The 125,000-nt window shown below is 48.6% G+C and overlaps 3 protein-coding genes across 5 annotated transcripts in view; 2 read left to right on the top strand and 1 right to left on the bottom strand.

Moving 5' to 3' along the window:
• Positions 1 to 26,589, top strand: part of LOC140719351 (SH3 and multiple ankyrin repeat domains protein 1-like) — a 512,322-nt gene extending 485,733 nt beyond the window's left edge. For 2 of the 3 annotated variants that reach the window (XM_073033929.1, XM_073033928.1), the window contains exons 19-23: positions 4,090 to 4,113; positions 7,136 to 7,189; positions 11,017 to 11,132; positions 17,145 to 17,247; positions 24,996 to 26,589. In XM_073033929.1, coding sequence (XP_072890030.1) covers positions 4,090 to 4,113; positions 7,136 to 7,189; positions 11,017 to 11,132; positions 17,145 to 17,247; positions 24,996 to 26,473 — 1,775 coding nt within the window. In that variant the 3' untranslated portion in view covers positions 26,474 to 26,589. The remainder of the gene's footprint in view (positions 1 to 4,089; positions 4,114 to 7,135; positions 7,190 to 11,016; positions 11,133 to 17,144; positions 17,248 to 24,995) is intronic. The other variant, XM_073033930.1, reaches the window with a different exon arrangement.
• On the top strand, positions 26,547 to 32,380 carry LOC140719191 (SH3 and multiple ankyrin repeat domains protein 1-like). Its single transcript, XM_073033630.1, has 2 exons — positions 26,547 to 27,265; positions 29,500 to 32,380. Exons 1-2 carry the CDS (start codon positions 26,547 to 26,549, stop codon positions 30,095 to 30,097), a joined length of 1,317 nt encoding a protein of 438 aa, XP_072889731.1. The 3' UTR covers positions 30,098 to 32,380.
• Positions 32,381 to 42,702: 10,322 nt separating this feature from the next.
• LOC140719006 (putative uncharacterized protein C19orf81) lies at positions 42,703 to 108,941 on the bottom strand. Its single transcript, XM_073033315.1, has 6 exons — positions 108,848 to 108,941; positions 108,537 to 108,584; positions 58,057 to 58,162; positions 54,603 to 54,723; positions 47,927 to 48,066; positions 42,703 to 42,908 (listed from the first exon to the last, which is right to left on the bottom strand). Exons 1-6 carry the CDS (start codon positions 108,939 to 108,941, stop codon positions 42,704 to 42,706), a joined length of 714 nt encoding a protein of 237 aa, XP_072889416.1. The 3' UTR covers position 42,703.
• Between the last annotated feature and the right edge of the window lie 16,059 nt (positions 108,942 to 125,000).

Genomic DNA, 125,000 nt, shown 5'->3' with positions numbered 1-125,000 from the left:
TTGAAAGGCAGGGACAGAGTGGGTGTGGCAAAGTTGTTTCCCATGATGGGGGAGTCTAGTACGAGAGGACATGACTTGAGGATTCAGAACTTTCAGAACAGAGATGCAAAAAATTTTTTTTAGCCAGAGAGTGGTGAATCTATGGAATTAGTTGCCACGGGCGGCAGTGGAGGCCAAGTCATTGGGTGTATTTAAGGCAGAGATTGATAGGTATCTGAGTAGTCAGGGCATCAAAGGTGATTGGTGAGAAGGCGAGGGAATGGGACTAAAGGGGAGATTGGATCAGCTCATGATGAAATGGCAGAGCAGACTCGATGGGCCAAATGGCTGACTTCTGTTCCTTTGTCTTAAGGTCTTATGGCTAACATACGAAAGGGGTTTGATAGCTTTTAGAACAAGGTGGGGAGAAGAGAGTATCTCCTGGTGGGTAGGGTCTTTGATTATGTTGGCAGCGAAAAGTGTAAAGGGTCCATGGATAGGAGGCTGGTTTCTGTGATGGACTGAGCTGTGTCCACAACTCTCTGCAGTTCCCTGTGGCCACGGGCAGTGCAGTTGCCATTTCAAGCCCTGATGCGTCCTTGAAACACCCAGCAGGTCAGGCAGCATCAGTGGAGATGGGAGGTGTAAATATTTCTGGAAAAATTGTTCTCAACGGGTCCAACGCATCTGGTGGTCTTGGATGGACTGTGAGAGAAAATGTTGCAAAGGAAGGTTGGAGATTAATGAGTTACTTTTTTCCCCCTCCCTCTCGTTGAACCATTTTAGTGGCCACTGCAATTTATAGCTTTCTTTTGTGGTGGGACTAAATTCCAAAATGGCCAGTGCAGTTTGCTTGTGTGCACTCTTACTCTGGAGTTGGATGGCTCTGGGCTCAAATCTCCTGAGGACACTCGAGCGTCATCCATGTTCCAGTGATGGACTGTGTTGATGCATTGTCTGAGGTGACGTCTTTTGAAAGGGAGATTAAATCGAGGTCTGTCTTCTTCTCTCCACCCTCACCCTCACGTTTCCCCTCCCCCACCTCACCTCGCCTTTGCCCCCGCCCCCACTCTCACCCCCCTTCCCTATTGTCTGCCCCTCTCCCTCTCAATACACATTTTTTCTCCCTCACTCCTTCCCAGCTCCTCTCTCCTGCCATCTTTGTACTCTCTCCTCTCTCTATCTCTTTGTGTGCATTTCTATACTTATCCCTCTGATTTTCTCTCCTTGTCTCTCCAGCCCTATTTACCCTCTCGCTATCCCCTCCTCCCTCTCTCTCTCTCCCTCTCTCTCTCTCTCTCTCCCTCTCTCTCTCCCCCCCCTCTCTCTCTCTCTCTCTCTCTCTCTCCCTCTCTCTCCCTCTCTCCTCTCTATATCTCTTTGTGTGCATTTCTATACTTATCCCTCTGATTTTCTCTCCCTGTCTCTCCAGCCCTATTTACCCTCTCCCTATCCCCTCCTTCCTCTCTCTCTCTCCCTCTATCTCTCTCTATCTTCCTATCTATCTATTTATCAAGATAAGGTTACCAGAAAACAAAGTAGTAACTGTAGGTGATTTTAACTTTCCACATATTGACTGGGGCTCCCTACTCTAAAAGGACTAAATGGGATGGAGTTGTCAAATCCATTCAGGAAAGTTCCTATTCAACATATAGAGATTCTGACTAGAGGGAGTGGGATTCTGGATCTCCTGTTAGTTGAATGAGACAGGGGAGGTGACAGAAGTGTGTGAAAGGGAACACTTTGGATCATAATTCCATTAGTGTCAAGATAATTTTGGAGAAAACTAAGACAGGTTCACGGGCTGAGAATCTGCAGGACAATTCTGATAGCATCAGAAACAATCTGGCAAGGGTCGATTGGGATGGGTTGCTTTCTGGCTTGGTAAGTGGGATGTCTTCAACAGTTGAATATTGAGAGTGCGGAGTTTGTATGTTCCTGTCAGAATGAAAAGCAAAGACTAACAGGTTTAAGGAACCTTGGTTTTGGGGGATGTTGAGGCCCTGGAGGAAGAAGAAGAAGGCAGACATTACGTATAGGCAACAAGGAACAATTGAGGTACTTGAGGAGTATAAGAAATGCAAGAGGACACTTAAAAGGTAAATCAGGAGGGTTAAAGGAAGGCATGAGGTTGTTCTGGCAGGCAAGGTTAAAGAGGAATCTCAAGGGCTTCTACCAATACAGTCGGCCCTCCGTATCCGCGGATTCCGCAATTTGCGGATTCAACCAACCACAGATCGAAAATATTCGGAAAAAAAATTACAGCAGGTTCCCAAAAGCAAAACTTGAATTTGCCGTGCGCCGAGCACTAGCTGAGTCCACGTGAATGAAGCGATGTGTAGGCATACCCTGCTGTAGCCTCCCGCCATTTCACAGATCCTCAGTCTCTCTCCAGCACTCGTCATTCGAGTGTCTCGTTCGTTCGCTACTTGTGTTGTGAGCGAGAGGAAGGAGCTTAAGGCTAGTAAGGGACGGCTGGCTAGCTATGTAAAGCGCTACAGCCTCAAGAACCTAAAGATCACGGGAGAATCGGCATTGGCTGATGCCGAGGCAGCATCAGTGTTTCCAGAAGAGCTACGTTGGCTGCGTCTGTACAAAACATGTACAGACTTAATTTTCTTGTCATTATTCCCTAAACAATACAGTGTAACAGCTATTTACATAGCATTTACATTGTATTAGGTATTATAAATAATCTAGAGATGATTTAAAATATACGGGAGGATGTGCGTAGGTAAAATGCAAATACTACGCCATTTTATATAAGGGGCTTGCGTACCCGCGGATTTTGGTGTCCATGGGGGGATCCCGGAACCAATCCCCCGCGGATACCGAGGGACGACTGTATATTAAGAATAGAAAGATAGCAATAGACAAAATTGGTCCACCTCATCACCGTGGTCATCTACACATGAAGCCGAAAGAGATGGGGAGATTTTAAAAGGAACTTCTGCATCTGTTTACTCAGGGGATGGGCACAGAGTCCATAGAACTGAGGCACAGCAGCAGCAAGGTCACGGACAGTATACGGATTACAGAAGAGGAGGTGCTTGCTGTCTTCAGGCAAATTAGATCCCGGCAAGGTGTCCCCTCAGCAGGCTAGGGCAGAAATTGCAGGGATCCTGGTAGAGGTTTTTAAAACATCCTGAAACATGGGTAAGGTACCAGAGGAGGATGGCAAATCTTGTTCTGCTGTTCAAGAAAGGTTCTAAGAGTAAGCTGGAAAATTATAGGCCAGTGAGCCTAACGTCAGTAGTGGGTAAATTTTTAAAATATATTCTAAGGGACAGGATATATATGGCTTTGTGCGTGGTAGGTCATGTCTAACCAATCTTATGGAGTTTTTTGAGGATGTTACCAGGAAAGCTGATGAAGGCAGGTCAGTGGATGTTGTCTACGTGGGCCTTAGCAAGGCCTCTGACAAGGTCCCGCATGGGAGACTGGTCAAGAAGGTTCAGTCGCTTGACATTCAAGATGAGGTAGTAATTAGGATTCAACAACAGTTTCATGGGAGAAGCCAGAGAGAGGTAGTAGATGGTTGCCTCTCTAACTGGAAGCCTGTGACTAGTGGTGTGCTGCAGGGACTGGTGCTGTATCCATTCTTGTTTGTCGTACCTGGATGATAATGTGGACTCAATGGCCTGATTCTGCTCCTATGTTTTGTAGTTTTGCACTCAATGGCTCTGTAAAAGTGGAAGAACTTAATCTTAGAGATGAAATTTTCAGCCAAAACTTGCCCGAGTGCTGTGATTATTCACACTTGAATTGGTAAGTTGTCTTTGCGTAACGAGAGAGAGTGAAAATCTTGTGTTGCATTCCATCCATGCAGATCAATTCATTACAACAGTGTATGAGGTAGTAGAAGGCAAAACAATAACAGAGTACAAGATAAAGTGTTACAGCCACAGGGGAAGAGCAGTGCAGGCAGACACGAAGGTGCAAGATCATGAGTTAAATTGTGAGGTTAGAAGTTCATATTATTGCACTAAGGACCTGTTTAGTAATCTTTTAGTAATCTCCGATGGGAGGGGGAGAAAAGGGAATGTCCGGGATGGATGGGGTCACTTATCTTCTAAACGGACTGAAATGGCTTTTTCTTTCCTCACATAGCATCTCCGTGGAACAGGAAGAGTGGTGAGTGACAGATAGGTCACATGGGCATCATTTTTCTTTTTAGCAAACCCTCAGTCCAGAGCATCTCCAGTCTCCATTAACTCATTGTCCCTGATTCCTCCCTCATTAACATCAGGAAACGTCTCCGAGCTGACAAGTGAAAAGGGGGCGGCTCAAACTGGAGGTGATCCAAGATCCCGATTCTCCCCTTCCCTCTCTCCATGCCCTGCAACGAGGCCAGCCATATTCCGGGAGTCTCGGAGCTGCTGATTGGGTGTGGAATTGGGAAGGGATTGTAAGGGGAAGAGTGAGAGGTGTGGGCGTGAGGAAGTCAGCCAGTGGCTCTTTTTGTTGTTCGAAACTTCCTGATGTTAATGGAGCCCCTTAGAATCATAGAGAGAAACAGGCCCTTTGGCCCATTGAGTCCGTGCTGTCCATCAACCACACATTTACACTGATCCCATTTTATACACTCCATAATTCTCATTTACCCTCTCCCTCCCCCCCAGATTATACCCCTCACCCACACACTGGGGGACAATTTGCAGTGGCCAGTTAACCCACTGATCTGCACGTTCTTGGGATATAGGAGGAAACCTGAGCACCTGGAGGAAATCTACAGGCAGAAACCTGCAAACGCCACACAGAAAGCTCGGGAGGTCGGGATCAATCCCAATCTCTGGCACCGTGAGACAGCGGTTCAGCTAGCTGTGCTACTCTTATTAAACCGCACAGAAATCCATATCAGCACTACCCTGGAAACAGCTCCCCCATCTTCTATGCCCACAGAGAGTTCTGGGGTGAGGTATTAGGTGCTCAGGACCCGTCTACTCTGGACTGAGAACAGATGGACTGAATCCTGGGGCGGAGAATGAACCCAGCTTTCTGCTCCCTACACTCGCAGATTCCCGGGAAGATTCCCCTCGTATCCTGCAATTGTAAAGGGAGACGGTGGGATTGAGCCCTTGTGGTGTCTGTCTAGGGAACAGTTGTCCATCGCTGGGGAGGCCGTAGGGTCCAGTATCAGTAGGGTGATGGTTAGCTTCTCAACTCCCCCATTCTCCCCTCATCCCTGCTGAGGAACTCCGGCATGCCTTCCAAAGATGACGTTTCCTGCCTCCAAATCCAGGTGGTCGGTGTTTGGAAATCACAAGATTAATCAAAGTTAAAGTGGAGTTTATTGACATCTGCACAAGTCCATGTGTGCACAGATGCAAGGAAAAGCTGACTTGCAGTGGAATCACAGACACAGAGCGTCAGATACACAAAAAACATAATTTATATCAAATTATACATTTTTTTGTATAGTGTTTGTAAAATTTGGTATAAATTATATAAGAGAGAACATAATTGGAACAAAATAAGTTCATTGTAGTGCAAAGTGTTCTCACAGCCTGAGGTCGTGATTAGAGTTGTATGTTCAAATAGTTGAAGAGAAAGAGCTGTTCTTGAACATGGTGATGTGAAACTTCAGGCTTTTGTACCCAGAAAATACTCTGCAGATGCTGGGGTCAAAGCAACACGCACAGCACGCTGGAGGAACTCAGCAGGTCGGGCAGCATCCATGGAAACGGAACAGTCAACGTCTCGGGCCGAGACCCTTTGTCAGGACTGAAGAGGGAGGGGGCAGGGGCCCTATGAAGAAGGTGGGGGAGGGTGGGAAGGAGAAGGCTGGTAGGTGCCAGGTGAAAAACCAATCAGAGGAAAGATCAAGGGGTGGGAGAGGGGAAGCAGGGAGGGGATAGGCAGGAGAGGTGAAGAAGGAATCTAAGGGGAAAGCACTATGGGTAGTAGAAGAAGGCAGAGTCATGAGAGGTGATAGGCAGCTAGAAGAGGAGACAGAGTGAAAGTGGGATGGGGGAAGGGAGAGGGAGTGAATTACCAGAAGTTGGAGAATTCGATGTTCATGCCAAGGGGCTGGAGACTACCCAGACGGTATATGAGGTGTTGCTCCTCCAACCTGAGTTTGGCCTCATCATGGCAGTAGAGGAGGCCATGTATGGACATACCCGAATGGGAATGTGAAGCAGATTTGAAGTGGGTGGCAGCCGGGAGATCCTGTCTGTTGTGGCGGACGGAGCGGAGGTGCTCGACGAAGCGGTCCCCCAGTCTGCATCGGGTCTCGCCGGAGTAGAGGAGGCCGAACCGGGAGCACCGGATGCAATAGATTACCCCAACAGACTCACAAGTGAAGTGTAGCCTCACCTGGAAGGACTGTTTGGGGCCCTGAAGAGAGGAGGGGTAGGGACAGGTAGTCGCAGAGGGAACGATCCCTGTGAAAAGCTGAGAGGGGTAGAGAGAGAAAGATGTGCTTAGTGGTGGGGTCCTGTTGAAGGTGGCGGAAGTTGCAGAGGATAATGTGCTGGATCCGGAGGCTGGCGGGGTGGTAGGTGAGGACAAGGGGAACACGGTCCCTGTTGCGGTGACGGGAGGATGGGGTGAGGCTTTTGTACATCCTGCCCGATCCATACCGCCCTCGGAGAGCTGGGAAGAGGCGCTGGAGCATCCTCAAGGTCGTCATGTTCAAGGTGGCCCTCACTGGCCTGCTGAAGGAGTGCAGGTTGGCGAGGGACTCCTTCCCTCCCTGAAAACACCAGAGACAGCATCATCTGGAGCATCACCCAATCTGCTGGAACTCGGCAGGTCGAGCAGCATCTGTGGGGGTGGTGTGGTGGGGAGGAACGGAAGTTACTGACATCTCAGTAGCTTCTCCGGCATATGGTCTGTCAGCAATATGTGTTCGACAGACACATATTGGTGATTGATAATAAAGGGCAGAAATGGGTTAATTAGGGGGAAAGTTACAATGGATTAGTTCCCTCACTCCCGTTTTACCTCTTGCTCTTTTCCCCCTTCCCCTCTCCCTCCATCTTTCCCTAACACTCTCCCTCCCCTCCCACTCTCTAGCTCTCCCTTCTTCCAATCTACTTCTCCCTCCACTTCACCTCTACGGTCTCCAACCCCCTCTCGGGGGGGTGGGGGAGACACTGCCCGGGTCAATCACATGTGACCTCTAACCTGTTAACCCCTTTGTGTCTTTCAGATTACGAACCTTCACAGGCGACAGAGAAGAGGAAGGTTTACCAGATGGCACTAAGTAAATAGATCAACTCCCCCACCCCGCCATCTAGCTCCCCACCCGCTGCCCAACTCCCCCACCCCATCCTCCCAACTTCCCCAACCTGACCCCACTAACTCCCCCACCCCTGTCCAACTCCCCTGCCCCATCCAATTCCCACACCCTCCAGACCAACTACCCCCACCCTCCTGTCCAAATCCTACACCCCTGCAAACTCCCCACCCTACTGTCCAACTCTCCCAGTTCAACCTCCAACTTCCTCACAACCCCCTGTCTGACCACCCCCCTCCTCCGTGCCCCCACCCCCCGGTACAACTTCCCCTCGCCCTGTCCAGTTTCCAAACACACCAGATCAAACGAGTTCACTTGGCATTACTGGGCTGGGCCCATTGCTCACTATATTTCACCTGTTGTGCATTTGAAGACCTGGGGCAGCTCCCAAAACCAGCCACCGGGAGAGATGATTGGAAGCGAAGCAGCGAGTGACCAGATGGGGGAGGGGGGAGCAGACAGAGGAATGGGAAGTGGATGGTGGGGAAGGTTAGAGGGAATATTTGAGGAGGGTTGAGAGGGATAAAGAAAAGTTTGGAAGAGGGTGGAGGAGGAACGGACTGAAGGTTGAGGAGGGATGAAAAGGAAGGTGCAGAGGGAAAGGAGTGTAGGGGGAATAGAGTGAAGGTTAGTGGGGAGGGGTGCAGTGATAGGAGGGAGGGTATATAATGGTAGGTGAGTGGAGGGTAAAGAGAGAGTTCAGGGACGATGATGGGTCATCTCCCCACCACCTGGATGAACTTCACACTTTACAATGATCACGTTTGTTTGGATTAATCACCATGGGGAGCCTTAACTCCCATCATTTCTCCTGGGGCTGTGGTTGGAGAGTAAGGGGGGGATGAGGGTGGGTGGGACCATAAGACATAGGAACTGAATTAGGTCACCTGGCCCTCTGGGTCAGCTCCGCCATTCCATCATGGCTAACGTATTATCCCACTCAACCCCATTCTCCTGCCTTTTCTATAACCTCTGATGCCCTTACTAATCAAGAACTTACCCAACCTCCACTTCCAATGACTTGGCCTCTGTAGCCGTCTGTGGCAAGGAATTCCACAGAGTACCACCCTCTGGCTAAAGAAATTCAACTTCCTCTCTGTTCTCAATGGATGTACATATATTCCGAGGCCGTGTCCTCTGATTTTAAGATTGCCCCACTACAGGAAATGCCCTTTACACCCATTCTTTCTAGGCCTTTCTGTCCTCCCTCATTCTTCCGAGCTCCAGTGAATTCAGCCCCCTTAGCTGTCATCGCTCCTCATTTAACCCTTTCATTCCTGGAATCATTCTTGTGAACCTCTTCTGAACCCTCTCCAATGCCAGCGCACCTTTTACTAGATAAGGGGCCCAAAACTGCTCTCAGTACTCCCAAGTGCTGTCTGACCAATGCTTTATAAAGCATCATGTCCTTGCTCTTAAATTCTAATCTCTGAAAATGAATGCTAACATTGCATTTATCTTCCTTACCACTGACGCAATTGCAAGTTAACCTTTAGGGAATCTTGTCCAAAGACTCCCAAATCCCTTTGCACCTCTGACTTTTGAATTTTCTCACCGTTTAGAAAATAGTCTACACCTTTATTTCTTCGACTGAAGTACTTGAGCGAACACTTCCCTACCCTATATTCCATGTGCCATTTCTTTGCCACTCTCCCAATCTGTCCAAGTGCTTCTGCAGACTCCCTGCCCGTCCGCCTATCGTCTGCAAACTCAGCCATAAAGCCGTCAATTCTGTCATCCAAATCGTTAACATAAAACGTGAAAAGAAGGGGTTCCAACACCGACCCCCCGCGAACACCAGTAAACACTGGCTTCCGACCAAAACAGGCCCCTTTTATTCGGGATCTTTGCCTCCGACCAGTGAGCCAATCTTGTACCCGTGCAAGTGTCTTTCCTGTAACATAATGAGCTCTTTTCAAGCAGCCTCATGTGTGGCACTTCATTAAATATCTTCTGAAAATCTAGGCAAACAAAGGACTCACTCTTCTTTATCTATCCTGCCTGTTATTTCCTTAAATAATTCCAACAGATTTGTCAGACTAGATTTCCCATTAAAGAAACCATGCTGACTTTGGCCTATTTTATCATGCACCAAGTACCCCGTAACCTCATCCTGGATCTTCCCAACCACTGAGGCCTGTAATTTCCTTTCTTATGTCTCACTCCTTTCTTAAAGAGTAGACTGACATTTACAATTTTCTAGTAATTTTTGAAAGATCATTACTAATGCCTCTACAATTGCTTTAGCTAACACTTTCAGAACCCTGGGGTGTAGTCCATCTGGTCCGGGTGACTTACCGACTTTCAGACCTTTCAGCCTCCCAAGCACCTTCTCTGTAGTAATAGCAATTACACTCACTTCTGCCCCTGACACTCTCGAATTTCTGGCATACTGCTAGTCTCTTTCATAGCGAAGACCGATGCAAAATGCTTAAGTTCATCCACCGTTTCTGTCCCCCATTACAACCTCTCTAGCGTTATTTTCCAGCAGTCCAATATGCATGTTAGCTTCTCTTTTACACTTTATGTATCTGAAAAGTCTTTTGGTATCCTCATCTATATTATTGCTAGCTCATCTTCATATTTCTTCTTTTAGCCTCCTATTGTTAGTCAGTTTTTAAAAGCTTAACAATCCTCTAACTTCCCGCTAATATCTGCTCTAATATATGACCTTCCTTCCCCTTGTCAGTCATGGTTGCTCATCCTCACTTTAGAATACTCTTAATCTTTGGGATATATCTAACCTTTGCCTTCTGAGTTGCCCCCATAATCTACAGAAATTACTATTCTCCCATCATCTCTGTTAGTGTCCCCTTCCAATCAACTTTGTCCAGCTCGTCTCTCATGCCTCTGTAATTCCCGTTACTGCATTGTAATACTGATACATCTGTCTTTACCTACTCCCTCTCAAACTGCAGAGTGAATTCTATCATATTATGATCACTACTTCCTTAAGGGTTCCTTTATCTTAAGCTCCCTAATCAAATCTGGGTCATTGTACAATACGCAATCCGGATTGCCTTTAAACTAGTGGTCTCTCATGTCTGATGTATGTCTGTCTGTCTCAACCACAAGCTGCTCTAAGAAGCCATCTCGTGGGTATTGTATATATTTCCTCTTTTTGGGATCCAACACCAACCTGATTTTCATAACCTACCTGTGTATTGAAATCTTCCATTTGCATCATAACATTGCCCTGTCTACATGCTTTTTCTGTCTCCTGTTGTAATTTACATCGCACATCCTGGCTATGCTTCGGATGGTTGCGTATAACTCCAGGATGTTTTTACCCTTGCTTAACTCTAACTCCACCCACAAGCATTCTGCATCTTCCTATCCTATCATCTCTTTTTAAGGAATTGATTTCATTTTTTTTTACCAACAGAGCCAAACCACCCCCTCTGCTTACCTGCCTTCCGAGGCACTGTGTATCCTTCAACGTTAAGCTCCCAACTATAATCTTTTTTCAGCCACGATTCAGTGATGCCCATTACCTGCCAACCTTTAACTGTGCTACAAGATAATCTATCTTACTCCGCATACTGCAGGCATTCAGTCACCTTCAGTCCTGTATTCATCACCCTTATTAATTTTGCCCCCGTCACACTTCAACTCATCCCACAGACTGCAATTTTGCCCCGTCATCTGCCTGTTGTTCCTCACAGTCCCACTGCATTGGGAATGGTCTATCCCATTGTGAGGGTCTGAAGGATCAGTGTCACCCCATTCCCCGACTCTCAACCCACCATCATTGCACCCTCCATCACCTCACCAAGCCTCTCCTTTGCCCACAGACCGACTGGACGAGATCCTGGCTGCTGCCCAGCAGTCCATCGCCAACGAGACGGCTGGAGGTCAGGCTGGCATTCCCAAACCCCGTCCTGTCCCCAGAACCTACTACAGTCCTGAGGTGGGTGCAGCTGTGTGGGAGGAGGGGGTGTTCAGTCTCGGGGTGGGGAGGGTGGCTCAGGAGATGAGAGTGGCTTGGTCTCTGGAGCGGAGATCTTCCTTTTCTTTTTCTTCTCTTTCTCACTCTCTCTCGCAGCACTCTATCTATCTCCTCCCCTCCCGCTCCTTACGCTCTTAACACTTTCTCCTATAAACTCCCCCTCTCTCTTTCCTCCCTCCCTTCACCACACTGGCCATTCTGTTTGTTCTTTCTCTCACTCACCCTGTGACTTTACCAAACACCCTCCACAACCATCTCTACAGATCTCTCCTCTGCCCACTCAACCATCCCCTTCAACTGCTCCCCATTCCCTCTCTGCCCCACTTCCCCATTCCCTCTCTGCCCCACTTCCCCATTCCCTCTCTGCCCCACCTCCCCATTCCCTCTCTGCTCCACCTCCCCATTCCCTCTCTGCCCCACTTGCCCCACTTCACCATTCCCTCTCTGCCCCACTTCCCCATTCCCTCTCTGCCCCACTTCCCCATTCCCTCTCTGCCCCACTTCCCCATTCTCTCTCTGCCCCACTTCCCCATTCCCTCTCTGCCCCACTTCCCCCCATTCCCTCTGCCCCACTTCCCCCATTCCCTCTCTGCCCCACTTCCCCATTCCCTCTCTGTCCCACTTCCCCCATTTCCTCTCTGCCCCACTTCCCCATTCCCTCTCTGCCCCACTTCCCCATTCCATCTCTGCCCCACTTCCCCCATTCCCTCTCTGCCCCACTTCCCCCATTCCCTCTCTGCCCCACTTCCCCCATTCCTTCTCTGCCCCACTTCCCCATTCCCTCTGCCCCACTTCCCCATTCCCTCTCTGCCCCACTTCCCCCATTCCCTCTCTGCCCCACTTCCCCCATTCCCTCTCTGCCCCACTTCCCCCATTCCCTCTGCCCCACTTCCCCATTCCCTCTCTGCCCCACTTCCCCATTCCCTCTCTGCCCCACTTCCCCATTCCCTCTCTGCCCCACTTCCCCATTCCCTCTCTGCCCCACTTCCCCCATTCCCTCTCTGCCCCACTTCCCCCATTTCCTCTCTGCCCCACTTGCCCCCATTCCCTCTCTGCCCCACTTGCCCCCATTTCCTCTCTGCCCCACTTCCCCATTCCCTCTCTGCCCCACTTCCCCCACTTCCCCCATTCTCTCTCTGCCCCACTTCCCCCATTCCCTCACTGTCCACTTCTCCCTTCCGTTGTGTCTCCCCATTCCTTCTTTATCCCTCTCCCCCTCCTATTCCCCCACCATCCCTCTCCCCCTCACTGTCTCTCTCCCTCTCCCATTGCTGCTCCCCATTCCCTCAATGTCCCTCTCACCTCTCATTCCCTTACCGTCCCTTTGCCCCCATTCCCTCTCCATCCCACACCCCTCCCATTCCATCACTGTCCCTCACCCCCACCCAGTCCATCATTGTCCCTCTCCTCAGCTCTATCCTCATCCCTTCCCTCTTCACTGTCCTCCTTCACTCCTCTTTCCACTCTTTGACTCCCGCCCTCCCCCTTCCGCCACTCTTAAATTTCTCCTACCTCTCCCCCCATCTGTTCCCCTGCTGCTGCCCCACCTTTTATCTGTTCTCCTTCTCCCTACCTCCATTCCCTCCAGCAGGGGGAGGGACACTGATGGTTAACTGGGTTGTTCAATGGATAAGGGACAGCGTGCAAATATGTGTGTGCGTGTTTGAGTGGGCGCGAGTGAAAAGATTATGTGAATGGGTGTATGAGTGAGTGTGTAATTGTGGTGAGTGTATGTGTGGATTGTGGTGTGTGAGTGTGTATGGATTGTGTTTGTGGGTGTGTGTGGATTGTGGTGTGTCAGTGTGTGAATATGTGTGTGGATTGTGGTGTGTGAGTGTGTATGGATTGTGTTTGTGGGTGTGTGTGGATTGTGGTGTGTCAGTGTGTGAATATGTGTGTGGATTGTGGTGTGTGAGTGTGTATGGATTGTGTTTGTGGGTGTGTGTGGATTGTGGTGTGTCAGTGTGTGAATATGTGTGTGGATTGTGGTGTGTGAGTGTGTATGGATTGTGTTTGTGGATTGTAGTGTGTGAATACGTGTGGATTGTGGTGCCTGAGTGTGTGTGTGGACCGTGGTGTTGCTGTGTGAACGTGTCCGGACTGTGTGTGTGTGTGTGTGTATGGATTGTGTGTGTGAATGTGTGCATGTGGATTGTGGTGTATGAGTGTGGATTGTGTGTGTGAGTGTGTGCATGTGGATTGTGGTGTATGAGTGTGGATTGTGTGTGTGAGTGTATCATGGTGTATGCATGTGGATTGTGTGTGTGTGTGTGAGTGTGTCAGCTCATTATTAAACAGATCTGCCTCTCACATTCGCAGGAACTTGTGCATTCCCGCATTGACTGGCTTTACATGGTCATTGTTTAAACAGATGGGAAATGTACAAATCCCTCTCTCAATCCACAGTACATTAATGTGTAATTAGCATTAATTAGTAACTGAACAGAAAACTTTGTACAGAATTTGTTTAAATATAGAATTACAAATCACCAGAAGTTTAACGTTCAAGAGAACAAGGTTGGGCTGCTGTACTTCGATTATCCTCATGAGGGCAATAGAGAGCAGTGTTTGAAAGTGGCTCTTTGTCGCCATCTGTTGGCTGGTACTCCCGCAGCCACGGTCACAGTTTCCAATACTGACTTAATCTACAGTATTGTACTAATTCAGAATCTGAATCAGGTTTAATATCACCGGCATATATTGTGAAATTTGTTGTCTTTGCAGCAGCAGTAGTCCATTGCAATGCATAAAAATGTGAATTACTGTAATTAATATACATGTATTAAATATATATATAAAATATATTATTAATATATATTATATATATATATATATATATATATATACACACACACGTGTATATACATATAAAATAGTTCAATTAAGTAAGTCATGAAAAAATAAAAATAAAAATAGTCAGATAATGTTCATGGGTTCAATGCCCTTTCAGAAATCAGATGGCAGAGGGGAAGAAGCTGTTCCTGAATGGCTGAGTGTGTGCCTTCAGGCTGCTGTACCTCTTCCCTGATGGTAGCAATGAGAACAAGGCGTGACCTGGGTGGTGGGGGTCCTTTTTGAGGCGCTGCTCCTTGAAGATGTCCTGGATACTAGTACCCATGATGGAGCTGATTGGGTTTACAACACTCTGTAGCTTATTTCGATTCTGTACAGTAGCCCCTCCCCCCCCCAGCACCGATACCAGACGGTGATGCAGCCGGTTTGAATGCTCTCTATAGTACATCCATATTGATTTGTGAGTGCCTTTGGTGACAAATGAAACGTAGCTGCTGTCATGCCTTCTTTATAGCTGCATGTGTTGGGCCCAGGATAAATCCTCAGAGATATTGATAGCTAGGAACTTGCTCGTTCTTTCCACTGGTGGTTCCTCGATGAGGCCTGGTGTGTGTTCCCTCGACTTCCCCTTCCTGAAGCCCACAGTCATTTCCTTGGTCTTACTGGCGTTGAGTGCCAGGTTGTTTTATTTCTTTATTAAATGCTTGTAATTTACAGAAGCGAAAAACAAAGACATCTCGCATGGTAGTCTAGTAGACTGCCTGGGATCCAAGGACTTAAACTGGTTAAATACTAACTGGGTTTACAGTCAGCTCATAACCACAAGAGATTCTGCAGATGCTGGAAATCTTGAGCAACACAGAAGAAGTGCCGGAGGAACTTAGCACGTCAGGCAGCTTCTACGGAGGGAAATAAACAGTAGGCGTTTCAGACAACTGTCCATCACCACCCCCAGGTGCTCTTCCTCCTTCTCTTTCTTCCATATTCCACCATCCTCTTCTATCAAAATCCTTTCTCAGCCCTTTACCTCTTCTGCCTATCTCCTCCCAGTTTCATACTTCACCCCCACTCCCCCACCTACCGATCTTCCCCCCCTCACCTATCACCTCCCAGCTTCGTACTTCATCCCCACTCATCTTCCCCCACACCCGGTCTCACCTATCACCTGCCAGCTTGTACTCCTTCCCCTCCTCCCACTTTCTGATAAAGGCATCTTCTCTTGCCCTTTCCAGTCCTGATGAAGGATCTCAGCCCAAAATGTCGACAGAGAGTAGGGTGGAAGGTTCTTATTCTGGCTGGAGATCCGTGATCCGAGTTCCACAAGGATCAGAACTGGTACCTCGGTTTGGGATATAAATGTGGATGGGTGGGTAAGCGATTTTGCAGATGACACCAAGATTGGTGGAGTTGCCGAGAGTGTAAAGGACAAAGAAAGAAAACAATTTCAGACCTGGACTGAGAAGTGGCAGATAGAATTTAATGAAGGCAAGTATACAGTCAATATGTATTGTTGCCTGTTTTGCCAGTGGCATTTAGGGCAGCAATGAAGATCCTCCATCTCTGGTGGTGTTCAGGGCTTCCTTCATCATGTCAGTAGCTTCTTCTCGGTTTTCACTACTGTCCGTCATGCAAGTCCCAGGTGGAGACTCAAGAATACCGTCGCACTCAGATGTAGAAGGATTCTTCATTGCTGTTTCTGTAACAATTTTGTTTTACCGGTCAGGGTTGTTTGCCCTGAGCTGAACCCCCGAACCTGGAGGACCGGTGGACCACTCTTAGTCTGGCCTCTGCCCTTTGACCTGTTTGGCGTGGGTGACCCTACCAAGAGCCACAGCATGATACCTCAACTCCAGCCAATGTCACTCTCCAGGTCGCTGAGGCACTCAAGCCTCCAAACCCTACCACAAGGTTCTGGTCCTCTTGGAGGATACAGTCAATGCCAGGACCATAAGTAACAGTGAAGTGCAGGGAGATCCTGGTTCCAAGTCCATAGTTTGCTGAAAGAGGCTTCTCGAGTGGATAAGGTGATAAAGAAGACATGTGGCATACTTGTCTTCATTGGTAGAGCCGTTGAGCGTAAGAGTAAGCAAGTCTTGCTGCAGAACGAGGAGAATAGAGAGGATGCAGATGAGATTTACCAGGATGCTGCCTAGAGGGTATTACTTACAAGGGTCGGTTGCACAAACTTGTGTTGTTCTCCCACGAGCGTCAGAAGCCAAGGGGAGAACTGTAAGAGTTTTTTTTTAAATTATGCAAGGCATAGGTAGGTTAGACAATCAGGATCTTTCCCCAAGGGTAGATATGTCAAGCACCAGATGAAATGCATTGAAGGTTTGATGGGGGAAGTTTAAAGGCTAGGTGAGGGGCAAGTTGTTTGGACACAGGTATGGAAGGTGCCTGGAGTGTTTCACTGGGGATGGAGTCAGGCAGTTTGGTGGAGTTTAAGAAGCGTTGAGACAGAAGCGTGAATCTGAAGGGAATGGAGGGATAGGGATGATACACAGTAGGAAGGCGTGGTATAAATTGGTACCAAGGACACCAAGAGCAAGTACATTGGGTCAAATGGCCCGCCAGTTCTGTTCTGTTCTATGAACAGGCCCTTCAGCCCATCATATCTGTGCTGATTATTGTACCAATGTAAATTCATTGTGTCTGCCTGCACATGCTCCATATCCCTCCATTCCCTGCCTGTCCATCTGTCAGTCTAAATGCTTCTTAAACGACACTACTGTCCCTGCTTCCACTACTACCCCTAACCAAGACCCCAAGCACCCACCCACCCTTGTGTATAAACATCTCGGCTGATAAAATCTCCTTCAAACTTTCTCCCTCTCACCTTATTTACACTATTTGATATTTCAACCCTCGGAAAGATATTCTGACTCTACCCTATCTGAGGCCCTCATAATGTCATAAACTGCTATCAGCTCTTCCCTCAGCCTCGAGTTTCTCCGACGGCTGTTTATGAGTTCATGCCCTCTAATCGGGTCTGCATCCTGGTGAATCCCTCCAAAGCCTCCATGTCCTTCCTGTAATGCAGCGATACAGCCCTGCACTAGTTGTTAGTAACTGGAGGTCGGAGACAGTCGTTTTGGCTATGGGTGTCCTCAACATTTAAAGTGAGTAAACCCAGTGTACAGGGCAGTGGAGGTAACTAACCATTCCCGTCGCTTTCTACAGCCACTATACGGGCAGACGGGAATGTCGATAATGGGGCCTCCAATCAGCTTCGACCGTCCATACCTAGCGGCACAACAAGGAATGATGCGGCAGAAGTCAATGGGTAAGTGTGGGACAGGAGGGATGGATGGGCCGAGTGTGGTGGGGAATGTACCAGGTTATTGGAAAAACAAGACCTTACTCTAATTTTGTGTTATGCAGGAGAAGAACCTTCCCCACCGATACTAGACTTAAATGATATACAGTGACAGGCCTTTCCTCATGAGCACTATACCCCAGTGTCACACAGTGACAGACCCGTCCCCACCGGTACCATACCCCGGTGTTATACAGTGACAGACCCGTCCCCACCGGTACTGGACCCCAATGTCATACAGTGACAGACCCGTCCCCACCAGTACTGGACCCCAGTGTTATACAGTGACAGACCCGTCCCCACCGGTACCGGACCCCGGTGTTATACTGTGACAGACCCATCCCCACCGGTACCAGACCCCAGTGTTATACAGTGACAGACCCGTCCCCACCGGTACCGGACCCCAGTGTTATACAGTGACAGACCCGTCCCACCAGTACTGGACCCCGGTGTTATACAGTGACAGACCCGTCCCCACTGGTACCGGACCCCAGTGTTATACAGTGACAGACCCGTCCCCACCGGTACCGTACCCCAGTGTTATACAGTGACAGACCCGTCCCCACCAGTACCAGACCCCGGTGTTATACTGTGACAGACCCGTCCCCACTGGTACCGTACCCCGGTGTCACACAGTGACAGACCCGTCCCCACCAGTACCGGACCCCGGTGTTATACAGTGACAGACCCGTCCCCACCAGTACCGTACCCCGGTGTGACACAGTGACAGACCCGTCCCCACCAGTACCGGACCCCAGTGTTATACAGTGACAGACCAATCCCCACCGGTACCGGACCCCAGTGTTATACAGTGACAGACCCGTCCCCACTGGTACCGTACCCCGGTGTTACACAGTGACAGACCCGTCCCCACTGGTACCGTACCCCGGTGTGACACAGTGACAGACCCGTCCCCACCAGTACCGTACCCCGGTGTCACACAGTGACAGACCCGTCCCCACCAGTACCGGACCCCGGTGTTATACAGTGACAGACCCGTCCCCACTGGTACTGGACCCCGGTGTTATACAGTGACAGACCCGTCCCCACTGGTACCGTACCCCGGTGTTATACAGTGACAGACCCGTCCCCACCGGTACTGGACCCCAGTGTTATACAGTGACAGACCCGTCCCCACCGGTACCGTACCCCGGTGTCACACAGTGACAGACCCGTCCCCACCAGTACCGGACCCCAGTGTTATACAGTGACAGACCCGTCCCCACCGGTACTGGACCCCAGTGTCACACAGTGACAGACCCGTCCCCACCGGTACCGTACCCCGGTGTGACACAGTGACAGACCCGTCCCCACCAGTACCGTACCCCGGTGTCACACAGTGACAGACCCGTCCCCACCAGTACCGGACCCCAGTGTTATACAGTGACAGACCCGTCCCCACCGGTACTGGACCCCAGTGTCACACAGTGACAGACCCGTCCCCACCGGTACCGTACCCCGGTGTTATACAGTGACAGACCCAACCCCACCAGTACTGTACCCCGGTGTTATACAGTGACAGACCAGTCCCCACCAGTACCGTACCCCGGTGTCACACAGTGACAGACCCGTCCCCACCAGTACCGGACCCCAGTGTTATACAGTGACAGACCCGTCCCCACCAGTACCGGACCCCGGTGTCACACAGTGACAGACCCGTCCCCACCAGTACTGGACCCCGGTGTTATACAGTGACAGACCCGTCCCCACCAGTACCGGACCCCAGTGTTATACAGTGACAGACCCGTCCCCACCAGTACCGGACCCCAGTGTTATACAGTGACAGACCCGTCCCCACCGGTACTGGACCCCAATGTCACATAGTGACAGACCCGTCCCCACCGGTACCGTACCCCGGTGTCACACAGTGACAGACCCGTCCCCACCGGTACCGTACCCCAGTGTTATACAGTGACAGACCCGTCCCCACCGGTACCGTACCCCGGTGTTATACAGTGACAGACCCGTCCCCACCGGTACCGGACCCCGGTGTCACACAGTGACAGACCCGTCCCCACCGGTACCGGACCCCAGTGTTATACAGTGACAGACCCGTACCCACCAGTACTGGACCCCCGGTGTTATACAGTGACAGACCCGTCCCCACTGGTACCGGACCCCAGTGTTATACAGTGACAGACCCGTCCCCACCGGTACCGTACCCCAGTGTTATACAGTGACAGACCCGTCCCCACCAGTACCAGACCCCGGTGTTATACTGTGACAGACCCGTCCCCACTGGTACCGTACCCCGGTGTCACACAGTGACAGACCCGTCCCCACCAGTACCGGACCCCGGTGTTATACAGTGACAGACCCGTCCCCACCAGTACCGTACCCCGGTGTGACACAGTGACAGACCCGTCCCCACCGGTACCGGACCCCAGTGTTATACAGTGACAGACCAATCCCCACCGGTACCGGACCCCAGTGTTATACAGTGACAGACCCGTCCCCACTGGTACCGTACCCCGGTGTTACACAGTGACAGACCCGTCCCCACTGGTACCGTACCCCGGTGTGACACAGTGACAGACCCGTCCCCACCAGTACCGTACCCCGGTGTCACACAGTGACAGACCCATCCCCACCAGTACCGGACCCCGGTGTTATACAGTGACAGACCCGTCCCCACTGGTACTGGACCCCGGTGTTATACAGTGACAGACCCGTCCCCACTGGTACCGTACCCCGGTGTTATACAGTGACAGACCCGTCCCCACCGGTACTGGACCCCAGTGTTATACAGTGACAGACCCGTCCCCACCGGTACCGTACCCCGGTGTCACACAGTGACAGACCCGTCCCCACCAGTACCGGACCCCAGTGTTATACAGTGACAGACCCGTCCCCACCGGTACTGGACCCCAGTGTCACACAGTGACAGACCCGTCCCCACCGGTACCGTACCCCGGTGTGACACAGTGACAGACCCGTCCCCACCAGTACCGTACCCCGGTGTCACACAGTGACAGACCCGTCCCCACCAGTACCGGACCCCAGTGTTATACAGTGACAGACCCGTCCCCACCGGTACTGGACCCCAGTGTCACACAGTGACAGACCCGTCCCCACCGGTACCGTACCCCGGTGTTATACAGTGACAGACCCAACCCCACCAGTACTGTACCCCGGTGTTATACAGTGACAGACCAGTCCCCACCAGTACCGTACCCCGGTGTCACACAGTGACAGACCCGTCCCCACCAGTACCGGACCCCAGTGTTATACAGTGACAGACCCGTCCCCACCAGTACCGGACCCCAGTGTTATACAGTGACAGACCCGTCCCCACCAGTACCGGACCCCAGTGTTATACAGTGACAGACCCGTCCCCACCGGTACTGGACCCCAGTGTCACATAGTGACAGACCCGTCCCCACCGGTACCGTACCCCGGTGTCACACAGTGACAGACCCGTCCCCACCGGTACCGTACCCCAGTGTTATACAGTGACAGACCCGTCCCCACCGGTACCGTACCCCGGTGTTATACAGTGACAGACCCGTCCCCACCGGTACCGGACCCCGGTGTCACACAGTGACAGACCCGTCCCCACCGGTACCGGACCCCAGTGTTATACAGTGACAGACCCGTACCCACCAGTACTGGACCCCGGTGTCATACAGTGACAGACCCGTACCCACCAGTACTGGACCCCGGTGTTATACAGTGTCAGACCCGTCCCCACCAGTACCGTACCCCGGTGTTATACAGTGACAGACCCGTCCCCACCAGTACTGGACCCCGGTGTTATACAGAGACAGACCCGTCCCCACCGGCACTGGACCCCGGTGTTATACAGTGACAGACCCGTCCCCACCAGTACTGGACCCCGGTGTTACACAGTGACAGACCCGTCCCCACCGGTACCGTACCCCAGTGTTATACAGTGACAGACCCGTCCCCACCGGTACCGTACCCCGGTGTTATACAGTGACAGACCCGTCCCCACCGGTACCGGACCCCAGTGTCACACAGTGACAGACCCGTCCCCACTGGTACCATACCCCGGTGTCACACAGTGACAGACCCGTCCCCACCGGTACCGGACCCCAGTGTCACACAGTGACAGACCCGTCCCCACCGGTACCGGACCCCAGTGTCACACAGTGACAGACCCGTCCCCACCGGTACCGGACCCCAGTGTTATACAGTGACAGACCCGTCCCCACCGGTACCGGACCCCAGTGTTATACAGTGACAGACCCGTCCCCACCAGTACTGGACCCCAGTGTTATACAGTGACAGACCCAACCCCACCAGTACCGTACCCCGGTGTTATACAGTGACAGACCCGTCCCCACCGGTACCGTACCCCGGTGTCACACAGTGACAGACCCGTCCCCACCAGTACTGGACCCCGGTATAACACAGTGACAGACCCGTCCCCACCAGTACCGTACCCCGGTGTCACACAGTGACAGACCCGTCCCCACCAGTACCGGACCCCGGTGTCACACAGTGACAGACCCGTCCCCACCGGTACCGTACCCCGGTGTTATACAGTGACAGACCCGTCCCCACTGGTACTGGACCCCGGTGTTATACAGTGACAGACCCGTCCCCACTGGTACCGTACCCCGGTGTTATACAGTGACAGACCCGTCCCCACCGGTACTGGACCCCAGTGTTATACAGTGACAGACTCGTCCCCACCGGTACCGTACCCCGGTGTCACACAGTGACAGACCCGTCCCCACCAGTACCGGACCCCAGTGTTATACAGTGACAGACCCGTCCCCACCGGTACTGGACCCCAGTGTCACACAGTGACAGACCCGTCCCCACCGGTACCGTACCCCGGTGTGACACAGTGACAGACCCGTCCCCACCAGTACCGTACCCCGGTGTCACACAGTGACAGACCCGTCCCCACCAGTACCGGACCCCAGTGTTATACAGTGACAGACCCGTCCCCACCGGTACTGGACCCCAGTGTCACACAGTGACAGACCCGTCCCCACCGGTACCGTACCCCGGTGTTATACAGTGACAGACCCAACCCCACCAGTACTGTACCCCGGTGTTATACAGTGACAGACCCGTCCCCACCAGTACCGTACCCCGGTGTCACACAGTGACAGACCCGTCCCCACCAGTACCGGACCCCAGTGTTATACAGTGACAGACCCGTCCCCACCAGTACCGGACCCCGGTGTCACACAGTGACAGACCCGTCCCCACCAGTACTGGACCCCGGTGTTATACAGTGACAGACCCGTCCCCACCAGTACCGGACCCCAGTGTTATACAGTGACAGACCCGTCCCCACCAGTACCGGACCCCAGTGTTATACAGTGATAGACCCGTCCCCACCGGTACCGGACCCCGGTGTCACACAGTGACAGACCCGTCCCCACCAGTACCGTACCCCGGCGTGACACAGTGACAGACCCGTCCCCACCGGTACCGTACCCCGGTGTTATACAGTGACAGACCCATCCCCACTGGTACCGTACCCTGGTGTTATACAGTGACAGACCCGTCCCCACCGGTACTGGACCCCAGTGTCACATAGTGACAGACCCGTCCCCACCGGTACCGTACCCCGGTGTCACACAGTGACAGACCCGTCCCCACCGGTACCGTACCCCAGTGTTATACAGTGACAGACCCGTCCCCACCAGTACCGGACCCCGGTGTTATACAGTGACAGACCCGTCCCCACCGGTACCGGACCCCGGTGTCACACAGTGACAGACCCGTCCCCACCGGTACCGGACCCCAGTGTTATACAGTGACAGACCCGTACCCACCAGTACTGGACCCCGGTGTCATACAGTGACAGACCCGTACCCACCAGTACCGTACCCCGGTGTTATACAGTGACAGACCCGTCCCCACCAGTACTGGACCCCGGTGTTATACAGAGACAGACCCGTCCCCACCGGCACTGGACCCCGGTGTTATACAGTGACAGACCCGTCCCCACCAGTACTGGACCCCGGTGTTACACAGTGACAGACCCGTCCCCACCGGTACCGTACCCCAGTGTTATACAGTGACAGACCCGTCCCCACCGGTACCGTACCCCGGTGTTATACAGTGACAGACCCGTCCCCACCGGTACCGGACCCCAGTGTCACACAGTGACAGACCCGTCCCCACTGGTACCATACCCCGGTGTCAAACAGTGACAGACCCGTATCCCAGTGTTGTACAGTGACAGACCCGTCCCCACCGGTACCGGACCCCAGTGTCACACAGTGACAGACCCGTCCCCACCGGTACCGGACCCCAGTGTTATACAGTGACAGACCCGTCCCCACCAGTACTGGACCCCAGTGTTATACAGTGACAGACCCAACCCCACCAGTACCGTACCCCGGTGTTATACAGTGACAGACCCGTCCCCACCGGTACCGTACCCCGGTGTCACACAGTGACAGACCCGTCCCCACCAGTACTGGACCCCGGTATCACACAGTGACAGACCTGTCCCCACCAGTACCGGACCCCGGTATCACACAGTGACTGACCCGTCCCCACCAGTACTGGACCCCGGTGTTATACAGTGACAGACCCGTCCCCACCAGTACTGGACCCCGGTATCACACTGTGACAGACCCGTCCCCACCAGTACCGTACCCCGGTGTTATACAGTGTCAGACCCGTCCCCACCGGTACCGGACCCCAGTGTTATACAGTGACAGACCCGTCCCCACCAGTACTGGACCCCGGTGTTATACAGTGACAGACCCGTCCCCACCAGTACCGTACCCCGGTGTTATACAGTGACAGACCCGTCCCCACCGGTACCGGACCCCGGTGTTATACAGTGACAGACCCGTCCCCACCGGTACCAGACCCCGGTGTCACACAGTGACAGACCCGTCCCCACCGGTACCGTACCCCGGTGTTATACAGTGTCAGACCCGTCCCCACCGGTACCGTACCCCGGTGTTATACAGTGACAGACCCGTCCCCACCGGTACCGTACCCCGGTGTTATACAGTGACAGACCCGTCCCCACCGGTACCGGACCCCGGTGTTATACAGTGACAGACCCGTCCCCACCGGTACCAGACCCCGGTGTCACACAGTGACAGACCCGTCCCCACCGGTACCGGACCCCGGTGTTATACAGTGACAGACCCGTCCCCACCGGTACCAGACCCAAGGGTAGTACAGTAACTGACCTTTCTTGCTCCTGAAGTATTATTGATGTGTTGTCTGTGTTATGGGAGCAAAACAACAACATGGTTTCCCCCTGTTAGTTTCCCAGCATTCTCTGTTCGTTCTTAGGTGGGAGATGGGATGAACTGTTTTGGCGATATCTGGAATGTCTTTGCAAGTTGTATGTGTTGGGGTGGTCATTCACTGCTGGTACTCAATGTCTCTCTCATCACTCTCCCCACTCCACCAACCTGCCCTCCCCTCTACCTATCCTTCCCTTTCCCCTCCTGCCCCTGCCCAATTCTCCCGTCTCCCCACTGCCCCTGTCCCATCCTCCCCTCTCCCCACTGCCCCTCTCCCCTTCCCTGCCTCTCCTCCATTCTTCTCTCTACCCCCACCCTCTCCTATCCCTACTATCCCTCAATCCTGCACCCCTCGAATTTCCTCACCAATCGTGTCTTCCCCCCTCCCCACCCTACGTTCAACCATTCCACCCCCTCTCCGCCCTTTCCCACACCCTCCCTCTCTCCCCACCCTCCTTGACACTCCATCCTCTCCCCCTCCACCTCCTTTTCCGCCCTCCCCTCCCCTCGCAGGAGCCTCTGAGGAGGAAAAGCAATTCCTGGTGCCTCCAGCCTTCAAATTTGCCCGCAGCCTCTCAGTGCCCAGCGCAGATGATATCCCGCCCCCACCCACCACCGCTCCTCCGGACCCACCCTTCAACCTGGTGCAGCCCCGCGCCGGACCTCCGCCGCCCCCTCCCACCCTGGCCCAGGCCCCATCCCAGTCCTCGGCTTCCTCCCGCGCCGTCTTCAACGCAGCTGATGCGGGCAGCCTGTACGCCGGCCTGCGGCAGGAGCTGGCGGAGGCCAAAGATCGGCACCGGCGGGAGAAGGCAGCAGCTGCCCTGCGGCAGGCGGGCGAACAGCTCTCCGAGGACAGGCCGGCCCACCACCCGGGGGCCGGGGTCCCCCTCGGGCCCTCCGCCGCCAGGAGCCGCCGGGGCCAGGCCACGGAGGCCCGCTACTCCAACCCGGCGGGCCGCGCGGCCAATGCCGCCATGTACGTGCCGGCCAAGCCGCTGCGGCGCAAGGGGCCGCTGGTGAAGCAGTCCAAGGTGGAGGACGAGCAGCCGCAGACACAGGCGCCCCCACCGCCGCCAGCGGAGAAGACCTGCTCCATCCCCATCCCCACCATCATCGTCAAGGCGCCGTCCACCAGCAGCAGCGGCCGCAGTAGCCAGGGCAGCAGCGTGGAGGCGGAGGCGGGGCCCGAGGCGCCACAGGCCCGCCACGGCTTGGAGCTGAGTGCGGGGCCCGGGCCCGGGCCTGCGGTCGTACCGGGGACCTCTCGGCGAGACCGTGACCACCGCGAGCGCTACGCCGAGGCCCGCCACAACTCAGCCACCTTCCTATCGACGGACGAGGCGGGGACCCGCGGGCACCCGCCGGCCCGGCGGCTCGCTCACTCCAAATCCATCGACGAAGGCATGTTCAACCATGCTGACGCCTTCCTGAACCTGGTGGCATCGGCTGGCCGGTCCTACCCCGTGCAGACCAAGCCGGCGCAGGGGGCGGGCAGCGCCTTCAGCTCACCAGCCCCCTCAGCTCTGGGGCAGCGGGGATCGGTGGTGGCCGGTACCTTCATCCATCCCCTGACCGGCAAGGTGCTGGATCCCGAGTCTCCTCTAGGCCTGGCTCTGGCCGCCCGCGAGCGCTCACTCAAGGAGCAGGCCAGACCGGAGCCTGAGGAGCGCAAGGCGCTGGTCTCGGCCCGTTACTCTGAGCCCAGCCAGGGTGACGGAGCCAAGCCCCCGGTTTTGGCTGGAGGGGGGCCAGCAAGCGCTCGAGGGCCAGAGGAGGAGGCGACGGTAGCAGCCCCCTCCGAAGCCCCGGCCCGGGTCCGAGCCCACCCGGCACCTCCGCCCGAGCCCCCGGCCAGGGTTCGGGCCCACCCAGAGGCCCCCCCTGAGAGCTCGTCCAGGGCCCGAGCATACCCGGCGGCTCCCCCTGAAGCCCCAGCTCTGCCGCTGACTGCTCTCCCCGCCGCCTGCCCCCTCACTCGACGTCGATGAGGAGTTTGTCTTCAGCGACCCACTGCCGCCGCCCCTCGAGTTCTCCAACAGCTTCGAGGGGCCCGAGGTGGTTATGCCTCCGCCACCGCCCCCCAGCTCACCGCCCCCTCCCCCTCCTCCTCCCCCTCCTCCTCCCCCTCCCCCTCCGCCGCCTCCCCCAGCTCCGCCTGGCCCCGAAGCTCAGAGCCTGCCCACCGTTGACTCCACCGGCTCCAGCCTCACCTCCTACGACAGCGAGGTAGCCACCCTGACCCAGGCGCCCAAGGAGGGGCAGGGCGGCTGCCTGGAGGGGGCAGGGGCCAGAGCCCAGGGGGCAGCAGGCCGGGGCGGGTGCCAGGCCTCGGTCCAGACCCCGCCCGAGGCGGTGGGCGACTCGGGCATCGAGGAGGCGGACAGCCGGAGCGGCAGCGACCATCACCCCGAGGCGGTGGGCGGTGCCTCGGCCCTGTCGCCCGAGGGCGACGGCCTGCTCGACACCTACATGGCCGCCTACCTGGACGGCCACGTGCTGGGCCCCGAGCAGCAGCCGGCGGTCGCCTTCCCCTGCCGGCCGCGCACCCGGCCCGGCCCGCCGCCCCGGGGCCTCCCCTACCCGCCCCAGCCCCCGGCCCCCGCCCCCCCGCTGTGGGAGGAGCCCCTGCACAGCCAGGTGCCCAGCATGGCCTCGATGAAGGCCAGCATCATCAGCGAACTCAGTTCCAAGCTCCAGCAGATGAGCGGGGGCCCTTGGGTCCGGCACGGAGAGAGCGTGGGGCCACCGATTGCTGCCAAGCCTCCACCGCCCCGCCACAGGTAACCACCAACACCGTTAGCTGCTCCTCCAGTTGTTACTGTCTGTTGTTTCCCCGAGCCTGGAGGGACTCCCTTTCAAACTTTTCTGTGGAGAAGGGAGGACAGCAAATGGCCAGGGTGGGTAGGATCTTTGATTATGTAAGAATTCCCAATTTGACTTAGTGCACCGAGAGACAGTGTCTTGTCTTGCGTCCCATTCATTCAGATCAGGTCATTACATAATTAGAGCAATTGGCTATATTTAAGGTTGATAGGTTCTTGATCAGTAAGGTTGACAAAGGTTACAGGGTGAAGACAGGAGAATGGGGTTGAGAGGGATAATAAATCAGCCATGATGGAACGGCGGAGTAGCCTCGATTTTGCCAAACGGCCCCATGTGTCTTATGGTCTTATCTGTACATTGAGGCACGACAAAGAGAAACAACAGCAGGATGCAGAATAAAGTGCTACACGTACAGAAAGGGTGCAGTGCAGGTCGAACATAAGGTGCAAGGCCATAATGAGATAGACCATTAGGGCAAGAGTCTGTTAACAGTGGGCGAGAGACGAGAGGTTTCATCCTGTCAGGCATTTGTAACTTGTGCCTGGTGGGATAGGGAAGAAGGGAGAATGGGTGGGCTAGAAATGATAGAATTGGATTATCATTGTCACAGTACCAAGATACAGTGAAAAGTTTGTCTTACATACTCTTCACATAAATTAATTCATTACACAGTTCACTGAGGTAGAACAAAGTAAAAGAACAACAGAAAGCAGATTGTAGCCTTCTATTGTCAATTCAGGTGCTTGGGGAACACATTCTTCCAGCACTCTTCTTCCAACTCTCTTGGAAAGGATTTACAGCGTTTTCCTCAAGGGTGGAGTGAAGAGGTCAGTTTCCCAGCATCGGCCTTAAAAGAACAGGCTTGGTGAATCTCTGGCTGCCCGTTGATGCAGATTTGAGTGGTGGGAGAGAGGTTGCAGGGAAGTGAGGGCATCGGCTAGGGAAGTGGACTGTGAGCAATGGGTATAGGGCATTGTTTGGGGTTAGGTGCTGTGCCGGCAGGAGGACAGTGGTGGTTGGGCGTTAGGCATTGGGTGGATTTGGGTGAAGAAAGGGGAGGAAGGAGTTGAGCTTTTGGGAAGAGGACAGTGGACGTTGGAATTGGGTGTCAGGGTGGAAGGTGTAGGATTAGGTCATTGGAGGGGGGGACATGGGGTCGAGCAGTGGAAGAAGGTAAGGAGGTTGAGTGTTGGGCTGGAGGAAGGAAGTTTGGGGTTGGGCAGTGGGCTACAGGAATCAGAATTATCACTGATATATGTCATGAAATTTATTATTTTGCAGCAGCTGTACATAAAAATGTACTCTGTTACGAAAGAAAAAATCATTAAAAAATAAATAAATAGTGCAGTACAAGAGAGCAAAATTGTGAGTTAGTGTTCATGGACCATTTAGAAATCTGACAGCAAAGGAGAATCAGTGTTCTTATACTCCTGTCCCTCCTCCCCGATGGTAGCAAAGAGAAGAAGGCATGCCCTCAGTGTGAGGATCCTTTGTGGTGGATGCCAACTTCTTGGGTATGTGGAGTTGGGTGATGGGAGGGTGGAAGGAGGTTAGTTGCTGGTCAGTGAGGAGGACAGTCAGCATTGGGTTTTGAAAAGAGGACGCAGGGTTGGACATTGGAAGGGGATAAGGGCGTTAGGTTAGGGCATTGAGGAGGGAGGAGGACTGGGGATGTTAAGAAGAAAGGCAGTGGGCATTGGGGAGGATACCGCAGGTTTGAGTGATGGGAGGGAGGAAGGTGCCTGTTGGTTGGCCATGGATTTGGATATTAGGCATTGGGTGGTGTTGGACGTTGGAGGGAAGGACAGAGGGTATTGACTGTTGGGTGAGTTTGAAGGGAGTTGGTTTTCGGTTGGCCAGGGAATAGGACAGTGAGTGTTGTAGAGGATGACAGAGTGGACATTGGTTGAAGTTAGATGTTGGGCTGGAAGGAGGACGTTGAGAATTGGAGAGGAGAATGTGTGGTTAGCATTAGAAGGCATAAAGCAGTTGGGTTTTGGGCACTGGGCTTTGAGGTGAGAGGAGGACGGTGGGCATTCAGTATTGGGGAGGGTGTGCAGGCTTGGGTGATGGAAGCAAGGAAGGAGGTTAAGTGTTGGGCATTGGCTATAGTTGGGTGTAGGAGAGAGGGATACTGGGCATTAGGAAGAGAGCACAGCTCACTCATGGACTTTTCCCCTCCCTCTGCCAGGTTCTCGGATGACCCCACCCTGGGCGCAGCTGCACAGAAGCCTCCGGTGAGCAGCACCTTCCAGAACTGGCCCCAGAATCCCCTCTCCGGGCCCAGGCCCCCCAAGACGGTGGAGTTTGACATCAAGCCGGTGCTACGCAGGGCCCCCAGCCCCTCCATGTCGCCAGCCGAGCCGCGGACCGGCCCTGCCACCCCTCGCCCCTCCTCCCTGCCCATCCTGCCCTCGGCTGTGGGGGCACCCCCGCCACCGGTAGCCTATGATGCCCACAGCGCCCCCGCCTCGGGGGGCAACAGCTACGCCAGTTTCCCACCGAGCAGCCGAGCCCACTCGCCGGCCGCAGGGTTCCAGTCGCCCCCTCCCGTACCCCCGGACAAGCCCTTCGCTGCCAAGCCTTTGGCCTTCTGGAGCAAGTTCGATGTGGCCGATTGGCTGGAGTACCTACACCTCGGCGAACACAAAGAGCATTTCCTGGACAATGAGATTGACGGCAGCCACCTGCCCTCGCTACAGAAGGAGGACTACGTGGACCTGGGAGTCACCCGTGTCGGGCACCGCATGAACATTGAACGGGCCTTGAAGCAGCTCCTCGAGAGGTGATCCCTGGGTGTGGGGCTGCTACACGTGGGCTCCCCTCCCTACCCCTCAATTCTCCCTCCCAACCCCAGCAGTATTTTCTCCTCCCATCACCAAATCCAACCCAAATCCTGCTTTAATCCCTTGCCCCGCTCTCACCGTCTCCCAGCCCAACATAAACCAAATTTCAGTTCCTCCCCATTCTCACATCACAAACAAAACCCACGCCCAGTTTCCCACATCCTCCAAATCCAAACCCACCCCTACCCAGCCCAAATCCTTACCCCACTCAAGCCAACACAAACCGACCTTCAGTCCCTCCCCATTCTCCCAACAAAATCTAAATCTATCTTCAGTCCCCACACCTGCCCAATCCAAACCCAACCCTCCCACCCAAATGTTTGTCCCACTTTCTCTACCCCAACCCAAACGAAACCATTCCCCAAACTCTCGCCCCACTTTCCCAAGACCACCAACCCAACTGAAACCCATTACCAGACCCCATTCTCCCACCCCCAATTCTCTCTTCCTACTCTGAAACTCATCCCAAGCCCCTTTCTCCGCTCTTCAAATCATCAAAACCAACCCTCAATCCCACCCCAACTCTCCCAACCCAAGCCAAATCTAGATCCCACAATCCCTCCCCCATTCTCCCAACTCCGCTCAAATCCATCCTCAGTCCCCACACTCTCCTAGTCTCTCCTCCTACTCTGTAACCCAACCCAAACCCAGCCCGATCCAATCTCCGAACCTAACCCTCAAGCCCTCCCCATTCTGGCAACTCAACCCTTGCCCCACTCCCAATACCTCCAATCACACCCCATTCTTCAACCCCTCCCTAACTCTCCCAAATCAAACCCATCCCCACCCCCCAACTCCCTTCCCAATCCAACCCCAATACTATCCCAATACCTCCCCACACACTCCCAACTTCACCACTACCCCCCGCCATCCTAACCCACCCATCCCACACTTCCTGTACACTCCCTACCCTTCCACCACCCCAACAGCCTTCCCAACACCCCAACAACATCTCTATCCAAACTAACCACCCCACCAACAGCACTCCCCCAACCCTCTGCCCAGTATTCCCTTAAGTACATCCCACCTCTACACTTTCCTTTCCTGAACCAACTGCTACCCTTCCCAACCTCAACCCCATCCAACCCCTTTGGAAACCAGTTCCACTGGAAGGATGGTGAATGTACGAAGTCAACTCTTGCATACAGTAGTTGCTGCAAAGACTCCCAACACCAGCGCCCCCCTCTGATCAGCAGCAGGGATTTCAACGTTATGCGCTGAAGGGCGTGTCAGACGCTTACCGCCGTACAGACCAATCATCGCACCGTAATGGTGAGGAGCCGAGGATTCTCCTCCATCTCCTTTATAACTGCAAGGAAGTGCAGGTTTCCTTTATCCGCCAGTTCTCAGTGCCTGGGCAATCTCATCTCTCCTCCTGCCAGTTTCCAGGGCTCATTTTGCCTCACTTTCCTCCCACCCACCCAGTCCATCGCCTGCTCCCTGTTCAGCCACCCACAAAAGGATCAAAAACTCATCAGCCCCAGCCTTCCTCACTGGAAAATTGCAACAACCTGTATATGTATGCACACAGGATTACCTCTTGCACACTTATGCACTTATTTACACATACTTGTATATATACACAGACACACACTCACATATATACAGGCACATAAACATGCATTCTGAAGTTCACACACACACACGCGCGTGCATGCACGCAAACATGGATGTGTACATATCAACACATTTGGGTAAGGTATTGTGCGTATAGGGGAACTGGTCAAGTTACTGGAGTTATGTAATCAGGAGGTGTTTGGTACAGGGCCACCTCAAAGGTCATTGTGGGAAATGAGAACTAATGTGGGAGGAATGTTACAGACTGATGGAGGCAGACAGGAAACAGAGCTGGTATGAATACTTTTAATGCCCAGGTGAGACAAGTATTTTGCCACTGGGCCCGGTCCTGAGACCCCAGTTTCACACAGCTTATATCAGAAACCTGATTACATTTGCTAATAACGCAGTGATAGATCTGAGGGTCAGGAGCTTTCCAGGGCCTCGAGCGAGTGAAGTGGCAAAGTTCTGATAAGTGGGGAAAATGTGAAATTATTCATTTTGGCGGGAATGAAGAAGGGGAAAAAAAGCAGATAATGTAAAGAGTGAGACGGTGCAGGGGAATCAAAATGAACCAGTGCGACAATGTAGGAAGAACCTGCCCAGATGGGTAGCACCTGTGGAAAGAAAGCAGTTAATGTTTCATGTTGAGGCAGGGAAAGGGGAAAAGGCTAGTCTGCAGGTACAGCTAGCTAGTAATTCAGAAAACATACAGAGCATTTATTTGTGACTTGTGAGGGAAATGCATAACAAAAGGGGAGGTTATACTTCAGCTATGTGGAGTTTTGGTGAGAGCACGTTTGGAGGAAGCTGTGTCTTTATTTGAGGGAGGAGATGAATTCGTCAGAAGCAGTTCAGAAGGTTCATTGGACTGATGGTGGGAATGAGCAGTTATATTACAAGGAAAGCTTAGACAGGCTGGGCTTGTATTTAAGGGACTGAGAAGGGAGAAGTTTTCCAGCGTAGGTTCACAAGAATGATCCCGGGAATGAAAGGGTTAATAGGTGTGGAGCGTTTGATGGCTCTTGGTCTGTTCTCACTGGAGTTTAGAAGAAAGATGGGGGATCTTATTGAAACTTGTAATATAACTGAAAGGCCTAGATAAAGTGGACATAGAGAGAATGTTTCTTTCAGTGGGGGAGTCTAGGACCAGAAGGTACAGCCTCAGAATACCAGAGAATACCATCCCTTGAGAACAGAGATGAGGAGGAATTTCAGTCAGAGGATGGTGAATCTATGGAATTCATTACCACAGACAGCTGTAAAGGCCAAGTCATTGGGTATATTTAAAGCGGAGGTTGATAGGTTCTTGATTAGTAAGGGTGTCAAAGGTTATGGGAGAGAAAGCAGGAGAATTGGGATGTTGAAATATCTGAGCTGATTCGATGGGCTGAATGCCCTAATTCTGCCCCCTAAGTCTTAAGGACTGCTGCCAGGAACGGGCAGTTGTGTTGCAAGGACCGTTTAGACAGGCTGGGCTTATAGCACAAGAACCTAACTGATCCCAACAGGGTCGGTGTGGAGACGGTGCTTCCTCGTGGCAGAATCGAGAACGGGGGGGTGGGGGGGGGGGGGGGACGGGTGGAGCCACTGTTTAAAAATAAGCGACTGGAAATGAGGTGAAATGATGAGAAAAGGGTAAACATTGACACTAATGGTGTTCGTCATGACTCTTTAAAACACCGCTGTGCCCAGTGGCTTGTGGGAAGCGAAGGGGAGAGGTGTCGGGTGCCCTGCTCAGGGGCCACTGGTATACACGCAACTGTACATTGGTGTTGGTTTTCGCTGAGATACAGCGAGAAGCTTGTCTTGCATGCTGTTCATACAGATCAGATCTTTACATAGTGCATTGAATTAGAACAAGGTGAGACAATAATGATGTAGAATAAAGTGCAAAAGCCTCCGGAAAAAAGTGGAGCGCAGGTAAATGATGAGGTGCAAGATCACAGTGAGGTCAGGACTCTATCTTCTCATACAAGATGTCCACTCAGGAGTCTGATAACAGTGGGATAGAAGCTGCTCTTGAGCCGAAATGTACGGGCTTTCAGGTCTCTGTATCTTCTGCCTGATGGGAGAGAGAGAAGCGAGAATGTTTGGGCTGGGTTGGATCTTTTATGATGCTGCCTGGTTTACTAAGGAAGCGAGGAGCGTAGGCAGAGGGAAGGCTGTTTTCTCATCATGTGCTGAGGTATGTCCGCAACTCTGCAGTTTCCTGCGGTCGTTTGCAGAACCGTAACGAGCCATGATGCATCCAGACGGAATGCTTACACTGGCACTGACACGCTCACGCGCATTGTTCACACACGCACACACTCTGCCATTCACTGTGTCACACTTGCATCAGTGCTCAGGTACACGCGCACACACACACACACACACACACGCACGCATAGTGCACACAAACACTTTAGAGTACATTCCCAGAAACTGAGGGAGTCAGAGACCCTCGAGGCATCGATCCCAGATCGTCGGAAGTTAGGGAATGTCTTGCGGTCTGTTCAAAGATGAGTTCCCCGAGTCCTGCTGTGCTGTGCTAGGGGGTAGCCCACTCAGGTTCAGCGTATGGTTGAGAGCAGGGCACCCCGGGGTGCAGTGAGAATGTTTCTGTAAGCAGTTCACATCCCATCACCAACCACTCTGAACTCCCAACTCACTAACCGACCCCCCACCCCCAATTCCAGCAAGCAGGGTACGCGATGCTACCTGTAGTCCAGGTGTGCCTCACCTGCTACTCTCCAGATGGGCAGCAATGCAAGGGATGAGTGGTGAGTAGGAGTTAATCCATCTCCAGTCAGGTAGATGGTATTGAGGCAATAGGACTCACGGGCCAATGGCCACGCCATCTAAAGGAGCCCTGGTGAACTCTCACCCATGGAACCGGGAGGAAAGAGCACTTTGGCCAAAGGCAAGACATGAGCATCTCCCAGTGTTCAAGGAACATTTGGTGTGACGTGCCTACTGAAAGGACTGGGGAGGAGTACCCTAGCCTCCTACCCCTGATCACAGTCCCATGACCCCACCACTACTGAAGAGAGGGTGAGGACAGTGATTTCAGGAGAAGCCCAATGCAATGCTAGGAGATCAGCCCCAGCATGGCAAGAATCAATGTGTTTCTCCTGCTGAATGGGAGCGTGGGTTAGGGTTGAAGCTCCTTCCCACCCGCAGCCCTGGGACTGGAGGTATTAGGCAGGTGATGTTGAGAATGATGCAGTCACCAATGTCTGGACACTGAACTCGAGGAGTGAGGTGATGACTGATGCCTCTGTGAAGAGTTGAAACTTAGACTTTCAGGTAAACCGTAAACACAAGTGATTCTGCAGATGCTGGAAATCCAGAGCAACGCATTCAAAATGCAGGAGGAATGCAGCAGGTCGGGCAGCAACTGTGGAGGGGATTAAACAGTCAACGTTTCAGGCCAAGACCCTTCCCAAAACATCCACTGTTTATTCCCCTCCACAGATGCTGCCTGACCTGTGAAATTGCTCCAGCACTGTGTGTGTTCTTCTGGTAAACCAACTAATGGGTATCAGTATTTCTGTGGGAGCTAGGGAAACACTGCAGGGCATTTCCCATTTACTGAAAGCAAAGTTACTGTCCTAAATTGGCTCCTTTCTAATTGACTGCACAAGTATTTCTGAGAATACACCATGTGACTTTTGAACCAGATTGCTGCCACCACCCCCAGTCTCCGCTTCTGGAGTTCACAGAGAGATGTAACACAGAGACCAAGTCCACACTCACATCAGACACCCATTGACATCAATCCCACTGAACTCCACCAACCACTCCCTCCACTTTCCAACACGCACCTAGGAGGGGAACGCACAGCACCCAATCAGCCCCCCAGCACATATTCTGGGTGTAGTAGGAAACCGGAACACCCGGGGGAAAGCCAGGCAGTCACGGGAAGAAGGTGCAAGCACTACACACTCAGCCGCCATGGTCGGGGATTAAAACCGCGTTACTAAACATAGGAGGCGGCCGTTCTACTGACTGTGCTGCCCCTAACTTATTCAGTGTTGTCCTGCCTCTTGTCAAATGCCTTCATAATTTTAAAGACTTCTTGGTCAAAAACCACTTCGGTGAACCTTCCTACCTGTTGTTCAGCTCCTCCGTTGCCCAAATGCTGAACAGGAACGAGGAACCAGTCAAGTTGAGCAGGGAGGTGGTAGTCAATTTGGCTTCCCTCTCTGTATTGGGGAGTTGCCCTCTAACACGGGGTTTGTCCACGCTGAAGGCAAGGTGGGCCCTGGGGATATGACGTACCATGACAGCAGGGATAACGGGTTAGCAAGGTGAAATGTGGTCTTACTGTGTGATCCTGCCATAGTAGGCAGAACAATTCCCATTGACGTTCCCTCTCCCGCCAATTCTCACCCCGTCCAGGAATGAAGGGCAAAAGTCCTGGCATGTACCAACTGCAACCTGTCCACAAGGGGGTGCCCATTGCACTGTAGGTGATATTAAATTGTCTTCCATTTGATAGAAGTGTGACCCTCCCCGCCCCACCCGCCCAATCTTGACATCTGCGTCCTGACATTATACCCGTTCTCAGATTCACATTGATTTATCACGTGTCCATCGAAACGTTTGCATTAACAACCAACGCAACCCGAGGATGTGCTGGGGGCGGCCCGCAAGGGTGGCCATCCCAGTGCCAACGTAGCGTGCCCACAATGCTCAGCAGAACAACTCGGAACGCAACGAAACAGAACACAACAAGCGCAAACCAAGCCCCGTTATTTTCCCCCTGCCCATCCACCCACGTACTCCTCTAACCCCAGGTCTTCTTTACCCCCCCAGCCTCCAGTGTGAGCATCTTCACCTGTTATACAACCCAATCATTAATCAAGGCACAGGGTTGAGTGTGTGAGAAGGTGTGGGAGGACCACGTTTTGCCCATTCTGGGGGTGAGGTGGGGGAGCGCACTTGGGGTAACAGAAGATGGGCGATGATTGTACGTTGAGCATTGACGGGGAAGGTTTATCGGAATGAGTACAAACAAAGGCTCCCATCTCCCTCACAAGGACAGTGACGCTAACAGTGCACTGATAGAATTCCTGTGTGCTCCCTCTCACAGGCCAACGCCAATTTGATTTTACATTTAAATCCTTAAAGGAGCATTTAAAACGATTGAAAGCTGTACGCTGATTACGGAGACCAGAACCGCAGGGTGTGCGGCGGTGGTGCGTTCTGATGAGCCGTCTCCGGCGGTCATCGCTTCGATTTCATTTGCCATGTTGTGTTTAACCCTGCAAAGGTGCAAGTTTGGTCTTTCGTGGGTGCGAATTGCGCTCTCCCTCATTCGCACTGAGGGTTAATTGAAATAACGTAAATTGTTTTTTTTTACTGAAGGTACTTCAGTAAATCTTCTGGTGATGGGCACATCCCGTGACCTGTCGCGCCAGGGCTGGAGGAGTGGAAGGTGTGTGATTTGGAGAGAGTCCCACTAAAAAAAAAGCAGAAATGCAAGGCGTTCTAACACAAATTTTTGAAGGTTTCCATGTGGGAGGCCAGATTTGCCTGGCAATGCCAGATGCATATTGGCACCCTGTAGTTCTCAATTGGATCGTCACTAATCCCGTTACTCCCAGTTGCCGGACACAGAGATGGTGTGTGTGTGTGTGTGTGTGTGTGTGTGTGTGTGTGTGTGTGTGTGTGTGTGTGTGTGTGTGTGTGTGTGTGTGTGTGTGTGTGTGTGTGTGTGTGTGTGTGTGAGTGAGAGAGAGAGAGAGAGAGAGGGAGTCCCATCCCAATGCCAGATGCATATTGGCACCCTGTAGTTCTCAATTGCATCGTCACTAATCCCGTTACTCCCAGTTGCCGGACACAGAGATGGTGTGTGTGTGTGTGTGTGTGTGTGTGTGTGTGTGTGTGTGAGAGAGAGAGAGAGAGAGAGAGAGAGAGAGAGAGAGGGAGTCCCATCCCAATGCCAGATGCATATTGGCACCCTGTAGTTCTCAATTGCATCGTCACTAATCCCGTTACTCCCAGTTGCCGGACACAGAGATGGTGTGTGTGTGTGTGTGTGTGTGTGTGTGTGTGTGTGTGTGTGTGTGTGTGTGTGTGTGTGTGTGTGTGTGTGTGTGTGTGTGTGTGTGTGTGTGTGTGTGTGTGTGAGAGAGAGAGAGAGAGAGAGAGAGAGAGAGAGAGAGAGAGTCCCATCCCAATGCCAGCACCGGATATTCACTTTAGGAAGACTGCCCCTTCAACCCAGTCACAGGTTCACAAAGTCACTCGGTAATAATTTCGTCTTGAATTCAAACCTTCGACATGCCTCGCATTTCTGCATTCGCTCTCCCCAGTTACACGGCTCCCTTCCACTCGCCGTCAGCAATACCTAGCTATCTATTTATTTATTTATTAACTGAAAGAATTATTTATTTTCTTGGGAAAGGGTTGCATTGCTCCGACCTCAACCCATTCCCACGGGCATCCGCCTCAGGCGCGCTCCCGCAGCGTCGCTGTAAGGCGCAAGGCTCAATGAGCGACTGCCGCGTACAGGGCCAGGTCTTCAGGAAAGTTCCGTGCGCAACTACGCGGCCGAGCTCCTGTGTTTTATGGGGCCGCTTCACAAGTGAGGCCGGAATCCCTTTGAAAATACCGCCCGGACAGGGCACAACCCGAGGCCCCTGTGCACATGGCTGCAGCTGTTTGAAGTGCCAAAAAATAACCCGAGTTCTACCGTGCCAAGGTCCCCGTTTCCACCAGCCCGATCGCGCGTGGCTAACGGCAACGTTGCCCCGTGTCAGATTTATCCAGAAATAATGTCTGTGCCAAAGTCAGCCGAGTGATGGCTGCGCTCCTTGTCTCAATGGCGAGATTTGTTTCTCCGCCTAGACAGTTTGCCCCTTAGTCTCTGCTGACCTGTGCCCGCTTGGCAGAGCCCTCTGTCCCAGGGCTGCGGGTTCGTGTCCCCACCCGCACGACAGAGAACCCCCCACCACCACCACCAGACCCTCGCACCGTGACAAGTCCGAGGCTAGCCCTTACCTCTCGTGGTTTGCTCTCCCCAAGTGAAAGACTGGCCATTTATTCTGAAAGCGGAGGGGGGGAGGGAGCGTTCACCCAAGGACGTGATTGACCCTAAATCTCAGAGAGCTTTCGCTTGTGACCTGACTGACTCCCACACCCCAGTACATGTGACATAGGAGCAGAGTTCGGCCCGTCGAGTCAGCTCCCGCCCCCCCACCCTCCCACAGTGACGAAGCTCCACAAAGAAAATGCGTTCAATGCCTCAAGTTGCCTTCTCATTCCCACCGTGTCACCTGCGGTCAGCAGGCGGGTCCGCCCCCGAGCACTGTGACCTGCTGGGGAGGAAACTCGGCGGTTCAAAGAGGAAGACCACCTTTCATCCCCCGCATTCCACGCCAACTTGCCTGCCTTGGGGTTTTTCGTTCATTCGGGGGCGCAGGAAGAGGGGGTTAGGGGGCATTAGCGAATCATCGGATCAGTGCCAACATTTTTTTTGTAAAAAAAAAGGAAAAGAAATATTTATTAACGGGGAGGGCTGTGGGGCAAAGGTAGATCAAAACTCAAACAAAAATACAGCCAGCAGTTCCAAGAAGTGCTCGGACTGACTGGGAGGTGGATGTGTGGGCCGGAACTTAGAACAAGTTGTTCGCTGGCCTTACCCACCAGCGTGCCGGCACACCTGCCTTGGTGTGCCTCACAAAAAGGGCTCAGAGTGTGAATGTATCTAAATGCACGAATGTTGAAACTGTCAACAATAAAAAAAATCAGATATTATCTGTTTGATAAAGAATATTAATAACCACTGTCACCATTTCTCATGTATCGAGCTATTAACGGTGTAAAAGGGGATGCGTTTCTTTGCTTATTCCGTCCACAGCTGATGAACTATTTTATCGCATATCTTGTAAAGTGTACATATAACGGGAGAACATTCCACGAATGATTTGTGTACAGCCAATAAATAATGAAGAAGAATTGCCCTGGAAGTTTTATTTCAATGCCCCGGAGGCAAAAGGCAGTGTGAGGGAGTGAGCCGCCAAGTGCAAACGGAGCTTTAAGGTGAGGGGAAAGAAAGTTTTCATTAAAAAAAAACTTTTGTGAAGTTTTGGGAGTGACTTTAATTTAACTCACAGTATCGCTTTCAGTTACTTAGGGTCTATAGGGCTTTGGGGGGTAATTTAGCTTTCACTTGAAAAGGTTCTTCCCCCTCCCCCGCCCCCCAAATTCTCTACACCACGCTGGTGGCGGTGACGCACCTTCAAGTTGGTCTCCCAACTGCCATTAAAAGTCAAAAGGGGAAGAAGAAAAGGGAATCCGAGGGGCAGCCCCCCCCCCACACACACACACACACATGGTGGTGGGTGTGTGTAACGATCTGTCAGAGGCAGTAGTAGAGGTGGGTGCAGTTTCAATTCTTGGCCCAGTATATGGGTGTAGAACGTTACAGGTTAGGTTCAAAGGCATGCGGGCAAATAGGAATATTGGTCAGCAGGGACTACTGTATAAGACATGGAGCAGTTTGAGGCCATTCATCCCATCGAGTCTGCTCTGCCATTGAATCATGGCTGATTTATTCTCATAACCTTTGATGCCCTTACTAATCTAGAACCTATCAACCTCTGCTTTAAATATACACAACGACTTGGCCTCCACAGCCATTTGTGACAATTCGAGTCCCTCTATTCTGAGGCTGGTTCCTTTGGTCCTAGACTCCCCCAGTATAGGAAACATCCTCTCCACGTCCACTCTTTAAGCCTTTCAATATGCAATAGGTTTCAGTGAGATTCACCCTCATTCTTTTAAACTCCAGCGAGTATATGTTGAAATTATAAGGCCTCAGTTAGACCCCACTTGGAGTACTGTGTTCAGTTCTGGTCACCTCGGTACAGGAGGGATGTGGATGCTATAGAGAGTGCAGAGAAGATTTGCAAGGATGCCTTTTGAGAATAGGTTGAATGAACTTGGCCTTTTCTCCTTAGAGGAGAGGTGAGAGGTGTATAAGATGATGAGAGGTATTGATCGTGTGGGTAACCAGAGGCTTTTTTCCAGGGCTGAAATGGCTTAACGGGGGGGGGGGGGCATAATTTTAAGGTGCTTAGAAGTAGGTACAAGGGGATGTTAAAGGTAAGTTTTTCCACACAGAGAGTGGGGTGTGCGTGGAATGCATTGCCAGTGATGGTGGCGGAAGCAGATACAATAAAGATGGAGCTTAGAAAAATAGAGGGCTATGGGGTAAGGAAATTCTAGACAGTTTTTAAAGTAAGTTATGTAGTCAGCACAACATTGTGGGCTGAAGGGCCTGGAGTGTGCTTTAAATTTCTGTGTCCTAGAAAAATTAAACTCCTCTCGTACATTGACCCTATCATCCTCGCTCTCCAAAACCAACACGTCCTTTCTTAAATTACTCACAACACTACAAGGTAGAGGGATGCGGGCAAATCGGACAAGGTGGTCAGCATGGACCAGTTGGGCCAAAGGGCCTGATTCCACGCTCTATGACTATGAACTTAAGCACACATCAGCATCTCCAAACTTCAACCCTTTGTCACAAAAGTTCAAAGCAAATTCGTTAATGAGGTGCCTATAAGAAACTATGTACTGCCTTGAGATTAATTTTCTTCTAGGAATCTGCAAGACAATGGAGAAATACAATAGAATTTATGAAAAGCTATATATAACCAGACTGATAAACAATGTGCAAAAGAAGACAAATTACCAGAAGTTAGGGAAATCAATGGTCACAACTTCAGGTTGGAGGCCTCACTTATGGTGTTGCTCCTCCAATCTAAGACTGGCCTCATCATGACAGTGGAGGAAGTCATGGACCAACATGTTGGAATGGAATGGGGATTGGCATTAAAATGGCCAGCCATCAGGAAATCCTGCATTTTTCTTGTGGATGGAGCAAAGATGCTCGACAAAGTGGTCCCCCAATCTATGTTGGGCCACACCAGTGTAGAGAAGGCCACTTGGGGAGTACTAGACGCCATAGGTGTCCCCCAGAAGATCTGCAGGTGAAGTGGTGCTTCACCTGGAAGGACGGTTTGGGGCCTTGAATAGAGGGGCAAGGTGAATGGGCAGGCATAGCACTTTGTTTGCAGGCAGGGTTGAGTGCTGGGGGGGGGAGATTAGTGGGGAGGGATGGACAAGCGATCGCTGCAGAGGGCAGCGGGGAGGGAGGGGTTCTGTAGACAGTGATGGAAGTTGCAGAAAGTGATGTGCTGGGGTGGTAAGTAAGGACAAGAGAAACTCTATCCATGTTAAGGCTGCGGGAAGATAGGGTTCCTTTCTACAGACTCAATCTACAAGCGAACCTCACACTAGGACTCCCAAATCCCTTTGTACCTCCAATCCTTAAACATTGCCATCTGAGGCGGGGGTGGGGGCAGTTGATGGGAGTGTGAGGAGAATAAAATGGAATGGGTGCCTAATGCACAGTCTGGATTGATTGGGCCGAAGGGCCTGTTTCTCGTCCACATAACATCGCGCCCTGGGACTGACTGATGAGAATGCTTTGCAGTAGCAGACACTGAGGGTAATGTTCCAGTGTTGATCTTTAACGCCCAATATAGCAAAGCTGCTTCATCACATTGGGATGAGTGTTTCCAATTCCCCAGCTGTGGTGACAACAATCCAAAGGACCATGAAGAGATAGGAGCAGAATTAGAACATTCTACCCATCGAGACCACTCCACCATTCCATCATGGCTGATTTATTCTCCCCCTACTGATCAAGAACCTACTCTGCTTTGAATACACCCACTGTGTCTGTGGCAATGAAGTTCACATCATTGAGAGGGAGGACATGCCCCAGAAGAAAAGAATACAGAAATTAACACTGTCAGGAAATAGGGCAAAAAAAAAAGAACAGTGGTTTATTTCGGTTTAAATTTTTATTGAACATCGAGCAGCTTTTAAGGCGAGTTTAATGCCTCCTGCCCCATTCAACTGCTCACCCTTCACCCACCCACCACTGTTCACCACCCCACCCCCCCCCCCCCAGAGTCTGCCTGGTCTCTACCTGGACTTCATCCCCAGGTTGGCCGTTTCGTTCAGAGTTTCCAGCATTTTTTTCTGTGCCATTGCCCTGCGCAGGTGTAGCCTGTAGTCCTCCATCAAGAGGTCGTCGTAGCGTTGCACGGCCAGGAACGTTTTGTTAATGATCAGCCCCGAGTTGAGGAATAGGCTCCGGGTCGGGAAGTCAGAGACGGTGAACATCCACCTGGAGTGGAAGGAAGAAAGGGTTAGCTTTCCTCTCACTGCCTCTGTGCCCAGCCAAGGTCATCACGTCCTGAAGGCTGAAACTGGAGAGGGTGCGGAGGAGGTTTCTTGGGACTCGTGCGTGTGCTTTTTGCTCAGCCATTTAATTTAAATTTAGTTTTCAGAAATACAGCAGAACAACAGCTCAACGAGCCTACACTGCCCAACTACACCCATGTGGCCTATTTACCATGAACCAGTACGTCCTTGGAAGCACCCACACAGCTGTGGGGAGAACGCATAAACTGCTTACAGACAGCAGTGGAACTGAAGCCAGGTTACTGGCTTACAGCAGCATTACACTTGCCACAATGCTGCTCTAAATGTAATAAAGTCATAATTGAGTTGATAATGGCTTCAACTCTACATTCTCACCCTAACCTCAATTTTTCACTTCTTGCCAATTATATTATTGGTTTATTATTGTCACTGGTAGTGAGAACCAGTCCTATGTACTGTTCTTACAGAGCATTGTCATTTAAAGTAAAATTGGATAGGTATATGGACAGGAAAGGAATGGAGGGTTATGGGCTGAGTGCAGGCCACTGGGACTAGGTGAGAGTAAGCATTTGGCACGGACTAGAAGGGCCGAGATGGCCTGTTTCCATGCTGTAATTGTTATATGGTTATATCAGATCATTATGCAGAGCATTGAGCTAGATAAGGTAAGTTTAAGACCATAAGATATGGGAGCAGAATTAGATCATTTTGCCCATTGAGTCTGCTCTGCTGATCTATGGCTGATTTATTCTCCCTCTCAACCCCATTCTCCTGCCTTCCTCCCATAAGCTTTGATGCCCTGACAATTCAGGATAAAGTGTAAAAGCTACCAAAAAAAGTAGATTATGAGGCCAAATGTCCATCTTACCCTACAAGTCTGATCACAGGGATAGATCCATACTTGCGACTGGTGCTATGCGCTATCAGGCTGTTGTATCTTCCACCCAGTGGGAGGGGTGTAGAAGGGGGAACGTCTGGGAAGGATGGGGGTCTTTGATTATGTTGTCTGTTTTACCAAGGCAAGGAGAAGTGTAGACAGTCTACAGAGGAGAGGTTGGTTTCCATGATACAGTGAAAGGTTTGTCTTGCAGACCGTTCGTACAGATCAAATAATTACACAGTGCACTGAGGCAGAATGTTACCCGAAGGACTGATTTCCAGAGATGAAGTCAGAGGGAGCTCCCCTGACACAAAGTCACCATTTGACAAGGAGAAGCCTCAACAAGCTCTTGTGAAACTTGTCAATGAGCATGAAATGGAAAACACTCCAAGGGCTAAAGTCACCTTGTACAAAGAAAGTTGGTTGTGGTTATTGGAAGTCACGGGAGTAGCAGCTCGCCTGGCAGTGGTATTGTGCCCAAATATGCGAGGATGCAGAGGAGATTCACCAGGATGCTGCCTGGATTAGAGAGGGTGCAGAGGAGATTCACCAGGATGCTGCCTGGATTAGAGAGGGTGCAGAGGAGATTCACCAGGATGCTGCCTGGATTAGAGAGGGTGCAGAGGAGATTCACCAGGATGCTGCCTGGATTAGAGAGGGTGCAGAGGAGATTCACCAGGATGCTGCCTGGATTAGAGAGGGTGCAGAGGAGATTCACCAGGATGCTGCCTGGATTAGAGAGGGTACAGAGGAGATTCACCAGGATGCTGCCTGGATTAGAGAGGGTGCAGAGGAGATTCACCAGGATGCTGCCTGGATTAGAGAGGGTGCAGAGGAGATTCGCCAGGATGCTGCCTGGATCAGAGAGGGTGCAGAGGAGATTCACCAGGATGCTGCCTGGATCAGAGAGGGTGAAGAGGAGATTCACCAGGATGCTGCCTGGATCAGAGAGGGTGCAGAGGAGATTCACCAGGATGCTGCCTGGATCAGAGAGGGTGCAGAGGAGATTCACCAGGATGCTGCCTGGATCAGAGAGGGTGCAGAGGAGATTCACCAGGATGCTGCCTGGATCAGAGAGGGTGCAGAGGAGATTCACCAGGATGCTGCCTGGATCAGAGAGGGTGCAGAGGAGATTCACCAGGATGCTGCCTGGATTAGAGAGGGTGCAGAGGAGATTCACCAGGATGCTGCCTGGATTAGAGAGGGTGCAGAGGAGATTCACCAGGATGCTGCCTGGATTAGAGAGGGTGCAGAGGAGATTCACCAGGATGCTGCCTGGATTAGAGAGCATGTCCTGTGAGGAACAATTGAGCAGGCTCGGGCCTTGTTTCTCTTTGGAGAAAAGGAGGGTAAAAGGTGACTTGATAAAGGCGTACAAAATGATAAGAGGCATAGATCAAGTGGACAGCCAGAGACTTTCTTTTTCCCAAGGTGGAAATGGCAAATATGAAAGGGCATGATTTTAAGGTGATCGGAGGAAAGTATAGGGGTGGGGGGATGTTAGAGGTGGTTGTTTTATTAACAGAATGTGGTGAGTGTTTGGAACACACTGCCAGGGGTGGAGGTAGAGGCAGATATATTAGGAACATTTATGACACTCTTAGAGAGGCCATGTATGATAGAGAAATGGAGATCCATGTGGGACGGAAGGTTAGATTGATCTTAGAGTAGGTATCGGCAGGTATCCTGACCTCTGCAAGGGACTGGCAGCTGAGGTTCCCCGACCATATCGTAGCCACCACCCTGCAATCAGACATTGTCCTTGTGTCTGTGTACGAAGCAGGTGGTGATGCTGGAGCTGACAGTCCCATGGGAAGATCACTTGGAAGAGGCCTTTGAAAGGAAGCTCTCCAAGTACGCAGGACTGGTCAGCAACTGCCAGCAGGCTGGATGGAGAGCGAGGTATCTCCCAGTGGAGGTTGTTTGTAGGGGATTCGCAGCCTGTTCCTTAGCCAGAGCCTACAGCAATTTGGGCATCGAGGGAGAGAGGAAGAGGAGAGCCATCCGCAGTACCACCGATGCGGCAGAGAGGGCATCAAGGTGGCTGTGGCTCAAGAGAGGGGCGCCATGGAGTCATGTGTAGCTAGCCATCTGGACACAAGCTGGGGTCTGATCAGCCCCGGCTGGGTCACCTGGAAGAGGGTGTATGATGTTGAAAGACCCGAAACACCCGATGATGCCAGGAACATCACTGAAGATGTGTCCAGAGGCATCAGTAGATGTATGCACACAGAGTAGGTTATAGAGATTGGCACAACTTCGTGGGTGGAAGGACCATGAACTATTCTGTGCACTATGTAGTAAACTTAGCATCAGAGGCTGAATTAAGACCTGACGGAAGCTTATACAATTCTAAGAGCAGAAATAGAGTAGGCAGCCAGAATCTTTTTTTTTCCCCAGGATGTAGACATCAGGCACTGCAGGGCATGCATGTATGGTGCGAGGAGGAAGGCTTAAGGGGGACGGGTGAGGCACATTTTATTTTTTTCAGGGAGTGGTGGGTGCCGGGAAAGGTCTGCCAGGTGTGGTGATGTAGGGAGATAAAATCGAGGCACTAAGGAAGCCTCTGCTGCAGGTGTCCCCAACCTGGGGTCCACAGACCCTCAGTGAATGGGAGGGGGTTCATGGCATAAAAAAGGTTGGGAACCCTTGCTCTAGAAACTCTTAAGGCAATCCAAAGCTTAATAGGCAGGGAAGGGTCGGATATAGACCATGAGATTAGTTTAATTTGACATTGTGTCTGACATAAACATCGTGGACCGAAGGGCCCGTTACATAAGACATAGGTGCAGAATTAGGCCATTTGGCCCATCAGGTCTGTTCTGCCTTTGCATTTTGGCTGATTTATTATCTCTCTCAACCCTTTTCTCCTGCCTTCACTCAGTACCCTTTGATGACCTGGCTAAACAAGTATCTATTAATGTCTGCTCTAAATATACCCAATAACTTGGCCTGCAAAGCCTCCCATGGCAAAAATATTTCCACAGATTTACCACCCCCCCCCACCCCAAGGATAAAGAAACTGCCCCTCATCTCTGTTCTAAAGAGACATCCTTCTGTTCTGAGGCTGCACCCTCTGGTCCTAGACTTCCCCACTACAGGAAACATCCTCTCCACGTTCTACTCTATCTAGGCCTTTCAATACTCAATAGGTTTCATTGAGATTCCACGCCCCCCCCCCCCCCACCACCCCAGCATTACAGCCTTGCTTTTATATTCTCGTCCTCTTGAAATAAATGCCAACATTGCATTGAAACAAGGATACAAGAAGAATGGGCCTGAGAGGGTTAATATACCAGCCATGATGGTGGAGAAGTCCCAGTGGGACATTTGGCCTAATGTTGTTCCTATGTCTTATGGCCCCAGGCTATGCAGGGTGCAACATGGAAAGAACGCAGAGAGTTGGTTGTTGCTGTAGTTCAGACGCCATGTTATGCAACACTTCAGAGGTAGAGCACAAGGGCTGATGGCACAGTGTTGGCAGCGAGCAGTCCGAGGTGGTAGGTAGGCTGCTGGAGTGAGCTGTGGAAAGAGGAGCCAGCCACACACAACTCCGAAGAGTGCAGGGGGAATGGAGTTGAGGGTCTACTCCGCAATTTGATCAAGGCTGATTTATTATCCCTCTCCCTGCAATCTTCAACACCCTTACTACTCGAACATATCAACCTCTGCTTTAAATATACCCAATAGCTTTTCCACCACAGCCACCTGTGGCAATGAATTCCACAAATTCACCACAATCTGGCGAAAGAAATTCCTCGTATCTCCTGAGGGGTGCTGTTGTATTCTGAGGCTGTGCCTCCTCTGTAGGAAACCTCCTCTCCTTGTCCACTCTATCTAGCCTTTCAATATTCAATAGGTTTCAGTGAGATTCCTCCTCCTCATTCTTCTAAACTCCAATGAATACAGGCCTTGATCTATCAAGCACCACTTCATTCATTAACCTTTTCATTCTCATGAACCTCCTCTGGACCCTTCCCAGTGCCAGCTCACCTTTATTAGATAAGGGGCCCAAAACTGCTTGCAATACCCCAGATGTGGTCTGACCAAAGACTTCACTCACCCCACCCTCCCACCACCCCTCAACGCCCGCCCCTCACCTGTTCTTCAGCCCCGAGGAGCCGCAGATGACATTGATGTTTTCGAACTGGATGCTCGTGACCTTCCCATCTGCGAAGGCGTCGGGGAGGACATTCTCGATTGCCGACATGATGTCCTGGTGGCTAAGATCTAGCTCAGCCTGCGGTGGATACCACAAAACAAAGGTCAGCTGTAGTCAAAATCCGGGCACCGATTCTTGGTTGGGACACCCTCGTGGAAGTTTGCTGCTGAGGTCACACTCCGCCAATCCCACCTCCCCCTCCGTTGCTTGGACAACACCACCTCAGGCAGGATCAACCTTCATTCCCTAAGGGGACAGTTGGCCCCACAGCCTACTGCCCCATCGTCAGTAATTATGTTGCCGCTGAAACAAAGAACTACTTTGTTTAATGAGTCGCTAATTTAACTTCACTCTCTGGGACCAGATCAGACTCCATCTCCAGGATTCCCAGGGCATTCCAGTATTCCCAGGATTCTCCTGAAAGGTTAGCAATTCCAGGCTGACCTTCAACCATCCAATGTCCAATGCAAGTTTAAATATCTAATACCAGTGGGCATGCGTTTAAGGTGAGGGGGCAGCGTAAGCTCAAGGGAGATGAGCACTCTTTATCATGCTCTTTATGTTGTAACTACATGCTGGTATTTATGTATTTATTCTATATTATTTGATTCTATATCTGTACTTCTGATTCTATTTTTATATAATTCTTTATTCTGTGTAATTGTTGAATTTTTTTTTTGTTGCATGCCGTGCCAACACACCACAGCAATTTCCTAATACTGTACATATAAATGTCAAGTTTGAACAAAGTTAATAAAGTTGATGTATGGGTCAAGTTTTTGTTATATATGCACAGACCGTGGTGAGTTCCTCGAGCCGGTTGGTGGCGGAGCCAGATACATTGGAGACGTTCAGGTGGCCCATGAATGTACAGAGAATGGAAGGGCTTGGACAGTATGTAGGCATGAGGGTTTAGTTTAGTTGGCCATTTGATTACTAATGTAGCTTCTTGGCACAACACCGTGGGCTGAAGGGCCTGTTCCTGTGTTGTACTGTTCTCGGACAATTGCCACTTCAGGTTGAAACACTTCGTCTGAAGCAGCCATTTCCCATGATAGATTATGTGGACATGATGCGTTCCTCCAGCATCTCTGTTGCTCTAGGTTTGGTCTCCCTGAGGCCCCACGTACCTCCCCAGGTTGTGTGCATGCAGTTGTGGGTTTGGGAGATAGCTGGGATGGTCTTTCCAGCGTCTGTGGGATCTCAGTTTGCTTCTGCGATTCCCACCTGTGAACTCTTCAGACCATGAAAGAACTTCACCGGGAAGGAGTAACTAGGGAGTGACCTGTAATTTTTACTGGGACATCTTTATGTTTGTATTCAGATCCTCTTACAGTAAAGTCCAGTGGGATTTGCTCTCCTCGTTGCCTAATGCTACAGTGAGTTTCCTTCTGGTTTCAGCACAGGGATCAGAATGACAAGTGGGGGTCTTACTGAAACATATAAAATTATGAAAGAAATAAAGACAGTCTGCACCATAGAGCAGAATTAGGCCTTTCGGCCAGTAAAGTCTGCTCCGCCACTTGATCATGCATGGCTAATTATGTGTTCCCTTCCAACCCTATTCTCCTGCCTTCTCTCTAAAACTTTGATGTCCTTACTAATCAAAAACCTGTCCACCTCTGTTTTAAATACACCCAATGACTTGGCTTCCACAGCCACCCATGGCAATGAATTCCACAGATTCACCACCCTATGGCTAAAGAAATTCCTCCTCATCTCTGTTCTAAAAGGTCATCCTTGTATTTTGTGGCTGTGTTCTCTGGTCAAAGGCTTTCCCACTACTGGAAACACCCTCTCCATATCCACTCTATCTTGGCCTTTCAATATTTGGAATGTTTCAATGAGACTCTGCTCCCTCCCCCCAACCCCATTCTTCTAAACTTCAGTGAGTACAGACCCAGAGCCATCGTATGTTAACCCTTTCATCCTAAGGATAATCTATAGTCAGGGGGGCGGATAGGAGATTTTGTGGGGAAGATCGGGAGTCTTGGATGGTATGTTGCTTCCCTGGTGTTGGGGTCCGAGACATCTCAGATCGGGTGCAGGTTATTCTCGAGAGGGAGGGCAAGAATCCAGATGTTGTGGTCCATGTAGGGACCAATGACATGGGTAGGATGAGTGAGGGGGTCCTGCGTAGGGAGTTCAGGGAGTTAGGTGCGAAGCTGAAGAGCAGGACCTCCAGGGTAACAATCTCAGGATTTCTACCTGTGCCACGTGCGAGTGAGGCAAGGAACAGGAGGATTATAAAGATTAATATGTGGCTGAGAGGATGGTGCAGGAGGGAGGGCTTCAGGTTTGTAGACAATGGGGCCTTGTTCCAGGGAAGGTGGGATCTGTTCCGAAGAGACGGTTTACACCTGAACTGGAGCGGTACTAACATTCTTGCAGGGAAGTTTGCTAGAGCTTCTTGGGGGGGGGGGGGTTTAAACTAAATTTGCAGGGGGCGGGGATCCAGAATGTGAGAGAGGATAGCGAGAGGAAGAATAAAGGACAGGTGGGGACTACACGGTTCCGGAATATTAAGTGTGTAGTAGAGGAAGGTGGGGCGGAACAAGTGATAAGGAGGACTCGTGTACAGAGGGATGGTCTGACGGAACATGGAGTTAAATGTGTTGAAAGAATAAGTAAATGTAGGAAGGACAACAAAATTCTAGGGGTGTATAGCCCGATGGGAGTTCGGGGAGCTGGGTTAAGCACAATAGGCAGCGATTCAAACAGAGAGAGGAGAAATGGGTTAAAAATTCTATATCTGAATGCACGAAGTGTCAGAAATAAGGCGGATGAGCTTGAAGCTCGGGTGCGAATGGGTAACTATGATGTTGTTGGGATAACGGAGACATGGCTGCAGGGAGATCAGACCTGGGAAATGAATGTACACGGGTATACGTACTATCGTAGAGACAGAAATGTGGGCAGAGGGGGTGGGGTGGCCCCGTTGGTGAGGAATGAGATTCAGTCCTTTGCAAGGGGGGACATAGGGTCAGGAGAAGTAGAGTCTGTGTGGATAGAACTGAGGAACAGTAAGGGCAAAAGGACCCAAATGGGTGTTGTCTACAGGCCACCAAACAGTAGCATGGATATTGGGTGCAAGTTGAGTAGGGAGTTAACATTGGCATGTGGCAAAGGTAATGTCGCAGTAGTTACGGGGGATTTCAACATGCAGGTGAACTGGGAGAATCAGGTTGGTGCTGGACCACAGGATAGGGAGTTTGTAGAGTGCCTACGGGATGGAACAACTTGGAACAACTTGTAGGAGAGCCGACCAAGGACAAGACTATTCTGGATTTAGTGTTATGTAATGAACAGGATTTGATAAGCGATCTTGCAGTAAAGGAGCCATTAGGAGGTAGTGATCACAATATGATAAGCTTTTATCTGCAATTTGAGAAGGATAAGGGCAGCTCGGAGGTGTCAGTGTTGCAGTTGAACAGGGGAAACTATGGAGCCATGAGGGAGGAGCTGGCCAAAGTTGACTGGACAGATAGCCTAGCAGAAAAGACAGTGGAACAGCAATGGCAGGTATTCTTGGGAATAATGCACAAGGTGCAAAATCAGTTCATCCCCCAGAGAAGGAAGGATTCAAAGGGGGGAAAGGGGCCACAGTGGTTGACAAAGGAAGTCAGAGACTGCATAGCATTAAAAAAAAGGAAATATGACAGAGCTAAGGTGAGTGGGAGGACAGATGATTGGGAAATTTTTAAGGAACAACAGAACTTAACTAAAAAGACAATACGGGGAGAAAAAATGAGGTACGAACGCAAGCTAGCCAGGAATATAAAGGAAGATAGCAAAAGCTTTTTTAGGTATGTGAAGAGAAAGAAGATAGTTAAGAACAATGTTGGGCCCTTGAAGAATGAATTGGGTGGAATTGTTATGGGAAACAGAGAAATGGCAGAAGAATTTAATGAGTACTTTAGATCTGTTTTCACTAAGGAAGATACAAGCAATCTCCCAGATGTATGGATGGGCCAAGGACATAGGGTAACAGAGGAAATGAAACAGATTGACATTCGGAAGGAAACGGTGATGAGAAGACTGATGGGACTGAAGGCTGACAAATCCCCAGGTCCAGATGGTCTGCACTCTAGGGTACTAAAGGAGGTGGCCCTGGAAATTGCGGATGCATTGGTAATCATTTTCCAATGTTCCTTAGATTCAGGATCAGTTCCTGAGGATTGGAGAATGGCTAATGTTATCCCACTTTTTAAGAAAGGAGGGAGGGAGAAAACAGAGAACTATCGACCTGTCAGCCTGACATCAGTGGTGGGGAAGATGCTAGAGTCCATTATTAGGGATGAAATAGTGGCATATCTAGATAGCAGTGATAGGATTGGGCCGAGCCAGCATGGATTTACCAAGGGTAAATCATGCTTGACTAATCTGTTGGAGTTTTTCAAGGATGTAACCAGGAAGTTAGACAGGGGAGATCCAGTGGATGTAGTGTACCTCGATTTTCAGAAGGCATTTGATAAGGTCCCACATAGAAGATTGGTGGGTAAAATCAAAGCTCAGGGCATCGGGGGGGAAGGCATTGACATGGATAGAAAACTGGTTGGCAGATAGAAAGCAAAGGGTAGCGGTGAATGGGTGTTTCTTGGAATGGCAGGTGGTGACTAGTGGGGTGCAACAGGGCTCGGTATTGGGACCACAGCTGTTTACCATTTACATTAACGATTTGGATGAAGGCATAGAAAATAACATCAGCAAATTTGCTGATGAGACTAAGCTGGGTGGCAGTGTGACATGTGATGAGGATGTTAGGAGAATTCAGGGTGACTTGGATAGGCTGGGTGAATGGGCAGATACTTGGCAGATGGCGTTTGATGTGAATAAGTGTGAGGTTATCCACTTTGGAAGTAAGAACAGGAAGGCAGATTATTATCTGAATGGTATAGAGTTGGGTAAGGGAGTAATACAAAGAGATCTCGGAGTCCTTGTTCATCAGTCACTGAAGGTGAATGAGCAAGTGCAGCAGGCAGTGAAGAAGGCTAATGGAATGTTGGCCTTTATTACAAAGGGAATTGAGTACAAGAGCAAGGAAATCCTTTTGCATTTGTACAGAGCCCTGGTGAGACCACATCTGGAGTATTGTGTACAGTTTTGGTCTCCAGGGTTAAGGAAGGACATCCTGGCTGTAGAGGAAGTGCAGCGTAGATTCACGAGGTTAATTCCTGGGATGTCTGGACTGTCTTACGCAGAGAGGTTAGAGAGACTGGGCTTGTATACGCTGGAATTAAGGAGATTGAGAGGGGATCTGATTGAATCATATAAGATTATTAAGGGATTGGACAAGATAGAGGCAGGAAATATGTTCCAGATGCTGGGAGAGTCCAGTACCAGAGGGCATGGTTTGAGAATAAGGGGTAGGTCATTTAGGACAGAGTTAAGGAAAAACTTCTTCTCCCAGAGAGTTGTGGGGGTCTGGAATGCACTGCCTCGGAAGGTAGTGGAGGCCAATTCTCTGGATGCTTTCAAGAAGGAGCTAGATAGGTATCTTATGGATAGGGGAATCATGGGAGGAACCGGGTATTGATAGGAATTGATCAGCCATGATCTCAAAATGGCGGTGCAGGCTCGAAGGGTCGAATGGTCTACTTCTGCACCTATTGTTTATTGTCTATTGCCTCTGGACCCTCCCCAGAGCTAGCACAATGCCAGGAAAGGTGACTCAGTGAGACTAAGTCTAGGAGGTGTAGCCTTGAGATTCGGGGAGGTAGATTCAGGATGAGGGTGAGGAGAAACTGCTTTTCCCAGAGAGTAGTGAATCTGGGAACTCTCCGCAGTAGAGACTACCTCATTAAATATATTTAAGGCCCAGTTAGATTTTTACATAATAGGGGACTTAAGCGTTATGGGGGGGATGGCAGGTAGGTAGAGCTGGGTCCATGGCCAGATCAGCTCTGATCTTATTGAATGGCAGAGCAGTCCTGTTCCCAGTTCTTATGCTTTTAAGTAAAGTGTTTTGGTTCTTTTGAACATCCGCATTTCCAACTCTTGATCTCTACCTCAGTTCACTTTACCTCCACCTGCCACATTGGCACCTGGGATATGGAGGTTGTCTCAAGAGGGTGACTGAGCAATGCGTGGGTCTGTAGTTCACTAGAACAAGAGGTAATCTCGTTACCAGTACTGAGGGACTTAGGGAACTTTGAAAGGCTAATGCTGAAAGCCAACAGAGAGTATTGGGAATGGACACAAGAGAGTCCGCAGACACTGGAACCTGAAAGATCTCTGCAGGTCAAGCAGCATCTGTGGGAGGGGGAGAGGAACAGCCAAAGTTTCAGGTTGAAACCCTTCATCCGGATTGTAACTGGATATACTGAGAATAGGGAGTTCTGGAGAGAGAAACAGATAATGTTTTAGGTCAAGGACAGGAAAAGTAAGTGAACATATTAGGCTGGAGAGGAGCAGAGAGAACAAGGCAACGCTCCGTGATAGGGTGGAGGAGAGGTATCTGATGGGTGTGGGGGTTTGCAGGCTTGTTCATTGGAGATCTGTCTGGGGGTTCCTCACATTCACTCTTCACTGTTCACTGTTCCAAGCCTATCCTCCACACCAGCCTCTTCAAGGTCTGATAGTCACAGGCAAAGAGGGAGATAGATGACTTTTACCGGACATTCTATGCAGACAGTCAGAGGCTGAGAGGCAGGAGTGTCCTCAAATTTCCGAATTCCAGGCATCTCGGTATCCAGAGATTCGTACTTGGAGATAATTTGCTTGAGGTGTTTCTTCCTAATGTAAATCAGAAAACGTATTAGAGTTAGAGAAAAATACAGCATAGAAACAGGCCCTTCAGCCCATCTAATCTGTGCCGAATCATTTAAACAGCATACTCCCATTGGACTGCACCAGGACCATAGGTCTCCATACCTGTGCTGCCCATGTACCTATCCAAACTATTCTTAAGAATTGAAATCAAACTTGCTTGCACTGGCAGATCATTCCATACTCTCACGCCCCTTTGAGTGAAGTGCTTTTCTTTCATGTTCCCGCTAACATTTTCACCTTTCACCTTTAACCCATGACTTCCAGTAGTAGTCCCACACAACCTCAGTTGAAGAAAGTCTGCTTGCATTTACCCTACCTATGCCCCTCATAATTTTGTATACCTCTGTCAAATCTCCCCTCAATCTTCTACATTCCAAGGAACAAGTTGCCAACCTATTCGATCTTTCCTCATCAGACCTGACAACATCCTTGTAAATTTTCTCTGTACTCTTTCAATCTTATTTACATCTTTTCTGTAGGTAGTGACCAAAAATACACACAATACTCCAAATTAGGCCTCACAAACATCCTGTACAACTTCACCATAACATCCCATCTCTTCTACTCAGTTTTTTGATTTATGAAGGCCAATATGCGAAAAACTTTCTTTACAACCCTATCTACCTGTGATGCCACCTTCCGCGAAGTATGGACCTGTATTCCCAAATCCCTTTGTTGTACTGCTCTCCTCAGTGCCCGACCATTCACTGTGCAGGACCTACCCAAGTGCAGCACCTCACACCTGCTATTATTCAGCCATTTTCCCCAGCTGGTCCAGATCCTGATAGTATGTCTTGCTACCCTTGGTGTCATCTGCGAATTTGCTGATCTAGTCAAACACATTATTATCCAGATCATTGATATAGATGACAAACAGCAATGGACCCAGCACTGATCCCTGTGGCACTCCACTAGTCACAGGCCTCCACTCAGAGAGGCAACCATCTACTACCACTCTCTGGCTTCACCCACAAAGCCAGTGTCTAATCCAATTTGTTATTTCATCTTGAATGCCAAGCGTCTGAAGCTTCTTAATCATCCTCCCGTGCAGGACCTTGTCAAGTGCCTTGCTAAAGTCTATGTAGACAACATCCACCCTCTTGCCTTTGTCAGCCTTCCTGGTACTTTCTCAAAAAACTCCATAAGATCTGTTAGACATGACCTACCACGCACAAAGCCATGCTGACCATCCATAATCAGTCCAGGTCTATCCAAATGTTCATATATCCGATCCCTTAGAATACCTTCCAATAACTTTCCCACTACTCTGTCAGGCTCAGCAGCTGATAATTTCCTGGTTTATTTGTAGATACTTTCTTACTCAGCGGAACAACATTAGCAATCCTCCGATCCTCCGGTACCTCACACGTCGCTAAGGATGGTTTAAATATCGATGCTAGGGCCCCTACCATGTCTGCACTTGCCTCCCACAGGGTCCGAGGGAACATTGTGTCAGGCCCTGGGGATTTATCCACCCTCATTTGCCTCAAGACAGCAAACACCTCCTCATCTGTAATCTGTACAGGGTCCGTGGTTGAAGCCGCTTTGCCTCACTTCTATAGACTCTGTGTCTGTCTCCTGAGTAAATATCGATGCAAAGAATTCATTTAAGATCTCTGCATCTCTTTAGGCTCCACGCATGGATTACCATTGTAATCTTCCAGAGGACCAATTTTGTCCCCTGCAATCCTTTTGCTCTTAACATATATGTAGAATTTCTTAGGATTCTCCTTTACCTTGTCTGCTAGGGCAATGCCATGTCTTCTTTTAGCCCTTATGATTTATTCCTTAAGTGTTCTCTCACATGTCTCGTACACTATAAACAGATCGTTTGTTCCTACCTGCTATGCACCCCTTTTTTCTTTTCTTAACCGGGGCCTCCATATCTCTTGAAAACCAAGCTTCCCTGAACCTGTTATCTTCACCTTTTATTCCTACAAGCTTTTGCAGGCCTTCCACTTACCTTTGCCAGAAAACAGCCTGTCCCAATATGCAATTACCAGATCCTTTCCGATACTGCCAGAACTGGCCTTTCGGGACACCGAGGAGCAGATAAGCCCGCAGATTTTAGAACGGCGCAGGAAATACAGGGTAGTAGTTATGGGTGATTTCAACTTCCCTCATATGGACTGGCACCTCCTGAGTGCAAGGGGGGTAGATGGGGCTGAGTTTGTCAGGTGTGTTCAAGAGGGATTCCTGACACAGTATGTGGACCGGCCGACGAGAAGAGAGGTACTTTTTTAAAGGATTATATGGGTCAACACAACATGGAGGGCTGAAGGGCCTGTACTGTGCTGTAGTGTTCTATGGTTCTATGGTTCTCCAATGTGGAATCTCAATCTGTGGACCAGACCGATCTCCTTACATATTTACCTTGAAACTAATGGCATTGTGATCACCGGATGCGAAGGATTCCCCTACATTAACTTCTGTCAACTGCCTTGTCTCATTCCCGGAGAGCAGATCATACTCTTGGAGAAAAAAAATTTAAAGGGCTTTAGAGTAAAATAACTGGTGTTTCTTAGTCCCTGTCTCTCAGGAAGAGATCTATGTACTGACCAGTGTCTCTCAGTCCCTCTCTTTCAGGGGGAGATTTGTACACCAACTGGTGTCTCTCTGTCCCTGTCTCTCAGGGGCAGATCTGTGTACTGACCAGTGTCTCTCAGTCCCTCTCTTTCAGGGGGAGATTTGTACACCAACTGGTGTCTCTCTGTCCCTGTCTCTCAGGGGCAGGTCTGTGTACTGACCAGTGTCTCTCAGTCCCTCGCTTTCAGGGGGAGATTTGAACACCAACTGGTATCTCTCGGCTCCTCTCCCTCGGGGGTGGGGGGGGGGGACATCTGTACACTGACCGGTGCGTCTCAATCTCGCTTTCCTGAGAGATAATTTCTGTACACTGACCAGTGTCTCTCAGTCCCTCTCTACTGAACAGTGTCTCTCAGTTCCTCTGTTTCAGGGCAGTATCTTTACATTAACCTGAATCTCTCAGTCCCTTTCTGTTTGGGGGGCTGGGGTGATCGGTACACTGGCCGATGCCTCTCCCTTCCTCTCAGAGAGCGATCTGTACACTGACCAGTGTCTCTTTAGTCCCGCTCACTTACGGAAAGATTGGTGCACTGACTGATACCTGTCACTTCCTCTCCGGGAGTTCTCTGAGGGCAGGATGGTTTGAAACCCTGGATGTTGTGTTAGACTATGACTGGATTTTCGTTCCCCTGCGCTCGGATTGCTTGTGGTTCATGGAATAAGTTGTACCTTCCAGCAGGGACGTTAATTGTGGATGTTCTATGTACCTACGCTGACTTGAAGATAGTTGAGCGTCCGGTCTTTGTGGCATTAATTGTTTCAGAGAGTAGATTGTAGCTCCCTACTGATGTTCCCTCCTGTTCCGAAGACTCTTTATCTGGGAGAAAGACAAATCAAATCCTCAATGTTGTCCGCAAAGTTTACCAAGTATGCGTCACCCCAATAATCTCGTTCACATACGCCTCATCATCACCATGTGAGATTCGCCAACAACAGTGGTGTCATCAGCGGATTTACAGATGGTGAAATCCCCGTGGAATGCTTGGGATTCCCCCAGCGGCTCCAGTGTCCTCCCACATTCCAAAGATGTACGGGTTGGGATTAGTAAGTTGTGGGCCGGCAATATGGTGACGCTCGTGGGCTGCCCCCAGCTTATTCTCGGACCGGGTTGGTCGTTGACGCAAATGATACATTTCACTGTGTGATTCTATGTACATGTGACAAATAAAGATTACCTTTCATCTTTATTCCCAGGGTTTTGGAATCAAGACCAGGGGATGTAGGTTTAAGGTGAAAGGTGTGAGATTTTAAAGGGTGCTGAGCAGCAACATCTTCATGCAGAGGATGGTGGGAGTATGGAATTACCTGCCACCAGAAGTGGTAGAAATGCGTACAATAACAATTTTTAAAAATTTGGACTGGAAGGGTTAAATTGAAGACTAAGTTGGCAGTAGGGGAGGAAAATGAGAGGACTGGAATATAAAAGCAAGCATGTACTACTGAGGCTTTATAAGGCTTTGGTCAGACTGCATTTGGAGCATTGTAACAGTTTTAGCCCCATATCCAAGGAAAGATGAGCTGGCCCTGGAGAGGATGAAAAGGAAATTTACAAGAATGATCCCAGGAGTGAAAGTCTTGATGTGTGAGAAGTGTTTGATGCCTCTGTGTCTTTAATCACTGGAGTTTAGAATAATAAGGGGGTTGCTCAGTGAACCTACCATGGATAGAGTTGATGTCGAGAGGATGTTTCCTATTCTGAGAGAGTCTAAGACCAGGGGTTACAGCCTTAGATAGAAGGACATCCCTTTAGAATAGAGATGAGGAAGGATTTAGCCAGACGGTGGTAAACCTGTGGAATTTATTGCCACAGTTGTGGAGGCCAAGTCATTGGGGATATTTAAAACAGTGACTGATAGGTTCTTGATTGGTAAGACGAAGTTAAAGGTTATGGGGTGAATAGGGTTGAAAAGAATCAGCCATAATTGAATAATGGAACAGACTCGAGCAGTTTAACGGCCTAATTTGGCTTCTATACCTTACGGTCTTGTTGGCCAGAAAGAACGGCAATCAATGAACAGGAATGGAGGCGGCCATTTTGTGAGACTGTCCTGGCAGCCGCTATTTTGTGAACTGTTCGATGAACCGATGCTTAATCAGAGCAGTTGAATATGGGCACAGGGAATTCATGCTAATGATCTGCTAAATCTGAGAGCATTCTCCTGTAAGCTGGTTATTGTGTAAAAAAAATGTCAGACTTGAAGAAGCAATCGGTAATCTCATTAGACCCAGTGTCCGGGTGAGCCGGTTTAACTGGTTTGAACCAGTCAGAGTTGAATAGAGCAAAAGAAGTCAGCTAAGGCACAAAGCTGAAGGTGAAGACCATAGAACCACGTTCCTTGTTGCCCTGGGCTACATTCAATGGGAGGCTGACACAGGTCAGTCAGATGACCTTAAGCCAACATCACCTGATAAGGAAAAGTATAAAATTAGATTATTTTGGGGGCTCACATGGTGACAGTTCTCCCAAGACCAACCATCGTGAACGCAGAGGACCCCGCATCGGAGTGTAGATTCCTTTCCAGAGTATCACCTTTTCTATTCTTTGACTGTTTGTGGAGAGTCAGGAAAACATAGTACGTGTGCACACAGGTATTCGGTTGAGTAAATTCACATGCTTTTTAGTTGATCCAATAAAGGTATTTGGCACTAAATACCTATTCTCTCTGTGCCTGACTGATTATTATTACCAAGGGGTAATCCTTGGTTAAAAGTATATGGGCCAAATGAGGCTAGCTCAGTTAGGCAGAGCCAACTTGGACTGTATGGATGAGCTGGGCCGAAGGGCCTGTTTTCTGTGATGCATAGTGATCTCCTGCTTCAGGGGTCCAGCCTCCCAGCTGCCTGAAGTGGGGAATGGTTGGGATACTGGGAGACTAGATAGATAGATAGATAGATAGATAGATAGATAGATAGATACTTTATTCATCCCCATGGGGAAATTCAACTTTTTTTCCAATGTCCCATACACTTGTTGTAGCAAAACTAATTACATACAATACTTAACTCAGTAAAAAAATATGATATGCATCTAAATCACTATCTCAAAAAGCATTAATAATAGCTTTTAAAAAGTTATTAAGTCCTGGCGGTTGAATTGTAAAGCCTAATGGCATTGGGGAGTATTGACCTCTTCATCCTGTCTGAGAAGCATTGCATCGATAGTAACCTGTCGCTGAAACTACTTCTCTGTCTCTGGATGATGCTATGTAGAGGATGTTCAGAGTTTTCCATAATTGACCGTAGCCTACTCAGCACCCTTCGCTCAGCTACCGATGTTAAACTCTCCAGTACTTTGCCCACGACAGAGCCCGCCTTCCTTACCAGCTTATTAAGACGTGAGGCGTCCCTCTTCTTAATGCTTCCTCCCCAACACGCCACCACAAAGAAGAGGGCGCTCTCCACAACTGACCTATAGAACATCTTCAGCATCTCACTACAGACATTGAATGACGCCAACCTTCTAAGGAAGTACAGTCAACTCTGTGCCTTCCTGCACAAGGCATCTGTGTTGGCAGTCCAGTCTAGCTTCTCGTCTAACTGTACTCCCAGATACTTGTAGGTCTTAACCTGCTCCACACATTCTCCATTAATGATCACTGGCTCCATATGAGGCCTAGATCTCCTAAAGTCCACCACCATCTCCTTGGTCTTGGTGATATTGAGACGCAGGTAGTTTGAGTTGCACCATATCACAAAGTCCTGTATCAGTTTCCTATACTCCTCCTCCTGTCCATTCCTGACACACCCCACTATGGCCGTGTCATCAGCGAACTTCTGCACATGGCAGGACTCCGAGTTATATTGGAAGTCTGATGTGTACAGGGTGAACAGGACCGGAGAGAGTACGGTTCCCTGCGGCGCTCCTGTGCTGCTGACCACCGTGTCAGACCTACAGTCTCCCAACCGCACATACTGAGGTCTATCTGTCAAGTAGTCCACTATCCAATCCACCATGTGAGAGTCTACTCCCATCTCCGTTAGTTTGTGCCTTAAGATCTTGGGCTGGATGGTGTTAAAGGCACTAGAGAAGTCAAGGAATGTAATCCTCACAGCACAACTGACCCCATCTAGGTGAGAGAGTGACTATGCAAGGTAGCTGGTACCTGGAAGGCCGATATCAGGCGCAGGAGACGGGAAGGTGCACTCACCAGGACAGTGACAGGACTCCGTCTCGGACATGCTTCTTCCTGCTTTGTTAAAGGAACAACTCTCCTGTCGAATGGACCAGAGCCCGCTGGGGGGGGGGGGGGGGATAGGGGGCAGTGTAGCTGAGCCGGTGGACGCTCCGACCTGATATAACCCCCTTCGCTGCTATGAGGTCAAAGATGATACGGGTATAAGAAATAGAAAGAGGGCTGGGGCCATTCTGTCCATCCTACCTGCTCCATCACTTGGTAACATGGATGATCTCCCACCTCAGTGCTATAAGACATAGGAGCGGAATTAGGCCATTCGGCCCATCGGGTCTGCTCTGCCATTCCATCATGGCTGATTTATTATCCCTCTCAATCCCATTCTCCTGCCTTCTCCCTGTGACCTTTCACATCCTTACTAATCAAGAATCTATCAACCTCCGCTTTAAATAAACCCAATGACTTGGCCTCCACAATTGTCTCTGGCAATGAGATTCACTACCCTCTGGCTAAATAAATTCCTCCTCATCTCCATTCAAAAGGTACATCCTTATACTCTGAGGATTCTGCCCTTTGCTCCTAGACTCCCCACTATAGGAAAAATCCTTTCCACATCCACTCTGTCTAGGCTATTTAATATTCTATAGGTTTCAATTAGACTCCCCCCCCCCCCTTCTAAACTCCAGTGAGTACAAGCCCAGAGCCATCAAGAGGTTCTCTTTCATTCCAGGGATCATTCTCGTAAACTTCCTCTGGACCCTCTCCAATGCTAGCATATCCAACTCAGATACTGGGCTCAAAACTATTCTCAATACCCCAAGTGTGGCCTGACCAACGCCTTATAAAGCCTCTCTGTGTTCTAACCCCTCAACTCTGTGAATAATCCAAAGGCTCCAGTTCTTCCCTCGGAGGGTGATGTGTGTGGAACGCGCTCTCAGCGGAAATAGTAGCGGTGCGGGCGCAATTGTAACATTTAGAACATAGAACACGCAGGGGAAGTTTGGATGGCAGGGGTATAGAGGGCTGTGGTCCGCATGTTGGTAGACAGGATTAAGCAATAGATCAGGTCAGCATGGACTTGATGGGCCAAAGGGCACTATGGCACCATTGATTCCCAAAATATATTCAGTGACTTGGCCTCTGCAGCCCTCTGTGGAGAGAATTTTGAAGACTCACGACCTGGGTGATAAAGTTCCTCAAGATCTCAGTCCTGCCTGGCTGTTTCTCCTGAGACAGGAACCCATCCCTCCCCGATTGTAGACACCTCAGCCCTCCATCTGCCCTGTCCAGCCCTGTCAAGAGTCTTGTACCTTCCAGTAAGGTCACCCCTGAGATACAAGGTTTCACCCCACCTCACTGCCTTCTCTGGACTCCCCACCCCCACTTCCCGACCTCCTGCCCTCCTTACACCCAACCCCCCCCCCCCCCACAACCTTTATGATGTCAGCCAAGAGTGTGAGGTCTTCTGTGACCTAATAGACACGTCACAGGGCTTGGAGCTAAGGAATTTGGGGTCAATCTTCACCCCACTTTTAAGGCCCTGGAGAGCCTGAACAGTGTGGGCATGGAGAGGGTGTTTCACCTCATGGGGGGATTTAGAACCAGACACTAAAAGTTAAGCAGAGAAAATCGGCAGATCCTGGAAATCCAAGCAACACACACAAAACGCTGGAGGAGCACAGCAGGCCAATGGAGAAGAGTACAGTCGACGTTTCAGGCCAAGACCCATCAACAGGACCGCGGACGTAAAAATCAAGCATTGCAAACACTGAGTGCTGAGATCCAAGTATCAAATACTTAGACCTTAAGCACCAGGCCTGTTTCTACCTCCGCAGATCCTGGTACAATAAAACCGACACTTCACCTGACAATCGAACCTGTTATAATCTTGCACTTTATCATTTCTCTGCGAAGTTAATTGTACATCAGCCCCGCCCGTTACTCCGCTGGCGTTTAGGGCAGCAATGAAGGTCCTCCGTCCCTGGCGGTGTTCACTGTGTTAGCCTCCTCTCAGTTTTCACGACTGTCAGTCATGCAAGTCTCGGGTGGAGACTCCATTACTGTTTCTGTAACATTTTTGTTTTAGCAGTCAGGTTTGTCAGCCCTGAGCTGTAACCCCGAGCCGGGAGGACTGGTGGACCGCTCCTAGTCTGTCCTCTACCCTTTGACCTGCTTGGTGTAGGTGACCCCGCCCTGACTCCAGCCAGCAGAGCACTCTGGGTCGTTGAGGCACGCAAGCCTCCAACCCACAACAATTCTGCTTTGTTAACACAAGGTACACTGCAGATGCTGTGGTCAAAGCAACACGTGCAAACAAGCTGGATGAACTCAGCGGGTCGGGCAGCATCCGTTGAAAGGAGCAGTCGACGTTTCGGGCCGAGACCCTTTGTCAGGACTGAAGAGGGAGGGGGCAGGGGCCCTTTAAAGAAGGTGGGGGGAGGGTGGAAGGTGCCAGGTGCTTCCTTCTTTACATTCCTCCTTCACCTCTCCGGCCTATCCCCTCCCTGCTTCCCTTCCCCCACCCCTTGATCTTTCCTCTGATTGGTTTTTCACCTGGCACCTTTCCCCCTCCCCACACCTTCTTTATAGGGCCCCTGCCCCCTCCTTCTTCAGTCTGATGAAGGGTCTCGGCCCGAAACGTTGACTGCTCGTTTCCACGGACGCTGCGCGACCTGCTGAGTTCATCCAGCGTGTTTGTACGTAAATCCTGCATTGTTAATGTTTTACCTTGTTCTACCTGAATACACTGTGCAATGATCTGATCTGTATGGACAGTATGCAAGTCAAGCTTTTCACTGTATCGTGTTACATGTGGCAGTAATAAACCAATTATTTCAATTCTAGTTCCAATCCCAATCTCATTTGCAAACCCAATTCTAATCCCACTCGCAATTAACCAGTACTAATTCCTCCCTCAGATGTTGAAATGGAGGTCACTATCTAAAGAGAAGTGATCACCCATTTAAGACAGAGGTGGGTGTTTTCTCTCAGAGGGTGTTAAGTCTTTGGAGCTCCTGTCCTCAGCCGGCAGAGTGAAGATTTATGAAATCTTTGAGAAGCGAGGTAGTGTACTGGGACAGGAGAGGGGTGTGACAGTTTACTGGGTCGAGATGGGAGTGTTGAGTTGAAGTCACATTCAAGTCATCCTTGATCTTAGAGAATAGTGGGGTGGGATTGATGAGGGGGCGTCAAGGGTTTGAATCGTTTCCTGCAGAGGATGGAAGAATCAGCCAGCTTCATCACATATACAAACCTCTGCACCATCGAGGACACCTTCAAAAGCTGCCACCTTAAGAAAACCGTATCCATCATTAAGGGCCCACCCCCCATCACCCCAGGACATGCCCGCTTCTCATTACTACCAGCAGGAAGCAGGTACAGGAGCCTAAAGCCACACACTCAACATTTTGGGAACAGTTTCTTCCCCTCTACCATCAGATTTCTGAACAGTCCATGATTACATGGACACGACCTCACCATTCCACTTTTTGCACAATTTATTTATTTACTTACTGTAACTTACAATCGTTTTTAACGTCTTGCACTGCACCACTGCCCCAAAACAACACATTTTATGACATGTGCCAGTGATTATGAAACTGATTCTGATTCAGAACGCAGCTTGACAGATTTCCAGATATTAGAGATTTGAAGGTTGGTGGGAACGGTGCAGGGACATGGGGCGGGGGTCGATCAGCCATGGTCTCGATGGGAAGAGGGACATGCTCAGAGAAACGAATGGCCTCTTCTGGCTTCTGATGCCCGTGATCTTCATACAAGAGGATTGAAATGCAGAGCCTGCAGATCTGTGTGTCAACACCAGAGGGCAGCAAATGATGGACTTAAAAAAAAATGCTGAAGGAACTCCAACAGCATCTACCAAAGTTCAAAGTAAATTTATTATCAAAGTACATATAGGTCACCATTTACCACCCTGAGGTGCGTTTTCTTGTGGGCATTTAGAGTAAATACAAATAAACAATAAAAACACAAACAAAATAATAATAATAAATAAATAGAAATACTTTATTGTCACCAAACAATTGATACTAGAGCGTACAATCATCACAGTGATATTTGTTTCTGCGCTTCACGCTCCCTGAAGTACAAATCGAAGTAAATGTAATAAAAATTTAAATTATGAATCATAATTAGAAAATAGAGAAGGGAAAGTAAGGTAGTGCTAGTCAGGTCTGGATATTTGGAAGGTACGGCCCAGATCCGGGTCAGGATCCGTTCAGCAGTCTTATCACAGTTGGAAAGAAGCTGTTCCCAAATCTGGCCGTACGAATCTTCAAGCTCCTGAACCTTCTCCCACAGGGAAGAGGGACAAAAAGTGTGTTGGCTGGGTGGGTCATGTCCTTGATTATCCTGGCAGCACTGCTCCGACAGCATGCGGTGTAAACTGAGTCCAAGGATGGAAGATTGGTTTGTGTGATGTGCTGGGCTATGTTCACAATCTTCTGCAGCTTCTTCCGGTCTTGGATAGGACAACTTCCATACCAGGTTGTGATGCACCCTAGAAGAATGCTTTCTACGGTGCACCTATAAAAATTAGTGAGGGTTTTAGGGGACAGGCCAAATCTCTTCAGCTTTCTCAGCAGGCAATAAATAAATAACCAATAAATATCGAGAACAGGAGATGAAGGGTCCTTGAAAGCGAGTCCATATGTTGTGGGAACAGCTCAGTATTGGGGTGTGAAGTTGAGTGAAGTTATCCACACTGGTTGAGGGATAGTAACTGTTCCTCAGCTGAGGCTCCTGTGCCTCCTTCCTGATGCCAACAGCAAGGAGAGAGGCCCAGATGGTGTGGGTCCTTGATAATGGATGCTGCTTTCCTGCGACAGCATTCCTTGTAGGGGCTGGGCTGTATCCACTACTTTCTTGTAGGCTTTTCCAGTCAAGGGTATTGGTGTTTCCATACCGGGCAGTGATGCAGCCAGTCAATATACTCTACACTTCATTGAGCTTTGTCACAGCTTCAGATGAGATACCGAATTTTTGCAAATTTCTAAGGAAGTAGAGGGGCTGCAGTGACTTTTTTGTTACTACGCTTACGTGCTGGGTCCAGGAGAGGTCCTCTGGAATGATAACACAGGGGAATTTGAAGTTACTGACCCTCACCACCTCCGATCCACTGATGAGGACTGGCTTACGGACCTTTGCTTTTCTCCTCCTGAAGTTAATAATTGGCTCCTTGGTCTTGCTGGCATTGTGTGAGAGGTTGTTGTGGTGGCACCTCTCAGCCAGATTTTCAACCTCCCTCCTGTCCGCTGACTCATCACCACCTGTGATTTGGCCAACGACAGTGGCGTTGTCAGCAAACTTGAATGTGGCTTTGGAGCTGTGCTTAGCCTCACAGTCGTAAGCGTAAAGCGAGCAGAGTAGAGCGGGGACTGAGCACACAGCCCTGTGATGCACCTGTGCTGGTGGAGATTGTGGAGGGGATGCTGTTGCCAATCTGAACTGACTGGGGTCTGCAAGTGAGGAAATCAAGGATCCGGTCACACATGGAGGTATTAAGGACTATTGATTAGTTTTGAGGGGTTGATAATATTGAATGCCAAGTTTACTGTTAACCAGCACTGCCCAGCATGCATAATATCTAATGGATGCCTGCCAGCCATTTGTGCTGTGCGTATATTGCCCACTTGGTGAGAATAAACAGCCATCATTTCTGTGCCTGCATAGTTGTGATGCTGTTACAAGTAAGCTTTTCATTGTCCTGTAACTCCCTGTAGTTATGCACATGACAATAACCTCACCCTGACACACGGAATATCACAGGTAGGCTGCTGACGATCCAGCCAAAAGTCATGGATACGGCCCAGTCCATCACGGGTAAAGCCCTCCCGACCACCAAGCACATCTACATGAAATGTTGTGGCAGGAAAACAGCGTCCATCATCAGGGGCCCCCACCACCCAGGACATGCTCTCTTCTCGCTGCTGCCATCAGGAAGAAGGTACAGGAGCCTCAGGACCCACACCACCAGGTTTTGGAACAGTTATTACCCCTCAACCATTAGGCTCTTGAACCAAAAGGAATAACCTCACTTGCCCCATCACTGAACTCTTCCACAACCTATGGACTTACTCTCAAGGACTCTTCACCTCATGTTCTCGATATTTATGGCTTGCTTGCTTATTTATTTATTTATCTATCTATGTATTTAGCAAGTATTTGCACAGTTTTCTGTCTTTTGCACACTGGTTGTCCACCCTGTCGGGTGTGGTCCTTCATTGAGTCTATTATGATTATTGGATTTATTGAGTATGCCCACAAGAAAATGAATCTGAAATATGATGACATATATGTATTTTGATGACAAATTAATTTGAACTTTGATTCACACCTCAGACAATGCAAGTTTTTCTTTAAATGCAAGTGCAGAAAATCTGCCTCGCCCTTCGCCATCTGTGTCTACATCAGATAAAATGGTTTCACCGGGGCCACCAACAGAATTAACTTTCCACCAGTGGGCAAGGCACATGCAGTGCAAATGGCTGTCAGGCACCCGTTAAGTATCATGCATGCTAGGCAGTGCTGTTTAACATTAGGTGATAAATTCTACACATTGATTTAGTCACCCATCTCCAGAGAAATTTTTGAAGCATTACTGAATATCCAGACAGTGGACTTTCAAATTAATTTAGTCATAGGATCAGTGACCTGAGCCCAGTCTCACATACAGAACATCACTTTATGAACATACAATCAATCTTTATATATACTGTAAGTTTTTTGATGATGGGGTGGAGATATGTTTCTCCCAAAGGAGGGGGTAGGGTGCCCCTTCCCTTCACTAACCTGCAGGCCACCCTTGGGCAAGGTGTAGCATCTGCTTAGCCCCCCCGATCAGGATCATGGGAAGCCACTGGAGCAGGTGGTGGATGGTCGTATGAGCAGACGGTGCACATCACAATTCCTGGTTATGTGACCACTGACGCCAGGCGGACAATCTCCGAAGAGTATTGATAATGGCTGGGGTCACCCATCTAGTAAAGACACTGCCCAGAAGAAGACAATGGCAAACCACTTCTGTAGAAAAATTTGCCAAGAGCAATCATGGTCATGGAAAGACCATGATCACCTACATCATGTGACACAGCACATGACAATGACGATGTGTATTATTGTGTTCTTTATCTCACTGTATTTTTGAGGGCTGCATCAGACACAGAATCATAATCAGTTTGTTCTCCTTTACACTTGTGTACTGGGAGTGACATTAAACAATCCTAAACCGAGAATAGAATGCAGAACAGTACAGGAACAGGAACAATGTCAGTGGAGGGGAAGAAGCTATTCCTAAAATGCTGGTTGTGTATCTTCAGGCTCCTGTAGCTTCCCCCCCGACGGTAGAAATGAGAAGAAAGCATGTCCTGAATGGTGAGGCCTGCCTTTTCGAAGCATCGAGCTTTGATGGTGTCCTTGATGCTGGGGGGTATCAACCATGAGATTTTGGAACAGTCCATGAACCCATGAATACCACCTCACCTTTGTCCTCTTGTTGTACTGCTTTTTAAAATATTTATTATTGTAACTTATAATAACACTGGACCACAAAGATTTTACTTTCTGAATACTTTGGCTACATCTTATGGATTTTGGGCCACTGATCATGAAAATCTCCAGAAATTTTCCTATCAGAAACCATTAAAAAAAAAAATTACCTATATTTATTTCAAATCACGATTCAGGTCAGAATAATTATGCAAAGATTAAGGAAGATTTTTTTTTGGACGACAAATCAAACAGGTCATCAACAACAGGCAATTTGAAGAACTTCTAGTGGGACCAGAGAAAATTGCATGGGAAGTATTCAAGGATGTTGTTGAAATTTTTCTTGATGGAAGTTGTATACAGACCCCCAAACAGTAGTAAGGATGTGGTCTAAAAATTACAACAGGAGATAGAAATGGATAACAAAAGGGCAAAGTTACAATAGTCATGAGGGACTTCAATATGCATGTAGACTGGGAAAATCAGGTTGGTGCTGAATGACAGGGGAATTTCTAGAGTGCCTATGAGATGGATTTTTAGAGCAGCTCATGGTTGAGCCCCCACTAGGGGATCAACTACTCTGGATTGGGAGTTGTGCAATGAATTGATTAGAGAGCTTATGATAAGAGAACCCTTAGGGGAAAAGTGATCACAATATAATCAAATTCGCCCTGAAATTTCAGAAGAAGCTGAAGTTAGATGTCTCAGTATTACAGTGGAGAAAAGGGAATTACAGAGGCATGAGTGAGGAGTTGGCCAGAATTGATTGGAAAAGAACACTGGCAGGGATGACGGCAGAGCAGCAATGGCTGGAATATCTGGAAGCAATTTTGGAAGGAACAGGATATATACATCCCAAAGAGGAAGAAGTATTCTAAAGAAAAGATGATTCTAATTGTGGCTGACAACAGACGTTCAAGCTGAATAAAAGCCAAAGAGGGGTCATATAATAGAGCAAAAAATTAGTGGGAAGTTAGAGGATTGGGAAGCTTTTAAAAACCAACCGAGGGCAACTACAAAGGTCATTAAGAAGGTAATGATGGAACACGAGAGTAAGCTAGCCAATAATATTAAAGAAGATACCAAAAGTTTCTTCAGATACATAACGTGTAACAGAGAGTTGGGAGTGGATATCAGACCACTGGAAAATGATGCGGGAGAGGTAGTAATGGGGGACAATGAAATAGTAGATGAACTGAATAAGTATTTTGCATCAGTCTTCACTGTGGAAGACACTAGCAGTATGGTGGAAGTTTCTGTTGTTGGAGAATGAAGTGTGTGAAGTTGCCATTACTAGAGAGAAGGTCTTTGGGAAACTGAAGGTCTGAAGGTAGATAAGTCACCTGGACCAGGTGGTGTACACGCCCAGGGTTCTGAAAGAGGTGGCAGAAGAGATTGTGGAGGTATTAGTAATGACCTTTCAAGAATCTCTAGATTCTGGAATGGTTCCGGAAGGCTGGAAAATTGTAAATGTCACTCCACTCTTGAAGAAGGAAGAAAGGCAGAAGAAAGGGAACTGTTAGTCTGACCTCAGTGGTTAGAAAGATATTGGCTTCTTAAGGATGAGGTCTCAGGGTTCTTGGGGGCTCTTGATAAAATAAACTGAAGTCAGCATGGTTTCCTTAAGGGAAAATCTTGCCTGACAAATTTGTTGGAATTCTTTGAAGAAATAGCAAGCCGATGAACAAAGGAGAATTTGTTGATGTTGTATATTTGGATCTTCAGAAGGCCTTTGACAAGGTGCCATACATGAGGTTGCTTATCAAGCTACAAGCCCATGGTATTACAGGAAAGATTCTAGCATGGATAAAGCAGTGGCTGATTGGCAGGAGGCAAAGAGTAGGAAGAAAGGAATCCCTTTGTACCTCAGTTTTTTTGTATTTTCTGTCAATTTAGAATATAGTTAACCTGGCTGCTGGTAACTAGTGGTGTTCCCCTGTGGTGTTGGGACCAATTCTTCTCATGTTATATGTCAATGATCTGGATGATGGGCTTAATGGCTTTGTTGCAAAATTTGCAGACGAAATGAAGGTAGGTGGAGGGGTAGGTAGTTTTGAGGAAGTAGAGAGACTACAAAAGGACTTAGCCAGATTAGAAGAATCTGGGCGAAGAAATGGCAAATGGAATATAGCGTTGGGAAGTGTACGGTCATGCACTTTGGTAGAGGAAATGAAAGGGTTGACTATTTTCTAAATGGAGAGGAAATACAAAAAAAACCTGAAATGCAAAGGGATTTGGGAGTCCTTGTGCAGGTTAATTAACCCCCAGAGGTTAATTTGCAGGTTGAGTCTGTGGTGAGGAAGGCAAATGCAATGTTAGCATTCATTTCAAGAGGACTAGAATATAAAACCAAGGATATAATATTGAGACTTTATAAAGCACTGGTGAGGCCTCACAGAGTATTGTGAGCAGGTTTGGGCCCCTTATCTTAGAAAGGATGTGCTGAAAATGGAGAGGGTTCAAAGGAGGTTCATGACAATGATTCCAGGGTTGATCAGCTTGTCACAAGAAGAGCTTTTGACGGCTCTGGGGCTGTATTCACTGGAATTCCGAAGAATGAGGGTTGACCTTATTGAAACTTATCGAATGGTGAAAGGCCTTGATAGGGTGGAAGTGGCGAGGATGTTTCCTATGGAGGGAGAGTCTAAGACCAGAGGACACTGCCTCAGGGTAGAGGGGTGTCCTTTTAGAACAGAGATGAGGAGGAATTTCTTTAGCCAGAGAGTGGTGAATCTGTGGAATTCATTGCCACAGGTGACTGTGGAGGCAAAGTCATTGGGTATATTTAAAGCAGAGGTTGATAAATTCTCGATTGGTCAGGGCATGAAGGGATACGGGGAAAAGGCAGGAAATTGTGTCCGAGAGGAAACTTGGATCAGCCATGATGAAATGGCGGAGCAGATTTGATGGGCCAAATGGCCTAATTCTGCTCCTATATCTTACGGTCTTATTGTTGAACTACATGCAGCTGGTTGACAACTGCACACAAAACCATGAGGTGCAACATGTCACTAAAGATTCATTTTCTGCATTCCCATTTCGACTTCCTTCCTGCAAATCTTGGCGCTGTCAGTGACGAGCACGGTGACAGGTTTCACCAGGACATTGCGGTCATGGAGAAACAGTTTCAGGGCGACTGGAATCCATTAATGCTGGCTGATTATTGTTGGACACTTAAGTGAGAACCCTCGGACACTGAGTATGAATGAAAATCGTCAACAAAACATTTTTAGCTTAGTTGAACTTTTGCAAAGCATTAGCACTGTTATGCTAATTTATATTCAATAAAAGTTAATTTCTTGTTTCTCTAAATTCCTACATGATACAAGTGGTCTAAAATTAAATTTGTGTTCGGCTTCAAGCCGTCTATCAAAAACAAAAAAAACCCCGAGGAAACAGCACTTCCAAAAAAATTTGTTCTCCATTGTAATTTTTTTAATGGATGGTACTGTACTGCTGCCACGAAACAACAAATTTCACAAGATACGGTTTGTCAGTGATAATAAACCTGATTCTGATTTTGGCAAGTGACCACGATAGCGCTGGCAGAGCTTGCAACCCTTTGCAGCTTCTTTGTTTTAAGCACAAAAGATCCTGCAGATGCTGGAGACGTTGAGCGACGCACACACAAGAACGCCCGAGGAAACCGGCAGGTCAGGCAGCGTGTCTGGAGGGGAATAAGCAGTCGGCGTTATGAGCCACGATCGTTCATCGGCACCCCTCTCCCTGCTCCCTCCCAGGGTCACCTCTTGCGGTGCTCTGCGGCGGCTCCACTGTCCTGTGAGAAGACGCCACAAGGCCACGCGGGCAGATACGGTACTAAAGCAGGCATTTGGCGGGCTTGCTTTCATCCGGAGAGCAAGAGTGCCAGGAAGGCGTGTGGCAGCGGTATAGAACTTTGCTGAGGACACACTTGGGGTACGGTGTGCAGTTCTGGGCACCGCCGCTTATGGGAAGAACGCTGAGCCAGTGGAGAGGGTGCGGAAGAGATTCGCCAGGATGCAGTCTGAATCAGAGCTACAACGAGTGGTTGGGCAAACTTTGGTTGTTTTCACTGGAGCTGTGGAGGCAGAGGGCAAGACCTCAGAGAAGCATTGGCAGTCAGAATCTTCTCCTCAGGGTAGACATGTCAAGTACTAGAGGGCAGGCATTTAAGTTGAAGGGAGATGTGCGGAAAGTGTATATATTTCACACAGAGTGGTAGGTGGCTCCTGGAATGTGCTGGCTGGGGTGGTGGTGAAAGCAGATATGAAAGGGGAATTTAAGAAGCCATTAGATATACACACAGATATGGATATGGATAATGTGGTATGGATAGGGTATGGATAATGTGGAGGCAGAAGGGATTTAATTTAATTAGGCATCATGTTTAGCACAGCCATTATGGGTCAAAGGGCCTGATCTTGTGCTATACTGTTTTAATCTCTATGATTTATGTAACTTTCAGTCTGAAGCTGATAAGTGATAATTATGTCTCTCTCCACTGATAAACTCCAACGAGGTACAGTTTAAACACCCATACCAGCCAGTCAAAGCCGTTGCCATCACAGAGGTCTCAGTATTAAAGACTCTGGCGGAATTGACTACCGGGGCAAATGGCAGTGTTTACTGCTGGGGCAAGGTGTTTAACTGAAATGGGCGGCACAGTAAGGCGTGTCTTTGGACTGTATTTGTCATTGGCACAAATAACACGTAGAGTCATAGAGTATTACAATAGGCCCTTTGGCCCAACTAGTCCATGCTGAACTATTATTCTGCTTAGTCCCATTGCCATGAATGGGACCATAGCCCTCCATAACTCTCCCATCCATGTACCTATCCAAATTTCTCCAAAAAGTTGAAATCGCACTCACATCCTCTAGTTCCACTGGAGCTCGTTTCACACTTATGCCACCCTCTGAGTGAAGAAGCTGTGGTGAACTACATATACCTGTCTGGACATGCCCCCCGCTGACTGCTCCCGTGGCTCCTCCCACAGACCCCTGTATAAAGGCGATTGGAGGCACTGCTCCTCCCTCAGGCTCCAGGATGTCGTGTGGTGATCTCTTGCTGCTGACTGCTCTCTTCCAGCGAATAAAAGCCTATATCTCGCCTCACGTCTCCGAGAGTTATTGATGGTGCATCAGAAGCTCCCCCTCATAATCCCCTGAAACATTTCACCTTTCACCCTTAAACCATGACCTCTAGTTCTAGTCTCACCCAACCTCAGTGGAAAAGGCCTGCTTGCATTTACCCTATCTATACCCCTCATAATTTTGTATATCTCTATTAAATCTCTCCTCATTCTCCTCTGCTCCAGGGAATAAAGTCCTAACCTATCCAACCTTTCCTGCTAACTCAGGTCCTCAAGTCTGGGCAACATTATTGTAAACTTTCTCTTCACTCTTTCAATTATATTGACACCTTTCCTGTGGGTGTCCAAAACTGCACACAATGCTCCAAATTAAGGCCAATTTATACTTCTGCGTCGAATCTACGCCGTAGGTACACCGTAGCCTGATGCGCACCTCCCCAAAAATGTAACTTCGTGTTGCGGCGACGCAGACCGCAACAACTGCGACTGGTCCGCTTGGTAGCATCGTGTTTCCTGTCGCTTCTTCTTCTCCGCCATTTTCAAATTAAGAGAAATGAACGTGAGTTGTCAAATCTACCTGCGAACACCTGAAAATATTTGAAACGCATTTCCTCGTCCATGTCTCTCAGTGGCCGGACAAGCACAGAAAATTCACCCTCCTCCTGCCTCAATCCGTTCAATGGCGACACACACCACCTCCTCCGGCGTCTTCTCTCTTTTCTGCGTTGCAGTAAAATTGAATAAAAGTAATTCTCGTTCGACATTTATTAGCTCCAACTCCAACATGGTGCGCTCAGTTTCAGTCGCCATTGTGTGAAGTACACAAAGAAATTCAACACAGTGGCATCGAAACCCCAGCGCCAACTGGCACTTTGGCAGTGAATTGCGGAACGAGGCAGACACACCCACTCACAAGTATAAATGCTCACAACGGCATAGGCTACGGCATAGAGCCTACGCAGAAGTATAAGTCAGCCTTTAGGCCTCACCAATGTCTTATACAACTTCAACATAACATCCCATCTCCTGTCCCATCATCCCATCTGCAGACAGTGGAAATCCAAAGCAACACACACGAAATGCTGGAGGAACTCAGCGGGGTCTGTGGAAATGAATAAACAGTCGACATTTCAGGCCGAGCGAAGACAGCGCAATAAAAAGGAGGGGGGGAGGGGAAGGAGGCTAGCTGGGAGCTGATAGGTGAAGCTAAGTGGGTGGGAAAGGTCAAAGGCTAGAGAAGAAGGAACCTGATAGGAGAGGAGAGTGGATCATACGAGAAAGGGAAAGAGGGGGAAGTGATAGGCTGTTGAGAAGAGGTAAAAGACCAGAGTGGGAAATAGAAAAGGAGAAGGTGAGGGAATGTTTTACCTGTAAGGAGAAATCGATATTCATGCCATTTGGGTTGGAGGCTACCCAGAGGGAATATAAGATGTTGCTCTTCCACCCTGAGGATGGTCTCATCTTGGCACAAGAGGCCAATGTGCCAAAAGCTTTCTTTACGACTCTATTTAACTGTGACACCATTTTCAAGGAACCATGGATCTGTATTTGCTGATCCATCTGTCCTACCACACTCCTCGGTTCCCTCCCTTCACTGCGTAAATCCTCCCCGGTCTGCCCTTCCAAATTGCAACACCTTACACTCAGCTGCATGGAATTCCATCTGCCATTTTCCAGCCCTTTTTTCTGTCTGATCCGGATCCAGCTGCAAGCTTTCATAGCCTTCCTCGCTGTTCACTACACCCCGATCTCGATGTCATCTGCAAATTTGCTGATTCGGTTTACATAGGACATAGAATAGTACAGCACATTACAGGCCCTTCGGCCCACAATGTTGTGCTGACCCTCAAACCCTGCCTCCCATATAACCCCCCACCTTAAATTCCTCCATATACCTGTCTCTTAAACTTCACTAGTGTATCTGCCTCCACCACTGACTCAGGCAGTGCATTCCACGCACCAACCACTCTCCGAGTAAAGAACCTTCCTCTAATATCCCCCTTGAACTTCCCTCCCCTTACCTTAAAGCCATGTCCTCTAGTACTGAGCAGTGGTGCTGGCCTCTTATCATCCACATTACCACATTATCATCCAGATCATTGATAGAGATGACTATTTCTCGATGGTTCAACGAACAAGCGATAAGTAAAGCTAATCTTTTAATCTCGACTGTTGGACACAGGCGATGAACTCAGAACCAGCAGAGTGCGTTTCCGATGGCAACTGCAGCATCAAACGCATCCCACGCCCTGTGTTTTTCACTCTTATCAAATCTGGAGGAAAACCCAGCAGCAGGGACTAGAAATTAAAAGGGACTACAAGATAGCGGAGCAGAATTAGGCCATTCAGCCCATCGACTCTGCCCGAACCATTCAATGGCGGCTGATTTTTTTCCCCAACACCATTCTCCCTGTAACATTTAACCCCCTTACCTATCAATTTCTACCTTAAATGACTTGCCTCGCACAGCCGTCTGTGGCAATGAACTTCACAGTCTCGCTACCCTCCGGCTAAAGAAAATTCCTCCTCACCTCTGTTTAAAGGGACGACCCTTTATTCTGAGGCCGTGCCCTTGGTCCTAAACTCTCCCGAATCTGGAGACGTCCTCTACAGGTCCACTCTATCCAGCTCTTTCAGTACCCAGGAGGTTGTAACGTGATTTCCTCTCATCCTTCTAAACTCCAGTGAGTTCAGGCAGCAACCACTCTTTGTCTGTTAACCCTTTTATTCCTGGGATAATTCTCGTGGCCCTCTCCAATGCTCATTCCACTTATTTGGTTAGTTAGTTGGTTATTGATTTGTTTGATTAGAGACACAGCATGGAACAGGCCCAGCAACCCAGCTGGTTAACACTAACCTAATCGCAGGACCAATTACAATGACCAATTAATCCTACTAACCAGGAAGTCTTTGAGCAATGGGAGGAAACCTGTGCGTTCACAGGGAGAACGAACATACGGACTCCTCACAGGCGGCGCTGGAGTTGAACTCCGAGCTGTAATAGTGTCGCACTGACCGCTACGCTATCATGATGATACAGGGCCCAAGAATGATCCCAGCACTCCAAATGCAAATCTTGTGCGGACTTTGCTATTGCTTTGGCTCACTCTTTCTTTGTTCATGAATAGAGTCACGTTCCGCTACATCACCACTAGCAACGCACTGCACAGGGAATTCTGACACTTAACTTCCCCGGTAAGTTACTTCGACTCACCCTATCAGGGGATATTCCTGCCCCTTCCCTCCCTCAACACCTCTGCCACTGAGAACGAACTGCTTTGCTCTCTTTCCCCATTTCTAATGAAGGGTCCCTGAAATGTTAATAGATTCTCTCTCCACAGATGCTGCCTGACCTCTTGAGTATTTCCAGCACTTGCTCTTTTTAGCTCAGATCTCCAGCATTTGCTGTTCCTCGAATTTCAAATGACAAGTTGCGGGTAAGACAGAAAAATCAGTGGCAGTCATGTTGGCTTTTATTAATAGTGGTAATATTCAAAAGCTAGTGGTATATTCATTTTTGGGGTCAGAGGAGTTTAAGTTGCTTAAACTCTTTTCAAACTTTTTAAAACATTTAAATAATACCATTAAGTCATGTCTTTGAGTCTGTTGCCTCAGTAACTATCATTTATCCTAATTTCACTGCAACATAGAAATGTAGAACAGTACAGTACAGTACTAAGGCAGGCCATTTGGCCCACTATGTCTGTGCTGACCATGATGCCAATCTAACTAATCGTAATGCCTTTACTCTGTCTATATCACTCCATTCTCTGCCTGCTCAGATTAAAGATGAAAGATGAGCTTTGTCTCTCGTGCATTGAAACATCAAAACACACAGTGAAGTGCATCATTTGCGACAAATCAAGTCAGCCATGCACTGCGGGAGTCCAAGAACAGAGAACCCAGCTGCAGAATAGAGGGGCGCCTTTTTAAAACTGGAGATGGGGAGGAATTTCTTTACCCCAAGAGTGGTCAGTCTGTGGACTTTGTTGCCACCGGTGGCTGTGGAGGCCAAGTCATTGGGTACATTTAAGGCAGAGTTTGATTGGTCAGGGCACGAAGGGATATGGGGAGGAGGCAGGAGTTTGGGGCTGATGGATCAGCCACGGTGAAATGGCAGAACAGATTCGATGGGCCAAATGGCCTAATTCTGCTCCTATTTCTTAAGGTCTTGGGTATTAGGAATTTGCTCCGTGTGTTGGTCAGGGCATGACATGAAATAAGAAAGACAACAGTGTTTGACAACTATAAAGAATAAAGAATTAAATAAAAATAAAGTTAGAGGTTAAAGTACAGATATGGAATAAAATCTAAACACTGCTATCATACCTTCTTCCACCACCTCCCCGGCAGCTTGATCCAGGCGCCCACCACACTATGTAAATGCCAACTTGCCCCACATATCTCCTTTAAACTTACCCCTTTCACCTTAAACCTACGGTACTGTGCAAAAATCTTATGCTGTATACCTCGGGTGCTTCAGATTTTTCCGCAGTATTGTATTTATCAACATTGAGTAGAGAGCCAGTTTTTGAAATGTGGCGGGAGCTAAGGTGAAGGTGGAGTGCCACGGGAGTGGTGTGGGACAGATGGCAGAGAAGGAGTGCCAGGGACAGGGGGGGGGGGTGGTGCGGGTGCAGACACACCCAGCCCTGAGATGCCAGGCAAGATTATTTGATTGCAAACAATTGGTTTATTAATCTTTACAGAATGTCTCTCTGGTGCTTCCCGCTTCCTCACCTCTCCCTTCCCCTTTTCCCAACCATGATTCCCCTCTCTCTGTCCCCTTCCCACTCTCAGTCCACAATAGAGACCCGTATCAGAATCAGGTTTATCATCACTCACATGTGTCATGAAATGAGTTTTTCCTCTGTGGTGGCAGTACAGTGCAATACATAAAATTATTACATAATACATAAATACATTAAAACTAGAAATATATATATATATATATATATATATATATATACCTAAGACTTTTGCACAGTACAGTATTCTCTCTAGTATTGAACATTTCTGCCCTGGGAAAGCATCTGATTATTTACCCCATCTAAGCCTCTTGTAATTTTACTTATTTCTGTTGGGTTGCCCCATGAACGCCGATGTTTCAGGGAAAACAATTCAAGCGTTCCATTCCAGTGGTACTCTCCAATCCAGGCAACATCCTGGTGAGCATCGTCCGCAGCCTCCACAATCTTCCTTTATTGGGGCACCCAGAAAATCCAAATGTGGTCTAACCAAAGATTTATGCAGCTGCAGCGTGACTTCCCGACTTTTATACTCAACAATGAAGACAAGTCCGTCACGCACAAACGAGAGAAGATCTGCAGATGCTGGAAATCCGAGCAAATCTCACACACACACTCACACACACACACAAAGTACAGTTGGCGTTTTGGGCTAAAACATCAACTGTACTTTTTTTCCAAGTCTGTCATACACCTTCTTTACCTCCTTATCTACTTGTGTTACCTTTATCAGGGGACTATGGATTGAATTGTCCACCCACCTCTCCTATCAGATCCCTTCTTCTTCAGCCCTTTACCATTTCCATCTATCACCTCCCAGCTTCTCACTTCATTCCCCACCTACCCCACATCTGACTTTGCCTATCACCAGCTAGTTTGGACTCCTCCCCCCTTCCCCCTTCTTATCCTGGCTTCTTCCCCATTCATATTCAATCCCGATTAAGGACCCGGTCAGAAACACCGAGTGTTTATTCCCCTCTGTAAATTCTGCCTGACCTCGACGAGTTCCTCCAGCATTTTGTGTGTGTGTTGCTCGTTTCTTCAAGCATCTGACACGAACTTGATGGGCTGAAGGGTCTATGACTTCGTGGATTATATGGGACCGCTGTATAATCCAGTTCCTAGGTAAGTATTGCCAACAAGACATAAACACAAGAAAGTCTGCAGATGCGGGAGATCCAAACCAGCATTCACAAAATGCTGGTGGAACTCAGCAGGTCTGGTGGCATCTGTGGAAATAACTAATCAGCTGATGTTTCAAGCCAAAACCCTTCTTCAGGACTAGAAAATAAGGGGGAAGATGCCAGAATAAAAAGGTGGCGGGAGGGGAAGGAATGAAGGTGACAGGTGAAGCCAGATAGGTGGGAAAGGTCAAGGGCTGGAGTGGAAGGAATCTGATAGGGGAGGGGATTGGACCATAGGGGAAAGGGAAGGAGGAGGGGACCCAGGGGTAGGAGATAAGCAGGTGAAAAGAGAAGAGGCCAGAGTGAAGAATAGAAGAATAGGGCAGGGGGAGGGAAATTTTTTTAATGGAAGTAGAAATTGATGTTCATGCCATCAGGTTGGAGGCTACCCAGACACAATATAACTCATAGCTCCTCCACCCTGAGGGTGGACTGATATATCAGATCAGGAATGAAAATCGGAATTAAAAGGTTTGGCCACCGGGACATCCCACTTCTGGCGGATGGAGCAGAGATGCTCGGAAAAAAAAAAATCAGTCCCCCAATTTGCGACAGGTCTCACCAAGGTAGAGGAGGCCGTATCAGGAGCACTGGACACGGTACCAACAAGAGTTGTTTGCAAACCGATCACTCGATGGAATGAATCGTATAGAGGTGCACCAGGGCCTCTCTTCATTGTGCGACGTGCACAGCCATTGAATTACCGATAACAATTCGAGGGCTTGGCTGACTCATCCAGTGATGCGAGTTCAAATCCCTCAACAGCGACTGGGAATATTAATTCAATTAATAAAGTAAATGTGAAGATGTAAAGCCAGCAGCAATACAAGCTGTTCGATTGCCATAAAACTCCACCTGGGCCCACTTAATAAGCAAATTATAGAAGACAGAACAGAGCCCAGTACAGAACAGGAACAGGCCCTTCAGCCCACAATGTTGTACTGGACTAATTAAACTAATCCTTTCTACGTGCACATGGTCCACTCTCTGCTCATTCACGTTACTAACCAAGAGCCTCTTAAATGCCTCTATCATATCTGTCTGTTTTATGTATGTAGTTCTTCACAAATTCTATTTGTATTTATTTATTTTCCTGTATATGTTTGCAAGAAAATGAATCTTAAGTTAGTATGTGGCGACATAGTAAATACATATTTTGATAAGAACTTTACTTTGACGTTGACCATCACCCCAGGCCACCTTCAACTCTGTGTGAAAAAACTTACTCCTCTGAACCTTCCTCCTCTCACATTAAACGTAGGCCCAATTATTAAACTCTTTTACCCTTGGGAAAGATACTGACTTGGTACTGAATCTACGCCTGTTATAAATTTATAAAATTCAGTCAGGTCTCCCTTCAGCTTCTGCCACTCCAGAGAAAATAATCCAGTCTGTCTGATCTTGGATTAAGGCAGCATCTTGGTGAACCCTCTTCTGCACCCCTTTCACAGAGAGAAATATCTTTCGCTATGCTGTACAAAGCTGTTTGGCTCATGTGCCTGAGCTAGCTCCCTTTCTGATTCTTCCACGGTCTGTAGATGTCCCTATTGCCCTCTGAGGCACTGGTCCCAAACTCCCATCATCATCAGGATCGAAAGCAAAAGTGTGACCATGTCTCTAAGCCCACCTGTCCCGATTCTTCCGTCCCACCCTGTCTGGGATTCCCATAAATTCTAAACAATTGTCCCCTAGACAATTCAGACCCTTGTCTCAGGCCCCCACTCTAATCCAGAAAACATCTCTGCTCGAGACAGTCTCTCCTCAGCTTTTGAACTTTCCAGCCCTGGTAACATCCTGTTAGCCTGGTCAGTCACTGCTATGCCCGGGACCACAAGAGACTACAGAGAGTTGTGGGCACAGCTCAGCACATCACAGGAGCCAACCTCCCCTCCAGGGACTTCCTCTGCACTTCTCGCTGCCTCAGCAAAACAGTCAGCATCATCAGTGACCCCAGACGTTCTCCCCTCTTCCCTCCCCCATCAGGCAGAAGGTACAAAAGCCCAACAGCACATACTGCCAGGCTCAAGGTCAGCTGTTGCAAGATTAAACTGTAGAACGGTTCCGTAGTGTGATAAAAAGGACTCTTCTCCTCACAGTCTGATCTTGCACCAGACACGTTCCACGCACATGCACACGCGCATATTGACATGGACAGACAAACACACACACCCATACAGATGCACAAACATATCCTTCTTCTTTTTCGGTTGTCCATCGGAACCCGATGACAATGCCCACTCCTTTAACGGTGAGATCTTTGAAGACTATACAGTCCTATCCTGGACCCACAAGGTCTATTGCAGGTGGGACATGTATATGTGGTAGTGGTGGTCGTGATGGCAACCATGGCTGCATTTCTCCTGGCTCTCTTCTGCTGTCTTCTGGTTGTCCTTTCCATCTCCAGAATATGAACCCCGTCCCTACACAGCTGTCGCCAAGTGTTACGGTCAGCAGCAACATCCTCCAGGTCCTCAGGTCTGATCTTGCACTTTCTTAAAGCATTCTTCATCTGATCCTTATAGTGCTTCTTCAGCTCTCCAGCTGAGTATCGACCATGATGTAGCTGGCCGTATAACACTCTACCCACTCGGGTAGCCGGCATGGGGGCATCCTTATCACGTGCCCCAGCCACTGCAGCTGACGCTGGGTGATCATGGCCTCAATACTTCTGCAGTTGGTCTTTACAAGTATTTCAGTGTGAGGCACCCGCTCACGCCAGGTAATTCCCAGGATGCGCTGGAGGCAGCTTATGTGGAAGCGCTCCAAGGACTTGATGTGACGGCTGTAGGTTACCCGAGCTTCACAGCCATAAAGGAGGGTGGTGACACAGACCGCTTGGTATACATGTACATATACAAACATATACATCCACACAGACACACACACACACACACACACACACTCACACACACACACACACTCACACACACACTCACACACACACACACTCACTCACACACACACTCACACACACACTCTCACACACTCACACACACTTTCTCTCTCTCTTACACACACACACACTCTCTCTCTCTCACACACACACACTCACACACTCACACACACTCTCACACACACACTCACACACACACTCACACACACTCTCACACACACACTCACTCACACACACACTCACACACACACTCTCACACACTCACACACACTTTCTCTCTCTCTTACACACACACACACTCTCTCTCTCTCACACACACACACACTCACACACACACTCTCACACACACACTCACTCTCTCTTACACACACACACACACTCTCTCTCACACACACACACTCACACACACACACACACACTCACTCACACACACACTCTCACACACACTCTCACACACACACTCTCACACACTCACACACACTCTCTCTTACACACACACACACACTCTCTCTCTCACACACACACACTCACACACACACTCACACACACACACACACACTCACACTCACACACACACACACTCACACTCACACTCTCACACACACACTCACACACACACACACACACTCTCACACACACTCACACACACACACACACACACACTCTCTCTCTCTCTCACACACAAGCATGCCATGTGCCTTCTTAACCACCCTATCAACCTGTTCCGCCACATTCAGGGAGCTGTGAACTTGACCCCAAGATCCTTCTGATCACCTACGCCATTTAGGCTCTCGCCCTTAACGGTAAACTATCACTTTACATTTGACTTGCAATACTTCAGATCTGGGTTAAAATCCATCTGCCATTCCTCCACCCATATCTGCAACTGATCTATAGCCCACTGTATTCTTTACCAGTCTTCTGTGCTGTCCACAACACCACCAGTCTTTGTATCATCTGCAAACTTACGAATCCACTCTTCAGCGTTTTCTTCCAGATCATTTATCCACATCCCTGATTCTCTTCTTAAAAAATGGAGTACGATTAACTACCACCAGTCCTCCACGGCCTCACTCACGGCTAGAGAGGACACAAAGATACTGACTAACGCCCCAGCAATCTCTTCACTAGCCTCGCTCAATAACTGGGGTGTATCCCATCAGGCTCCCTGGACTCATCCACCTAGCACTACCTTCTCCTTTACTTTGAAATGCTCTAGCATATCAATACACTCGGCACTGATCTCCCTATCCTCCACGTCCTTCTCCTTGGTAAACACTGATATAAAGTACTCATTGAAAACCTCATATTCTCTGCATACAAGCAATTTTCCACCCTTTATCCTTGAGTGGTCCCACCCACTCCCTAGTTATCCTTTTGCTCCTGATGTTTGCCTTGGGATTCTTCTTAATCTTACTTGTCAAAGACTTTTCATGTGGCCCCCTCTTCGCTTTCCTAATTCCCTTTTTGAGTTCTTTTCTGGCTTTTAAAAAAAAAATTATCCTCAAAGGCTCTGTTTGATTTTAGCTCCCTACGCTTTACACACTTTTTCTTTCTCTTCTTGACTAACTTCATCTCCTCTCTCAACATCCAAGGTTCTCTTACCTTACCATCCCTGTCCTTCCTTCTGACAGGGACATACCTGTCCTGTACTCTGTGCAGTTAGTCTTTACACAGCCTCCACATGTCAGATGTGGGCTTGCCCCAGAACAACTGTTCACAATTAACTCTCTCCAGTCCCTGCCTAACACTCTCATAATTTGCCTTGTTCCAATTTAATACTCTCCTGCAAGGTCCATTCTTATCTTTATCTATAGCTCCTTTAAAACTTAACAAGTTGTGGTCAATGGTCCCTAACTGCTCACCGGCTGAATTGTTGTTCACCTGGCCAGGCTCATTACCCAACTCTCCCCAGTACAACCCCTCCTCTTGTTAGAGTATCTACACATTGATTTAAGAAACCCTCCTGGATGCACCTATCAAATTCTGCCCCCTCTAAACCCTTTACACTCAGAAGGTCCAGTGTATATAGGAAAGTTGAAGTTCTCCATGACAGCAACCCTATTGTTTCTACACCTTTCCTTAATCTGTCTGTGCATCTGTTCCTCAGTGTCCTGGGGGCTATTGCGGGGGGTTTGTAGTACCACCCCATCAGAGTGAATGCACTCTTCCTATTTTAGAGTTCTACCCCAATAGATTCAGTGAACAAGCCCTCCATTATGTCGGCTCTAATTGCAGCTGTGATATTGTCCCTGATTAGCACTGTAACTCCACCTCCCCCACCCCCTGAACTTTTACCTCCCTCTCCATTGTTCCTAAATCATCGAAACCCTGGACCATTATGTACCGTCTCTCAATCAAGTCTTTGTAATGGCTGCATCATGGTTCCATGCACACCTACACACAAAGACACACATGTACTCATTCACACTCACTCTCCCTCTTTCTCTCTCTCTCCCTCTCTTTCTCTTTCTCTCTCTCCTCTCCCGCTCCTCCCTCTCTCTCCTCTCTCTTCTCTCCCACTCTCTCCTCTCTCTTCTCTCCCACTCTCTCTTCTCCCCCTCTCTCCTCCCTCTTTTTCTCTCTCTCATCTCCCCCTCCTCCTGCTCCTCTCCCTCTCTCTCCTCTCACCCCCTCTCTCTCCTCCCTCCACTCCCTCTCTCTCCTCTCCCCCTCCCCTCTCCCTCCCTCTCCTCTCTCCCTCTCTCCTCCCTCTCCTCTCCCTCTTTCCCCACTCTCTCCTCTCCCTCTCTCTCCTCCCTCTTCTCTCCCACTCTCCCTCTCTCTCCCTCCCTCTCCTCTCTCCTCCCTCTCCTCTCCCTTTCTGTCCTCTCTCCCTCTCTCCCCACTCTCTCCTCTCCCTCTCTCTCCTCTCCCCCTCTCTCCCCTCTCTCCTCCCTCTTCTCTCCCACTCTCCCTCTCTCCCCCACTCTCTCCTCCCCCAGCTGTACAGAGATCACCCGGGGAAGGGGGGAGGAGAAGCTATTCCGAGCTCCTGCTCAGTATTTCCCCCTCCAGCACTACCACTAAGAATTCATGATCCGACGTCCGAAATGGATTTCTTTTCATGCAAAGTGCTTTGCCATGTCTGGAAGTTACATTCTTCTGACTCATAGTGTCAGCCACTGATTAGCGAGCCAGAGACAAGGAGGCAAGCTCTCAACCCCGATTTGCAGCACCAGTTGCCCCCGGGGCAAGGAGGAATTAACAGCTGTAAAAATAGATGCACAAATTAAAAATGAGAAACTGTTTACATCAAATGGTTCCAACCTGACTGCCCAGGAAGCTCACTCTCAAAACTATTTATCTGAGAGACGCTCATCCGTGCCTCCTGAAGGGATTGTCATTTGCTATGGAACATTTAATCTTGAAGATTGCAGCCATCTCAGTTGTTCATGTGAGAGCCAGCGCAGGGAGCATTGTCAGGCTGTTGGATATCCGAGTGGATGCAGCAACGAAAGCGACGGCTTCCATTTATCTCTCCTTTACTGTCGCATTCGGGACTCACCCATTCCATAGGACTGCTGAAGCAGCTGGCCCTGAGGCAAGTGCTCAGACGTACGGGCAGATGGGTAAAAGTTCACTCACAGACAGATTTTAAAGGCAGGAGGAATTAAAGGAGTTGAGAGACTCAAAACATAGAACATATTACACCGAACGTAGAGCACATTGCACAGAACATGGAACACGTCACACAGAACATGGAACACATCACACAGAACATGGAACACATCACACAGAACATGGAACACATCACACAGAACATACAATACATTACACAGAACATGTAACACATCACACAGAACATGGAACATATCACACAGAACATACAATACATTACACAGAACATGGAACACATCACACAGAACATGGAACACATCACACAGAACATGGAACATATCACACAGAACATACAATACATTACACAGAACATGGAACACATCACACAGAACATGGAACACATCACACAGAACATGGAACACATCACACAGAACATGGAACATATCACACAGAACATACAATACATTACACAGAACATGGAACACATCACACAGAACATGGAACACATCACACAGAACATACAATACATTACACAGAACATGGAACACATCACACAGAACATGGAACACATCACACAGAACATACAATACATTACACAGAACATGGAACACGTCACACAGAAAATGGAACACATTACACAGAGCATGGAACACATCATACAGAACATGGAACACATCACACAGAACATGGAACACATTACACAGAACATGGAACACGTCACACAGAACATACAACACATCACACAGAACATGGAATAGATCACACAGAACATCTAACACGTCACACAGAACATGGAACACGTCACACAGAACATACAGCACATTACACAGAACATGGAACACATCACAGAACATGGAACACATCACAGAACATGGAACACATCACAGAACATGAAACAAATCACACAGAACATGAAACACATCACACAGAACATGGAATAGAGCACACAGAACATCTAACACGTCACACAGAACATGGAACACGTCACACAGAACATGGAACACATCACACAGAACATGCCACACATCAAACAGAACATACAACACATTACACAGAACATGGAACACATCACACAGAACATGGCACACATCACACAGAACATACAACACATTACACAGAACATGGAACACATCACACAGAACATGGCACACATCACACAGAACATGGCACACGTCACACAGAACATGGAACACGTCACACAGATCATGGAACACATTACACAGAGCATGTAACACATCACACAGAACATGGAACATATCACACAGAACATGGAACATATCACACAGAACATACAATACATTACACAGAACATGGAACACATCACACAGAACATACAACACATCACACAGAACATGGAATAGATCACACAGAACATCTAACACGTCACACAGAACATGGAACACATCACACAGAACATACAATACATTACACAGAACATGGAACACATCACACAGAACATGGAACACATCACACAGAACATGGAACATATCACACAGAACATACAATACATTACACAGAACATGGAACACATCACACAGAACATGGAACACATCACACAGAACATACAATACATTACACAGAACATGGAACACATCACACAGAACATGGAACACATCACACAGAACATACAATACATTACACAGAACATGGAACACATCACACAGAACATACAATACATTACACAGAACATGGAACACATCACACAGAACATGGAACACATCACACAGAACATACAATACATTACACAGAACATGGAACACATCACACAGAACATGGAACACATCACACAGAACATACAATACATTACACAGAACATGGAACACATCACACAGAACATACAACACATCACACAGAACATGGAACACATCACACAGAACATACAACACATCACACAGAACATGGAACACATCACACAGAACATGGAACACATCACTCAACATGGCACATATCACACAGAACATGACACACATCACACAGAACATGGCACACATCACACAGAACATGGCACACATTACACAGAACATACAACACATTACACAGAACATGGAACACATTACACAGAACATACAACACATTACACAGAACATACAACACATCACACAGAACATGAAACACATCACACAGAACATACAACACATTACACAGAACATGGAACACATCACACAGAACATACAACACATTACACAGAACATGGAACACGTCACACAGAACATGGAACACGTCACACAGAACATGGAACACATTACACAGAGCATGGAACACATCATACAGAACATGGAACACGTCACACAGAACATGGAACACATTACACAGAACATACAACACATCACACAGAACATGGAATAGATCACACAGAACATCTAACACGTCACACAGAACATGGAACACATCACACAGAACATACAGCACATTACACAGAACATGGAACACATCACAGAACATGGAACACATCACAGAACATGAAACACATCACACAGAACATGGCACACATCACACAGAACATACAACACATTACACAGAACATGGAACACATCACACAGAACATGGCACACATCACACAGAACATGGAACATGTCACACAGAACATGGAACACATCATACAGAACATGGAACACATCACACAGAACATGGAACACATCACACAGAACATGGAACACGTCACACAGAACATGGAACACGTCACACAGAACATGGAACACGTCACACAGAACATGGAACACATTACACAGAACATACAACACATCACACAGAACATGGAATAGATCACACAGAACATCTAAAACGTCACACAGAACATGGAACACGTCACACAGAACATACAGCACATTACACAGAACATGGGACACATCACAGAACATGGAACACATCACAGAACATAGAACACATCACACAGAACATACAACACATCACACAGAACATGGAACACATCACACAGAACATACAACACATCACACAGAACATGGAACACATTACACAGAACATGGAACACATCACACAGAAGATACAACACATCACACAGAACATCCAACACATTACACAGAACATGGCACACATTACACAGAACATACAATATATTACACAGAACATGGCACACATCACACAGAACATGGCACACATCACACAGAACTTGGAACACGTCACACAGAACATGGAACACATTACACAGAGCATGGAACACATCATACAGAACATGGAACACATCACACAGAACATGGAACACATTACACAGAACATGGAACACGTCACACAGAACATGGAACACATTACACAGAACATACAACACATCACACAGAACATGGAATAGATCACACAGAACATCTAACACGTCACACAGAACATGGAACACGTCACACAGAACATGGAACAGATCACACAGATCATGGAACACATTACACAGAACATACAACACATCACACAGAACATGGAATAGATCACACAGAACATGGAACACATCACACAGAACATACAACACATCACACAGAACATGGAACACATTACACAGAACATGGAACACATCACACAGAACATCCAACACATTACACAGAACATACAACCTCTCCTTAGGGTCTGGGCAGGAATGCAGAGCCCAACAGTAGAAGGCATGATGTGATGTTAAGGATGCCAGAGTTGGGGGTCGCTTCTGTGCTTGCAAACACACCAACTGAGTAATCTTCCCCTCAATAACCTCGGAGCATGACCATATGGATTAGGGACAGCTGCAAGGACCCAGGATCAACTCCAAACGCCCGTGCTATCAGTGTGGAGTCTTCATGTTCCCCTTGTGGACAACCCCCCACCCGGTGTTCCAGTTTCCTCTCACATCCCAATGATGTCCTGGGAGGGTTAATCAGCTGCTGTAAATTAACCCAACATTGATTTCTCCTTCGGATAAATAAAAAAAATTCCTCCCCCTTCCCTCTTCTTCTATTTCTCGCTCTGGCCTTCTACCTCTTCTTACCTGCCTATCACCTCTCCCTCTTCCCTTTCTCCTATCAGATTCCCTCCTCTCCAGCCCTCTACCTTTCCCAGCCACCTGGCTTCATCTATCACGTTCCAGCTTGTCCTCCTTCCCCTCCCATCACCTTTCTATCCTGGCATCTTCCCCCTTCCTTTCCGTTCCTGAAGAAGTGTCTCGGCCCCAGAACATCAACTGTTTACTCCTCTCCACAGATGCTGTCTGACCTGCTGAGTTCCTCCAGCATGTTGTGTGTGTTGCTCTGGATTTCCAGCACAATTATATATTGTGTTTAGAATTAACCAAGGGTGTTGATTCAGAACAAAGTGAATTAGTGCAGAGGGTTGGGGGGTGGTTGATGGGCCTGTGTGTGTGTGTGAGGGGATAATTTAGTTGAGAGATGTTAGAAAAGGTGCCTAGGGATCCGGAAATCAAAGTTTCTGGGTGGTGCCTATTTGACACAACCTGTCGATGTCAAACTAAAATATCCCAGTTCTGCAGCCTCTGGTGTCTCCACTGATCACCTGTCTCTACCTCCCCTCCACGCTCCATCATCTCCACGCTCCACGTTCCATCATCTCCCTCGCTCAGGGTGGAGGAGCAACGTCTCATATTCCGTCTGGACTCGCTCCGGCCTGATAGCGTGAACCTCGATTTATTGACAGCTGCACCAAGCGTGGCCTCACTAGTGACTTGTATAGCTGCAACACAACGTCCAATTTCTGTAATCAATCCTCACATTGACATGAGAATGTAATAGGAGCAGGAGTCGGCCATCTGGCTTGTCGAGCCTGCTCTGCCATTCAATAAGATCATGGCTGATCTGACCACGGACTCATCTCCACCTACCTGCCTTTTCCCCATAACCCTTAATTCCCCTACTATGCAAAAATCTATCCAACCTCGTCTTAATATATTCACTGAGGTAGCCTCCACTGCTTCATTGGGCAGAGAATTCCACAGATTCACCAGCCTGTGGGAGAAGCAGTTCCTCCTCATCTCCATCCTAAATCGACTCGCCCGAATCTTGAGGCTTGACACAGGCCATAACCTTTCTTCACCAACCTGTCTACCTGTAACACCATGTGTGTCTACTCCTAGGCTTCTCTGTTCCACAGCGTCCCCTAGGGTCTTGCTATTCAGTGTCAAAGTCCTACACCGATTTGTCTTCCCAAAATACAACACCTCACAGCTATCCGAATTAAACCCGTTCCTCCGCCCACATCCAGCCGATTAAGATCACGGTGTTAGTCTTTATTTATTGAGGTACAGCACGGAGTGAGCCTTTCTGGCCCTTCCAGCTGCGGCGTCCACCAGACCTTGGTTTAATCGTAGCCTAATCGGGGGACAATTTACAATGACCAATGAACCCATCAACAAGCACGTCTTTGGACTGTGGGAAACTGGAGCACCCGGGAGAACATACAAACTCCTTACAGGCAGTGGTGTGATTCTTAATAACTACCTTCACTGTCTATAACACCACCACCTGCAGACTTACTAACCTAGCCTTACACATTCTCATCCAAGCCATTGATGTCAACGACAAACAGCAATGGGTCCAACACCAGCTCCTGAGATACATCACTAGTCATCGGAATCAGAATCAGGTTTGTTGTCACTGACACAATTCACTCTTTTGTGACCGCAGTACAGAGCAGTACATAAAATATACTACATATTACAAAAATAAATAATAGTTTGTGCAAAAAGAGAGCAGAATAGTGAGTTAGTGTTCATCAGCTGCTCAGAAACCTGATGGCAGAAGGTGGAAAGCTATTCTTAAATCAGTGAGTGTGGGTGTGCAGGCTCCTGGACTTCCTTCCTGTTGGTTGTGACGAGAAGAGGGCATGTCCTGGGTAGTGAAGTCCTTAACGAGGGAAGCCTTTTGAAGGTGTCCTCGATGTGGGGAGGCGAGCGCCCGTGATGGAGCTGTGGCTGAGTTGACTGTCTTCTGCAGTCTTGCCCAATACGAAGCCAGACGGTGATGCAATCGGTTAGAATGGCCTCCCCGGTACATCTGCAGAGATTTGCCAGAGTCTTTAGTGGCGTAGCAAAACTCTCCAGTCCAAGAAGCAGCCATTAAGTAAGTTGCGTATGCAATTTGTTACCACTCCCATGTGATCCACAGCAGCCTATCATGTGGGACCTTACCGAAGGCCTTATTGAAGTCCATGTAGACCATGTCGACTGTCCTGTCATCATCAACCTTCTTGGTTATTTCTTCAAAAAACAATCAAATTCATAATAACCGGGCAGCATAGTAGCGTAGCGGTTAGTATAACACTTAACAGTGCCAACGATTAGAGTTCGATTCCCGCTACTGCCTGTAAGGAGGTTGTATGCTCTCCACATGTAAGTTTCCTCCAGCTGTTTCAGTCTCCTGCCACATTCCAAAGATGTTAGTACAGTTGGTCAGTAAGTTGCGGGTATGCTATGTTGGCATCTGAAGCATGGCGGCATTGGCGGGCACCCCCCAGCACATCCCCGGACTGTGTTGGCCGTTGGCGCTAGTGAGATATTTCACTCTGAGTTTCAATGTACAAATAGAGCTGATCTTTAATCTTTCCCACGCACAAAACCATGCTGCCTATCCCTAATGAACCCTCATCTTTCTAAGTGCAGAGTTCTCCTTCAGAATTAATGCAAGGATACCTGGTCCCTTTTGGGCTCTCCTCAGTGCTTTGGTCGCTCTACTGGGGAGACTCCACCCCGTCACTACTGTCAGACTAAATCTTTGTGCCTGAGTCACCGGATTGGGGCTCGCACTACAATACTCCAGATTCCAGTCAAAATCACCGACCCATGCTCCACTGAGCTCTCTAACTGTAAGAATACTATTTTTGGAAGCAATTCCCCTTTAACTGTTATTAAAATATGTGTAATGGATTTAATTTCAGATTTTAGTGGGGAAAGTTGAGTAAGTGTTCAGACAGGCACATTACAGAAGTATTTATTATGGCTGAGATTTTGCCTTTGAACAGTATTAGATTAAACTGCTCACAGGCATGTAATTACTGTCTGAGACTTCTGCTTTAGCTGTCACCTTTTCTTCAGACATTCTCCTGAACTGCTGAATCAATCCAGGAAATAAATCCTCACGAGGAGTTCCCTCTCCCAATCTCACTTTCATGGGGGCAGCAGTCCCACAGGCCATCTCCTCCACTCTCGACACCTCAACCAGTAGGGTACAGATTTGCAGCCAATCCTTCTCCCCAAGACTTCAGCCAGTAGGGTACAGATTTGCAGCCAATCCTTCTCCCCAAGACTTCAACCAGTAGGGTACAGATTTGCAGTATTTCACTGTGGAAGACACTAGCATACAGTTACTATTACAAAGGAGAAGGCGCTCAAAAAGCTGAATGATGTAAAGGTACGTGAGTCACCCTGACCAGATGAACTGCACCCTAGGGTTCTGAAAGAGGTAGTGGTAGAGATTGTGGAGGTTTTAGTAATGATCTTTCAAAGAATCATTGGACTCTGGCATGGTGCCAGAGGACTGCAAAACTGCAAATGTCACTCCACTCTTTACGAAAGGAGGAAGGCAGCAGGAAGGAAACTACAGACCGGTTAGCCTGACCTCAGTGGTTGGGAAGATGTTGGAGTCAATGTTAAGGATGAGGTTATGGAGTACTTGGTGACACAGGACAAGATAGGACAAAGTCAGCATGGTTTCCTTAAGGGAAAACCCTGCCTGACGAACCTGCTGGAATTCTTTGAGGAGATTACACGTAGGATAATTAAAGGAGATGCAGTGGATGTTGTATATTTGGACTTTCAGAAGGCCTTTGACAAGGTGCCACACATGAGGCTGCTTACCAAGTTAAGAGCCCATGGCATTACTGGAATGTTACTGGTGTGGTTAGAGCATTGGCTGATAGGCAGGAGGCAGCGAGTGGGAATAAAAGGATCCTTTTCTGGTTGACTGCTAGTGATTAGTGGTGTTCCGCAGGAGTCGGTGCTGGGACCGCTTCTTTTTATGGCTGATATCAATGATTTAGATGATGGAATAGAGGCTTTGTTGCCAAGTTTGCAGATGATACGGAGATTGGTGGAGAGGTAGGTAGTGTTGAGGAAACAGGAAGGCTGCAGAAGGAGTTAGACAGATTAGGAGAATGGGCAGGAAAGTGGCAAATGAAATACCACGTTGGAAAATGCTTGGTCATGCACTAGGTAGTGGAAATAAATGTGCAGTCTATTTTCTAAACGGGGAGAAAATCCAAAAATCTGAGATGCAGAGGGACTTGGAAGTCCTCTTGCAGAATCCCATAAAGGTTAACTTGCAGATTGAGTTGGTGGCGAGGAAGGCAAATGCAATGTTAGCATTCATTTCAAGAGGTCTAGAATACAAGAGCAGGGATGTGATGCTGAGGCTTTATAAGGCACTGGTGAGGCCTCACCTCGAGTACTGTGAACAGTTTTGGGCTCCTCATCTAAGAAAAGGTGTGCTGGGCACTGGTGAGTGTTCAGAGGAGGTTCACGAGGATAATTCCAGGAATGAAAGGGTTATCATATGAGGAACGTTTGATGTCTTTGGATCTGTACTCGCTGGAATTCAGAAGGATAATGGGGATTTCATTGAAATCTAGACAAAGTAGATGTAGAAAGGAAATTTCCCATGGTGGGGGAGTCTAGGACAAGAGGGCACTGTCTCAGGATAGAGGGGCGTCCACTTAAAACAGGGATGAGGAGAAATTTCTTTAGCCAGAGGGTGGTGAATTTGTGGAATCTATTACCGCAGGCAGCTGTGGAGGCCAGGTCATTTGGTGTATTTAAGGCAGAGTTTGATTGGCTCTTGATTGGACACTGCATCAAAGGTTATGGGGAGAAGGCTGGGGAGTGAGAGAAAAGAATCAGCCATGATTGAATGGTGGAGTAGACTCAATGGGCCAAATGGCCTAATTGTGCGCCCGTGTCTTATGGTTTTATGGTCAATCCTTCTCCGCAAGACTTCAGCCAATAGGGTACAGATTTACAGTCAATCCTTCTCCCCAAGACTTCAACCAATAGGGTACAGTTTCACAACCAATCCCTTCCCTCCAAGATTTCAACCAATAGGACGCAGTTCAACAGCCAATCCTGCTCCCTTTGACTTCAACCAATAGGGTACAGTTTCACAGCCAATCCTGCTCCCAACCACCTCAATGGAGTTTGAAGATACAAGATACCTGTCTGCACCATACTCAAGCCTGTATGGAGGACAGGGCAGTACAGAATGTGGAGCAAACCTGTGCAGCAGGCTCCCCCCTCTCCACTCAGCTGACGAAGCCAAAGGAACGGCAGAGACCGACACATTTTGGCACCAGCGGCGTTGCAGGAGTTGCCAGTCAGCGTTGAACTCAACGTAGGACTGCCTTAGGGACTCCAGCTTCAGATTTTTCCTCAGGGTTTGCTCCCAGAGCCTTGCTCATGAGTGGGTACAGCTGCAAGGCAGCGGAGGTCTGAGATTAGAGTTTTCCTTCTCCTAGACGAGCTACCAACCACAGCTGGTGAGCCCCATCTGCCCAGAGTGGCTTGTCTTGATGCGTCAGTGACCCACCTTTGCCCCTTCTCCTGTCAGTAGAAACAGTTCACCTGGGCTTGTTAGCTAAGCCACACGTGAAGGCCAGGAGTGGGGCTTGGTTGTCAGAAGCTATTTGAGATGCATGACAAACCTTGAGGAACCAGGATAGCACATGGCGTTTTGGAAATTGGAGTTTCTTTACGAGTCATTTGTGGTTAAAATTTGCGGAAAGAATGATAAAGTACAGATAATAAATTTCTACATCCTTTGTGAAAGGCTAACAGCTGATAAATTGAAAAGTGTAGGTGGAAATGGGAAAAATAAGGTCGTATGGTGTGGGGATTTCAATCCTCATAATACTATGTGGAGTTGCAGTGACACAAATGTAGATAGGATGGTGGTGGAAGACTTTCTGGAAGGAAAGTGCCCAGTGTGCTTGAATGATGGTTGGAGTACAAGGATAAATCTATTTAATAACACTGCTATAGAGCTTCATGCTGGTACCTGACGATATAGCAAGTGGGAAGTGTATAAAGATTCAACAGTGGGGAGTGAACATTTTGCCATTATCTGTACAATGGCAATAGATATATATCAGAGGAAAGGTTCTCATAGTCCCAGGTGGAATTTTAAAAAGGCAAATTGGGATGTATTTGATGATTTATCTGAAAGTGGATTTCCTGATCATTTGGTTTTGGAGGATACCAAGTTGAGCAATCATACCTTGTGCTCTGTTCTCAGCTCAATAGCTAAGGAATCAGTTCCCAGATCATTGGGAGATACTAAGAGGAGAGATGTTCCCTGGTGGATGGATGGATGTAAGAGAGCTGTGAAGGTGCAGAATAAAGCTCTTAGGAAAGTTGGGTAGTGTTACTCCTATTTGTCTTTCATCCAGTATCAAACCGTAGTAAGAAGGTAGTGAGAAGGGGCAAAGGAAATGTATTGGAGAATGTACTGTGATAGCATTGGGAAAGAGATCCAGGTGGGGGGGAAGAGATAGAAAACTTGATGCATTACTGGTTTTGTGTGGTGAGGAGAAGGTTGCAGTTACTGACTCTGAAAAACCAGATTTATTAGTAAAAAGCATATGTTAGTCTACATAGTTCAGCCACTTTAAGTAAGAGGATTCTTATGAAGAAAGGGTTTTGGCAAACAATCCATAGCTTGCAGAAAAAAAGGATGCTCCGGCTCCTGCTTGGGCGTGAATTTACACCATCTGAACTTAAAAGGGCTATTAATGGTGCTGGTCAGACATCACCTGGGAAAGATGATATTTGTAATAGTATGCTTATATGGTTATCAGATGCAAAAATTACATTGGTTTTGGAATTTCTTATTACAATATGGATTGAAAGGCGCCCTCCTTTCTGGAAATTAGTGGTTGAGATCCTTATGTTGAAACCTGGTGGGGATCATTCAGATCCTTCCAGTTGTAGACTCATTTCACTAACTTCACATGCATGTGAGAGAATGGTTCCAGCCATGCTTTCTTATTTTGTGGAAAGTTAGCTGTATACTGATTTGTGTTAAGGGAAAATGACCATGGACATGGTGTTAAGGTTGGAATCTGATATTCGTAAGGCTCAGGTTAATAAAGAATTAGTTGTGGCAGTTTTGTTTTGACGTAGAGAAAGCTTGTGATAAGTTATGGATACAAGGTCCCAGCACAGAGTGACTCTGTAGGCAAAGACTTCAGCCCCTCGAGTCGTCCAGAATTCCTTCGAAAGCCTTCAGAGCCGGACCTGTGTGGACTTGACACTGGATTAAACCTGTAGCTTTGGACGCGCCTGTGTAAGCCGCAGTCGCCCCAATCCCGGCAAATGTTGCTCCTGACTGGAGGACTGGGTGGGAGAGCAGGGGTGGGGATGGAGGGTGAGTCGGGAACCAGCCTGGAAAGGGTTAACATGCCTCCTTCACCGGAGCCGAGCCACGGCCCAGTTTTTAAATGAACACCACAATAAAGCAAAGGGCCAGAAGGTAAGTCACAGTAAGGTGCTGACATCAGAATACATCTTAAAAGTAATAACACTTTCAAATTCATTAAATTCATCCATTTTTAATGCCACCAACTATTTAGTAATTCCAACCCACAGGGTTTATAAAAGTTCCAGCACTTCTTCAGATACCTCTGCTCAGTGTCCTTAATTCTCCTCCCCATCCCAAATCCACACTCACATCCTTCTGTCTCCCCGACCCCACACACCCGTCCCCCATCACCCCCGACTCCACGCACCCGTCCCCCTTCCCCCCGACCCCACGCACCCGTCCCCCTTCCCCGCTACTCCACGCACCCGTCCCCCATCACCCCCAACTCCACGCACCTGTCCCCCTTCTCCCCGACTCCACGCACCCGTCCCCCTTCTCCCCCGACCCTACGCACCCGTCCCCCATCTCCCCCAACTCCACACACCCGTCCCCCTTCTCCCCCGACCCCACGCACCCGTCCCCATCTCCCCCAACTCCACACACCCGTCCCCCTTCCCCCGACCCCACACACCCGTCCCCCCTCCCCAATCCCACACACCCATCCCCCTTCCCCCCGACCCCACACACCCATCCCCCTTCCCCCCACCCCACACACCCGTCCCCCATCTCCCCAATCCCACACACCCATCCCCCTTCCCCCCAACCCCACACACCCATCCCCCTTCCCCCCGACCCCACACACCAGTCTCCCTGTCCTCACACGCCTGCCTTCCCGTATTCCTGAACCTTCCTCTGCTTTCCGCAGGGATCGCTTCCTGTGCGATTCCCTTGTCCATTCGTCCCTCCACACTAATCACTCAATCACTCTCCCGGTACTTAACTCTGCAAGTGGCCAAAGTGCCCATCGACCTCCCTTCAGGGCCCCTAACAATCCTTCCAGGTGAGGCAACACCTCACCTGTGAATCTATTGTGTCCAGTGCTCCTGATGTGGCCTCCTCTACACCGGTGAGACACATTGTAAACCGGGGGACCGCTTCGTCGAGCACCTCTGCTCCAACTGCCAAAAACAGAACTTCCTGGTGGCCAGACATTTTAATTCTGATTCCCATTTCCATTCCAACGGGTCAGTCCATTACCTCCTCTTGTGCCACAACAAGGTGGAGGAGCAACACCTTATATTCCGTCTGGGTAGCTACCAACCTGATGGCATGAACATCAATATCTCCTTCCGGTTAAAAAAAAATACCCTTCCCCTCATGTCTTCTTCTATTCCTCACTCAGGCCTATCACCTCCTTTGGGGTCCCCTCCTCTATCCCTTTCTCCTAAGGTCCACTCTCCTCTCCTATCAGATTCCTTCTTCTCCAGCCCTTTCTCCTAAGGTCCACTCTCCTCTCCTATCAGATTCCTTCTTCTCCAGTCCTTTACAATTCCCATTCACCTATCACCTTCTAGCTCGTCCTACTCTCCCCCCACCACTTTTTTATTCTGACGTATTCCGCTTTCCTTCCCATTTCTGATGAAGGGTCTTGGTTTACAATGTTGATTGTGTTCTTTTCCATGGATGCTTCCTGCTCAGCTCCTCCAGCATTTTGCGTGTGTTTCTCTGGATCTCCCTCCTGTTTTCTGTCTCTCGCCATGCCCCTTCGCCGTTCTTCTCCTTTGCTCTTGGAGTGCTCAATAAAATGATCATAAGCACCATTTTATGCCTCATTCCGGACTCCCAAAGAACCTTCAGGTCACAAGGGCATCGGGATCCAACAGTGCAATCTCCGCACAGACAGCAGCTGAGGTCAGACTCGAACCTGGGTCGCTGGAGCTGTGAGGGGATGTGTGTACGTTCTCCTCCATGACCCCGCAGGTTTCCTCCAAGTGCTCTGGTTTCCTCCCACAGTCCAAAGACTCACTAGTCTTTGTGACTGTACTTCCTTAGAAGGTTGGCGTCATTCAATGTCTGTAGTGAGATGCTGAAGATGTTCTATAGGTCAGTTGTGGAGAGCGCCCTCTTCTTTGTGGTGGCATGTTGGGGAGGCAGCATTAAGAAGAGGGACGCCTCCATGTCTTAATAAGCTGGTAAGGAAGGCGGGCTCTGTCGTGGGCAAAGTACTGGAGAGTTTAACATCGGTAGCTGAGCGAAGGGTGCTGAGTAGGCTACGGTCAATTATGGAAAACTCTGAATATCCTCTACATAGCACCATCCAGAGACAGAGAAGCAGTTTCAGCGACAGGTTACTATTGATGCAATGCTCCTCAGACAGGATGAAGAGGTCAATACTCCCCAATGCCATTAGGCTTTACAATTCTACCGCCAGGACTTAAGAACTTTTTAAAAGCTATTATTAATGCTTTTTGAGATAGTGATTTAGATGCATATCATATTTTCTTACTGAGTTAAGTATTGTATGTAATTAGTTTTGCTACAACAAGTGTATGGGACATTGGAAAAAAGTTGAATTTCCCCATGGGGATGAATAAAGTATCTATCTATCTATCTATCTAGTCGGTAGGTCGATTGGCCACGGTGTATTTGAGCAGAGTGGGCTTGTTAGGCTAGTAGGATTTGTTACCATGCTGTATATCTAAATAAAATAAATTAATTAATTTGATTAAATTAAAACAACGAGCAGCCCTTGACTGAGACGGAACTGAGATTTCCTTTGCCACTTCTTTGCGCAGAGTGACCTTCACAAAACTTGTATTGAAGGGATGGTCTGTTTCTTTGGGTAAACATGTGGCTGAGGGCGAGTGGATGAAGTCGGGATTAAGTAACGGCTTCACAGCAGGACCCCCGCGGGGCTGAAGGGAAACAGCCGGCCCATGCCATTGCAGCTTGCTGTGATTGACATCGGCAGCTGGGGGGGCAGTGCCACCTCATTCACCAGTTAAACACCGAGGTCTGTTCCATCTGGGTAGCCTTGGACCCGATGGCATGAATATCGATTTCTCCTTCCAGGAGAAAGAAATTTCCTTCCCCCTCCCTTCTTCTATTCTCCATTCTGGCCGCACAAGTTCTGCCACTGCTAGGGTCTAAACATCCCCTCCCTCTCTCCTTCCCTTTCTCCTTCCTCCCTTCCTCACCCCTCTCTCTTTCCCCTTCCCCTCTCCCTCCCATTCCCTCTCTTCTTCTCCCTCCCCTCTCTCTCCCTTCCATCTTCTCCGTCTCTCTATCCCTTTCCACTTCTCCCTTTCCCTCCCTCTCCCTTTCTCTCTCTCCCCCAGCCTTTTCTCCCTCTTCATCTCTCCCTTTCCTCCCTCACCCCCACTTTCTCTCTTTCCCTCTCTCTTCTCTGCATCACTTTTCCCTCTCCCTCTGTAGCGTTTTTACTCTTTTCTATATTACTTCTCCCTCTAGCCTCACCACTAATTTCACTCTCACTGCCCCTATAACTCTCCCTCGTCCCTTGCTTTTCCACCTCTTCTGTCTTGCCCCTATCTAACAATAAAAGGCTTGCATTCATATGGCACCATGTGTCAGCTAGACATTTCACAGCCAATTGTATATTTTTGATGGCATGGATGAGTCGGGCCGAAGGGCCTGCTTCCATGCTGTATAGCTCTGTGACTCTATGTCTGAGTAGTTGTTGCAAGTGTGGGAAAAGCAGTAGTGTTAATGCTCACCCAAGCTTCCACCAACAGCATTCATGATGCTTTAGACGTTGTTTGGGTGATAAGTATTGGCCAGGCAGATCTTACACCAACCATCTGAAGACCTTGCACGCACAGTATGTCCACCTGAGAGGGACAGATGAAGCTTGATTTAAGGACACACACAATATCAGGAAGAGGACAGGATGATTTACTGTATCACCTTATCACAAGATACCGAGAATATATCTTCTAGTCTGTAGGTATGTTCTAGGTGTGATCCTCATCACATTCTACAGGGGTTGTATTGAGAGCATCCTGAGCAGCTGCATCACTGCCTGGTTTGGAAATTGCACCATCTCGGATCGCAAGACCCTGCAGCGGATAGTGAGGTCAGCTGAGAAGATCATCGGGGTCTCTCTTCCCGCCATCACGGACATTTACACTACACACTGCATCCGCAAAGCAAACAGCATTATGAAGCACCCCACACACCCCTCATACAATCTCTTCTCCCTCCTGCCGTCTGGGAAAAGGCTCCGAAGCTTTCGGGCTCTCACGGCCAGACTATGTAACAGTTTCTTCCCCCAAGCTATCAGACTCCTCAATACCCGAAGCCTGGACTGACACCTTGCCCTATTGTCCTGTTTATTATTTATTGTAATGCCTGCACTGTTTTTGTGCACTTTATGCAGTCCAGTGTAGGTCTGTAGTCTAGTGTAGCTTTCTGTGTTGTTTTTTTACGTAGTTCAGTCTAGTTTTTGTACTGTGTCATGTAACACCATGGTCCTGAAAAACGTTGTCTCATTTTTACTGTGTACTGTACCAGCAGTTATGGTCGAAATGACAATAAAAATGACTTGACTTGATTGTGTGCAGTTCTGATCACTAACTTAGAGGAAAGATATCAATAAGATTGAAAGTGTGCAGAGAAAATTCTCAAGAATGTTGCTGTGACTTGAGGACCTGAGTTATAGGGAAAGGTTGAATAGGTTAGGAATTTATTCCCTGGAGCGTAGGAGATTGAGGGGAGATTTGATAGAGGTGTGGAAAATTCAGAGGGGTATAAATGGGGTAAATGCAAGCAGGCTTTTTCCGCTGAAGTTGGGTGAGACTAGAATTACGGATCATGGTTTAAGGGTGAAAGGTGAAATACTTGAGGGGATCATGAGGGGGAACTTCTTCACTCAGAGGGTGGTGAGAGTGTGGAACGAGCTGGCAGTGGAAGTAGTGAAGGTGGGTTCGACTGCAACATTTAAGAGAAGTTTGGAGCACGTGGATGGGAGGGATAGGGGGGAACTATGGTCCAGGTGCAGGTTGGTGGTACAGGCAGAATAATCGTTCGGTGTGTGGACTAGAAATGCTTGTTTCAGTGCTGCAGGGCTAAGTGACGCTAACTCTTGCAGGCCTGTAGGACAGCCATTGCCTTGCCCTCTGTGTCCACGACCGCCACCATTTCCAGCTGGTGTGAAGGAGAAATTGGGACAGAGATGGCGTATGAACAAGGGACAAAGCTAAGAGTCCTTGAAGCAGTCGTCATGGCAACACAAGTGGTTCAGTACAAGTCGCCTTTGTTAAGTGGGTACCTGTGGGGCCACTCCTCCCTCTCCCCCTCTCATTAAAAGTCCTCCTGCCTCCCCACTACTGCCTCTCTCACTAAAACCACCCCCACAACACCCTGTGTTGTGTGTGTGTTTATCAGTGTATCTGAGTGTGTGTGTGTGTATCAGTGTATCTGAGTGTGTGTGTGTGTATCAGTGTATCTGAGTGTGTGTGTGTGTGTGTGTGTGTGTGTGTTTATCAGTGTATCTGAGTGTGTGTGTGTGTATCAGAGTGTGTGTGCATTTGTGTGTGTGTGTGCGCACCATGTGAAATATTGAGCATTCCCAGGATTAAAAACAGGAAGTGCTTGCAACACTCAGCAGGTCAGGCAGCGTCTGCGGAGAGGGGACCAGAGCTGGGCGCCACGATAGCATAGCAGATAGTGTGACACTGTTACAGCCCAGAGTTCACAGTTCAATTCCAGCACTGTCATCCTTCCCGTGGAAAGCATGGGTTTTCCCCGGGACGTCCGGTTTCTTCCAAAGACGTACCGGGTAGGTTAAATCATCACTGTAAAAATTGTGTCCAGATGAGGTTGGGGTCAATTAGAGTTGCTGGAATGGCGTGGCTGGAAGGGACTACTCTGACTGGAAATAAGTAAATCCAGTTAAAGGTGCTTTTTTGGCCTGAGATACTGCTCGTCTCTCCACAGACGCTGATCAGATTAACTTCATTTGTCACACGTACAGCGAAATCTGGCCCGTTGAGCGTCTGTTGCTTCAGTGGTTTAGTTTTCCATTAATGCATCTCGAAGGGATAGCAGTGGTTCAAAAGTTGACTCATCATCTCTCACGGGCAGACAGTAACTGCTGGCCTTGTCTGTACTGCCAAGATCCGGAAAATTGATCAGATAAGAAGTAAGTTAAGTGAACAAAGAGTACAGGACAGATACAGAAATAGAGGCCTTTAGACCTACCATCCCTGTTCTGACCATCAAAAGCATCGACCTTTACATTGAACACACACAAAATGCTGGTAGAACACAGCAGGCCAGGCAGCATCCATAGGGAGAAGCACTGTCGACGTTTTGGGCCGAGACCCTTCGTCAGGACTAACTGAAAGGAAAGATAGTAAGAGATTTGAAAGTAGTGGGGGGGGGGAGGGGAAAATGCGAAATGATAGGAGAAGACACGAGGGGTGGGGTGAAGCTGAGAGCTGGAAAGATGATTGGCGAAAGGGATACAGAGCTGGAGAAGGGAAAGAATCATGGGATGGGAGGCCTAAGGAGAAAGAAAGGGGGAGGGGGGGAGCACCAGAGGGAGACGGAGAACAGGCAGAGTGATGGGCAGAGAGAGAACAAAAAGGGGAGGGAGGAAAAATAAATAAATCAGGGATGGGGTAAGCAGGGGAGGAGGGGCATTAACGGAAGTTAGAGAAGTCAATGTTCATGCCATATACAACAGCCAGTATATAAGGTGTTGTTCCTCCAACCTGAGTGTGGCTTCATCTTGACAGTAGAGGAGGCCATGGATAGACATATCAGAATGGGAATGGGACGTGGAATTAAAATGTGTGGCCACTGGGAGATCCTGCTTTCTCTGGTGGATGGAGCGTAGGTGTTCAGTGAAACGGTCTCTCAGTCTGCGTTGGGTCTCACCAATATGTAAAAGTCCTCGTGTTGACTTTTTCATTAGTTTATATCCTTCCATTGGATAAGGTTGTTATAGCTGGGGGTGGTAATGGGGACAAGCTCAATGGGGTGCATCTCAAATAGACTCAGAGAACCAAGTCCAGCTCCTGGCCTTCACACCTGGTTTAGCTACTAACCCTGGTGGAACCGTTTCTACTGACAGGAGAACCAAAGGACTCACTTTCAAGGACTCTCCATTCCACGCTCTCGACATTTATTGCTTATTTCTTTCTTTTGGTTTGTACTTGCACAGTTTGTTGTCTTGTGCACACTGGTTGAACGCCCAAGTTGGTGTGGTCTTTCATTGATTCTGTTATGGTCTATTGAGTATGTCCACAAGAACATGTATCTCAGGGTGGTACATATGTACCTGGATAATAAATTTGTTTTAAACTGATGGCAACGATTTGCTTCGGGCAGATGGGGCTCATCTAGGAGAAGGAAAACTCTGATCTTACCCCTCCACCGCTTTGCAGCTATACCCACTCATGGGAGGAGTAAACCCCCCCCCCCCCCCCGAGGAAAAGTCGGGTACTGGGGACCCTGTGCTGAATTCAACACTCACTGGCAAAACTCCTGGTGCCAAACTGTTTCGATCTCTGCCGTTACTTTGGATTCGGCAGCTGAGTGGAGAGAGGGGAGCCTGCTTTGGGTGCCGTCTGTGTGGGGTTTGTACGTTCTCCCTGTGACAGCGTGGACTTTCCCTGTGGGTTCTGGTTTAATCCAACATTCCAAACATGTCCCACCACCAGTGCAGGTGGACAGTAAGGTGCAAGATCCAAAATCGGGTAAACTGAAAGATCAAGTATAGGTCTTGCCATTCAAGTGTCTTAATACAGTGCGATAGAAGCGGTCCTTCAGCCTAATAGTACATGCTTCAAGCTCCTGTATAAATATCAATTACTGTAATAGAAAGAAACTTGTTACACATGAATTCCAATAAAGAACAAGGTGTAAAATAAGACCATAAGGCATAGGAGCAGAATTAGGCCATTCAGCCCATCGAGTCTGCTTCACCATTCCATCATGGTTGATTTATTATCCCTTTCAGCCCCATTCTCCCATATGCTAAGAGCATATCCATCTCCACCTTAAGTGCACCTCGTGACTTGGCCTCCACAGTCGACCGTGACAATGAATTCCACAGACTCACCACCCTCTGGCTAAAGAAATTTCTCCTAATCTTTGTTCCAATGAACATCCCTCTATTTTGAGGCAGTACCATTGGGTCCTAGACTCCCCCACCAAAGGAAGCATCCACTCTATCTAGGCCTTTCAACCTTCAGTAAGTCTCAATGAAATCCCCTCCCATTCGTCTAAATTCCAGAGAGTACAGGCCCAGTTCCATCATCCACTACTCATACATTAACCCTTTCATTTCTGTACTCATTCTCCTGAACCTCCTCTGAACCCTCTCCAATGTCAGCACATCCTTTCTTAGAAAAGCAGCCCAAAACTGCTCATGGTTCTCCAAGGGAGGACTAACCGGTTCCTTCTGCAGCCTCAGCATTACATCCTTGCTTTTATACTCTAGTCCTCTTGAAATTGCATTCACCTTCCTCACCACCGATTTATCCTTTAGGGATTCCTGCATGAGGACTCCCAATCTCTTTGCACCTTAGATTTTTTGATTTTTTTCCCCCCTGTTCAGAAAACAGTCTGTGCTTTTATTCTTTCTAGCAGAATGCCTAGCTTCCTGACACTGAATTCCATTTGCTACCTCCTTGCTCATTCTCTAGGTCCCTCTGCAGACTCCCTACTTCCTCAACACTACTGGCCCCTCCACCTATCTTTGTATTATCTGCAAACTTGGCCACAAAGCCATCAATCTGTCATCCAAGTCATTAACCTACAACGTAAAAAGAAGAGGTTCCAACACCACTAACTGTGAAACAGCACGAGAGAAGGAGACCTTTATTCCCACTCTTTGCCTCCTGGCAATCAGCCAATGCTTGATCCACGCTAGTATCTTTCCCATAATAACATGGGCTCGTGTCTTGCTAAGCAGCCTTGTGTGTAGTACATTGTCAAAGGCCTTCTGAAAAATCTAAACCCACAACATACACCAATTCTCCTTTGTCTACCCTGCTTGTTAATTCTTCAAAGAATTCCAACAGATATGTCAGGCAAGATCTTCCCTTAAGGAAACCATGCGGACTTTGGCCTTTTTAAGGCAAACACGAGGAAATCTGCAGATGCTGGAAATTCAGGCAACACACACAAAATGCTGGTGGAACACAGCAGGCCGGGCAGCACCTACAGGGAGAAGCACTGTCGACGTTTCGGGCCGAGACCCTTCGTCAGGACTTTGGCCTATTTTGTCATGTGCCTCCTAGTACCCTGAAACCACATCCTTAACCATTGACTCCAACATCTTCCTAACCACTGAGGTCAGGCTAACTGGCCAGTAATTTCTTTTCTTCAGCCTCCTTTTCTTCTTGAAGAGCGGAGCAACATTGCCAATTTTCCAGTCCTCCGCAACCATCCGAGAATCAATTGATTCTGGAAAGATCATTACTAATGCTCCACAATCTCTTCAGCTACTGAATAATAAATTATATATTTTTTTTAATGAAATACAGAACAAATTAAAACACTACCGATGGTACTACAGTGCTATAAAACTGTGTATTAGTTCCTAATAGTTACAGAGGGAGGAATTCATCCAGTGTATGGTATGTCCAGGGAGGGGTAGCATCTCTGGTGTCTTGTTGTGATGGAAAATAACTGGTTCTTTGAGTCTCAACAGTAGAGGCCTGGACACACACAGTTTTAATAATAAGGAATTTATTATTAAAGGGGAAGTCGGGTCAACACAAGCAACTACAGTACACAGGAAGCGGTGTGGGGACAGGGCACGGTTACACAAACAAAGAACAAGGGAAAAGCACTACAACAGCTATCCCCCTTGACCTTGGATAGCTGCGGCTCCCTTACCAGGACAAACGATAGACCTTCCCAAGCATAAATCAATGCACTTACCTCCAATGTGGTGGTCTGTAAGGGAGGGCTAGCCAAGAGCAAGTCTCACCTTTTAAAGCATGGGGCTGGCCGAGTTAATCCAATTAAGGTGACCAATAATCTAGGTGTGCATTGATTAGTTGGGCGGGACCAAATGTTGATTGGCGTGTGGTGTATCCTCCGACCAGCCAGGTGGCAGTGCATCTGTCACGTGGCCGGTATCTCTGGATACAGGACCTCACTCACTTTTGGCCGAACTCACACTTGGCCCTTACCTGTGGCTCCGAGTAGCTGTCTACACGCCACCACGGCCACACCCTGGTACACTGCTTCGACGGGCGGGTTAAGCCAATTGAGGGTAGCTGGCAGCCCTGTATCCCAGTGAAATAGGGACATGCCTGTCCTCTCATGTGAGGTCAATCCAGCAGACTGGGATCAACAGCCGAGAAGGCGGATCTGCAAAGCTTTGCGGAGAACGAAGAGCACGACAAGGCGCAGAAATCACGGTTATCCCCTGCAACCAAGGAAGACCCCAGTTGCAAATGTCCCGCCTGCAACTGGTCCAGAACACTGCAGCCAGGCCTCTGACAGGTGCCCGGAAGAGGGACCACATTACTTCTACCCTGGCCTCTCTCCACTGGCCACCAGTAAGGTTTAGAATTGATTTTAAGATTCTCCTGTTTGTTTATAAAGCCCTTTATAAAAGGGCTGCCCCCCCCCCCCCTATATCGGAGACCTTCTAACCCCTTATTCCAATCCCTGGCCCCTCAGGTCGATTGACCTGGGGCTCCTGGCTGTCCCGCGATCTAAATTTAAGTTCGGGGGTGACCGCCCCTTCGCCGTTGCAGCCCCTAGACTGTGGAACGGCATTCCCCTCCCTATCAGATCTGCCCCCTCCATCGACTCTTTTAAGTCCAGACTCAAAACTTACCTTTATTCACTAGCGTTTGAATCTTCCTGATGCGGCTGATTGCCTCGGCTCGTGGTGGTGTTTATTTTGTGCCTATAAGCTGGGTGCCTTGTTGTTTACATCCGTGTTTCTTGTATGTGTGATTTCAGCTACCTGCTATGGTTCGCACAGCTCTTTGGTCAACATGGGCTGTTTTTAAATGTGCTTTGTAAATAAATTTGACTTGACTCCTTGTGCCACCAGTCTCGAACTTCCAAGGTTGAGAGAGTGGAACTGTCCCAAAGCTACACTTTAAAATTCTCCTGCCCAGGCCCTCAGATACGACGGACAACCGACACGAAGCTGTGCTCTTCTGTTTGACCGTAAATTAACAACATTAGTGCAGATAATGGACTCGGCCAGGGTCAGAAGCCGGGTCAGCAGCATTTACCGTGCGACGCAGAGTTTGCGGTGACCCGACAAATGCGGCTACGATCTGCGCAGTCATCAAGGAAGCAAGACGGCAATACAGGGACGAGATCCAGACACAACTTCCCACCGACAATACGCGCAGCTTATGACCGGGTCCGCACACCATCGCGGACTTCAGCGCTAAACGCAGAGGTGTTTCCAACATCGCCGCCTCTCTCCCGGACGAGCCAGATCGCTCTTTTTAACGTTCGGATCAATGTCGCCGACACCGAGCCCCCGAGGAGAGCCGCTGAAGCGGCCTGCGCCTTGACCATCTCTGAGGCTGGTGTTTCCAACGAGTGGACAGCCGCAAAGCTGCGGGACCGGACGGCACCCCAGGGCGGGCACTCAGGATGTGCACGGTACAACTGGCAGGTGTGTTTACAGACATTTTTAATCTCTCCCTCTCCCAGTGTAGAGTGCCCTCCTGCCTCAAAACATCCACCATTGTCCCCGTGCCTAAAAAGACCAAGGTAACATGTCTGAACGACTGGCATCCTGTCGCACTCACCTCAATAATAAGCAAATACTTTGAGAGGCTGGTCAAAGACTACATCTGCAGCTTGCTACCACTTACAATAGACAATAGGTGCAGAAGTAGACCATTTGGCCCCTCGAGCCTGCACCGCCATTCTGAGATCGTGGCTGATCATCTACTATCAATATCCGGTTCCTGCCTTGTCCCCATATCCTTTGATTCCCCTATCCATAAGATACCTATCTAGCTCCTTCTTGAAAGCATCCAGAGAATTGGCCTCCACTGCCTTCCGAGTGGCAGGTGACACAATGGCCACACTCCAACTGGAGAGGAGGGATGCTGATGTGAGATTGCTGTTCTTGACGACGGTTCAGCATTCAACACCATAGTTCCCTCCCGGCTCGACAAGAAGCCCAGAAGCCTCGGCTTTGACCCTGCCTTGTGCAGCTGAATCCTGGACTTCCTGTCAGATCGCTGGCAAATTGTAAGAGTAGGGCCCCTCACCTCTGCCCCTCAGGGCTGTGTCCCAAGCCCCCTCCTTTTCTCTCTGTACACCCATGACTGTGTCGCCACCCACAGTTCCAATCTGCTAATTAAATTTGCTGACAATACCACATTAATTGGCCTAATTGCAAGTAATAACGAGGCAGCCTACAGAGAAGAAGTCATCACCCGGCCGCAGTGGTGTGAAGGAAACCACCTCTCCTCAATGTCCCTCAATGTCACAAAAACTAAGGAGCTGGTTGTGGACGACAGGAGGAATGGAGACAGGCCAACCCCTACTGATCTGGGGCTGAGAGGGTGAACAGCTTTAAGCTCCTCGGTATACACATCACTGAGGATCTCACCTGGTCTGTACATACAGGCTGTGTGGTGAAAAAAGCACAACAGCACCTCTTTCACCTCAGACGGCTGAGGAAGTTTGGTATGAGCCCCCAAATCCCAAGAACTTTCCACAGGGGCACAACTGAGAGCATCCTGACTGGCTGCATCACTGCCTGGTATGGAAAATGTACCTCCCTCAATCGCAGGACTCTGCAGAGAATGGTGCGGACAGCCCAGCGTATCTGTAGATATGAACTTCCCCCTATTCAGGACATTTACAGAGACAGGTGTGTAAAAAGGGCCCGAAGGATCATTGGGGACCTGAGTCACCCCATCCACAAACTGTTCCAGCTGCTACCATCTGGGAAACGGTACCGCAGCATAAAAGCCAGGACCAACAGGCTCCGGGACAGCTTCTTCCACCAGGTCACCAGACTGATTAACTCATGCTGACACAACTGTATTTCTATGTTATATTGTTATACATACTATTTATTATAAATTACTATAAATTGCACATTTAGACGGAGACATAATGTAAAGATATTTACTCCTCATGTATATGAAGGATGTAAGTAATAAATTCATGCAATGCTACAGATGCTTGCAACCTCTAAATCTTCATTTTTATTGTAACATTCAAGGTGATTGTCAATACCTTCAAATTCTTCGTAGTTGGAACGGTGAAATTGTTTCATTTTCACTCCCAGCCATTTCTGCATCTCCAAGCCTGAATGCTTGAAACCACCATGAGCAAAACGGTTCTAAATTGTCTTCTGCATATTTTCGCCAACTATCAGTGACAAAAATCACTGCTTTTTGAACACAAGCACACACAACTAATGCTATTTAAAAACTGTTAGCTCCAAGCACGGCATAGAGTCTAAAGTTCATGCAAGTTCACATGACTGATACTAGTTAGAAACCATTTGGCAACAGTCTCATGCCCCAATTAAGCTGCATAGTGTTCCAAATAAACAAAGGGAATCCCGGCTATTTTATTAATTAGTTTTTGTTTTTTAACAACCACCCCAAAAAAAGGCAGCTGCTTACTGATAGCCCAATTAACCGTGACCTACAATCCGGGGGAGGCAGATACGATGGGGTCTTTTAAGAGACTCCCGGATAGGTACATGGAGCTTAGAAAAACAGAGGGCTATGGGTAACAATAGGTAATTTCTAAAGTAAGTACAGGTCCAGCAGAGCAAAGTGGGCCGAAGGGCCTGTATTGTGCTGTAGGTTTTCTATGTTTCTCTGTTCTACGTTATCATAAATGTCACCATATAGTAACTTCAGATTCATTTTCTTACAGGCAATCGCAGTAGAACAGAGAAATACAAAAGAATCAATGAGAAGAAGCTACACTCAACCAAACACTGACTAAGAACCAACGTGCAAAAGGAGGCAACTGTACAAATGAATAATAACAATAATATTAATAACAATACAGATTGAGCCCCCCTTATCCAAAATGCTTGGGACCGGATTTTGGAACATTGGCATCTATGTAATGAGATAGCTTGGGAATTGGACCAAGTGTAAACACAAAGAGCATTTGTATTACATATAGAGCCTCTACATATACCCTCATTATAGTAGATTGATGTAATGTACTGTATAAAACAACACATTTCATGAAATAATGTCAGTGAGAATAAACCTGATTCTGACTCCGACAACAGATGAAGCTTCTTGTTTCCCCTCCAAAGGGGTAAGTCAGGGGAGTGGAGAAGTGAAACGCCCTCACACTGCATGGACAAGAGAACATGGCAGATATGGTTGGCCCAGCAAGGAGATTACCCTGGCAATGCTGTCGACCAACCAGGGTAAAATCCTGTCAAGTTTTACTAACTCTTACGTTGTTCTTTTATAAATATGTAAACAGCTGACATAATATGATTGAAATCATTATCTTTAAAGTAACACAGCATGGAAACAGGCCTTTCAGCCCATCACATCCATTCAGACTATCAAGCACCCATTTACAATAATCCTACACCGATCCCATTACCGACTAAATCTCCCTGTGACCTTCTCTCCCTACGTTTCCAATTTACACACCAGGGACAATTTACAGCGGCCAAGTAATTCACCGACTTGCACAACTTGAGGATGTGGGAGGAAACTGCAGCACCCCCCCCTTGGGGGGGGGGGGGTGGTGAAATCGCTGACGTCACAGGGAGAGCGTGAAAACTCAACACAGTCAGCACCTGAAGTCGGGTTTGAACCTGGGTCTCCGAATCTCCGAGACAATATTGAATTGACTATTTCTTACATCCTTCACATACACGAGGAGTAAAAATCTTTGTTACGTCTCCATCTAAATGTGCCATGTGCAATCATAGTAATTTATAATAAAGAGAGAATTCAATGTAATATAGAGTACACTCAAATCAACCCCCCTCCCCCCAGTGATGATCCATTCTCCCGGCTTCTACGCTCCTCCTCCTCCTGGACACCCCCATCGGGCCTTCTACCTGCTCTCGACCTTTTCATCTCTAACTGTCGCCGAGACATCAACCGTCTCAACTTCACCACCCCTCTCTCCTATTCTAACCTCACTCCCTCTGAACGCACTGCCCTCCACTCTCTCCGCACTAACCCCAACCTCACCATCAAACCTGCAGACAAAGGTGGTGCCGTAGTAGTCTGGCGGACGGACCTCTACCTCACTGAGGCCAAACGGCAGCTCTCCGACACCTCCTCGTACTTACCCCTGGAACAAGACCCCACCAAAAAACATCAATCCACCATCTCCCGCACCATCTCCACCCTCATCAACTCCAGACACCTTCCTCCCTCAGCCAAAAAACTCATAATCCCCACACCCCGCACAGCTCGGTTTTACCTCCTCCCCAAGATCCACAAGCCTGACTGTCCCGGCAAACCCATAGTTTCAGCCTGCTCCTGCCCCACCAAACTTGTGTCTGCCTACCTGGACTCCATTTTATCCCCCATAGTTCAGTCTCTCCCCACCTACATCCAGGATACATCCCATGCTCTTCACCTCTTCAATAACTTCCAATTCCCCAGCCCCGACCGCTTCATTTTTACCATGGATGTTCAATCCTTATACACCTCCATCCCCCATCAAGAAGGCCTCAAAGCCCTCCGCTACTTTTTGGATAACAGACCCCACCAGTTCCCCAACACCACCACACTTCTCCAGTTGGCGGAGCTTGTTCTAACTCTCAATAACTTCTCCTTTGGTTCTTCCCACTTTCTCCAGATCAAGGGCGTAGCCATGGGCACTCGCATGGGCCCCAGCTATGCCTGCCTCTTTGTGGGTTATGTGGAACAGTCTATGCTCCAAATCTATACTGGCACCACTCCCCAACTTTTCCTCCGCTACATTGGTGCTGCTTCCTGCACCCATGCTGAGCTCGTCAATTTCATCAATTTTGCTTCTAACTTTCACCCAGCCCGCAAATTCACTTGGTCCATCTCGGACACTTCTCTCCCCTTTCTTGATCTCTCAGTCTCCATCTCCGGAGACAGACTATCCACTGACATCTTCTACAAACCCACTGACTCCCATAACTATCTTGACTACCCTCTTCCCACCCTGCCAAATACAAAAATGCCATTCCCTATTCCCAGTTCCTCCGTCTCCGCCGCATCTGCTCCCAGGATGAGGCTTTCCATTCCAGGACTTCTCAAATGTCCTCTTTCTTTCAGGATTGTGGTTTCCCTTCTGGTGTCATCAAAGATGCCCTCACCCACATCTCCTCCACTTCCCATACTTTAGCCCTTAACCCATCCTCCCATCACCACAACAGGGACAGGGTTCCCCTTGTCCTCACCTACCACCCCGCCAGCCTCCAGATCCAGCATATTATCCTCCGCAACTTCCGCCACCTTCAACAGGACCCCACCACCAAGCACATCTTTCCCTCTCTACCCCTCTCAGCTTTTCGCAGGGATCGTTCCCTCTGCGACTACCTGGTCCACACGTCCCTCCCCACAGAATTCCCACCTGGCACTTATACCTGCAAGCGCAAATGCTACACCTGTCCCCACATCTCCCCCCTTACCACCATTCCGGGCCCCAGACAGTCCTTCCAGGTGAGACAACACTTCACCTGCGAGTCTGCTGGAGTTGTCTATTGCATCCGGTGCTCCCGGTGCGGTCTCTTCTACATCGGCCAGACCCGACGCAGATTGGGGGACTGCTTCGTCGAGCACCTACACTCCGTCCGTCACAATAGACAGGACCTCCCGGTTGCCACCCACTTCAACTCTGCCTCTCACTCCCATCTAGATATGTCCATACATGGCCTCCTCTACTGCCATGATGAGGCCAAACTCAGGTTGGAGGAGCAACACCTCATCTACCATCTGGGTAGCTTCCAGCCTGGTGGTATGAACATTGAATTCTCCAATTTCCAGTAATTCCCTCCCCCTCCCCCTTCCCCTTCCCCTATCCCAGGTCCCTCTCTGCCTCTCTCCCCTTTCAACTTTCTGCTTCTTTATCTCTACAGTTCTTTCATGCTTATCCCCTCCCCCTCCCCCCTTTATCTTTCCTCTGATTGGTTTTCCACCAGGCGCCTCTAGGCCCTACCCCCCTCCCCTATCTCTATTACTGGGCTTCGGCCCTCTCTTCTCCCCCCCCATTCCTGATGAAGGGTCTCGGCCCGAAACGTTGGCTACTCTTTTCTCACGGATGCTGCCTGGCCTGCTGAGTTCTTCCAGCGTTGTGTACGTATTCTCAAATCAGCATGTTCATCAGTTCATCAGTCTGATGGCCTGGTGGAAGAAGCTGTCCCGGAGCTTTGGGTCCTGGCTTTTATGCTGCGGTACCGCTTCCCGCTGCATCACTCATCCTGAAGGTCAAGCGTGCATGGGGTTGAGAGTGTTTGTGGGTGGCTGTGTGTTGGGTTATGTGGTCATGCATATTCAGACTTCCGGAATATTTAGGGGTGGCTGCCTTCAGGATGTTAATGTTGGGAAACGTTTAACAGTTTAAAGCTGGGTGTTTTGGGTTCAAAGACAAGCACTCCTCTGAGTATATTAGTTTATTGACTGACTGCCAATTTCTAGACAAGTGGGAATTTGGTTTGATGTTCTATGAGTGACTTCATCGATTATTCAGGACACGAGAACTATCAGCCATTAGGCTCCTGAACCAGCCTGGATAATTTCACGACCTCAACACTGAACTGACTCCACAACCCAGTGGCTCACTTTCAACAACTTTGCAACTCAAGTTCTCGGTATTACTTACTTACCATTTATTATCATTATTTGTTTTTCTCTATTTGCACCATTTGCCTTCTTTTCCACATTCGTTCTCTTGTCAGTCTTTATATGTAGCTTTTCACTGATTCTATTGCATTTCTTTGTTCTACTGTGAATGCCTGCAAGAAAATGAATATGGCGACATACACACGCTTTGATGGTAAATTTACTTGGAATTTGAAACTGGACCTACAGATTGTGGGAATGTCCACGTCAGAGTGCATGGTTTTCCCCACTGGGAACAAGCTTGCTTCATCGACTTCCGGCAGTTTCTGGGCCTTAGAACGATGCAGTACTGAGGAGGACTGATGTCAGAACAATACTTACCATATTTACTGCCAGACCTTGGGCACTGAAACAGACCTTTCAGCCCATCTAGTCTATGCTAAACTCTAATTCTGCCTCGTCTCATCAATCTGTACCTGGATCATAGCTCCTCCATACCCTTCCCACTCATGTCCAAATTTCCTATCAAAATATGGATAATCCGAGGTGTTGGCACGTGACCTAGTGGGCAAGGCATCAGACTAGTAACCTGAAGGTCACTGGTTCGAGCCTCAGCTGAGGCAGCGTGTTGTGTCCTTGAGCAAAGCACTTAACAACACATTGCTCTGCGACGTCACCGGTGCCAAGCTGCTTGGGTCCTAGTGCCCTTCCCTTGGACAACATCGGTGTCGTGGAGAGGGGAGACTTGCAGCTTGGGCAACTGCCAGTCTCCCATACAACCCTGCGCCATGGAAACTCCAGGCGCAGATCCATGGTCTCTCGAGACCGACGGATGCCACCACTGTGGATAATCTGATACAAACTTCTCTCAGGTGTTGCAGTTGAACCTACATCTACCACTTCTGAGTGGGGTCAGTGTCTGGTTTAATACTGTACACCTTGAAATTCGTTGACTTGCAGCAGCTCTACGGTGCAATACTTAAAAAATACAATCAATTACTGTAAGAAATATATATTAAAATTAAATTAGTAGCGCAAAAAAAGAGAAAAAATGGTGAGGTAGTGTTCATGGGTAGGTTAACTCTCTGTTCAGAAATCTGATGACAGAGGGAGAGACCCTGTTCCTAAAATGTTGAGTGCGTGTCTTCAAGCTCCTGTACCTCCTTCCTGATGAGAAGAGGGCACGTTGTTGGTGATGGGGGTCCTTAATGATGGATGCCACCTCTTAGAGGCATCACCTTTTGGAGATGTCCATGATGCTGGGTCATTGCTTTGAGATGCTTTAAACTGGTGACCGGTGGTAATAAATATTATTTATTAATCGGTTTAATTTTTTTAAAATACTTGCACAGTTTGCATTTGTTTGCAAATTGGTTGGTTGCCTTTGCTTGTGCGGAGTTTTCACTGATTCTGTTGCGTTTCTTTGTATGCCCACAAGAAACTGAATCTCAGGGTCGTGCAGGGTGACAACTTCTGCGTGTTCTTCGATAATATATTTACTTTGCACTTTGAGTTGGTGCTGCTGCTCAACGAGAGAAGCCCACGGGATCGGTGCACAGCCGTGGAAGTTCGTTGAACGGTGGTTCGGCTGGCACCATTAGTCGAAGGGACAATGGTCCCCGGCCTCGCCAAGCTTGTGAAATCTCGTTTGGGTGGAAGCTGCGTGATGTGTTGCCCGGTTACAAATCCGCACCGCCAGATATCAGACAGTACACCATATGCAATTAAACGCTTGAGCTTTATAATTCTTAATTTGACTACAGGGTTAGTGAAGAAAACAACAAGAAAAAGGGCCCATTTTAATGAAAGAACCTAATGTGCACATTGGAGCTCATGGTTTTTCCATCCATTCATTCCCCGTCAATTTCCTCCGAGTGTTGTCGACTCCCGGACCCTCATTTCAAGTCCACTCCATCTTGTAGTCTACCAGCTCTCTCTCCAGTCGCGTCTTTTCTCTTCATCTCTCACCGACAAAAAACTGTGAATATCTCCTTTCAGACACACAAGAAACAGCACTCCCCTCATTGGATGGTGTACATTCCAAAGCCCCCGTTATTTCCAATCATTACCCAAACACTGCTGTGACAGAGAAACCATTACCTCAGCAGTGAAACCTTTCCCAGGGCATTACAACAGTGAAGTGGGAACCGAATCTGAAGCTATAGAGTCAGACAGTGTGGCAACAGGCCCTTCAGCCCAACGGGTCCATGCTAGTCAAGATGCCTCATCCAAATTAGTTCCATATACCCTGCATTTGAGCCATATCCTTTAACTATATCTTCTTAAATTTCTTCTAAATTTTAAATTATATTTCTTTTAAATCCATGTATCTGTCTTTTTTAAATTCCAATTTTCTTTTCAGTGTTGTTATTATGGCTGCTTCAGTCACTTCCTTGGCAGACCCTTCTCTAGGTGAAAGTGTTGCCCATCAGAGTTCTCTAAACTCTCCCCCTCTCTCCTTAACCCTGCGTCCTCCAGTTCTTGATATCCCAGTCCAGAGAAAAAGACTGTGCATTCACCCCTCATGATAAAATCATAGAATGCTGCAGGACAGAAGGAGGCTCTTCAGCCCATCTAGTCTATTCTGAACTATTAATTTGCCTAGTCCCATCGACCTGTAACTGGATCCCACATCCCATCCATGTATCTATCCAAATATTGAAATCAAACCCACGTCTACCACTTCTGGTTGAAGCTCGTTGCACACCCTCACCACCCTTTGAATGAAGACGCTTCCCCTCATCTTCCCCTTAAACATTTCACCTTTGACCCTTAGCTCATGACCTCCAGTTCTAGTCTCACCCAGCCTCAGTGGGGAAAAAATCCACTAGCTCTCAGCTCATCTGTATCCTTCATAATTTTGTATACCTCGATCAAACCTCCCCACATTCTCCCGTGTTCTGGTAAATAAAGTCCTAACCTATTCAACCTTTCCCTATTACTCAGGTCCTCAAGTCCTGGTAACATCATATAACAATCACAGCATGGAAACAGGCCATTCCGGCCCTCCTAGTCCATGCCAAACTCTTAATCTCACCTAGTCCCACCTACCCGCACTCAGCCCATAACCCTCCACTCCTTTCCTGTCCATATACCTATCCAATTTTACCTTAAATGACACAACTGAACTGGCCTCTACTACTTCTACAGGAAGCTCATTCCACACAGCTATCACTCTCTGAGTAAAGAAATACCCCCTCGTGTTTCCCTTAAACTTTTGCCCCCTAACTCTCAAATCATGTCCTCTCGTTTGAATCTCCCCTACTCTCAATGGAAACAGCCTATTCACATCAACTCCATCCATCCCTCTCAAAATTTTAAATACCTCGATCAAATCCCCCCTCAACCTTCTACGCTCCAATGAATAGAGACCTAACTTGTTCAACCTTTCTCTGTAACTTAAGTGCTGAAACCCAGGTAACATCCTAGTAAATCGTCTCTGCACTCTCTCTAATTTATTGACATCCTTGTCAAATTTCTCTGCACTCTTTCAATCTTACTGACAGCTTTCCAGTAGGTAGGTGGCCAAAACTCCAAATTTGACCTCACCAATGTCTTATACAACTCCAACACAAAAGCTTTCTTTATGGTCCTCTGGTTCCATTTTCAAAGAATTATGGATCTGTATTCCCAATTCCTTCTTTTCCAGCACCCTCCTCAGCTTCTTACTGCTCACCATGAATTCCTACCTTCCCCAAGTGCAGCACCTCACACTTGTCTGCATTAAACTCTATCTGACATCTCCCAGCTCATTTTTCCAGCTGGTCTAGATCCCATTGCAAGCTCAGATAGTCTTCTTTGATGTTCAATACACCCTCAAGCTTGGTGTCCTCCGCAAATTTGCAGATTCAGTGAAACACATTTTCATCCAGGTCATTGATATAGATGACAAGCCACAAAGGACCCAGCACTGATCCCTGCAGCTCCAGTTGGACGGGCAACCATCTACTACCTTTATCTGGCTTCTCCCACAAAGCCATTTTACTATCTCATCTTCAGTCAAGTGACTGAACCTTCCTGACCAAACTCCATGCGGGGCCTTGTCAAAGGCCTTGCTAAAGTCCATGCAGACAACATCCACTGCCTTGCTTTCATCAACTTTCTGGGTAAACTCTTGAAAAACTTCATAAAATTGGTTAGACGCAAAGCCAGGTTGTCTATCCCTAATTAGTCCCCGTCTATCCAAATACCTACTGTCCTTTAGAATACCTCCAGTAACTTACCTACTACTGATATCAGGCTCACTGGCCTATTATGTTCTGGTTTATTCTCAGAACCTTTCTTAAACAACAGAACAACATTAGCTATCCTCCAATCCTATGGAACCTCAGCTGTGCACCTGCGGCTAAGGAAATTTTAACTATATCTTTTAGGGCCCCTGCAATTTCTGCACTGGTCTCTCACAGTATCCAAAAGAATACCTTGTCAGGCTCTGGGGATTTATCCTTCTTAATTTTTTTCAAGACAGAAAACACCTCCTCCTCTGTAATCCATATACAGTTTATGAGCTTTCTGCAGCTTTGCCTCACTTCTGTAGACTCCACGTCCATCTCCCGAGTAACTACAGCTGCAAAACCTCCATTTAAGATCTTCCCCCATCTCCTTCATTTCCATGCATAGGTAACCACTCTAATCATCCAAAGGACCGATTTTGCCCTTTGATATCTGTATTACCCCTTGGGATTCTCCTTCACCCTGTCTGTAGGGCAACCTCATGCCTTCTTTTAGCCTTCCTGATTTCATTGTCAAGTGTTCTCTTGCATTTCTGATACTCCTCAAGTACCTCATTTGCTCCTTCCTGTCTATACCTGCCACGCACCTCCTTTTTCTTAACCAGGACCTCAATATTGCTTAAAAACCAAGGTTCCCTAAACCGTTGTCCTTGCCTCTTATTCTGCCAGGAACATGCAACATCGATACTCTCAAAATTTCATCTTTGAAGGTCTCCTACTTATCAACTACACCTTTATCTGAAAACAATCTGTCCCAGTCCATGCATGCCAGATTCTTTCTGATACCATGAAATTTGGCCTTTCTCCAACTTAGAATGTCAACTCAAGGACAAGATCAGCATAATTATCTTGAAAATAATGGCATTATTATTACCAGATGCAAAGTGCACAAACTTTTGTCACCTGTTCTGTCTCATTCCCAAATAGATCTAGTATCACACTTTCTCTAGTTGGGTCCTCTATGTATTGAAAGGAGACTTTCCTGAACATATTTGACAAACTCTAACCCATCCAGCCTTTTTACAGTATGGGAGTCCCAGTCAATATGTGGAAAGTTAAAATCACCTACTATCACAACCTTATGTTTCTTGCAACAGTCTGTGAACTCTCTATAAATTTGCTCCTCTAAATCCCACAGACTGTTGGGTGGTCTAAAAATATAATCCTATTAATGTGGTCATCTCTTTCTTATTTTTCAGTTCCATCCAGTAGATGAGCTCTCCAGTTTGCCCTGTCTGAGGACTGCTGAGACATTTTCACTGACTAATAATGCGCTCCTCCTCCTTTAATCCCTCCCTCTCTAATGTCTAAAATATCGAACCCCAGAACATCAAGCTGCTAGTCCTGAAGAAGGGTTTCAGCCTGAAACATTGACTATCCATTCTTTCCTGTAGATGCTGCCTTACTTGCTGAGTTCCTCCAACATTTTGTGGGTGCAGCTCTGGAGCTCTGGATTTCCAGCATCTGCAGAATCTCTTGTGTTTATCAGCTGCCAGCCCTCCCCCTCCTGCAAGCAAACCTCACTAATAGAACTTAGAACAGTACAGCACATTACAGGCCCTTCGGCCCACAATGTTGTGCCGATCCTCAAACCCTGCCTCCCATATAACCTCCCACCTTAAATTTCTCCATATACCTGTCTAGTAGTCTCTTAAACTTCACTAGTGTATCTGCCTCCACCACTGACTCAGGCAGTGTATTCCAACCACTCTGAGTGAAAAACCTTCCTCTAATATCCCCCTTGAACTTCCCACCCCTTACCTTAAAGTCATGTCCTCTTGTACTGAGCAGTGGTGCTCTGGGGAAGAGGCGCTGGCTGTCCACTCTGTCTATTCCTCTTAATATCTTGTACACCTCTATCATAGACAATAGACAATAGGTGCAGAAGTAGACCATTCGGCCCTTCGAGCCTGCACCGCCATTTTGAGATCATGGCTGATCAATTCCTATCAATACCCAGTTCCTATCATGTCTCCTCTCATCCTCCTTCTCTCCAAAGAGTAAAGCCCTAGCTCCCTTAATCTCCGATCATAATCCATACTCTCTAAACCAGGCAGCATCCTGGTAAATCTCCTCTGTACCCTTTCCAACGCTTCCACATCCTTCCTATAGTGAGGCGACCAGAACTGGACACAGGATATTCTCTAATGGTGACAATTCCATGTGCTGATCCATGCCCTAAGCTCATCCACCTTTCCTACACAACTCAGAGCATTAGTCCCACTATGCTTGTCCTTTTGATTCCTGTCTTTGTATGCAGGCTTAAGCATCTCTCCCTACACAATTCCATCCTCTGTTCAGGCATGTAGTTCCCATCCCCTTAAAATTTTGGTAGAAAAATTCCTATGCCGCACCAGTGAACCTCCCCACTAGGATATTAGTCCCCCTCCAGTTTAGGTGCAAAGCATTCCATCTGTACAAGTCCCACCTTCCCTGGAAGAGAGCCCAATGATCCAAAACTCTGAAGCCCTCTCTCATGCACCATATCCTTGTGTCATGGGGGGGGGGGGCAATAGGAGTGGAACTAAAAGCAAGACACAGACACTGAACTACCAGGAACAGGACTGGGCGTGAGAAGGAAGCAGGGGAAGTGAGGAAGAAAGGACGCTGGACATGACACCGGCTCTGGACGAGACAAGGACTCCGGGCCTGGGCTAGGACCTGACTGGGATAGGGAACCAGGACATGGAACTGGGGACTAGGAGCCTGGGCTTGGTCTCTGAGCCAGAGACTGGAGAAGAACACAGAACTTGGGTCTTAACTCAGGCTCAGACCCCAGAACTAGGTGAGGACATGACAAGGTTACAGGGCGAGGACGAGAGACTCCTGGACAGGTCAAGGGAATCCCAGCACCAGGCTGGGCAAGGTACTCCTGTGCTGGGCAAGGCACATGGACATGACAAGAACCCAGAGCCTTGGTCGAGGGAGAGACAACAGGACTGGACATGAGACTCCTGGACAAGGGAACCCCCAGCACGGGTCAAGGGAATCCCAGCACCAGGCTGGGCAAGGCACATGGACATGACAAGAACCCAGAGCCTTGGTCGAGGGAGAGACAACAGGACTGGACATGAGACTCCTGGACAAGGGAACCCCCAGCACGGGTCAAGGGAATCCCAGCACCAGGCTGGGCAAGGCACATGGACATGACAAGAACCCAGAGCCTTGGTCGAGGGAGAGACAACAGGACTGGACATGAGACTCCTGGACAAGGGAACCCCCAGCATGGGTCAAGGGAATCCCAGCACCAGGCTGGGCAAGGTACTCCTGTGCTGGGCAAGGCACATGGACATGACAAGAACCCAGAGCCTTGGTCAAGGGAGAGACAACAGGACTGGACATGAGACTCCTGGACAAGGGAACCCCCAGCACGGGTCAAGGGAATCCCAGCACCAGGCTGGGCAAGGTACTCCTGTGCTGGGCAAGGCACATGGACAAGACAAGAACCCAGAGCCTTGGTCGAGGGAGAGACAACAGGACTGGACATGAGACTCCTGGACAAGGGAACCCCCAGCACGGGTCAAGGGAATCCCAGCACCAGGCTGGGCAAGGTACTCCTGTGCTGGGCAAGGCACATGGACATGACAAGGCCTACAGAGAGACAGGGACATGGAACACTGAGCCAGGACCCCTCCTTGGTTACAGGACATAGGGCCAGGACTCATTACACAGAACACTAAACTCAACAAGACAGTTCCCAACACTAGGTAGCAGCAAAACAGCCAGACCTACCTAGCCAACACATGGACATGGACAGACAGGGCAAGGCTCCAGGCAGGAAGGTGAAGGGATACAGACAGATCCAGCAGCCAGAGGCTGAATCCTGAAGCTATTTATGAAGCCAGCCCAAACGAGAATCAGCTGCCTCAACAGAAACTGGGGAAACCCAAAAAACCCGGAATAAGGAACATGGACTGGACCGTGAACCGGAATGCGGACTTCACGGACCGGACCATGGCACCTTAGCCACATGTTAAAATGCATGACTTCCCTATTTCTGACCCCACTAGCACGTGACAATACTGAGATCACCACCTTGGAGGCCCTGTCCTTTGTCTTAGCACCTAACTCCCCGAACTCCCCCTGGAGGACCTCATCACCCTTCCTACCCCTGTCACTGGGCTTGACAAGCACCACAACCTCTGGCCACTCGCTTTCCACTTAGTAGTACTGTGGACTCAATCAGAGATGTCCTGGAACCTGGCACCGGGAGGCAACGTACCATCCAGGAATCTCATTCTCATTCACAGAATGTCTTGTCTGTTCTCCTAACCAATGAATCCCCTGTCACTACAGCTAGCCTCTTCTCCCCACTTCCCCTCTGAGCCACAGAGCCCAGCTCAGTACCCAAGACCTGACCACTGTGCTTTCCTCTGCTAGGTCATCCCTCGAACAGTATCCATACCTGTGTAACCTCCTTGGGTGTAACCTCCTCCCTGTATGTTCTTGTCAATCAACCCCTCAGCCTCCCGACTGACCCGGAACTTATCCAACTCCAGCTCCAGTTACTTAACAGAGTCTCAGCTGGATGCACTTCTTGCAGGTGTAGTGTCAGGGACAGGGGAGGCCTTCCTGCCTTCCCACATCTCCCAAAAGGAGCATTCCCACTGCTCTAACTGTGCAAAGAAAGAAATTAAATGAAAAAATCTACCTACCCCGTCCGTTTCTCCTTATCGAAGCCTCTAAGATCCAAAGCCTGAACTCTCCACTCTAACACTGCTCCACTCACACAATGGCCGCTCCGCTTAAGCCTGACGTCTTTTTATTGGCCCTTGACAAGTGCTTAATTATGTACAGTCTGTCTCCGCCGGAACTGCTGCGCGCAGAATGTTCCAACTGCTTCTGTTTCCAGCATCTAACCCAAGGAGGATTTGATCTGAAGCCCTGGGTTCAAGAGCTAAAACAAAATTGTGGACTGGTGCGTCTGGCTGTGGACTACAAGCAGGACACGAGGGCGCTTCTCTTCTACAGGAACAGAACACGCTAACAACCCAGAGAGAGTATTCCATGAGTTTTAAAGATAACTTTATTTGCCCCATGCATATCGAGAGTTCAAAACATACAGTTACATTTGTGAGAGAGATGAGCTGGGGTAAGTGTCGGCACGCTTCCGGTACCAACATAGCAAGCTCCAATTCACTAACCCTAAGCAGTACGTCTTTGTTATGAGGAAAGAAACCCACGTGGTTACGGGGCCTACAGATGGCTGGGTCCGGAATCGAACCCCTATCACTGGTGTAGAGCGACTGCGTTAACTGCTACACCACCGTGCTACTCCTGAAAACATTTTGCATGGGTTCCATAAAAGAACTTTTT

This window comes from Hemitrygon akajei, chromosome 31, assembly GCF_048418815.1.
Source record: "Hemitrygon akajei chromosome 31, sHemAka1.3, whole genome shotgun sequence".
Lineage (NCBI taxonomy): Eukaryota > Metazoa > Chordata > Chondrichthyes > Myliobatiformes > Dasyatidae > Hemitrygon > Hemitrygon akajei.
Note: the sequence above shows the minus strand (reverse complement) of the source record. Positions and strands in the feature narration are given on the sequence as shown.

What these genes read in the sequence shown, in the direction of transcription:
- LOC140719006 (XM_073033315.1), bottom strand. Translation starts at nt 108,941, where the DNA reads ATGCTGCTGACCCGGCTTCTGACCCTGGCCGAGTCCATTATCTGCACT. An exon ending in TCAAACGCTAGTGAATAAAG is followed by an intron (nt 58,163 to 108,536) that starts GTAAGTTTTGAG and finishes TCTTTCTCCCAG; the next exon opens with ATAAAGAGTCTTCGGAACAG. An exon ending in TCCTCGGGGCTGAAGAACAG is followed by an intron (nt 42,909 to 47,926) that starts GTGAGGGGCGGG and finishes CTTCCACTCCAG; the next exon opens with GTGGATGTTCACCGTCTCTG.
- LOC140719191 (XM_073033630.1), top strand. Translation starts at nt 26,547, where the DNA reads ATGCCTCCGCCACCGCCCCCCAGCTCACCGCCCCCTCCCCCTCCTCCT. An exon ending in CCTCCACCGCCCCGCCACAG is followed by an intron (nt 27,266 to 29,499) that starts GTAACCACCAAC and finishes TCCCTCTGCCAG; the next exon opens with GTTCTCGGATGACCCCACCC.